Source organism: Acanthaster planci, linkage group LG12, assembly GCF_054643075.1.
Source record: "Acanthaster planci isolate LZ-2023a linkage group LG12, COTS_SCS, whole genome shotgun sequence".
NCBI classification, from domain to species: domain Eukaryota; kingdom Metazoa; phylum Echinodermata; class Asteroidea; order Valvatida; family Acanthasteridae; genus Acanthaster; species Acanthaster planci.
Window position 1 is genome coordinate 5,595,893 of NC_141788.1, and position 141,683 is coordinate 5,737,575.

Below are 141,683 nucleotides of genomic sequence, written 5' to 3' on the forward strand. Positions count from 1 at the left end.
GTTTTGCATGTTACTGTTGGCCCAATGTTAAAGGGATTTTTTCTACAATTATTTTCCTGAAAAGGTTTAATACCTTGAGAGGAATTCAGAAAAGAAAAACAAGAATAACTCTTTCTTTGAAAAAAATAGTAATTACATCACCATCAGGTACATTTTGGCACATTTGATGATTTCAAGTTTCTTTTTATTTTCCTTTTTATTCAAAATGAAGAAAACCTCGAGAAGTACCAAAAATGAAAAGGTTCTGTGTTACAAAAATATCATGTTATTTTTTTTGGTCTTCTCTCAAAAGAACTATGCTCCAAGTTCCATTCACTTGAGAATTTGTTGGCACAATCCAAACAGACATGTCCATAGGTTCCGGATTACTTTGAAACCTCTTCAAAAGTTTCCTAGTAGATTCATACTACTTTTTTTCAAAAATAGTTTTGGAAAAAAAAAAGGTAACCTAATACATTCAACGGAACGCAAACCATGCAAGGGTAATCTGTCAAAGAGATGTGGGAGTATTTTCGAATGCATTTTTTTCGACATGACTTCAATTTGTCAACAAGGTGCAAGTTTGGCTCATAGTGTAGGCCTTGCACTATGAGAGTCTGACCAACATTGGATCACTACTTCATCTTATGTCATTTTGGTTTGGATTAGGTCGTGTGATTTGTAACTGTACTAAACTCAAACTTTAGAGCATAAACTTTTACAGATCTCAAATCATATTAAACATTTTCAAGTTTCTAAGTGTCACTATGCGACGTGTTTTGCTTGATAAAGTGAGTTTTCAAGCAAGGTATGAGACAGGCCGCGCGGTTGGAGCTGATATCACAAAATTAACAACATTCAATGTTGAACATGTATCCGCAGTCGACAATTTGCGCGTATTAGAAAGAAAACCCGAATTATCTTGCTAGGAATCCGGATGCAATTTGGTTCAAAGAGTTACTGGGATTAGTTTTTGTGAGACAGTTTTTCCGGGGAGAATTACACATGTCAAGTGCCAAGTCGATGTGCGAGCGCAAGTATAGCCGAGAGAAAACCGGTCGCACCAAGGGCCCACTTTCGACGACGTGCGTTGTCTGCACGCAGAACTGTCAACTGCCGCCTGACTCACTCCGACCGGAGCTCTTATATACCCTGCTAAAAATAGCCGCGGCTCTCCTCACCAAAACAAACCGGAGCGGCTGATGTACACACAAACGGAAAATTTCACACGGGCCAAGAGCTGTGTTGGGGTCAAATGGAGCGCGACAGCGAATGGGATGACTTGGCAGATATGCGCAATCCCCTACAGGGGCTATTAGCATGTCCGGGATTCGTTGCAGTGACTTTACGTCACAGCGGGTTGCGACGTCACATCAGAGAATGAATAGCAGGCCCTTGAACCTATTGTTGAGACATGTTTTATTCATGACTACAGCGCTGTGTACAAAATGCCATAGGCACGGAGCTCCGCTCACTACGAGCGCTAGGCTGCAATGAGCCGTCTTGCCTGAGAGCGAGCCCAGCTTATATAGGGGCTAATTTTAGAAATGCAAATAGCTGGGCTTCCAGCCTTGCGATTGGCTGTTGCGGGCTGGCATGAATGAAACAGCCGGTGGATAGTATGTGATTATATTCCAAAGGCCGGCGGGAGAAACATCAGATCACACTTGAGAGCTTGTCCTAGGTAGTTCGGGCCGACTTTATCTGTTAACCTTCTTGTGAGAGAAATAAGGAACAATACCTGGATAAAAACAATGGCGCTTACGCTTGGAGACCTGTCACAACACAGCATCCACGGCATGACCAATGATGTAAGTGTTCCTCTTTTTCATTGTTTTATTTCCACCTCTCTTGTCTAATTTCATCCACAGCACGGTTTTAAAATTGTTCTCCTCATGACTCGTGGCCTCGCATGATATTATATATTCCTGTTTCTACTGATGTTTACGTTATCTTCCCCACGTGTTCTCAAGTTGCTGAATGTGAAACACGCTAAACCACCTCCATGGTGGCTAAATGTAATGTTAGACCTGCTGTGCGTCGTAGCCTAAAATAATTTACCTTCAGGTGAAATTATTAAATCTGCTTGTTTTTATTTTCTTCTTTATTAAGACTTGTTATTTGGGGGTAAACATGATGGAGGACTTCCTTTATTACTATTTAATTAACTGGGTTGCTTTTACTTAAGAAAGTCATGAAAGCGCATGGTTTGCATACAGCTTGACTGGTCAAATGTGATTGCAATGGGCGATACAAGAATAATCTCGTCTGAATCTCCATTAGTACGCCTGGGTATTTGCAGTGTGTTGTGGAGCCACAATCCACTCTAACTAAAAAGCAACGGCCTCTGTGGTTGATTATGCACTGATTGAAGGGGCATGACGTTTCTAAGACGTCAAACAAACAAATTCCTACGAACCTTCCTTCGCTTATTGCAGGCTTATGTAAATCCTTCATTCATTCCTATCCACTTGTGGAATTCCCAATCTTGTTTGCTCCAACCGGCTGACAATGCTCCATTGTACAGTGGTTGCAAAGTCCTCCATGCCAGCCCATTGTTACTGCAAGACCACAAAAGCCTTAATTAAATCACTGGTGACTTGAAGGCAGCATTTTCTTATTGTCTCTGTACCCCGTTTTCTTCTCTTTGCATTTTACAGATGCTGTGGTCCGAGATGGATGATATCCTCTTGGAGAACTTCTCTGACTACCCGGAGGGCCTAGAGCAGCCTGGTTTCCCCTTGCTGATGCCCAACGGCCCTCCTCGTCCCGAGACCAGCTCGCCGACTGGCACTGTATCCAGCCTCTGCAGCAGTGATGGCGGCAGTGCCTGCGTCTCGCCTCCTCCAGCCCTTAGCGAGGAGTATACCGACCTCTTGGACCTGGACTTCATCCTGAACAACACGGTCTACGGCCAGGACGAGGAGATGCCCATTGGCATCAAGATCAAGGAGGAGCCGATGAGCCCCGCTGGGAGCAGCTGCTGCGGCAGCATGGAGGCACCATCTCCCATAGCCCTGCCCGAGATGGACAATTTCCTGAACTTGCCCGATATCTCCTTGGAGCGCTTCGCCGGGCCAGATGTGAAGCCTTTCCTGGTGCAGATGCAGCACCATCAGCCCCAGCAGACCACATTGCACCACCTAGCAACCCCACATCCCCAGCAGCAACAGCAGCAGCTGTCTCCTCCTTGCTCTCCACAGACTGTGCCGGAGCTTCCGTCCTACGCCGCCCACCACCAGATGCAAGCCAGGCAACACATGCTGATGATGTCCTTCCAACAGCAGCAGCAACAACAGCAGCAGTCGCTGCTGACGCCCCCAAACACTCCCCCGTCCTCTCCGCTCCTGGATCTGCTCCGCAACACCCCAGCCGACACCAACATGCCTCCCCCTCCGACCCCGGGAGCTCCCCAGATCGTCCGGAAGAAGGGCCGTCGTGCCTGGGGCCGCAAGCGCACCACCACTCACACCTGCACCAACCCCGGCTGTGGCAAGACCTACACCAAGAGTTCGCACCTGAAGGCCCACATGCGCACCCACACGGGCGAGAAGCCTTACCACTGCAACTGGAAGGGTTGCGGGTGGAAGTTCGCCCGCTCCGATGAGCTGACCCGCCACTACCGCAAGCACACCGGCGATCGCCCATTTCAGTGCCACCTCTGCGATAGAGCGTTCTCACGTTCAGATCACCTGTCATTGCATATGAAGCGCCACATGTGAACTTGTACGTCACAAACTCATCATGAATACTTGACACTTTGTTTAATGTTAATGTACATGCAAATTTCAAGGGTACTTTTAAAGAAACACTACCGTATCTTCATTTATGGAAATATCTCCACATGATACTTTACTTGTTTTCTTAAAACTATTTGAGTGCCTATTTGTATTTGCTGTACACTTTCGGGTGAAGTTCTCGGACTTGGTTCAATTTGGTTTTCAAACCGAAGAAATGGCCAATACCGATGAGCTACCGACGAAGCCAAATCGTGCCTGGGCCCAGTGTTCGGCAGGTTGGCTGGAGGGCGTGAGAGAGGCAGGTCTCCGTGGCATACTGGAGAAGGAATGGATTAATTTCTCCCAATTTCGACACCGTGTCGATTTGCCCCCCCAAAAGACAAAAAGTCTATACGGAGACCTGCATGCGAAGTGTTTTATAAGTTAGGAGAATGTAAACATCTGCATGAAAAATAATTTCGATCACTGTTTTGGCAGAAGTTTGTCACTTTTTTCGCTATTTTAAAAATGTTTTTCATAACTACAAGGAAGTGGCGAAAAAGTTTGAATTGTATATAAAACTGATGTTCACGAGGTAAATCCAGTTCACAACGAAAGTCTGCAGTTTGTTTCATCGGTACATTATCGCAGTGCGCAGATCAGACAAATCACAACAGTGGACACAGTACTAGTGGGATATCTTTATTTCTGACACAAACATGCCATGTTTTTGCTTTGCAGCTATTGCATACGCACGTTACGCTGATTATATAGTGCAATTTAAATACGAGTACTACTTGTAGTTTATTTTAGAGATAACTCCAACTTGGATTCAACCGGAAATTCTGGCACAGTAAAAAAAAATGCATGCCCAATTTAGCACCTTATCTACATCGTTTCAGCTGGTCTGCTAGCATTATTATCCTGTGTAATTTGTGAGTAATTTTGTATGTTATCAACTCATAATTATTCCTGACCTTTGTACCTGAGATTTATAGTATTATATTATCGTTGAATTGGCGATGTTTATTAATTGCTACCAATTGGAGAGGAACGCATTGAATAAAAGACCACTGGCTGGTCGCCCGAGAAACTGAAGAACCTGTGTGTCGATAATCTGAAAGACTTCTGTTTTTTTATTAAAATTATTGATGGAAGTTTCAGTTTGAGGTTTTGGGTAGGAAAGGAAAAATCTCGAGATTATTATACACATTTTAACGGGGAGTAGAGAAAGATTATGTACCGTGATGAAGTGATCGTGTTCGCTATATAATTCAAATTCAAAAAAGAAAAACGTGTATATCTATTTTAGTGTGTCATTCAGTGCGCCAGGACGTCAAATTTAGTCAACTGTTGTAAGGACGAATGCTCGCTGGGGCATGGAAAAATATACATGAAGAATCATTAAAGGAGCTGAAATGCTGTCGTTCGAAGCATTTGCAGATGGGAGGGAGGGGAACAAAAGAAGCCTTGGTCTCTCCTCAAACCGGAGGCAATTATTTCTTCAATATAATTAGAGGATCTATGTGCGTGGCCATTTCATTTCCCTCCCCCCGCAAAATGAATAAAAAGCCGCCAGATTTCGACCTACTTTTACTCCCCTAAAATTTGGATTCTGGATCTACCCTCGACTCTACTTTCATCATTGATCAACCGTTACACCTCGATATTAAAAAGTTCAGCAATAATGCATTAGTCAAAATCCACCTCGGAAAATTCAGACATGGTAATTTTCCACATGAAGCTCCCACATTTTCCTCACACATCATCAATAACTTTCCCAATTCGGGCTGCAATGGGCAATGTGTGTTATTCTACCGAACGTGGGTTCCCGATCCTGTCCATAGGATGCTGTACGCCCACGACTCATGGCCTAGTTTCATCATATCTGTCTGCTCACATTGTTTATTGCAGCCGTTGCTAGGTTACGAGTAAATAACTCTTAGTTTCATCTGTACGCTACATATCGCGGGCGCTAACCGAAGATACCATCAAATCTGAGTTCTGCCAAATCCCATTGCCCGCAAAGTAGCGCCATGTTTGATAAAATAGGTTAATTATGTAAGTAGTTTTTACAAAGATGAACTAAAGCGTTTCGCAACTCAAAACTGGATCTGGTTTCATGAAAAAGAAACCAGTCAACCAGCACGCTAAAACAGTTCACAGCAATTTTACTCGTTTTTTATTGTGGCTAGTTCAAACTCATTAACGCAACACGTTCCCCACACTGGGCTACGCTTCTGTTCCCTATTTTTTCGGACACTTTTTTTTGAGGCAAACAAATTTGATTGTCTCCTAAGAATTTGTGTTTTATTCGTCAAATTCCAACACATGTAGCAGTATCCCGCGCTGTCTCTGATAGAACGATATGAACGGCAAATGCTGATTTCTATTCCCAATGCATTTATAATCATATAAGACTTAAAGGTTTTCATGGTGAAAGAAACTAGATCTATAGTAATTTTTACGTGTAGTTTGTTCCTTAATGTTGTAATCCTTACGAGGTTTGATTTGTCCTTATCCTTGTTTACTTGTGTATATTGTACTCTATGGTACTTGTAATTCTATCTCTTTTATTCATTTTAACTAATTTCACCACTGAATAATTGAGTACATTGTATCTGTGGTGTTAATAATCCTATTTTTGTTTGTTTTAACTTAATTAACTTCCCATGGCCCCATGGAAGACTACAATTATATGTGAATGGGTCTCCCTGGTATATCAAAGATAACAATAATGATAATGCTTGTGGAGCACCTTAGATCCTCTGTCACTGAAGCTGGGGACTGTTGAGGGCCTCTGTTACCAAGGATGCAACAAGAAGTAGGTGCGCCAACCCTTAATCCTCCTCAAGCCCTTCAGGGAGAAAAGTGCATGACTCGTCTTTTGTCAAGAGCTGAATAACTTTCTGATTGCCCGGCTAATCTCAGCCCTCCGCTGAGCTGCTAACAAAACACGACTTAAAACCCTTTTCGTAACTTCTCGCATTCAAAGCTCAATATCCGGAGACTTTCTGCACGTGGAAGTACATTACCAGACCGAGCTGATTTATTAAAGTATTTTATCGGGCACAGATTTCAAAGGTAATTTTTAATGAAGCTTGAGGAAAATTGTCGCCGTGCATGAGGACCATTGAGAAGTTAGAGCGGACCTTACCGCAAAGGGTCAAGATGGTCTTAACCAGTGCGTTTTATAGACACACCGACTCAGACAATCCAAACCTTAACCGAGACTGCGACATAACACTTTTAAATTTTTAATCGCAGCCACCATTTCAGAAACATCAGACCCCCCCCCCTGGACCGCATGGCCCGGACACCCCTTTGTCAGCCCAGTAAAAGGCTTGCATCATAGTAGCCTACCGAGAGTTTAATTTGAGGCTTAAATCTCCATAAAAATCAACTCTACAGAATGAAACGGTTGGATGATTTGTGTTATAACATCCACGCATCGCGTCCGTTGCGCAATTCCACGCTCTTTGACTGATCACGTTTTAGGAATTTTACAGGAAAGATGCTTCACTCAGTTCCATGTTATTGTGCAATTATCCCCTAACCGTATGTCTGCCCTGCGCATTAAACCAGGTCGCCGGGATCATCCTTCATTTGCTGATCGGGGGGGGGGGTTGAGGCCCATGTCTACCCCCCCTCCAAAAGTCTCTTTTTCAATGAAAGAAAATATTTGGAGTTCATTGTATTTCCCTTCCTAACAATAACGTGCCCAACGCTCCCAAATATAGCATCATCTCAGAAAAACAATCAAAAGGTTAAGCAGGAAAAAAAAATTCCCACTCCCGAAAAAGTTCTGGATGAAATCTTGTCTTCGTTGATTAGTACCTCTGATCAATCACAGTGACAAAATGAAACAAATGACTCGGGGTGATGGGTCCACGATAGTTTCATTGGAATGCATGCACTGAGTATGACTATGGCTCAGCAACAAAACTGTACTGTGAAGACCCTTAAGTGTACCGTGGCTATGCGGGACAGTACAAACTGATGAGCATAAACATTTTTCAATCGCCTACTACAGTCTCCGCTCACTTGACACTAAGGCTCTCTGAAAGGGCCCTTTATGGAGTTTCCCTGCATGCTGGCGATGTGTTAACCACTTGACGCCAGATGCCGTGTAAACATGCACACAGGTGGTCCTTATTTATCCCACGGAGAACGTGTACGCTCGTTTCAGAATTCTTTCAATTCCACGGTTGACGTAATAACGCGTCGTGCTTGGAGCGCAGTTGAAAGGCTGAAGAATTAATTTAATCAAAAAAGCCGTTCCCAACAGCTTTATCGGGTAAGAGAATCTGACGTTAACTGGCTATAGGGAATGTCACTGTGATTTCCCACCCTAGGATTGTACAATCAAGGTTTCCATTAATATTGGATAAATTGTGACTGCGTTTTCACAGTGGCTGCAAACTTGACACGCTAACGATTACAGCCTGTAAAGAGTGCGCCCTCATTTCATGGTATAATTAATCTGCACTTGTCAACATGGATCTGGTACCTACAGGTAAAAATAATTAACTGGATAACTAAAACTCAAGTTGTGACCACGTAAACTTTGTGACGAAATGTCCCATACAAATTCATTTTCCCGATTTAACAAAAATTGTAAATTATTAACATCTAACAAATTCAATAAATGTCAACACAAACAGTAAGAACGAGTACATAAATACGAAATCTTTGTTTTTCAATTTGTCTTACGAACAAGAAATTTGTCGCGGCGGATTCTGTATTGTTACCCACGTCTCGTTTATTTTCTTAGCAAGGTTTTAGCTTTAAAAATGTATTAATTGAGCTTATCCCAGCATACTAACAATGTACTACTAAATGTTAGTATACATACTAACATTTTTTATCGGAAGGAATATTTGGATTTTTATCGACAACAAGAGCTTTTTCGGCCGTTGCCCGAAACAACCAATCATAGGGAATCGCTTAAAGGATAAAAACCCGGAAAATAAACCGTGTATCCTGTAGTGAATTGTCGCATGATGGCGCTAAGCAGACTTTACAACCTCCACAAGTACACATTCCAGTAGAGCTTGTCCTTTTCAAGAGGGCGCACTCGATCGTGAAAGACGACAATGCGTGAAAGGATATCCACGCACTTCATGTCTGGTCGGTAAAAACGGCCTAATGATGTTCGTGCGTGTGCTTGCACTACATTAAACAATCGCAAAGACTGCGGATTGCCTTATAATTTTTTTTATTAGAGTCTACCCTAAACTACAATACTTAACTTAAAGTGCCTCCCGATAATTTTTTCTCATTAAAAAAAGTTCTAGATTCGAAACCGGATAGACCGTTCTATTAACTTTCACGATTTCTATCTGAAATGCAAACGAGTCTGAGCCCGGCTGTCCGCATGATGATGCATGGTTTCTTCAGCTTGTTTTTGCTAAGCGTCATATTTTTACGACCAGTTACATTTTTGCTGTCAAAAAACTAAGCCGTTGGTCCAGCATAAATTTAAGATGATCGGATATGCCGTAATAGCATTTGCATTGTCGTCAGTGATTTGAACGCATGTCGCAGTTTACTGGTTACAGACCTGTTCATGTTCTTATCGTCTAAGATTATTGTCATTATGGAAGAGCATACCTAATCCGGCACTATGACACATTTCCCACAAACGACAATTCCCATTGCTAGTGAAGAAATGTAGACGTACCGTGGGCTACCTTCGGTGTAGGATTTGCCTCCACTGAACAAAAGCCAATGTATCGCATGCATCTACGCGTATTGCCATTCTGAGTGCTCTCGATTTTCCAGGTGACGCTAACAAAATCTATAATAAGGTGCAAGGAGACCCGACAGTAGATTGCGAGTGATACACCCAGCAAGAAATGAGACCGAGGGGTACCCCAACATGTCCAATCCCTATACACATTCCAGACTATTGTTACTTAACACATCCCCCCCAAGATGTCTGAAAGGAATTCCCCAGATTCCTGCGAGACAATGACCAACACAAAGCAAGGGGGGTTCTCTCCGTCTCATACCTTGCTGCATGTGGCGAGTGATGAAACGACTCGTCCAGGAACTACACACCTGCAGCTCTTATAGTGTGTTAACAGAGAAGGACCGTCAACAGTACATGTGAAGCCTTCAAAATCCCTTCAGTTCACAGATGAAGGGTGACGGTGTTTGACAGGAACATTCATTCCATGTGAACCCCTTATCTTTCCAGAACCGAGCGCAGTTCTCCACCTATGACCTGAGGTAGAACGATGGTTGACCGGCGGACTAGTCCTCGAAGCCACAGCGCCGCCGTCAGTCCAGCTCGCGGCCCTGGATGCTTGCTTCATCTTCCCTTGTAGCCCATCCGCACGCCGTACGGAGCTGGTACCCCAGGGATAGGGGCGGCCCTGAGGTAGTCCACGAGTGCAGCATTTTCCCGCTCGCCGTTGACTGACACCAGGTGGCCTGGTCGGCGAGGTGTAGAGAATGCTTGACTATACCAGGCAAGACATGGGACGGAGGGGTACCCCCTCTCCTGTCCAATCCCTATACACACTCTGGACTATTGTTACCTAACACATCCCCCTTAGAAGTCTGTAAAGAATTCCTGAGATTCCGATCAAACAATGATCAACACAAAGGCGGGGGAGGGGTTCTCTCCGTCCCATATTTTGCTTCAAATGTGCTTGACAATGCGACTCGGCTTGTGCGGCGGTTTGGGGCTCGCTGAAAAGCCGGTAGCAGCTGCCGAAGCAAGATACCCACAGTGTTGGGCACTTAGGCTCGCTGCCACATGCATTCATATAATTATACCGTGTGCAGGCGTGCCATACATAGTGCGGACCTCTGCACAAAAGAAGTCCACACAATATAGGGTGCGATGGCAAAATGGAGACGAACAGTCCAGGGAATCACCATCAAAAATCCAGCTCGAAGAAGTTATCCTAGTAAGAGAAAAAGGAGCATTTTCCTCAAGTTTCCTTAACCACAGGAGAACAAAGGAAAGTCCACACTTTGTATGTAAAACAGGTATGTGTGCGTATTGGGGACAGTGCCAGCAGAAGACACAATAAAACGACAAAGGTCTCCATGGTGACATCTATTGCACTGAGCACATAACTTCCTCTAAACTGCCTCATTTTCCTCTCAAGTTAAAACAGTCTGAATTGGAAGGCACACACGTGACTCAATGTCAGAGATCTGTTCGTCATAGACCAAAGGAGTCTTCAATAATTTCATTTCATAAGCTCTCCTTTTGTGTGTGGCACTGAAACAATCTCCTTGACAACAACCAAACTCTGGGCGCTGACACAATTTTTGCCATAATCAGCGGATACCATAAGGCCTGCCCCATCGCCGCGGTGAAGATAAGTATATAGATTTCTTCCTTCATAAATGACCAAATACGGGTTCTGTGGGAGCTCCGATAATTATTCCAACCAACTCCAGATGGTATAGCCAAATGAAGCTCATTTTGCTGTGCATTTTAAGTCCTAAATTGAGAACAGGTGAGGCAACGGGACTCACTTTAATCCTTCAGCAAGAGATTTCCATCCACGAGTCGATTTTCTACGTGTACACTGCTTCAATTTATATTGTGATTGTAGATTCCTTAGTTTCCATTAAAATACATGTATATTTATTTATTACATCAAGACACTTGTGTATGTGGTTATGCATCGTGAGATATTTATCAATCTACTGTAAATGAAATTGAAAATTATCCGGTTGAATCAACTTCTTGTTTTTGACAGCAACAGCGGGGATTATAATCAACGAGTGAGTAACTGCGAAATGGTTGGCCAGGTTGATATTTTCCCTAATGTTGGTAAAAATATCAACGTAGCAAAGTTTGGGGAAATTCTTCCTAATATTTGGTCAATGTTTGGCTAACAGTGATGGATATTGACCAACAATGTGATAACTTTAACCAAGGTTTGGCAAATAACAAATGCCCAACACTATTTGGCCAATTTTTAAACAGTGCAGCAATGTCACGTGATGTGAGTTCCATCAATCAAATGACAAGGACCTGTGTGTCATTTACATAATTGCTGCTATCCAGCGGCCAGCCTCCAAGTTTGTAGAAATCACAGACAAAAACAATGGTTCTTCTTTCCACAACTCGGAGGCGAAGATGGGCGTAAATGAAAGTTTTGAAGACACAGTTTAGTCCACAACTCGTAACACGATAATTACTGATAAATGTAGCATAATACACCGACTTTATTGTGCAAACCAAATAGAAAACTTTTAACTACAGTACCGATTTTCGTCAAGGTCGAAGCTGAATTCTGACTTACAGTTTGTGGTGAAAAATGGTCGGATTTTTGTGATGTGCTTTTGAGAATGTAGTGCCGAGGAGAAAAATGTGACAAACCCAACTTGATGACTAACCCAAGATGACGCGCAATAAAATGTGATACGGCTACACAGCAGGCACCAAGACAACATGGACTTTGTGTTGATCGCTGGACGAAAACTGGGACCAGGCAACGACAGGATGTTGCAGTCGATAATTCTTAAACGTCATGCAGCCAAGTATGAGGAGCTCAATAAAATAATTATGTCCAACCGTAAAATACTCCAACGTGTCGTGCACACAGAATCTGCATTTCACTTAAACGTTCGGATTTTCTACTTCGGCCGAAAAGGGATGTCGTGAATGTATGTGACGACAGAAAACAGGGAATTCATAGCTGACTCCCGGTTTCAGAGAGCAGGCTTGCTATCAACACTGATGATGGCTTTAGGTCTGTCGAGCGAAAAAAAAAGGAAAGCACTTTCGTTGGTTGTTGAATTCACAAACGAGATCATAATTCAGTTATGAGCATTAACAAAATACATGGAATGCAAGGCATAGAAATTACACAACAAAGCTCTGCGTCACTTTGGCGTTAGTTACTGTTAAAATGGACGTGTTACGGGGCGGTGAACAGGCGGGGCCCGATGTAACACTGCCCTACTTTGGACATCAGTAAATCTATGGCTTAAAGCCTGATGATAAAGTACCAGGCAGGGAACCAGACAAAGAAGATTGTCGTTCATATGAAGTGTGTATTAAAAATGAACTGAGACTGTGTCCGAAAGCCTTGCAGGCTACGGCCAATAGCATCACAGGCTGCAAATGCATGCCGTACCGATGGTCTCCGTAGTCGCATTTGTTGTGGCCAGCCAAAGCCAAATGGAATTTATGGCTATCTTGGTAGGGTTTTGCCAGTAGCACGCTACGGCAATCATCCCTCGCCGTAGACAAGAACACACAAACAGATGCGGTCTTTACCTGTTGATCAGGGCGTGGCCATTCCTGTCGACCACTGAGATGAAGTCTGCAGTCTTGGCTGGCCGTTCTCCCAACTGAAAGTGTAGCTGAGCTTTCTTCTGTTGAACGTTTCTGTACACCGGGACACAAGATGAAACCGAACGGTTATCCTTGCCTCAACATGGCAAACGGCCACTTCAACGTGTCCACGTTTTCCTTTGTGTTCAGTGTACAAAAATCCCCGGGTTACGCAACTGTCAACAACTAATAAGCCTTTTGCGAGTTAAATTTGACTAAAATCTGGTACACTGAGTTCTTTAAATTCACGTGAACATAACAAATGAAATTCTCCATACTAAAGCCACTGTTGCTATACCTCGTGATTCGGGCAAGCTTTTCCTTAGTTACATAAGAGACGCCTTGCAACAATACACTGTTCTCAATGGATAAAAACGGCACAAGGGAACCAGTCCATTCCAGAGATGGTGATCGTTAAGCAAAAGCTTGCCCCGAATCACGAGGTTATACCCAGCAAGAAATGAGACCGAGGGGTACCCCCCCAACATGTCCAATCCCTATACACATTCCAGACTATTGTTACTTAACACATCCCCCCAAGATGTCTGAAAGGAATTCCCCAGATTCCTGCGAGACAATGACCAACACAAAGCGGGGGGGGGGGTTCTCTCCGTCTCATACCTTGCTGCATATGTACGAGGTATAGCAGCAGCGTCTTTAGTCTGGGGAATTCAAATTGTTACGTTTCTGTGCAATCAGATAACACAAGGTTCCAAATTTTATTTAATTTTAACTCGCAAGTGGCTCACTGCTTGAGGGAAAAAAGATGATGGGAGAGTCAGGCTGAGAGATCTCGCAGGCAGATGACGTGAGGTAACAGGAGTGTGGAGGAAAGCAGAGCCATACATACATTTAGTGTTGTGACGTGTTACCATTATTGGAAACAAACTGCGTTAGTACACACGGACAGTTGCTATCCGGTTCGTAAGTGACTTCGTCAGAAAGGCGGACGCGCTACCATTTGCAGGCTCTCGTTGGACAATCGCTGAAGTTGCGCGTTAACTTCCGGTTACATGGTTCCATGTAAACGGCGATCAATGCATGTAGTAACCCTATGTGCAGTACACGTTTGCAGTGGGCGTGGTTTAAACTGAAGTGATGTCACACTTACGAACCGGATACAATAGCCGCACGCTCCACTACAGATATAATGGACAGCCATTTTGTTTCCAAAATCGGAAGCTAGAACTACTCCAAGGCCGTTTTCCAATACTCAACTTCGCCTCCGTCTCAGGCTTGAAAACTGTTTTTCACTAGCTGACTTTGAAGCTGTAAGCGCAGTAATCAGTCTAATAGTGCCACACAACATCAAATAAGATGCAAGAAAGCCAAAGATTACAGTAATCCAATATAATTTAAACGCTTCAGGCCCACAATCGGGGATTGGTTTTGAGAACGAAGCCTGAGACGCAGACGAAGCTGAGTATTGGAAAACGGCCTAAATAAACAGTTCTAGAAGAAAGCATTGCAATGGTGGTATAATGCTACTTAATCCATTGAGAAAACGGGATACCGTGAGTTAGGCAGAGAATTTATTGGAAAGACACCAATGAGAACTAGAGTGGCAGCAAGGCATGTAACTAATTCCGATTCCTGGTATTTTCCTCAATCATTTTTTTCCAAAAAGCTACGTTTATAAGTAAGCAGAATAATTATGCTAAAGACATCAGACACATTTCAACAAATAGGCAAACTGAATATAATATATGTACACCTAACGCGTTTCTTTTAAATTTGATGTGAAAAGGTGGGCAATGAGAATGTGCGGAAACAGTTTAATGAACTCGGCACATGGGAAACCTTGAACAAATAAGTGAAAAAGTACAAGGATGAGATGAGATTTGCAACCACACACAGCAATTTGTACAAAAATTACACAGCAAAGCCTAATATCTTCACATCACATCAGTGGAGGGCAGGCCACTTCTCAAAACTGGACTTCGGCATGAATCCAAAATCGATTTCGGCAATACAAAAGCCTACGTCGAAGTCTGAGAAATGCCCTAAATTAAAACACTTCACACGTTCAATCGCACATTCGGTTTAATCACTCAACTCACGTGACGGCATGAGTGTTAGAGGTACTGACGTGGCTGGCGATGATTGGTTGGTGCAAGGGTTAGTTTGTTGGTGGCTATTCCCTCCAGTGTTCGAACCGGACAGCGCAGGTCTACGTGCAGGATAGAGGGAAGGGAACCGTACTAACACCGTACACTGACTGAATTAATTCAAGATTTGTGTCAAAAGAATCGACACAATAAATGTCACCACAAAGCTTGATTTCGTGATGTCTTGATATTGTGCAAATTGTCTCATGCATCTCCACTAGCAGTGTATGTAAATCTTTGTGAGACAACATCAAGATCAGTTGCGCTGTTAATTTCGACGGCATCAGGGACAACTTGGATAAGCCCTGGGCTGAACAAGTTCAGGATCGTATATCATTAGAATATGCTTGAACTTCAATATTCATTATACCGATTATATCCCGGGAAAGTGCAACCATTGTTACCAGTGATTTGTCGCAGAAAAAAACTTATTTCAAACGCACTGATCAAAAGGTAGTAAAACTCGAAATAACAGTTTCGTCATTATTTCAAGTTTCTCAAACTTTTTTTGTGCCAAATCCCATTAAATTCCGGTGCTAAATTAATCATATTATTATTTTTTCCCCTGCGTTCAGTCCATCTTACGTTGTTCTTTGTTGCTTTATCTGGCTCTCCAAATGCTCTTTCCAAACATAGGCATTGTTGATGCTGCGCTCAGATTGATTGCTTCGCCCAGAAGACGCCCTCTCTCGATGACCTGACACGGGCTGACCTGTTGATGTGTACCTTGGAAGATTCTTCAAGTCAGCTGACTGCGTGGTGCAAATTTTGAAACAATGGGATCCAAGTTACTGATGCTTCTGGTACAAACAACCCTATAACTTAGGAATAGAGTTACTATAATAACTCTCCATGACAAAATAATCTTTGCCGCACACATTCTATCCACTTGACGTTTCAGTTTTTTTTTCCAAAAGTGGACGAAAATCTGCATGATGCAGCTTGTTCTATGAAAATTAAAGAAACAATTGCTACAGGAGTATTGCATAAAATGTACTGAAAATTGCCACTTTACAAAAACGTGCATTCAATTTTACCAGTAGCCCTCCAAGAGGCTTATTGAAACAGAAATATTATTTTAATGGGCATATTAGAATGATTGAAAAGAATCCCTCACCTGCTGGGAGCTGGAAGTATGTGTAAAGAGGTAGTAGTGTTGACCATGCATCTTCTTATGGGCGCTCTCGACAGCCCGCTGCAAAGGTGTCTTGCCTGCTGGGCGGAACCCGGGAGGCCCACGGTGCTAAAAAAGCATCATTAACTCATTAAAAATCTTGATTTATCAAATATACAAGACTAATCAAGTCTTTCAGTGATTAGATTTCCACCTTATGAAAGCAATGCCGAAACAGATTATTTTATATTTGAAGTTCTGCACCATAAATATACAACACACTCAAAAATTTCAATTTTTATTTGCTCAGAAAGGATTAACATCCTAAACGATTAGTTGTGGAATTAACTTTGCTTGCATTCTCCATTGCCAACTCATAAGCCAGACGATACTCAGGGAATGTGAATCACATTAGATACAAAATGAACCAAAACATTAAATTTCGGCTAAAACAGAAAAAACAGACCAAGACATCAGCTGAGGAGTTTCAAGAAAGGAAGAGGGATATTACCGAAAACAAAAAATGAAACGCAGAAAGACATTTTTTTTGAGGTACAGAAAACCAAGGCTTAGATGGAAAACAAAGATGACCCAGAGGTGTTTTATCAAGCAAAAGTAGGCTTCCACCGCCGGTAAGACAAAAAAGGATCTACAATTCAAGACCTAAGGTTACTCCTCGGAAAAAAAACGTGCAGGGAAAAGGTGACACTTTTAGAGGATATAGGAAAACCGATGGCTCTTTTATGAAAGTAAAATCTGCTTGCTGATGGTTTGTCTGCGAGTAGCAGCGGTGACTCACCAGGGCGGGTTTGGAGTTGTCAGCAAGCTTCCTGCCTAGGACTACGGACGCGATACGCTCAATCTGCCTAGATCTCACCGACGGTGGCTTTAGACAAAGTACGTCCAAAACAGAGAGTAGTTATGAGAGAAAAATTCTTCGACGAACGGCCGTTTTGACTATTTCGGGGTCAGTAGAAAACATTAATTTTTATGGATTAGTTTTCATACGGCAGTCAATGCACGAGCTCGCCACGCAAATTGAAACATTCGGCGCATACCTATTGTGCAATGTATTAATTTCGCAGAACAATCCAGCAAAATTTAACGGTGCACTCGACAAGAGTTGGATTTTCAGGACTGAACAAGCAGAGCATTGGTGCTGTAACATGATGTTGTAGAGGTCTATCTCTTTGTACACTGTGCCTGAAGAAGTTTAGGTGTGAATTGTGAAGATAACTACATGTACACTACAAGAAAGTCCACTATACTGAATACACTGCAATTACTATTGTGTATAGCCGAGTCACTGAAACACTGGAGCAAAGCGTTTTTAGAGGAAAGGCGGTCGTGTGAAAGTAGATCTTTCTAGCATGAAACTCCTTCCGAGATCGAAAACACATAACAATAATTAAGCAAAGGTTAGGGTATGGCAACGCCACAAAGAACAACTTGGCAGGAATTCAAACAAAGCCGGGATTTAAAAAGTTTTCGGAGTTAGTTATAGCTCGTAAGTTTGATCACGCAGTTAGATTGAATTGACGCCACACCTCCATGTAATCCGTCACCTGTAATGATCCTACCTTGGTCCGTGTTAGTCGTTGCTCGCCATGGTCAGCGCGTCCTTTGGTACGCTTTTCCGTCTTGGGGTAAGCATGGGATTTATTAGTGGTAAAGTTAACAACTTTGGGTTAAAATCTGGATCTAAAGGATCTCCTTTGGCAATGATGATACAGATCGGGAAATCACAAGATGGAATGCAACATGTTCAAGCGACTGTGTATGGATTCTTCGCTGTGGTTCCGACACAGAGGGCGCTCCCTACCCCAAAGTAACCTGGCATGAATCCAGTAATGTTCACGTCCTTCAGAAGGCAGAGTATTGCCGATCAACTCGGTAAGCAAAAGGTCACTTGCATGCAAATTCTAAGATTGGTTAGTAAAAAGGTTAGTAACAGCACACCAAGGCCCAGAATGGAGATTTATACTACCTGTGGTATATTAGCCCTAGGGAGCTCGGCCACGTCGCGATCACACCTCGTTATTGCACAGCGGAGGGGTTTCTGAAATCCGGTTAGCAAGTTGGTATAAAAGAAGCTATTAGAAAGCGCACGTTTATGGGCCATGCTGGCCAAACTGTGACACATTAGTTGGAATGCACTCGCTGTTTTTCTGACGATTACACCATTTCACAAATTAAAAGAATGTGTGAAGAGCTTAGGTGCAATCGTTACCTAATTAAGAGGTTGGAAGATCAGATTTGAAGAAGTAATTTAACCAACTTTTTTGGCTGCAATAAAAGAAAATGCAAATGTTTCCCTCGGAAGTGACGGTCAAAACTCACTTTGTTCTATGGTAGCCGTAATTGATTAACACTTAATTTGTGCACAATACTGAAAAAAAATCAACGAAGAGTGGAAAGCGATTCGTGTGTCTCTTCGTCACGCATCGGGTCAGGTTCATATGGGAAACGAAGGCGCCGTGATTTTTTGGAGTGGAAAAGACAGAAGCAGTGCTTTGAAAGGTGCCAAAGTGTTCGGCGTTGCGATAGAGTGAAGCAGCCCTAGAAATCAAACAAAAAGCCCTCAAGAAGAACGTTCGAACCGCGCCACAGTGTTTTAGTATATCTTCCATCGTCTCGTCTTGGGACCAGACTGATCCGTTTAGCTTATAAAGGTCAGATCTGTATTTTCAATAAAAAAGCATCACCAAGAAATTCAGATAGAAACAGAATTGGGTGCAAGGTGAAGGGTGATTGAGTTTGCAAACGCCACCGGAACACCCTAACCTTCCATGGAATTACGCCGGCATCGTGGTCCCACAGGGTTGCGGTTCTCTTAACCAGGTCTAAAATTCGTTGCTGATGCTGATGGTCACGTTTAATGCAAAATGGAAAGTAACAACATAATGATAATCGGAGACAAACTCTTGCAAAGAAGAGATTACGCTGGTTGAACAACAAATAACGCTTAATTCCAGAAGCATTTTGGTAACGAAGTAGAGATTAACAAGGGGACTTTTTAGCTGACACGACCGTAAGTTATTCGTCGTCTGGGTGGGTTTATTGAGACAGCTAATTCAGCCCAAACTGGTCGCTATAACGTCAATTACATCTTTACGACGAAGGACCGCAATGGTAAGACTGAGTGAAATACCAACCTTCAGTAATCTTGCATCGTCTGCTGCGGCGGCGCTGACTGTACTCAGCCCATCACCACTCACTGCCGGCGACTCCTGTCTCATCATGACGCTATCTCCCGTAGATGTACTGTCTAAGGGAGGAGCTGCTGATATTACCGACGTACCTGTTGAGACAGACGGCAGAATGGACTTCGAGGCTTCTTTAGTTCTTGCTCCATTCGGGATCATCCCTGCTGGTCTATGAGGGTTTTCAGAAGATCCTATTGCACTGTCGGCCTGGGACCAAGGGGAAATGGTGTCTTTTTGGTCGGTGAGGGTGATGTCACCTGTAAGCGCTGCGTAGACGTTCGGGTCTCGCTCGTTGTCGCCCGCGGGGCCAACGCGGTGAACAATCCTCGGGCTGCTGGACAAGAGGTCTCCCACGCTCATGGACCCAGAGTTAGGTAGGTCAAAGTTGAGCCTGTTTGAGGCGTTGCTCCGTTTTAGTCTTTCCTCGAGAAGTCTGAGGACCGCGGCTTTGTCGACTTCTGACCGAGCCTGGCCGGGGTTGTTATTCGGTTCATCTCGTCGGGGAGAACTCGGGTTGGACAACCTAGCGTTGGGAGGTGAGGGCGGCATGTCCAGCGTTAGGCGCTTCATATCCAGGGACGACTTGGCGGCAGAATTCCGTATGGCCACGCGGCGCATCTGCGTGGACCGCTTGGCGGTGTCGTCGGTGGACTTAGCGGAAGCTATCTTCCTACTTTTTTGCTCACTCTTGTCTTGCACTCTTGAAACCGGTGCACTCCGCGTGACACCAACCTGGCGAGCAGAACCACCCACTGCCTCCATGTTGCCGTTGCCGTCTCCATCAATCACTGGGCCTTCGTTGCTACCGCAGACCGAGTTCTCAGAGGCTGTGTACGCTGTCGAAATTGGACGCCCGACCATTGAACTCCCGCTAGCCTCGCTTTCCGCATCGTACGTCCTACTGTCATCTCCAGAACTCTTGGGTTCAGTCGACCCTCGGGTCCCCTCTTTCCAGACCCCTTTGTTTTTCGGGGTGCTTTTAATTTTATTCGGCACCGTGGGTTTTGATTTGGACTTGGGCTGTTTGACAGCAGGGCTGAGCTCCTCAGAGGGCGCATTTTCGGCCGGTTTAAGATCAGCTGTGAGACTGGCGTTGACAAATTCCTCATAATCGGTGATTTCAGAGCAGTGATTGCTGGCCCAACAGAGGTAAACTTCCATGCCCTCTGTGGCAACTTTTGCGGCATCTGAAATACCAGAAAAACACATGGTTGCCTTTTTCAAATCGGAAAAGCATTCATTCATTTGATTTTCATTCCTTTTGCACTTCGCGCAGAATATGAACCATTTCATTGAAATGGCGTTGTGTCAAGTAATCAGGCCCCGGAAAAGAAACCACGACGGCCTAGCTCTTCAAAGTTTAAAATACTGTTCGTGGCGCCCTCTTTTGGCTATATAATAGGGCGGACTTGTGACGCCTTTGCCGCCTTTTTGATCGCCATCCAAAACCTCACACCAACGAAATCAACAAAACTACATTTGACAAAAAAATAAAAAAATCGGCAGCTCACTGATGGAACGCGACGCATGCCATTATCATTTTCATCCTAACGACAAGCAAGCGGAGGGAGCAAAGTTCGAGTCAATCGGCCGGACAATTTATCATTTTCTGCTCGGGCTTCGGTGTCTTTGTCGTGTCGACGGTTCGCATTAATTTTCTGCCCGTTGGTTTTAACCGCGTCGTGCGGTGTAAAGTGTACACTAATTACCACAGTCGAGTTGGTTCAGTAAACAATACGTGGGGGAGTTTTTCTTTTGAAGAGCCACTGCAAACATGATTGTAGACAGGACCAAGTCCTTGGATGGTGACGCGAGATTCATATTTCTTTGCACAGTTACGCTTAAATATTCAAACAATAAATGTATTAACTAAGAGTGGGCCCGCAATTAATTTTTCTTGTGGGGTACATATCGTGGGTTTTGATTGGGGGCCGATTCCTTAATCGGACACGCTGGGAGTAAAACTTTCGTGGAGAGTCTTGAGGTTTCAAATTGAAGAAAATATCGTTTCAGTTTGAATAATCAACACATACAATTTTAGTGCTCGATTTATGTTCAATCAAAAGGAAATTACATAGGCCTACATGGAAACTATTAAGAATGCGACATATCCGAATAGTCGTGCAGCTCGGGAACGGAAAGGAAGACGTCATTCGTTTTCAGAAAAACAATAGACGAAATAACTTAATAAGTAAAATGGCGCTTTTCGCAGACTATCAAGTCTGGTGAAAACATCGACGACTGCATTTATAACTAATCCGAGGGGAAAAAAAATCATGCAACATGTACCTTTCTTCCTCTTGTTTTTCTTCGACCACGAGTCAATATCTGAAAAAAAGAAGATAAATTCAATTTAAAACGTGAAAAAAATCAATGAATATTATATGATGCAGATTTATTGATTAAGCAAACCCTTTGAAAACGGTAAACAGCTGAGTGTATATAGCATGGAGTACTCCATTAATGGCAACGTATGTGCTCAAACCATGCTTGCCATAACGGCGAGGAGGCATCTTAAGGTTCAGTTGGCAGTCACACTGCGCTTTCACTGGAGAAACTGAAGCTCTAACCCGGGTTACCGTGTTTTATGGACAGATCCAGAAAGCAACCGGGGTGACTTTTCAAAGGTGTCGGCGCCAATTTCTTGGCGCTGGTCTGGTCTTTCCTAGAGCTTCGCATTTAATATTGATGTTCTGCTGTCCTGCACTACCAGCAGGTTAGAAGCTCTTCCGATGTCGAGAATTTAAAGAAAGAGATCAAAGCTTTCCAAACCAGTTGTGTGCGCTTTATGACGCACTGTGGTTTCGTCGGCCCTAAATTGTTTTCATCGGTCGTCTGAATTCTCGTGGATAATCCAGCACCACTCTTACCAATGGTTTCAATATCTTGTCCAGCATTAACGTCATCCTCCCAACCACGCAGGGGTTCCCACACCTCGACCTTTGACCTGACGAGGAAAAAGCTGGATTAAATTTCCTCATACTTCGGGATATGACAGTGGAGATGCAAGCGAACAACGTACAATGACCTTTACTGTTGTCCATTTCAGTGCTCTTTTGTGTAGTCTGGCTAAGCAAAGTATACTGAATGAGTACATGTGTTTAAACGATTGACGTCTGCGTAGACTGTAGCAAGTCCTATCCAACGACAAATGCGCCAATCAATTTAAACGGTTTTACACGAACGGTCGATCGATAGTTCTTTCAAGCTCGGCTTTTTAATCAACGGTTTTCTTGTAAACTCAACGAGAGACTATGATGGTTAGCGCGTGAAAATCCTTGAAAAGTTGTGCACGGTACTATTCAGTGTCACACAGAATTCGTCAATCAAGTTATTCCACGAATCCGTACCGTCACTTGGCAGACGCGAATCTCGAGCCATGTTTTGTGTGTGGTGGCCAGGCCGGGCCCAGACCCTTCGCACGTGACGTCACATTTTTACTTTCGCTATGGACTATTAAATGCAGAATTGCGAATCCAATATTTTTCCAGCCTTTCATGTTTGCAATTTTGCAGTTTTGTTGGGGGGGGGCTTGACAAAAGTTTGGTGGGGGGCTAAAGCCTCCCTAGCCTCCCGTAGAACCGCACCTGGAATCCGTTCTCAACCACATTTTTCAACGAGTTAGGCTGATGTTTCTGTTAGCTAATGCCGTATATGCGACTTTAATAGAGAATCGGTTTGGTACTGACAACCAAATGAATGTGACGAGACTGTGAAACCGTGTTGGCAGATGCCCCCCCCTCGCTTGTTAGTACACATATGTACTGTACATGCATCCCCCTTCATAACACTGTTACGCCCCTCCCGCCGACTCCGGCTAGCTTGACCCAAAAGAATACAACACTCTTTACAGCTCAAGAAATTCTATACGAGGCTAACAAATGCAGTTAGTTACTTGTCATGGGAACACTTTGTACGTGTTCCAACTGATACAAAAACTATCGTTGAGGTCGAATAGGTCACTTTACATCGCCACTGACACGGATATATCGTAACCAAAGTAACATAGCTTCGAGTACCCAGCACTTGACCTCTGAGAGCGCAACCAATGATTATCAAACCAGTGTTGTTGTTTTTTTCAATAACTTTTTAAAGAAAAAGATGTCTGTTTTGCTTATCTATGGTAAATACTGCCGTGATGGGTCACCTTCTGAACTCATATCACTGACACCTTAAGTTGATAGCATGTTTGATAGAGGAAACAAATGATATTAAAATCGAATCGACCGAGACCGTAATAAATATTTCATGGCCTTGACAAAGATATAATTTATAGTCAATATTGAAAAAGGTACATGTACAGTACATGTTTATGTACATTTGCGAAAATTATTACTCTAGATTTTAATGTCTAATAATTCAAATTAAAATCCATCCGGGATTTTGTTATGACATGGCTTTCACTTTATACGGTTATATCAAATTTAAGAGATTTATGCTTGTAACTTTTTAAAAATTCAAAATTTGGAATGCAAGTAGGCCCTATATGCACTGGTTCACATTGCAAAGTTGGAAAAGTATCAAATTTAGAAGTTTATTCAGAATTTCTGGTTGTCATATTTTTTTAGACCTTTGAAAGTGAATCAATGGGCAGTAATATAAAAAGGCTTTCACTTTATTATGACTATCCAATTGTAGCTAGAGATTCCTGTGTGATTTACGTCTGTGGCATAACAGTATAATCCATGTTCAAGGGTTTCATTAAACAGGGGCCAATCCAAACAAATATTATGATTCAATCGTTTTTCAGAAACGCGAACATGTTGACAGTCAAATTGTTCTCAACAGTATCCTCACTTGGTCTTTGGTATTAAAAGCATAGGCCCATGTATCCAGTTCGACCATGGGGGATATTTTTCTTCCTCCGTGGTTCGACTTACTTGGCAGTTGTCTTTCCTTTCTGCGCGGACGCACTGGTTGTGGTATGCCTGTGATCACGGGTAGACGTTGCAGACTTACTTGGGGAGTGCCACATGATTGTGGCATCAAGTATAACAGTGCCGTCAGGCTCAAGGTGTTTAGTTCTGGCTTTTGTGCTACTAAAATACTATGGCACTTCCATTCCTAGTCCATCCAACTGGTTCAATCCATGTGAACGTGGGCAAGGATCGCGTGTTGGCGATCGCGATTTCTAACGTGCACCTGCGTGCAGCGCATAGGCCAACACCGTGGGAATTCACACCAACACCATCCAGTAATCGGATTGCAATGGTTGTCAAAACTCCCTGAAATATGACGTGGTCGACTTGGTCATCACTCGCTTCAGCAATGTAGCAATCGACGAGAACCTGAAGCCCGCTGCAGATCTTTGACTTCGTGTTTCACCTCGACGGTGCAAAGCAAACGAATATCAGTCTCGACGGTGTCAACTGGCTGGGGCGACGGTTGTTATGCGTAGCTCGGCACGCTGTGGGTCCAAAAATGGAGTTCCTTTGTCGCCCAGTCCTTTGTAAACACTCGATTCTGACGACCTTTTGTACACCACAATAGCACCGATCAGACGGGGAAATGTAGCTCACACATAGGCCGATATACATTCGAGCACAGACTACTGATCAATGGTGCACTAACAACTAGATTAGCGAGCACTCACATTCGAGTGCATTTCTTACGATGAGCCCTAATTCCTGTGACCTGAGCATGTACTAGTAGGTCTCACCATGGAGAAATAAAACACTTTCTCCATGGTCTCACTTGGCAAATCAGTTGGCCTACGTCGTGGTAGAATACATACATGTACACCACCTTCAAGACCTCATCACACTAGAAGCATAACTGGGAACTCCGATATTCTTGGATTAGAGAAGTTCGTACTTCTCAGGCTGGCAAAAAGGATCGAGTTTGACTAGGCAAGAAACGCGTGGCACTCCAGCGGAACTTTCGATTTGAAACGTTCATGGAGGAAGGAACGTTTGAGTTGAAAGTGTTCAAATTTGCAAATTTTGCAGCATGAGACGCCACAAATGAATCGCAGTATGATAGGCTACACTAACTTTCATAATTTATAGAACTCTCCTGGGATCTCGGGGTTCAACTTCCTGGCACACTACATTTCCTTCCGTGCCTCCGACCCGAAAGGGGCGATCACCATTATGTAAGCCCCAAAGCCTTGGCCTCGGGCCGTTATTCAGGTATTTGGAACCCGTATGCAGATACATGTAAATCACCTGTACTTAGCCGACAGTCCCAGCGGCAGAGGTTACCCATTGGGCTATTGTTATTTTAGGATGAAAAATTAAATACTCATATAGTGATGCTGAGCGTGCGCTGATGACCCCCCCCCATCAGCACTGGGCCGGGATCTTATCAATAACAAGGATTACATAACTAGAAAAGAAAAACAGTGACTGACTGGTTAAAATTTGAAACATTTTCACAAAGTGTCATTATTTTGCATTCACGAAAGTGAACACGAAAAGTGAAGGGAAAAGGAAAAGCGACATTTTCGCCTCCTATTTCCTTAAAAAATAAACCGACTCAGAAACTGAAATATAGTAGGTTTTACTTCCTCAGCTGATTAATTTTTTATTGTAAACTAAAAAGTTACCAATTGGGGAGTTCTGCAGACAACTCGACCGTTTTCCAACTCGACTCGGGGCAACTCGACCGTCTGATGGATTGACTGGTAACCAGTCTACCATTTAATCTGCCATGCCAGCTGTACGGTGTGGAATCTCACGACGGATATCTAGATATGCAGTTCGCATGTAAGTTTCGTCAGTTCGTTGCCATTTTATTTTCCAATATTTTTCCCAAATATCTCACTCCTGACTTGCCCATATTGGTAAAAGAACATTCTAATTGATATGGTATGGTTTACATTCATTGTATGATTGTGCTGAATGTTCTTTTCAGGCTAAACGTTAAACCATGAAGGTAGGCGTAGGCTCTTTTGTGTTGAATGCGTTTCGTGAAAATAATGACATTGACAAGGCCCAACCCCCCCATAACTTTGGAGCGCAGTGGATGACGAATTCGTCAGTTCTGAGGTGTAGGCATTGACAACATTTATAAATTCTCAGAATAGGGTCTAGTTCTTGTGGAATGGGTGTTCATTAATACCATTTGCACCCTGTTCATATTAATAAAAGAAACAAAGTCTACCTTTTCGAAACAACTCACTTAAGTATTAAAATAAGTTGGTGGTGATGTTTTCTTTCATATCAGCAAGAAAAGAGGGAAAGGCTTTGGTTTTTGAGGGATATTATGGGGTAAAACAGCAGTGTAAATGATGCGACGAAGAGCTGCGAACGAAGATGAATCAGTGCATGTAGTTTGGTTCCTTTACCTGGAACCATAACAGTTTCTTTTATAAAATTCAGTAGGGGGCCTATATCCACAATGGCTGGGTCAGGTAACAAGATGTGAAACAAAATTGCGTAATGCTGTCATCTTCGCCAAACTCAGGTAAACAATTCTGGTTTTCTGTCTTAAATATTGTCAAAATTTACCTAAACGAGAGCTACTAGGATTAAGGAACAGATCCTTAAGGTGGACTTTTTTTCCCTTATAATATTAAGAACAGGGTCCTGATGGATGGTAGTGAATGCCATGGAATAAACGAATTATGTTTTGAATCATCGCAATTCTTGAGTGCCATAGATGCCAACAACCCTACTCATGCTTGTTGAACTTACTGAACCTTCTTTCGTTTCTGAATCTCCCCTGGCCCTAGAAAAAAGTAAACTCATGCCTAGCCTCTGTAGGCCGAGCCTATACAGCCCCAACACTAAACAGGCACTCCTGTTTGACAGTAACATCAATAATAATAATAATGTGCTTAGGCCTACAGTTGATTGGTAAAGGGGGCGGGCCATGAACTGATCCACAATTTCTGTTTGTTAATTTATCGGCATCTCTTTGACAGTTTGCAGTAAGCGTCTCTTTGGGACACCTGACAAATCTTTAAGTTCTGTGCTTAGGCCCATATTGTTGCAAAGTCATATTCACAAAATGGAATTCTGACCTAGTAGGGTAATTTTGGAATGCCAGGTGTGAATATCCAGGAGCAAACATTTTCTCAACTTGTTTCCAGATCTTTTCTCTTTAAGGTGAATAGTTCTGAGTCACCAGGCTGAGTGCCGGTGCAGTCACCAATGAAACGGCATGTTCACATGAACTATCCTTTTCATTGGCTGGTGTATTAAAAAACTCCGCCATTTCCCGGACAAGTACTCCTCTGTGTCTATAAGTTCGTCTGTTCCCATGAAAAAATCAAAGGCACACCGGAGGGAAGTGCATGAGTCCAACTTTAGATCCGCCAATTATTACATAATAATCATTATCCTAATCCAGCCATGCTTATATTTTACTCTAGAGGTGCTGGGAACATGACCTGATGTGAGCTCTCTGTAATATTGTTGAACAGAGGCTAAATAATGGCCTCAACCAGTGAGAAGACACCGCTGCTTAGTCACCATGGTAATCTGGAGTCAGACCTCACCAAACTCAAGCCTGCTGTCATTGGGTTCCAGTCAGAAGAAGATGACAGTTCGTCACTCGCCGATGTCGACCTCAGTGGCCCTGGGCAGTCAGGAGAAAAGGGCAACCAATTGTAATTTGAATTTATGATTGTGGCCACAATCATGACACAAACATAAATATATGATAATGAAATCATGTGATATAACTATGCATTTGGAGCAGGTGTTGTTGTCAGGGCTGTTGTTGAGTCCACCCTCAAGTCCTAAAAGCCATGCCGTCATAAAGAATCAAATAAACATGACAGAAATTCAGACAATTCAAATAATTGAATATTTAAATGTGATCAAATATTTGAATAATCGTTATTACGTAATACCTGCTCAAACCCAGAAACAAAACCTGCATGTTTATGTGGTGGTCTGCCTTGCTGACTTACAGGAAAGTTGTCTGGTCCCCAGTTAAAGGATGGAGCTTGGCGCCTCATTGGTGTTTGGTTCTAATTGTTGATTTATTCCCTTAGTCCCACTGATCACACCCCACAAGAAGTTTTAAAAAAGACAAGTTTGAAGGGAAGTAATTTTGGGCCTTATTAGGAATATTTCTGGAAACATTTTTGAAATATGCTTTTGGAATGCAGCTTTGTTACCAAACAATGAAATTTCATAACAATTTCATTTCTTTCATTTTCATGTTCGAGTAAATCGATTTTGATGTTCGGCTCAGTCCTAAAAAAAGCATTCTTTTGTTATCGTTTGGCTTGTTACTCATAACTGGACTTGTGAAAAGACTTGTTATGGATTTACCGTGATGGTTGTCACCTGAATTCATTATTTTTATGACAATCACCCACTTTTTTTGTTAGATACAGTAAGTTTAAAGGACCCAGTTCTGGACCACGCTTATCTGGTGTGTTGGGAACCAGCGGTGGAAATGCTGTTGTAGTTGAGAGCAAACGCAGGTAAGATTTCGACCACTCACAACTGAGAATAACCTTCCCTCATCTAACTATTCGAAAATTTTCTAGATTTCTTGAAGTCAAAAGTTGGGAGTTGATTTGTATTGAGTTAACACTCATATTATGCTTTTGTATACTAAGACAGACAGCTTACCTTCCTCATAACAGAACCAAGTTTCATATCGCTGCTTAACCCCTTCATGGCGGGATTATTTTGACCGCGACTGCTGGGCTGTGGTATGCCCTGAATGGAGGGCTTTGTCCAGCAGCAGGCCCCATTGAACCAGCAGCTGCATGGTGAATAGACTGTATGTGTGGTATGCACTAATGCTCACAGAACGGTGCGGTAGTAGCAGTCATCCGTAGCGAAGGGGTTAAAAGCCAGTTTTGTACTAAAAGAGCCTCCGTCCGTTTCACAGAGACCGTTAAGCAGTGAGCACAGCAAAAGCAAGGTTAACCCAAGAGGAAAAAGTTGCTGCGTGCCGATTATTTGATTCTGTTTTTCCCTGTCAGGAAACCATTCCATTATTCCTCCGTCCCCACCTACTTGTCTAATGACGGTCAGATAGAGAACGCTGTTGATGAGAAGACAGCGGCCACATTCAACCGTTACCGTTACTACAGTCGGCTGGCGGGTAACCCTGGCCAACGTAATAACACACTGGTAGGATTCAAGCAAGTACCTCTCTTGACAACATAGACGACACAAGTTTTATAGGAAATTTCTCTGGTCCTTCTGTGTTGTTGCAGCCACCAGACTGTTGCCATAACAATTCCTTAACACCTGTACTTACAGTCATATTAGCTTTGTGACATATAATTCAAACCTGAAAAATGTGGAGTAGTTTTGTGGCCTTTGTGTAAACATTAGACATGATGCCCGTGCCATACCTTTGAGAGTGGGTGTGAATGATAAATCTGATTGCTATATGGACATGCATAGATATAAGTTTATGTGTAAACATTCAATGTGAATGTTGCCGGGAACTCGCTTGAAGAAAGTCTTCGTGATTGTTGGTCAAAATTGGAACATTGCTGCAAGGGACTGGCAGTGTGTCTTTCCATGTCTTGTGTTGTTATTGCCCGCCTTGGAAGAATTATATCAGTATCCTGTGATAACAATGAGAGATTGGCACTATCGCTACAATTGGCCTGCCTTCTTATCTTGCAGGAAATCCCAGACCATGTTCTGCCACCGTTTCTTCTGTCTGTCGAGTTGCCATTCAAGGACAAGGAGGGAAAACAAGGTAGCCTCGTAACAATGTGAGTTACTGTGTCATGTAAAGCAGTGTTGTTTTGTTATCAGTGTAGTGATCTCTTCAATCAAGATGCAGAATTCAAAACTTTTCTCTGTCTGGTCCTTCAAAAATAACTTACAATCTTTTGCCATGCAAACTTAATTCAATAGATATAATCACACTGCTCCCTACAGATCCGTTGATCTATTGAATTTCATTGTACAATGCGAGTTTCATCTTTATCCATTTCAACCGCTTTATCACCTTTGATTATTTGAATCGGTGTCTCGGTTTTATTCCCTGAATGGTAGATTTTCTATCTGGAACACCATGATGGGCACGTCACTACTTAGCATGCCTTGGGCCATCCAGCAGTCTGGCTTCCTGATGGGTCTGATTCTCCTGGTGGGCATGGCAGGGCTGACCTTATACACATGCTACAGGGTGGTGAAGTCTGTGCAGAGATTGGGTAGGTCATGGCATTAGACAGTCATCTGAACTGGCCCGTCCAAATTGTTTGGCTATGGCTAATATCACATGTCTATGAAAGCTGTTAGCTAGTGGCTACATATTGCCTAGACTTATGAGATGTTGATAACCATATCTCATTGATGTGTGTGGTATGGGTAGCCATAGCCACATACTTTGCTAAATAGTAGTGGAGTCCATGCCATCTGTTTGCAGATGCTTGTTTGTATGTTAACACAGCTTTTTGTTGAGATTCCTATTTCCACCTGTACAAAAAACCTTGGATTCTTGAAAAAGTCTGTGTGGTTACCTAGGCTCAATTCCTGTTCTGTGCGTTGTGCGGCAGACACACAAGATGCATGCACTGATTCCCACACATACAGATTAGAGCATGCATGACTGATTTTCAGCTGTGTGCACAAATCTGAAGTGGCTCAGTTCTGTCATTGGGTACACAGTAGCAGCTGCATTCAAACTTCTAACATATCTCTCTGACCTTAAATGAGGCACTAGCAGCCCATTCCATATTTACATTTAGTATCATTGTTTGGCACGACAAAGAACTTGACACCAGTTTGGTTTCAGAGAGTACCTCCATCAGGAAACTAGGCCTTTACTACTGCTGCATTGGAACACAGGATATTGTCAGTTTCCTTCCTTTACGTCTAGCTTTACCGTAATCATTTCCTCTTTGTCTCATGTCAGAGAGTGGAGGCAAGCTGGTGGAGTTCTCGGACGTCTGTCGGGAGTACCTGGGCCGTCCGGGGGAGTATGCGGCTGTTTTCTTCTCCCTAGCTGCCCTGCTAGGAGCCATGATAGTCTACTGGGTCCTGATGTCCAACTTCATGTACAGCTCTGTCAGCTTCATCTATGGTAATTGGCCCTCGCATTCTCATATTGCCAGGACTCTATAAAATATGCCAGAGTATGCACAGAATGCCACTGTGGTTGCATAATGGCCGACCACAACTTGCCTGTAGAATTGTGACAAATTGTTGGAACTTACTTGAGCATTTTTGTGCTTTGTGAATACAGCTGTCGTTATCAAGTTAGTAGGTGTTACCTTGCACTCTTTTGGGCTTAGGATTTCCTCAGATCTTTACTGAGTTGTACTTTGTATTCTAACATTTAACCAGGTTTGTTTTTTAACTCCTGAGCATTTTTAGTGTTCTTGGTTATCATAGGCAGCAATGACATATATTGCCAGATGACCCACTTGTGAGAGTCTCACCATGTTATTTTTCATGGTGACCTATTGAATTTTCGCTTCATTTTAAATTGATTTCTGTTTCATTTGAAGAAAAGTGGCCAGATATAGCAGTTAATATATTTATTGGATTTTTGTACAGCAAGTTACTGGTGATGTGTGTGATACATTCTTCATGCATGCACAAAGCTGGTTCATCAAGCCCAGTTTCCAGTCCCAAATCCATCCAAACACTGTGAAACCTGGCATTTTGTTTTGGTGGATAGTAGGTGGGTTTGATGGGTTTATTACTGGTTGGTGTCTTGATGCAGGTCGTGCAGTGGGACTGAATACTACTGGCAATGCCACACTGTGTGCGCTCGGCCATCAAGACGGCGCTACCAGCCAACTCGGAGTGAACGTCAACAGTGAGTGGCCCTCGAACTGTCTCATTCATGACTGCCTTCCTCTGAATGAGACATGGCAATCTGTTGTGGACCTCTTTCAATCAAGGCAACACAATTTGACCTTGAATCCTACGTGCAAAGGCGTTTGCTGAACAACAAATCTATAATCAGATGACGTCATTTCATAATCTCAGCTTTATGTGCTATAAAAAATGCAGTTATACTTTAAGGTTTCTTACTCTTTAGCCCAGAACTTGAATTGAGGTACCCTGACCGTTTTCTCCACAGTGTCTAACATCACCGATGCCGCGGAGACGATGTTTGCAAAAGTCTGGAGCAAGACGCACACCGTGCCACTCTTCCTATGCATTCTAGTCTTCCCGCTCATGAACTTCAAATCCCCGACCTTCTTCACCAAGTTCAACGCTCTAGGTAAGTGGATGTGCCTCACCTGCAAATCAGAAACTCTGTAAAGTGAATTTGTACCACGGCTGGCTCGGAGATTTCATCACCCATTTCTGGCCTGGTTCACACGGAGGAGTTTATTTCAGTTTACCATCTTTTTCCGAGCACAGTGACTAGCGAATTGAGTGTTGTGTTGGTACCTCTTGGACAAAATTTCATTCTCACTTAAATGGAAATTTCCATATTGACCCTTACAACATATTGCAAGTTGTATAGTTGCAATAAAACAATGTTTCTTTTTGGCCAAAGGCACGGTTAATGTTAAGCAAAGCAGTAATATGTCATAGGGATCGCTGGTCTTGAAAAGCTTAAGGCTGCGAAGAAAGAAAAGTATAGGGCCTGTGTTTCAGTCAACCCTCCATAATTGTTTTGTTGGTAGCCATTTTAGTTATTAAAAGAGATAATTGTTCATACACATTGATTTCTCTACAACTTCCTTCATTACACTTAAGTGCAGAGTAGTAGACCCAAGACCTTTATCATGATGCTGCCGTAATTGTCTTGTTCCCTGCACACCCACTGACAACCTCAACACCACTTCAAGTATTGGAATAAAGGAACAGATGATTCAGCCTCAGTTTGGTTACGTTGCTTCAAATGGTAGAAAAGCAATGCCCCATGGTAGAGGTCTATTGAATACCAAAGGTTGACTACTTCCACACAAGCGTAGGACTAGAACAGACTATGAAGTATCTGTGATGTGCGGTATTGCATTTACCCTGACCAAAGCTTAGACTAACACCTAGGTGGCAGAGTTTCAGGAAGCTATGACCTTGATTCGTCCTATCATTTTCCCTCACCCCCAGGGACCCTGTCGGTGCTGTTCCTCATCGTGTTTGTCACTGTCCAAGCCGTCCGGTTTGGCGGCTTCCACATGGACTTTGCAGACCCTGGCTCCAAGTATTACTCAGCACGTGAGTAGGATCGTCAAGCGTTTAGCAGACTTTTCAGTCCTGAAAAAATAGTGTGTTTGCTGTAGATGAAATTTTCCTGATATCGTGTGTAAACAAAACAAGACAGTTGAAACAAAGTTTGGTTGACGTGCAGCTCATGTGCTCTCAATATGTAAGGGACCATTTCAAAACTCGTCCGAGACAAGTTGCGGGTGGCAACATTAACTTCACCCACAAGAAGCCCTGAATTTGTCCCGGATGAGTGAATGGCTGGTTTATATTTGGCCTCAGGGCTCACAACAGGTGGCTCCATATAAGTCGTGCTATTACAAGGTTTGCTGGTGCAGTAGACACACAGTGTGTCCTTGATGAGTGCCCAGCTTTGCTCAAAACCCCAGCAGGGGGACTTTATGTAAACAAACTAATTGCATCATTGCGGGAAGATCACAGAAGTTCACATCTACTTTGACTTTGACTTCATCAGCCACTGAAACCATTTTGTTTGGTTGGCCATTTGGAACATCTACTATTTTCACATTTCCATGTAAATAAAGTAGGTAACAAGCTCCAATGTATTTGAGATAAGAATTACTTGCTATTGGAACACTTGAACCTGTGCAGTGTTTCCCCCCTCAGCAGAGAAACCAAATATCTGAATGGAGTCCATCGAGATCCATTTCGTCAGCTTTATTCACATAAAGTCTTATCCCCCAACTCCCAGATATGGACAGGAAACACTGCGATATTTTCCTCAGGTTTTACCCTGAGATCATTTGATTGTAATTCATTTTGAAAGTTATTTGCAATCAAAGCTAAAAAGCCTTTTTAACCCTCTGCAAAATGCTTGCTTCTTTACAATCTTGCATTTGTTTTTGCTCAGTGTTGTTTGCTTAAAAATCTGATTTGCCCCATGCTAAGCGGGGAATGAAGAATCATTAATATGAAAGTTTTCATCTTGGTGTTGATCTCACTTCACAGTGTTTCCATTTGGCATTAGAGCATACATACCGAGAAAGTGTACAGAAGGCTGGTTCAAAGTCCCCCCATTTTTCCAGCAAGGGAGCACTTGTGCAGTCAGTGGACTTTGACGGCATTGGTGACATTTGATCAGTAACTGTTATTGTACAACTGGTCAGTTTCACCTGGAACCCAGTACATTGTATAGGTAACTAGGGAAAATTGAACCAATGGCTGGCAAATGGTCTTTGATCAAGCAATGCCAAGTTTTCCTTTTTTTTTAACCGCTGAGAAGGCATTTGTGTTTAAAATCTAAGATTTTTTAATTATGTTATAGTTACCAAACATAAGACAGTGGATGCAATACATATGCAACAGACTAAAGCACAAACTCGTGAGCAGTCACCTTTATATGCACGTCGTTGGGGATGCACTATATGCTTACTAATTGTTTTCTGGGGTTTTTTTTGCCTTTTTAAAACAATTTCTTTTTTTACTTTTGTCCATTCTCTTTTTGTGCTTCCGAAATCATGGCATTTATTTTGGCACTGTAACACGCAACCCACAATGCACTGAACATGCTGCTGCCATGGCAACCAGTGCTCAGTGCCCATTTCCCAGCATGCAGCGGGCTGTTGTCGCTAGGCTTCTTCATCCATAACGCCATCTCCTCCATCCTGCGGGCCCAGCGCCAGTCGGAAAATGATGTAAGATGCGGGATCTGCTGTGAGCGTGCTGTGAAGCTCCGGGATGTGATTTTCTTCACAGATTGAAGAGCGGGATAGGGCAGATTTGAATTTTAACAATGGGTGTCCCAAATTGATATTCATCCAAGCTCAAAGTTACATCTCAAGATGGCCGTTCTGTTAACACACCTTAAACGTTTAGCTGTTGAACCTGTGCCTTTCTAGGTAAACAGTTCTGCAGGCCAGTGCTGATCCCAGGCTGGATTATTTTCATACACTTGTGGTTAACATGACACCTGTCTTAATTTCTTGCCATCTTCAAAACAGGAAAATCACATCTGAGAGTTACAGAGTGCCAACTGTAGATTTGGGGGTTTATTTGGAGGGCGGCTGCTTCACAAAACGATAGATCCACACTCTTTGTGCTTCCTTTTCACTTCGCTATCAACAAAGCATGCTGCATGAACGGCAAAGCCCCACCCCATTCCACATCTCATGCCGCTTCACGTCACACATTTTGGTGTTGTCGTGTGTAAGTCAGTAAACTGTAAAGACAAAAACAGTCATCGAATATTGTTTGTTTGCTTCAATCTTTGTGTTTCGATATACCGGTCTGCCGGCTGAACAGTCTTCAGCCCCGAGTTCCCAATTTTCAGCGGCATCTTGGCGCTTGGCTATTTCATTCACATGTGCATCTCCTCCATACTGAGGACCCAGAAAAACCCCAAGAATAATGTGAGTCGCTTGAGGTTTCCACTTTTCACTCAGGAAGAAGGGGGGGAGACATTCTAGTTGGAATCTGGTAGAAAGCCTTATGGATTAGAATGCAGTGTAGGAGACTTTGATATGATACTGAAATAAGTGACTGCTTATATAAATGTGCAGTTGAACTAGACAAGCAATGGCGAAGTGCTTATGGTAACCATGGCACCCAACAAGAATGAATAACAAAAGACTGCTTTAACTGTTTATTGGATTTGTAGATTAGAAACAAGTGATGAAACCCGTAGAAATCATAACTCACATGTATTCCACTCATAGACTATTCCAGCAAGGTACCAAAACTGTGGTGGCATCACATTCAGGCACACGTTCTTACACTTTTAGGCACGTGTACATTTGGCAAATTACAGTGCCCTATTGGCCAAAGAGGAACATAACAGCCATGTACCACCTGCATGTGAGTACGGTGTCGCAGAAGTAATGGTTCCTGTTAAATACTGGTCGCTGAATTAGTTTATATTTTGTTATAACTTTATCAAGGCAGTTTGGGATTGCTAGATGCTGATATCATTTGGTCATATATGACAGGGCCGAGACATGACCATTGCCTATATTCTGGTGGCGGCGACATACACATTTGTTGGTGCGATGTTCTACTCCACCTTCCCACTCAAGAAAGCTTGCCTGGCTGATGTGAGTAGTCTGTACATCATAGTTACTGTGGACTCACTGAGGGCTCACAGTTTACTTGCAGTGAGTTCCAGTGGGGCTGACACACTGCATGTGTGTACATGTTTTATATAGAGCCTTGCCTCATGGTATTCTGTCCAATCACAGTCCTGGTTGATGGCTGACAAGTGTACACCAATGTCTTGCATTGCTGTACGCACCTAATGATGTGCTAATTAGCCATGTGTGCAGTGGGCGGGGCTTACCAGGTTTACTCTGCTGTTGAGTATCTCAGCTTTCTCCCCCCCTTCCAACGTGGACTAGTATTTCCCAAGTAGAAACTTAAGCACCGTGTTGGATTGTCAGCTTGGCCCTGCTCAACATGTTGACCATTGACCAGTTTCTGTCGTTTCTTATGCCACTAGAATCTGCTGGACAACTTCAGCCACGGAGATGTGTTCGCGTTCACGGCCAGGCTGTTCTTGCTGTTCCAAATGGTGACACTCTTCCCTCTGCTGGTCTTCATCTTTAGGATCCAGTGTCTGGACCCACTCTTTAAGAGCGCTTATCCCAGGTTGGCCCTTTCCCACTTTTTCCCCACCAATTTTTTATTTATTTGTTTGATTGTTCGCTTTCAATAAAAGCCAAGTAAAGAAGTAGAAATTTATTATATGTTTTGTGAGACTTCTTCGCAGAGACAAAAGTCAAATTGCTCCTGAAAATAACAGCAATATGCAGTGGCAAATCCCTTTGGGGGAATTTGGGTCATGCTACCCCTGTTTGCTGGTGCATTCTGCTGATTATAAAGATGAAAAAGAAATCTTTGAAAAATGAGAAAAAATAAGTTTGGAGGGCTTTTCCACTTCCCCTCCTTCCAAAACATTGTACAATGCCCCAGAATTTGGTCCCATCTGCTAAGAAAGGCCATAAAAGTTGACAAAAAGAAATTTAGGAATTGTTTATGTCCCGAAACAAGTTTGCCCCCCCCCCATGAAAAATGGTTCTGAATACTGGGAACCAGTCACAAGTGATGTGTATCACAGTACTGTTTTGGTCAGTGAATCAGTTGTGATTCTTGGCAAAACCACTTGTCTCTGCTAAGCCGTTTTTGTGCACATTGCGTTTTTTTGACATGAGCTCAAAGTGCTTTTTTTCCCAGTTTGTGATAGTTTGCTTGAAAAACATGAGCTTGTGACCAAAAATCTGGTGTTGTATCAATATGGAGTAACTTATTTGTCCGCAATTTTAGCTGGAAGCACGTCCTAGTGCTCAACCTCATACTGATCACCGTAGCAGTACTGTTTGCTGTCTTCCTACCTCAGATTGGCACCATCATCAGGTATGTTCATGTTAAAATCAGTACTCTGCACTCGAGAGGAATCCCATTTTTTCTCAGGTCACGTTTTGTGCACAATCCTACTTTAAACTTTGTAATTTACTGACCCCGCTGCAATTTCTGGCGGCTGGGTCGCGAAATGTTGAGGCTTGGTTACACACATGAAATAGGTGTAGTTTATTACATGAAAATCATGAAATCAGTAGATGTGCAATGATTCCACATTTTTTGCCGTTTTGGGGGAAGGTTTGGGACAAATCTTCATGTCTTTGTTTGTTGATTTTCAGTGGGTGAAATTACATATAGACACGAGAAGTGGTTAGACATCATCAGCTTTTGGTCTATTGTTAAACTCCAGATGAGCTGTCATGGCAGAGTGTCAGCCATTGTTGTTTGGACAGATAAAATAGTCAGAATATGCGTGATATGCAGCATTGTAGTGGAGGCCACCACATCCGAGTCCAGCTCCCAGACTGATCAGTTCGAGTCCAAGTTCAATTTTGCAAAACCAGAGTCTGAGAAATCTATCAAGTCCAAGAAATTAGGGTCTGGGTCCAGACTTAAATCGGGCAACACTGCTGATGTCCAACTGGACCTTACTTGATGCTTTTTGCCTGTTCAGGTTCTCCGGAGCCTTCTGCGGCCTAGCGTACATCTTTACCCTGCCTTGCGTGGTTTACTTGCTGGAGCTGAAGCAGCAGGGACGGCTGACCTGGCCCGTGGTGGTGGCACATGCCTCCATTATAGCCATAGGGGCGGCCAACTTCGTTGCCCAGTTTGTCTTCCTTTGATTGATAAAAATGTGGGTTATGGGTTGGTTAGGGTTGAAACTGAAGACCTTTTATGGTAGGGCTTGGGTGAGGGGTTGGGTGGGCAGGGTAGGGTAGGAAGGGTTGAAGGGCAGTGGGAAATGACCATAAGATCCGTTGCTTGGTGATTGAGGTGGGGGATGGATAAGGGGATAGTTGAGTGAGGTGGGAGGAACTGTAGTGGTATGGGGCAGGGGTGAGCTTGCCACGTCCTGCTCAGAGCAGACCAATCCCACAAACCCACCACTAGCCCCTCCAGCATTGCTCCACCTAGCAACACACTCGAGTCCATCATGCTGGATGATTGCTGGGCATTTGGTTGTGCAGATGCCGCTGTGATTGGTCCGGAACAGGTCAGGCTTTAATGGATCAATTTTCCAGCTATAAATGATAAGGCATACATTCCTGGCATTATGTGTCATCTAATGCTAAAATAATGACTAGTTAGAAACTGAATAGCCTTGTTTCTAAGTGACTTTTCTTAAGCCCCCGTAAATGTCTGGTAAAAAGGTTGTGAGACCGTCACTGGCCATTTCTGTAGCAAGCAATAGTTGAAAAAAATGTAGTTTCTATATTGTCTCTAATTATTTGTCTCCTAGAGACTTGGCAATCAAATAGTTTTGTTGCATTTTTATTTATTGTTTTTTAAGGTTTCAATAATTGTATCAGGGTCCTTGCCTGAATTCTAAAAATACCCCGAAAATTCTCTGTCTGGTCTAGAAAGGAACATATTTCCTTTTATTTCCAGTTCTTAATATCAAGTAATGCAAGATGTTTCTGCTGCCTACTTTGGATCAGTTTTAACTATGCAGGGGGGAAATAAATCCAAACTGAGTTCATGGTCACTGTCAGCCCTCATGTGCATGAGAGCTGATCATTGTGTCTGCTAAAGCCCAGGGTACATTTGGACAGGCATGTTATCAACTAATTGCATTATATGTGTGACTAGCGCAGTTTTGATTTTTCTGTGCAATCTTAGCAAAGCATTATCAATTATGTTAATATGCTAGTGTTTACACAATGCATGTACTAATTTACCGTCTAAGTACCTACTCGCATTATTTTTGTGGTAGAAATTTTTTTTTGAATTTTTTCGTTCAGGGTAAAACGCTGGTTTTATTCAGTATGGTATCTGAACTGTAACAGGGGTCATAAAGATTTTTTTCAGTTTCAAATTCTTTTTCGGTGTATTTTAGGTTACTAGTATAGTGTTATTCAGTGTCAGCTTTCTGCTTAAGAATAGGTAAAATATGTAGTTACCATTTGCTCTTCTGCAATTTCCAAATCACCTCGTTATCAGGGTGGCTCGTATGGCTTGTGCATGAAGGACTTGCCTCTCAGTACTGTGACTCGGGTTCGATTCCCAGCCTGGGCCACACGTGAGTAGAACTGTTCCTTGATTCTCCCGTATGCCACAGAGGGCTTTACTCTGGGGTCTCCTCTCTCCACAGAGGGCTTTACTCTGGGGTCTCCTCTCTGCACAGAGGGCTTTACTCTGGGGTCTCCTCTCTGCACAGAGGGCTTTACTCTGGGGTCTCCTCTCTCCACAGAGGGCTTTACTCTGGGGTCTCCTCTCTCCACAGAGGGCTTTACTCTGGGGTCTCCTCTCTCCACAGAGGGCTTTACTCTGGGGTCTCCTCTCTCCACAGAGGGCTTTACTCTGGGGTCTCCTCTGTCCACAGAGGGCTTTACTCTGGGGTCTCCTCTCTCCACAGAGGGCTTTACTCTGGGGTCTCCTCTCTCCACAGAGGGCTTTACTCTGGGGTCTCCTCTCTCCACAGAGGGCTTTACTCTGGGGTCTCCTCTCTCCACAGAGGGCTTTACTCTGGGGTCTCCTCTCTGCACAGAGGGCTTTACTCTGGGGTCTCCTCTCTCCACAGAGGGCTTTACTCTGGGGTCTCCTCTCTGCACAGAGGGCTTTACTCTGGGGTCTCCTCTCTGCACAGAGGGCTTTACTCTGGGGTCTCCTCTGTGCACAGAGGGCTTTACTCTGGGGTCTCCTCTCTGCACAGAGGGCTTTACTCTGGGGTCTCCTCTCTCCACAGAGGGCTTTACTCTGGGGTCTCCTCTCTCCACAGAGGGCTTTACTCTGGGGTCTCCTCTCTCCATTTCTGGTTGTCCTCTGTGGTCAGATATGGGCCATCCAGCAGCTGCCTGAGGCATCGTTACACGCCTTTGGCTCGACCACATTGTAGTTGCATCCTTTGTGAAGTCAGCCTTGTAGCTGTTAGGAAGATTACCCTCCCGTAAAATAAATACGTAAAAAAAGGTATTCACCTGATGAAAAGGCGCCATGCTTTGGGTGCATAAATATTGTGTACATCTTTGTGCATCCACACGCTTCAAGGAATGCTTATCCTTAGATATGCGGATGCGGTACCCTCCAACTTTGGAGTTTATTCACTGCCGTTTGGAGTCCCGGTGACGTATTACATCTTCCAGTGCAAAGTATGGAGGATATTGGATTTTAATAATCGAGCTGAGCAGACTGGCCAAAAAAAAAAAAATGCATGCGAAGAGCAAGGGGTTTTTATAGCCATTTTTCAGGGTTTCTGGTAAAACTGTTCTGTTTTTGGTGTGTCTAAGCCATTCTTAGTTTCTTTTCTGTTTTATTATTTTTCCAGGGATGCTAACTTCACTTTTTGGCGCCATTTTCTGTTCAACCTCCCTTGCATAGAATGAGCACTGTAAAATTGTGTTCTTGTCATCTGATTGCAGTGAGTCAGATTTTGGTCGAGCCTCGTCTCTGATTTTCACATTTCAGTTGTGTGTCTTGATGTGTAGAACAGTTACTATAACCTCGCAGATACTGCCTGTTACTCGCAGTGTGTAATTCAGGTGGTAATTTTAGTCTTTCTGGAGACGTTTATGTATCGTTTGCGATGTTTGTCTATTCCTTGATCAACAAACAAGTGGGTTTTGCCCTTACCCAACGTATATTAATAAGCTGGCCGGTCCGAGTCAAGTGAAGCAGCGGGTACCGCGAACTATTTTCCAAATGTATTTTTGCGTTGGGAAAAATTCTCAGGTTTTTTCGCAAGCTCTCGGACAAGTACTGAGCATACAGTGCTTATTAATATACGTTGGGTAAGGGCAAAATCTGTTATATAAATTAACATCTCCCCAACGCAAAAATACATCTGGAAAACAATAAGTGATCAAGTAATTTCCAGCTGACACTCCAAGCCAAGTTCCCAAGTGTGAGAAAATTATTAACCTCTGCTTACATGGGCTTGAAAACCATTTCCCTGTGAAAACAGTACTTGGATTTTGCCAGTTTCTTTGCAAACAATTTCTGTGAATGACTTTCTAGAACTGAGTCAACAATGTATAACTCTGGGTAGAGAATGCTTTGAACTCTTACACATTTTAGGTATCTATTTATTTGGGTTCTTTTACATGTTTACCTTCTTCTCAGATGAAGTTTTTCGATCACGTGGTGCGATTTTGGTTTGTTTTTACAAGATGACCCAATTTTACAATTTGTTTAAATATGCCGTTTATACAAATTTCAGCAACAGTAAATGCATCGTACTGACTTCAGGTAAGATATGTAGCTCACCAACAGGGTGTATCTTAATTAAGGGTAACCACCATTTTGAGCAAATGTTACAAAAGATTCCCCCCAAAATAAATTGAACAGAATAACCCTAATTTTGGAACACAGTAATTTCTCAGGCTTAATTCCTAGATGACTAGACTGCAAAACACAGAACATTAGTTCGTAACTGTGCCCGATTGTGTGTCCAAATTCTGAGAAATATTGTAAAAATCCAATTGTATATAATCAATAAATCAAATTGTTTATTTTCATGACTTTCAATGAAACTGGGAAATTTTTTTTAAATTTTAGTGACCTCATCGTGCCTGTAGATGAGATTGCAATATAACGCAATCCCTGGGACAACGTATATCAATCACATCATTTTACTGATGATCTTGGAACCATGGTAATTCTGCAAAATGAAATGTACTGTAACAATGCATTTTTCAGCATCTTTAAAGGTTTCTGACATTCTACAGAGAAGCACAATTTATTTACATTTCTATTTACGCTCAAGGTGACAAAACAAAAAAAAAACACATCTAAAAAATTTTAATATAAAATATGTTTTAATAGTCTGCAGCCATTGTAAGGTACATCTCTCTTTTTTTTTTTAACTTTGTACAGGAAATACAGGGGTTAGGAGCAGAATAGTAATGGCTGAATGCCAAAAGAGTTTAAAGGAAACATTCAATTTTTGCAAATTTAGAAAAGTAACAAAATGCCGTCAGGACCATAAAGGCACTGATCTGTAATCATTTTTCCATCAAATTGAAAAAAAAAAAGCTTTCTTAGAATCGAAAAAAAATTCACATGGCCACTGCAGTGATACAGTACACCAAACTGCAGGTACATGTACTTCACAGTAACATTAAGCAATAAAAAGGTGACATATACTGTTGATTTCAAACAGAAAAACACTTGCATAAACACCAAACCAATTAGCAGAGGATAAATAAAGGTACAACAGTGACATCCAACAGAAAGTTAATACATTCACCTGTATTATGGACACAACTGATACCATTTACAGCATGAATATACATTATAACTGAAGCCGTTTCCAATTTTTTCTAGACACGTTTGCCAATTGACACAAAACAACCTGGCTTGACCAACTGTCATGCATCTGTTGATAAGGACCATCACTGGCTTGCTTAAAGTTTTAAAAAATGGTTTTAAATTTGAAGTGGAGGAGTACAAGGACTTGCAGATCTTTTACCGAAACATCAGGCAAATAAGTCTGTGTTGGGACCACATGGATTTGCATAGGGTCTTAACCCTAACAGTCCTCGGTCCTCCAACAGGTGAAGGATTGAGGAGTGTTAGGGTTAACATCTCAACGGTCAAGCCTCTGGAGACCGGGACCAACGACGGTGGCCATCAGAAATTCCACTCAGATTCTTGTCCAGAGTCGGAGAACGACGGCCCAGGGAAGCCTAAAATATGAATTGTTAAGGCCTGAAATTGGCTACGTTTTACATGCAGAAGCTGGAAATCAGGTTTCTGCCAGGAAACTGTCATTCCAGGAGGCCGTGGTCTACAACGAAAACATGTGAACCGATTGCCGACATGCGTGTGAGATGACGTCAAGACTCATAGGCTGATCTAAAACTAAAGTTCTTTTCTTCAGGGGGAGGGGCAAAAATATTGTCACCTTTTAAGGCCTTTCTGAGTGATACAGCTAAAATTTAGAGCTTTTTTGCAAGTTGTACAGCGAATGAAACAGTATAAAAAAAAACCAACTGCCCGTCTGTCATTAAAAAAAGTTGTTTTTGGGGGGGAGGACCATGACACCCGGTTGTCTCCTTCCTAAATCTGCCGATGGATGGTCCTGTGGCTGCAACCTTCACACCATAAAAAGAAGTTTGATCAAACACTGTAAGTATATTCACTCGACAAGTGTGTCCCAAGATTCTTGGCATTAAGCTGTACATTTCAAAGAGAAAACGCAAGAAAGATTTGCTGGTGCTTCATCTGCTGACAACGCGTAGATTGACTTTTCCTGACATTAGCTTTGTAATGTCATTAATCTCCCAACAACGGCGTTTAATCCGTCACTATTTTAGCAAGTCACTTTTTAAAAGTATGGTTCTTACATTACTAATATCACATAAAAGAGGACCCCAAATTACTGCATTCTTGACACTGGTGCAAATACATACATGTGTGCGAACAAGAGCATACCGGCAAATGAACATGAAATTTCAAGGACAGATATTGGGAAGTAGGTCCAATTTGCACTGAAGTGGATTATTTGGTTTACTTAAAATTACGGTGCACTGCCACCTTTGATTTTCCTTTGTACAGTAAAATGATTTGAAATAGATTAAGAATGAACTTGATTTTATCACAAAAGCTTTTCAGAAGCTGTATTTACAAAATGAGGGAAGATCACGATTTGATTTGGTTACTGCTTAAAGGAAGTTCTTATATCAAAAAAAAAATCTGCCAAAGGTTTGGCCTGATGACTTTTTAAAAAATGATTACTTTAATTTATTTAACTTCTCTTCTTCTCTTCTACAATGGACGTGGTATTTTTGCGATTCATTTTATGAGGTTTAGCTTAATGTGCACACACATCAAATCTTTCAGATTAAATGTTTATTATACAAATCAATTCCCTTCCACAGGAGTGCCACTTCAACAAAAACCACCTCTAAAATTTCACCAATAACACTTCCCTGAAAAATGGCCTTGTCCAACTTATCTGGCTTAGGCTATCAGTTACACAATAATCGGTGTAAAATCTGTGTCTTGTGCATTCCAAACGAGAAAATGCACCATGAACACTGGCATCGTTTTGGTCGTGCACCCCGCTTGGGTGTGTTAATCTCATGTGAGGACATTAATCTCATGTAAGGATATTCATCTTATGTGAGGACACTAGTCTCAGCTGAGGACATTCATCCCATGTGAGGACATCACACATTTTGTACACATTCAGTTGAAAATGGGTTGCCCACACTCCTAGTACCAGTGCAGGCATGCCACTTCCATAAATGAGCCATTTAGTGCCAACCGTACCTCTTACAGATAGCCGCCTTCAAGAAAGGTTTCCAAAGTTGAAGCAAACTGTGACAAATTCACACATTTATAAAACTATCATACACAACCCACAGAGCCCAAGTCAAATTCACTTTGCAAAAGAGCAGTCTTTGGTTAATACTATGGAAGCCAGTAAGATAACACAAAATACCGTGCCAGTACAACTTTAGGAAATAAAAGTGGTTCTTGGAGTCTTCTACCACACTGAATTAAAGCTAAGCTCTTAAACCTGTACAGTAATATTGCAAATAGAGAATTCAATTAGCGAAAGTCTCCCAAGAGTCCAAGGATGCAGAATTGAGTGCGGGCTACTTTCTTCCTAGGTTATTTGGAAAAAGAGTGAGAAGTAACACGCGTCCAGTTACAGTCATGATGCACGAGTGGCACTTCTTATTTTCAACGCTATTTAAAGTGACAACTACCGTACTCTAGCACTGAGGGTATGAGCTCCATTGAAGATATGACCAGTTGTTTTGTTATGTAGTTCACCTGCACTGCAAGGCAATCTCTCATGGTGCAGTACATTTTGTGTAGTCATCTGAAGACATGGTTGTCAAAAGCACCGACTTCTTTGAAAGTACGAAGTGCTCTCAGTAGCGCCCTCCATCACTCATGCACGGACGGACTGGCAGCCCCGCAATAAAAAGAAGTTGTGTTGCGACATGCCAAGGTCCTGGCAACATTCACACCAGTAATACAAAATTACATACACCCTCTACGCCGTACACGGACGTGGAAATGTAATATCTACTTTTTCATTTTCAACCACGTAAAAAGAAACAGTAAGAGACTGCCGCACGGAAGCACAGGCATTCCTGTACAATCTCCGCACGGTCCAAAATGCAAAATACAGCGACAGCCTTCGATCGACGGACTGGTAAGCCAGTCCTTGAAGGAGTTAAGCCATAATGCACGTTCACTGTCCGGTGATAAAAAAAAAACCTAGAGCAGGTTTCTTCCAGTCCTTGGAGCACAATCAGCGAATTCTAAGCGTGCCCGCTCGCAGCCGTCTGATGATGCTTGTCATGGTGTCCACAATCTCTCCAAAGCTGGGTCTGTCTCTGGCCCTGCAGAGGGAAAAGACAGCGGAATATGTCAGCCTCTGTACAGAGTGCCGGGTATTGGCAAGCTGCTGTAATTCCTGTTTTTTTTTTCTGGTTCTCGAATACTCTTTCAAGGGGCACCGCTTATGCAGTGACCGGCACTATGTGCAAATCAAATCACTGTTTCACGCATATTACAGACCATGGAAATTGGAAAGCGCTGTGCTTCTTCTTAAGTCGTCAGGTACGGTATAAAGTTGCCGTGTTAAAATATAGTTGTTCTGGCTCACGAGGCTTTTCCCATCATATGAAAAAGCCGGAATTCCGGCCATCGCCAGACATCTGCTCTCCCCGGGGTGCGGGGTGGAGGAGACAAGGAAAGAGTTAGCTTACTCATCCTCCCAGCACTGCCTCATCAGCGTGTAGACCTCAGGGGGACATCTCTCTGGTTGGGCTAGTCTGGATCCGCTCTCAATGAACGCCATCAGCTCTTGTCCTTTCATGTTCTGTGGGGATGTCCAAGTTGAGAGCAAAAGTTACCTTGATCGGTAGTCACTTAAAAATCTTTACCAAAATAAATAGTTTTCAATAATCTTTTCCGCAAGTTGGCAGAAACCCAAAAGCTTATTAAAATTTATTGGTACATTCAAAGCAACTCTCAATACAAGTTATCTGAATTAACTGCCAAATCACTGAAGATGAGATGTCCAGGCAACATCGCAACAGATATCCTACAAAGTAATCTTCTATCCCTAAACAAAAGTATTTCGGGCCTGCTCAAATCAGCCAACTTACCGCATATGGTTTCTTGCCGTACGACAGTGCCTCCCACAGAGTGACCCCGTAACTCCACACGTCACTCTTACTGCTGAACTTGAATCTGTAGATGCACTCTGGGGCATACCACTTCAGGGGCCACCTGCCAGCAGTCTCCGCCTACAAGAGAGAAACACTGAGTATTCATGACATTCAAATTCACTGCTGCAATATAAACTTTTTAATACTGACCTTGGTGTAATTTGCCAGTAGACTCCACCTACACAAGTAACTTTATTATTCATTACATTTAAATAAACTGACCACCACACAGATGCACTCTGGGGCATACTGCTTAGAGCCGCATACCAGTAATCTCTGCCAACAAGAAACATGATCATTCATATTTTAACAACATATTGCATATGGATTTGGGGGCTGCCTGATGGTAGTCTCATCCTACAAAACAAAACATTACAAGGCATCCACCAAGAGCACTCGCCAACAGGGTCAGCAAAGATGGGGGGCCATGCAATGAATATTCAAAAAAACTGGAAAGTTAAAAAAAAATTTGCAGGACGATATAAATCACAAAGGGCAAATAATTACATTTGTTATATTAGTTGAAGGTGCTAACCTGTAGTGTGTTTTCTGTAATGAGTTTCTTACATGAAAAGATACAGTTTGCAGTCACTGAAGTGCTTCATCACCTTGAATACCGAGCATTTTATCGCACGTCTTAGAAATGCACATTCTATTTCTCCATACGTTTGCGACAGCATGTGCAAAGTCATAGCATGAAATAATTTACGCTGATGTCATGGTTACACGATCTGACTGAAGCTACCGTATCAGCACCAACACACTGATGTTCACGTCATCGCTTCAAAATTGCATTAACTCCCCAAAAATCCTCGGGAGGAAACTGGCCGGCGTGGTCTCCACCAGATATTGTCATCCTGAGGAAAATTGCACCGGAGTGAAATTGGGCTTGGCCCAATCACAGCGTACGCCAAAATGGCTCCCAAAGTTCTTGTTGAAAAGGGGTTAAGGTTGCAGCCCCTATCGCGGAGCAGATGCTGTGAACAACCTCGGCTACAAGCAGAGTGGAAACGATTACCTGAGCGTGAGGGAAAGGCCGTGGGGAGGGGAGGGGAAGGGGACGGGGTACGACTCACCGAGGAGAGAAATGGGGTGCAGTTGTGAAAGGGGGAAAAAACACAGAGCAGGAAAGCCAATTACTCTGCAGGTGCAAAGGGGGAAATGAATTAAATTGTTGGGGGGGGAGAGGGAGGAGGGAAGTACTGGCAAATCCTGCCAAATGTTCACTTACTCCTACTAATCCTCAACACGCGATAGCGATTAATTCTGGGAACAAATCTGCCCCAAATTGATGAATGGTCTTTTTCAATTTCTATCCTGGCTAGTGTATAACCTAACCTTGACAGATTTTCTGGGAAAACTGGGTGTATTTTTCTTCTTTAAATTTGTTTTTACATGATGGCCTTGTTTTCCTTTTAAAAAGAAGCAGTAATGTTTTTTGAAGTAAGAGGGAAATAATGAGAAAAATAATAACAATTCTGTGCCAGGCTGTTTTGATATTAAGAATATATAAAATACAGAAATTTATATATTCTTAATATTTTTTTTTCCTTTAAGCTGCTCTCTTTGCTCAATCTCTGTAAGTCTGGGACAAGATCTTGAGTATAACTCACAAGAGAACGCGGTGAATTGTCCACAAATCCATCGTTTATCCCTTCCTCTCTCAGTGAAAAAATAAAGAGACATTCCACCAATCCAAATCCAACAAATGTCTTCATTGGTCGGTTAGGAATTTTGCATTCTACACAGGCTTGACTGCTCGCTGAGACTATTCACTTGAATTGAAAGAGCCTCGCATTCACAATGTAAAAGATAAGCCACTTCTCAAGGCCAGTCAGTCAACCTGTTGACTGAATTTGACCAGTCACGGTACTCACTGGATATGCAATCCAACCCTTGGCGACTAGCCCGCATGTAGGGCATGGACGGGAGAAGTGAAGTGAACTTTTGACTCTTGGTGAAAGTTCAAATGGCAGGTGAGCTGAAGTCTGCCGGCGTGCGTATCAGGGTAATCCACACTTACCACATAGTACTGGCTGTCGAGGCCCAGGGCCTTGGACATCCCAAAGTCGCTTATCTTGGCAAAGGTCTCGTCCACGAGGAGCACGTTTCTGGCGGCCAGGTCTCGGTGGACAAACTTCTGAGATTCCAGGTACCGCATGCCCTTGGCGACCTGCAGCATCAGTTCCAGGACATTGCGGATGCTCATGTTACTGTATGGAGAAGGACGACATTGAGAATAAAGGGATCAGCATCCATTCTCCTGAGCAGGTTTCATACATTTAAGACATCCCAAGCAACACTCATTGATAAATTCCTTCTGTTACACAATTTTACGTCTTTATTTTTTCAACCGCCCCCTCACCATACAATTGATTGTGCCTCTTGCCAGTAGTCATAAACAATATCATTGGGGCCACAGAATGTGATGAGAACCATGTGTAGTGTGCATTTGGGACTCTCAAAATGTGGTTTTATGGGGAGTACTGCACAAAGACTGCAAACAGTACAAGGGAAAAGGGACCAGATTTCATGGGACTCTGCGTGTTAAGTTTATGTGGCTCTGAAAAGAGTTTAAGATCACCCAGCTGGTGTTTAATCAACCATTAAAGACCATCCACAAGACAGCTCTTGACCAATAGGAATAGCTATTTAGGTATTTATGAATAGGTGGTGAAAAATGGAGGGAGGGGTGCTATCTTTTTCAAGATGTAACAACTCGGTGACTGTTTTTTTGACAGGAATCACTCAGTTTCTCTGAAACCCTCACTGCACTGTGCGGGAGAACCTGCCCAAATAATAATAATAATAAAGCATTTATAAGGCGCACTATATCTGCAAAGCATTCAGAGGCGCCGGTCTAGGTGGAAAAATGAAAAACTCAATTGTGCATTCATAGTGAAAAAGCTTGTGAGAAGAAGAATGTTTTGAGATGATGCTGAAATTGCTTGATGTCATGTTCTTGTCTTAGATGATCCAGGAGTGAGTTCCATAAGCGTGGTGCAATTGTAGAAAAAGCCCTGTCTCCGGCACTGGCCAGCCGAGTCCGGGGAACAACTAGGGTATTACTTGTTGACCTCAGACCCGGCCTGACAGAGCGGAGTTGCAGCATGTTTGCAAGATAAAGGGGACTAGAGCCGTGGAGTGTCTTGAATGTGAGAAGGAGGATCTTGAACTGAATTCTGTATTTGATGGGTAACCAATGTAGTTTGTTGAGAATGGGAGTTATGTGAGCTGTTCTTTTGGTGCTCGTTAGAAGACATGCGGCAGCGTTCTGTACAAGTTGCAAACGATGAATTGTACCGTGCGGAAGACCGGTGAGCAGGCTATTGCAAAAATCAAGTTTAGCAGTGATAAAGGCATGAATGAGTTGCTCTGCTGCGATCTGAGACTGTATTCCAATTTTTAAAAAAATCCTATGGACTGTACCGGAAAGATCAACCGCCTAAAAGACATTTTGAGCACAGTTTTCAGCTGCCTACTTTCCATTCCTTATGATTACAGCTCGTGTGTGTGATGGGAGTTTTTGTAGAAGATGGGGATGGTTGGCTTACGTGTGCCTCTTGAGGTACTTGTGAAGTGGGCCTAACTCGGCAAGTTCAAGAACCAGCATCATCTCAAAGCCCTCACAGATACCTGCATGATAGGGAACGGTAGAAACGAACAAGGCTGAATCTCTGATAAACCACTCTGCTGTAGGTAGTAGATAAGCTGTCTTCCACATGAAGGATGACAATTCTTTGTGAGTCAACTCCAAGTCACATCTGGTACACTGCCCTCGCTGTGTTCCAGGCATCTTACCTCATTGTTGCTTTGTCACATGACAGTCTGCGGGCAAGCTCTCACAAAGATACATGAATGATGCCCGGCCATAACACACTCTTCACAATGACTGGCACTGGCACACGGTCATCAGACGGCTTCAGGACTTGGGAGGTTGTTCACCTTCAAAGTGCTTAGTTTCTCAGTTGTTTCACAGTGCTCAGTGCTTCAGTGTTTAAATCAGCAAAGCTGCCAACTTACCGATCATTCTGACAATGTGCTGGTGATCCAAATCTGCCATGATTTCGGCCTCCTTGACAATTTCAGGCTGAAAACATGATGACAGTTCAAAATAGTGATGACAATTTGGATTTGGCTTCAAAAATACATGCACATGTAACAAAAATAATCCACTTCCGAAGAGAAGTGTTACTTTATTAGAAAATCAAGAGTTAACATGATGCTAGAATGAAGAATTTGATTTGAATCTTGGCTCTGGAAGATTCAACAAACTTTTGTATAACATCAACCCACATCTCTTGGCAGACTGCCAAATGAAAAAATACAATTAAAGGCATGCAACCTGTTAAATTAAAAAAAGATTACAAACGACTGGGGGAAAAGGTTCCTTTCCTCAGTTATCATCAAATCAACAAAGACCAAAAGAAAATAACCACTGTTGGAATACTGTTGCATTTAGCATCATTACGGTTAAGTACAGGATTGTCAAACACATGGCAGAACAACAAGTCACAGTTAGCATACAATGACTTGTACCAAACTCCACAGCCTTCCATTCATGACCTGTGCTGGTGAACCCCAGCATCCCTTTTTATCATCATCTGGCCTGAGGCCAAAAACTAAGGTCGAAATAACCCAGGTCATGGATCCATTCCAGCTTTTGTACCAATCAAATGTGGGCCGCGTTCCAGATTACTTAGGGAACAACTTTTGCTTAAAAACAATCCAATAACATATTGTGCAATCTTTCAGTTTCAGTTTCGCTTCAGTTGAATCGTGGTAAATCTAATCCACGTCTCCTCAAATGCAGCATGACATGAACATGAAAAATGGAAAATTTAACACCATGACAGCCCAGATCCTGTCAGATTTCATCTGGGATCCTCACAGCCGACGTGTGGTTCCTGACAAATGCTCCCCCCCACTGGACTGCCGGGTCAAAAATAATCTCTTACTTCAGACTTAAGTGGGCATTGATGCATACCTTGGAGTTAGGAATTCCATTTTCCGTTTTTAACGTCTTGATCGCCACGGGGATGTGTGTTCCGTGCATGTTGTACGTGCCCTTCAAGACTGAGCCAAAATTGCCTTTGCCTAGAGAAAATTTAACCATGGCTGAAAATCACCGATGTGATGCAAACAAAGTCGAATTCTAAGAAGTCAACAATCATGACAACAAGGTTGTTGGGACTACCGGTAGCAACATTAGCTTATCATGATCAGGGGCCAATTTCATAGAGCTGCTTAAGCACAAAATTTGCTCAAGCATAAAAAACCTTGCTTAAAAAAACAAAGGTTACCAGATCAAACTCCAGCTGATTGTCATGCTAACCAAAAGACAGTTAAATACAATCCAACAAACAATATACATCACACCGAGTTTTGGCTGGTTACCTGGTTTATCGAGCGAGGGTTTCTTGCCTTAACCAAATTTTGTGCTTAAGCAGCTCTATGAAATTTGGCCCAGAGCTTTGTGGAAACCAACGAATAAGAAAAGATTTCAGAAGGCTAATAGTACTTCATAACTTGCCTTCCATAGTAGTATTCTGTTACAAGAATGCTCCTTACATTGTTGGGTGAACTGTAAGCTTCTTGAAATGACAAATTATGTACATTCATGCTACCTACGTAACTCCATCCAACCTACTTCAACTGCCTCTGAAATGTCACATAAAAAAACTAAACCTAGTTCTTCAATATTCTGGTGAAATCAGGACTACTGTATAAAAACACCTGCCATTTAAAAATGCTGGGACTAGGACTAGACAGAGCTTCCTCAGTTGAAACCCTAGAGACCCCCGAGTTCTTACATTTTCAGCTGTCAACAATGAGTCAGTTACATGCAAACATGTACATTATTTCATGTACGTTGACATGAAAAGGAAAAAAATCAACTTGAAGGGATGAACTTCCACGGGCATGTACATGTATTACAATTCCAACCAACTGCACTGCAGGGGACAAATGTTTTTTCATTAAGTACCTTGAATTTACCAACTGAATCTTTGTTCATATCGGTAAGTTTTAACTATGAACAGCCGTAACTTCTCACATTTTCGATAGAATTTTTCACAACTCCTCAGGGAGAAGGGGGTATTTGGGTTAAAGACTGACCAATTGGTTCTCCGCGGTACAGATGTTTGACGTCCAGCAACTTGGTGTTTCTCATCTTTGCAACTTGACCGTAGATCATTTCTCGGTCGTTGGGAACACCGTACGTCTTGTCGTCCACCACGGGTGGTTCTTGACTGGACAACCTCTGGGGGGACGGCTCATCTGGTAAGATGGAAAAAGAAGAAACATTAAATATTAAGCGGTCACAAATCAACCAAATGTGGAATGGGAATCGATCCATGGCTGTGCCTTATTGAATTGTCTGCGGAGTAAGTCGCAACCTTCAGACGGAACCTTTCAGTGCAAGAACTGTAAGTCAGAGGCCATTGGCTAGCAGTTGCAGCTACTTCCAACAGATGTGTGCCATTACTCATAGCCATAACCAGTTGATTCAGACACACCCAAGGAGAGTTAGATGTTTAGCATGCAATTCTAAGTGAATGCCGAGGAAGCTAGACCAAGGAGGTGTCTTTAGTAACTTAGCTGTGGCTTGGAATTTCACGAGTCCATGATTAAGGCTGCAACCGCTTCCAATGGAGTCGTGCGTGATTTAAAGCCACAGTCAAGTAATTTGGAGGCGGCTCAATTTTTAACTGAATGTGCACAAACCGCACCATCGTTTTGTGAGGGATGAATGGTCAAGACTCCCACATTCTTTATAAATGGAGTGCTTGCAAACAGCATTTCATGCTCCATCAACATGTTAAAGAAAAATTGTTGATCAAAATAACTGACAGAAGTAAACTCACAGTATTCGATGTGTGACATGGGCAATAGTCATGAAGCCATCAATTTAGAATAACAGAATGGGAAAAACTATTGAGGTTAAATCAAATGTGAATTAAAAAAAATGAAACTATGTTGCTACCATGGTGATCTGGTTCCTCCCACTTCCCATTGACTATCTGTTCTATCATGGGTCTCTGGCGTGGCATGTGGGGTGGATGCACAGGATGGGAGGGGTGGTATGGGACGTGTGGCTTCAGTGGGGGCGGCATAAATGACGCCAGGGTGGTCTCCTCAGCTGACTGGGTGTTGCCCTGGGGGGAAAACCAAAACGCACCAATTAACAGCCAATTAATGCCATATATCGTTGACCACCTTGCTGATACTATGGCTGGAAACAAAGTTGATGGGGAGTGTAACCACTTCATGCCTGAGGCAGGTGGATTGAAACTTGGATTGATTGATTGATTGAGTGAGTGAGAGCACCTTGAACTTAAATCTTGGCCACTGTGCACAATCTGTTGTGATAACAAATATCATTCTGTGGGCACACCCCAGAGTGTGGAAAGAATAGAGGTACAAAAGCACAAGTACAAACAGGTACCAATAATGTTGACATGACTCTTGCGAAGCCGTATTTTAGGCATTTGGCTATGCATCAAAAGTTTCATTTTCCAAAAGTAGAATTTTTCTCCCCCACCCCCAATACCATCTGCAAGTGGTGAAATAATCAGATTCCGAGGGCCCTTGGCGAGGCCTGGGTCTGTCTTACCCGTCTAGGCTGGGGTGGGGCTGGCGGAGACCGGGCCGGCATTGACTCCTCATCATTCGACTGCACTCGCCTGTAGTTTTGAGATGCGGAGGCTGCAGGACCAGCTAAGAGAGACAAACAAAAGAACATGTATTCCACTTCTGGGTGTCCAGTTTCTCATCTCCTCTAGTAAGCTCTATGCTCAGCTCACAACACCAAATGTTGACAGGCTTGGGAGAAATGGACCAAGCAGCGTAGTTTATGACGTCATGTAACTAACCACACAAGATGATTTAACTCTATGCGATAAACCACATCCTACAGACAATATATTGGGTAGTGGCGTCGAACGAGGTGACAGCAACATGTAACAGCAGAAAGTTCAGGGTACAACATCGTATGACTCACCGGAATGCCTTCTCTTCTGTGGGTCAATGCAGGGTACCATCAGGCAACACAACAAACCGTCTTTCTTCAGTGTGTAGTGGTCGACCATCTACGACAAAAACCAACCCGGAAAACCACATCATTAAACAACTGTTTTTTAAATTTTTTTCCCAATGCCGATGGAACATACCACGGGCTTACTGAAAAAGCACACATCAGATATAGAACAGACTGAATATGGTTACACTGAAAACCCGCGGCCACTAAGCCTGTGACCACACATATAATTCGGGTGTCCCCCGGGTGAACAGGGGACCGGCGTGCACAGATTTTTAGGTGCCCTCCTGAGCTACAAAATTACTTTGGTTGGTCTGCGTGACTTGTGAAAAACAAGTTTATAATTTGCTTAGGATGATCCAATTATGCCCTGAAAGATTCTGAAGACACTTCAAAGTTGAGTCAGAAATATTTTCAAGATATGCTTCTGGTGACAACTGTGTCTTACAGTGTGCGTCTTCAAAAAAGAAAAATTCACTACTCCGATTAAAATTTTATGCCTGAGAAAATTTTACCACTAAGGAATCTGTCACAGCTTAATCAAAAGCAAATTACGCAAAAAATGAACTGGTAAAATTACCAAACCATCTCAAAATAAACCAAAATCTCAAAAATGCAACCCCAAAAAGGACAACTGAAGAATGGAAACAACCAAACCTACCAGTACCAATGTGACCCAGTTTCTGCCTGAATTTTTACCTGTAAAAGGCTGTCAAATTTTGGCCCATCTTTGATGGAGAGCTGGCCCGTGCAATCCTTGTCGATTTTGTAGTGGTAGACCGAGTTGTTGTAGCACAGCGTTAGGGCAAAGCTGCCCGGCTCATTTCTCTCTCTGGCCCTATGAGGAAAAGGGAAAAAAAATCAGACAGGAAATAAAGGACTCCGCCTCTAGTTGTATGAGTATGCTCAATGCACAATACCATTCACTTTAAACATTTGGCCGAGACCGGGTTACACTGACAAAAAATGGCATGCAGTGATCACACCATTTCGTTGGTACTTAAGGAATCAAACACCTTCTCAATAACCGTTTCTGTGGCTTTTCTGCTTGTTGGTTGGTTTCCTCGCTTGTTTCTTTCAATTTTGTACCAAAAAACTGCACTGTGGTCAACATAACTGCAACAACGTATTGCTACGTGGAAGGGAAAAAAGGGTTTGTCATTCGTCCGAGCCAATAAGCCACTTGCGAGTTGAATTTGAATAAAATCTGGTACACCGTGTTATCCGATTGCACAGAAACGTAACAATTTGAATTCCCCAGACTAAAGACACTGTTGCTATACCTTGTGATTCGGGGCAAGCTTTTGCATAGCGACCACAATCTCTGGAATGGACTGGTTCCTTTGCACCGTTCTTATCCGTTGAGAAAAGCGTATTGTTGCAAGGTGTCTCTTATGTAACTAAGCAACCTGTCTAAAGGATGCTTATATTGCACCAACTTTACAAATCTTCCTTTATCACATGAATCTTCAACACTGGTGGATGAATCTTTTAAATTCCGCACAAAGCACTGCATTAATGCACATACATGTACATGTACAGGCTCAGGTAGCACAATGGGCTATAAACAGTTCCACCAATTTTGCTGGAAATGGACCCCCAGTTTTTAACATTGTCTGGGAAAGGACAGGTGAATATCTTCACCCTAGATGAAACCTTGCTACGTAATAACAGGTAAAAGGCCCCATGAATGTTTGAATTTAGATAGCAGATGGCTGTGAGCGCATACACCTAAACACGTGAGAGCAAGCCACTTTTTTGGAGCCAACCAGACGGAGAAAATAAAATAAACAGAAACCTGCAGGTATAGGATGATACATACAAGAATACTGCACTGCGATTGGCACTACATTTTTAGGTTTTTCATTAATTTTTTTGAATAAAACATACAGGTTTTGTGTGATTTTCCAGGTTGGGTTGGGTACTCAGAAACACAAGTATATTTTTGTCTAGCCTTGTCAATAAGGAGTATGTGAAGAAGTCATTTTTATGCAGACCAGCATATACATACAGGAAGAGACTTCCAGCAAGGGAACGTGGGTAAACTGATGTAATGTAGGGAGTGCGTGACCCTTCAAGCTCTCTTGCGGTCAACACTCGGAATAAACAGGGAAATGGTTATTTCCTGGAAACAAGCCACAGTGAGCAGTCCAGTTTAGGAAGCATTACCCCATCGCATACTCCAAGGATCTTATCAATTACACCGATCTCATGCACGTATACTAATGTACATGTACATACATGTACATGTATTAATCATGCATTCTAATTTTTTGTATATTTCGCAACATTCCACAAAGCTGACATGCTTTTCTTAATGCTTCATCGGCATTATGAGCTGAAGTAATTAAAACAATGTGATTATGGCATAATGATCAATAACTATTCACACACATGTACATGTAAACACCTCAGACAGTTTCCCTATTCAACAATGCACAACACAACCCTCTATTAATTAACATTTAATAATGCTGGCTGCACTTTGATAATGAACGCTGTGCAAAAATGTGCTGGCACCTGGATACGAGACTCCTATTGGTCAAGAGTCTGTGTGCACCGTGGTATGCAGAACTCCTCACGCGCATGTCAAGTCCACATTTGGAGATCTTTCTGGACAACTTGCACAAGGAATATATCATAAAATGGACAGGGGAGTTCAGGAAAATGAAAGTAAAATTCTTGAACAAAACTCTTGAACTCTTGGAATGTTGACTTCTTTTGACTCTGACTTAAACGGTATTTATGAACGGGAATAAATATGCGCTTGGCCAGTCTTAACGCCTGCAGCTCGGGCACTGAGGTCATGTCCATTCTCCTGAGCCAGTCTAAAATACACTTTTAAGACTGGCCAAGCACATATTTATCCTCCTAGTCATTCTTGTGATATTTAGTATCATTTGACCACTAACCATATGCTCCTATCGCAAGCTAGCTTTGACTTCTGTATCAGTGTTGTAGTCGAGACCATCACAAGACCAGACACAAGACCAGTCACAAGGCCAGTCACAAGACCAGACACAAGACCAGTCACAGGTAACAATGTGAAAAAGGACAAAGGAATGCTTTCATTGCAGTTCAGTTGATAGCTTGTGACTTGAATTCATACTGGGTCTTGTGATGGTCTTGTAAAGGTCTTCAGTGGTCTTGTTAAGGTCTTAAGTGGTCTTGTAAAGGTCTTAAGTGGTCTCAACTACAACACTGTTCTGTGTACATGTACATGTCGTTATTTCATATTGATAAATATATCAAAAATGTAAAAAAAATACAATTTAGGTCAAGTTCACCTGACACAAGACTCAGATGACGCAGTCAGGACCAGGATCTACATAAGTGGATGAGGTCTTCACATACGTAAACCTGTGCTGTGATTATAGGTTTCCTGAACAGATCAGATTACAGGAGTGTTCCTACCGAGCACAGATACCGTCGACCCTGCATACAAGGTCACTAGGCCTTGCTGTTCTCCGGCTGTTGAGGCGTATCAGAACTGATTGGCTACAGCCGCTAGTTATCACACTTGACTATGGGAAATGCCTGTAGGCTGCTAGGCGGTGGTTTCCACGAGAGCGTGGCTGTGATATTCGACCACAGCCAAGTAAGCCTATGTCCATGTTACTTGACCACAGCTGGAACAGGACAGATGTCTGGGGGAAATTCATGAAGCCACTGGTTGGTGACTTCAACGGACCTTTATCATGATGCCGCCATGTTTGTCTTGTTCCTGTAGACCCACTGGCAATAATACATGTACAACCTCACATACTGATGAAAGGGAACAGACTACTTTTCCTTCCAGCCTCAGTTTTACACTGCTTTGAATGGCAAAAAAAAGCAAGAAGGCTGCATAATGATAGAGGTCTATAGGCACGCATGCTATGGCATTTCTGGGCCTACAGTGTAGCTGCATTATTTAGACAGGCCTACTCCAGATGCTGTTCTGTATCAGAGATGACTGGGGCAGTAGCTAAAACATTTACTCACAGGAATTTGCCTTCTTGGAGGCCTGATGTGATGATCCGCTGCTCGGCCTCAGCACGGGTCAGCTGACCATGAAACCATGGCCGTTCCTGGTGGAGAATGCTCTTGACTAGTCTGTCAAACTGAGATCTGTTGGAGGCTATGGCTTTCTGGATGGTATCTTTCTATAATGCAGAAAAAAAATCCATGGTCATTCTGTGGGGCTGGGGCTGATATACATAGATGTACAGGTATATTCCCCGAGGTTTCTGCATAATATTAGTGTTGACCAGTCCCTGGTAAAGCCCAGCAGACTACATGTATTTGCACAAGCGTCCACCTCAATGGTGGCAAACAGATCTGGTACATGAACTTTGTTTGGGCTTGCTCCTGGCACCCACACGTGGATTACGACTGTGCACATTCAGGTGAAAATGTACACAAATCTTACAAGCTCTACCCAATGTGGAATTCATGTGAACAGAATATCAAGCTACCGGTATACCCGTTACCACTGTTTTTATGACTTCATGCACGAGAGCTACATGTATGTGTGCACATTTCTTGAGTACAAAGAATTCTTTCAGTTTTCACAATCTGACACACATGTATTTGTACCGGTGCATGTACATAAGGCAAAAGCACAGTATGGAGAAACCCTTTAGTCTAGAAGGTACACGTATGACGTGAATGCATGATGTGGGCTTGTAGATATGCAAAACCAGTTGACTGGTACATTAAGCCTTTGGTGAGGTAAATTTGAATTCATGTGAACATGTTCAATTTGAATTCTCCATACTGTTGCTATACCTCGTGATTCGGGGCAGGCTTTGGCTTAGTTACTTAAGAGATGCCTTACACCTAGACACTGTTTTCAGTGGATAGGACAGGCACAAAGGACCAGTCCATTCCAGAGATGGTGGTCCAAATGCAAAAGCTTGCCCCAAATTACAAAGTGCACGTGTATGTTTGTAGCAACAGTGTCTTGAGTCTAGGGCATTCAATTTGTAGATGTTTATATGCAATCAGATATAACTCAGCGTACCAGATTCAACTCAAATCTAACTTGCAAAAGGCTTATTCATTTAGAACAGATTTCACTTCATGTAGCATAACGGTACATGTGTACAGCGCCTACATGAGTTTGTATGTACATGAGTTTGTGGAAATCAAAAGAATATCATATTGTACGGTACATGTACGTATTGTCAGTGATGGCACGTTAAACACCATTCTGATCTGATCTTAATTTCTGTTCCAGTGAACAGATGTTACAAGCTGCTGCAAGGTACATGTACATGTGCATTGTACATGTTTAAACGATGTGTAAACATTTCCAGCTTTGATAAACCAATAACTACTGGCTGGCTGTTATGTGTTCCACCTTTGGACAGCCTGGTTTGGTTGGCTCAGATCAGGGTAAACTGTACTGTGTACAGTAAACTCATATGCACAGTGTGATTGCAATGCATGTGTATACGCGTATATGTACCACAATCTGGCAAGTCCAAGCAAAAGTTGAAAATGTGCCATTCTGTAACCGAGTTTACAATTACATGTACATGTACTTTGTTAGCGAGAAAATGTCTTTTCCAGACTTGTGGTGAAGTTAATAGGTAGTGGCAGTTCCTTTGATTTCCACTTTCACTTTCTGAAGCACTTCATAGTGAATTATGATTAATAATACTGAAGTCAATAACAGAATCATTTCTGTATTTCCATTTTGGAGTAAAAGTGTCCACTTGTCAAAACAAATGTAATAACAAGCAGAGTTCTGTACTTGTTCCCTGACATGTAAAATATCCCATCTGCCAGAGGGAAACAGTGAACCCTTTGTATCGTCGTGTTTTTCATACACATAACAAGCACACTTGTACATGCACACCACATCTGAAACAGAATCTTCTGGTCATGGCGCTTTCCCAAAGAATCACATGTTAAGTTACACTTTTAGTTTCAATCGGGAGAATATCATCTTTTTTCAGTCATCAAAATGCACCGCCAGAATAAATATTGTTCACATGCGTTGGGTTCCAAGTCAACTGGTTATTGACCCTGTTTTCTTGAGACTTGATGCACAGTGCTCCAGCGATGAAGTTTTATCAGATTTGAGAATGTGCGAACTACATGTACTGAGAGGATACACATGCATTTACGATCATCAAATATATCCTGCAAAGTAACAGTACATGTAGATGTCTCCCTGCTACTTAAAAGCAAACATGAATAATTGCATCAGTCATTGAACTTTGGACTTTAGAATTAAAAAGCCTACAGATGCACAGGTACAGACACAGATGCACAGGTACAATGCAAAAAATTAATGGACCTATTCCAAAAATCCTTCCCTAAATTATAACTGTCACTCAAGTGTGACTTACTGACTCAATTATTTTCAAAACAGCATCTTGGAATAAGAGAACACTAGTTCCCCTACAGGTATCCTTACTCGCGCAAGCGCAAACTGTATTCAAGTTGACACTCATGTGACGGTTCTCACTTACTCGGGCCTGGACCAATTGAGTAACCGACCCACTGAGTCAGTTACTTGGGGAAGTGCCGTACGTGTATCCCATGGTGCAATGCAAAAACATGGTAGCGTAGTCAAATAATGCCATGGAAAGTGGTTAACCCTTGTACATGCAGAGGAAAACTGGCCCAAGTCAACTACATGTACATGTAAGTTTCGTGGGATACAGGCCACTGTAGGCCTACTATATGTGAATGTGGATGTCCTTTGTACTGAACAGTCCAAATTTGTGTTGCAAACTTAATCTCTGCATGGCGTCTTGACCCAGCCGGGGCACCTAGAATAACCTGAGATAATTTGTTTATTGCCTAGAACTGTGCATGCCAGTCTACACCTGAGACAAAACCACTGGCAAGCGCGATGAGAGGGAAGTACATGTACACATAAATCAAACGCGATGTGTTTGCCTTGGGTTTTCAACTTAATGATCCACATCATACTGTACATTTTCCTGTAACGGTACATCAAATCTTCTTCACCACTTATACATGTACATGTCAGATTACACCAAAAATGTACATGTATTTGGAGCCTTAATAGTTCACGGTCCCTGGGTAAATTTGCATCTCAGGCAAATTTTTTGTCCTAATTTATGAACTACGGTACACATACATGTACATGTATGTAAGTGTACATGTACATGTAGTTCATGTGTGTCTATAAGTTTCTGTTGAACACAGATTCCTGCAATGTACCAGTACAGAGTATAAAGTTGACAGCTGCTTTCGTAACGTGAAAGTATACAGTCAAGTGCATGTATTTCACCATTTTCCCTTGACTTGTTGTGAAATTCAAGTACATGTACCAATACTTGAAGGCAAAATTATAACCCTCAGTTTTTCTTGTTGCATGATGTGCACCAGAGTGAACCAGATGATGATCTAATGTATACATGTATAAAAAACAGTGTGAAAACTGCAGGTAATGTACAAACTGTACATGTAACAAAAGTGTACAGCAGAATATGGGTAATTCCAGAAATTAGGGGTCCATTTTTTGTGTGCGTCCCTGTCACATCTGACATTATGATTTTGTAATTTCACAACCCAGTTTCTAAATTCCAAGAGTCATGAATTAATGCACATTACCATACTTGGTACCTGCCAAACAAATAGTTAGTTTGAAATCAATTCCGGTGATATTTCCATGTCAAATAACAACGGTCAGTTGTAACAGGCACACAAAAATGTTACACTTTTGGACCCCGATTTCTGGAATATGTCTCGAGTATTACCACTTGGCCATTGTGACCTACATGTACATGTAGAAGTATCCCTCCTGCTACAGCAATTTTTGTCCAACTTCAACTTTAAATACATGTACCTCAATTTGGCAATGCCAAATATTAAATCCCATTGGTACTATCGTTATTATTATTATATTGGTTTATTTCCATCCATTTTCGCAGTTAAAACTGAATTGCAATGGATTGAACAAATGTATTTTAGAACTTCTACGTGCAGTTTATTTCTGTAGTCAGGTGTTTTTTGCACAGCCAATCAAATTTTGAAATTTGAAATTTGTTGTTAGTGTTTTGCTCCATATGCTGCAACGTTTAAGAAAAGCACGGGTCCCCTAACATGGAAACACCCATACAAGCCGTTGCAGGCTGCTAGAACAAGCCTTGTGATTGGCCAGATTGTGTGAGATTTGCGACAAACATGTAACAGGTCAATCAAATATGGTAATATCAAAGATTTGATATACCGCTGCAGATTTGGTAAGGGTTTAAGAGACAAAACGTACGAATAAAAGGGTAAGCTTTATCTGTGCATTAGTCGTGTTTCCGATTAAAAATGAACAAGGCACACTGAAAGTGAAACTAGTTAGACTAGGTCAAACAAAAAATTATTTTCCAGCCACATGCCACATGAATGGCACCAGGTGCATGTATGTACATGTACTGACACTTGTACCCATCGTTGGAGAGTTCATCAACTCAGTATCATCCAGCCAGACAGTCATCGAGCTTGGTTTGAGTCATGTCTTCAAACATGACTCACAGCGGTTCCCTCGGCAAGGAACTGTCAAGTTGTCAACATGTCGTGTGAAAAAAAAGCAAAACAACCTAACTGGTCCGAGAGGACTTCATAATGCACCAGTCTGCAGGCCAAAGGGATGGCCCTGCAGTATGGCTTCTAATTCTTATTGCTGGACCACTTACCAGCACAATGCAGCGGTCAATGGTATAGTGTACACTAAGATCATGCAGTGACTAGTGACAACATTCGGACCTGGTTGGATCACTCTATGTCACAACGTAGCAGTCAATCATTGCACAATCATACCAAGCACACAGAGGATGCAGTGCCATGTGACAACATTTGGACCTGGTGTTTTGTTTAAGCTAACACCCATAATTTTGCATGTGTACATGTATGTGTGATCAAATACCATTTTACTGCTCAAAACCGTCAGGCATGTTCACTCCTAGGAATAAAGAGTTCTTCCCTCAATATTTTGGCAACAGTTGCGTGACAAAGGCCCGCAGGGCATCACGACTAGAGTTGTTTTGGTTGCAACTCATCTATTATATGCATACTACAGATTCAACTTCTGCAAGACACCTACCATACCTGTACATGTAAGCCCTTTGATGAAGGCTCTCTACACAAAACTGTTATAATACAGCACCCAATCAGTAACATTGTCAGTGCAAGTGAGGTCATGTATTGTTTTCAGAATTCAGAGTGAAAGCCCTGAATTTTAGAGGATTCAGGAAAGAACTGTTGAAGGAACTAAGGTGCAAGACAACTTACAGATAGGCCCTGGTTCTGGGCCACCAGGGCAATCTCGTTCTCCATTTCTTCGTGGGAGAGGTCCCCATAGGCCCGGGGTTTCTGACCCTCAGGAAGGCAGCAGGGCCGCTGCAGCAGGCACAGCAGGCCGTCCAGCTTCCTCTCGTGGTGCTGCACCAGCTCCACGGGGCCCGGGAAGCGGTTGCCGTCCTTGATGGCCACCCCACCGTCGTGCTGGCGCTCGATGGCGTAGTGGTAGATATTGCCGTCGAAGCAGAGTGAGATGGCATAGTGGCCCTCCTTGCCCAGGCTGTCCCGCAGCAGGAAGTCACCCTGCACCCCACCCTGGCAGCGCAGCCGTGCCTCCGCCTCCTCCCGCGTGATCCGGCCGTGGTAGTAGCGCACCGTGATGGGGTCCTGGGGAGGGGTGTTCTCCGCATACCGCTTGCTCATTCCATTCATCATGGCAGAAAAAAAAAAGTCTCAGGAGTCCTGAAGTCGACAGAAAACCTCAGCAACAGCCCAATACAGAAGACTTCAGTTGATGCCTATCGCAGCAAAATCTCTGCTGACACACAGCAGTCCCAAAAAATCACATCATAAAGAGGCGTTTCCCCCCTTGATTTTTCTTCTTCAATTATAATGTCAAACGTTCAACTAGCGTGCCACCGGCCATACCAGCACGGACTACATCCCCATTGCAAATGAAGCACGCTCTCAAACTGTTTTTGACAGTAATAATTCTGCCCCTTTTCTTGATCCTGTTTACAAGGGTCCTCGGCCTAAATGGGCATTAATTCTGAACGTCGGGCAGACCAGAAAATCTTCCAGGAGACAGTAATCTTTGCGACCAGTCGTACGCATGGCCTTCTTCCATCCTATCTCGGCTGGGGGAAGGAGGGGAGGTTCTCTCATGGGGCTGCTCCTACTGCAATCCTGTCATACAAGCCTGACAACCGGAGGCTCTGATGCTGCTAACGAGTAGCATCCCATGTCAAGAGTTCAGGCTCAAAATACAGAAATCGTAGGCTAACACAGTTAGCACCGATACCAGCTTATAACTTTTTTCTTCTCCTTCCAGAAAACTGATGAGAGAAACTTGAACGGTTGCCTTATTTTGTTCAGCAGGTTTTAATTTCATCCAAGCTTCGTGAGTTCTCTCTCCCTAATCCATTTTGAAAACCCTTCATTAGGCTGATGATCATCAACACCGACTGCTCTGTGGCTGTTTAAGAAACAGGAAACAAAAACAATTAATTACATCCCGGTAAATCTACAGGTTTCGGCAATAACACCACATTAATTTGGAATTCGTAAAAATTAGACCTGCAACAATATTAGTAGGCACCAGTGGACTCAAGTTTATCAATCAACAAGCTTTCTATGCCGTGCAGTTCCAGTTTCCATGACTAAACACCTAAAGATGTCCGTCAAGTTCTTAAAAAGCATGCGCCACTGTAAAGTTGGCAGGAGGTAAGAAAAAACAACAACACAGGCGTCATGGATACAGTATTTTTAAAAAAGCAACACACACTACATACCAGACCCCTGACCATGTGACAACCAGATTGATCAAGCTCCCTGTGGTTCTAACATTCCCCCCCCCTCTGAAAATAACCTGCCTTGACCTCTGCCCTAGACAGTCTCCACATGCACTGGGAGATCACAGCCCCCATGCAGTAAGCCTTGGAAGGGACCAAATAATGCCCTCTTGCAATCACCCTTGGATCCCATGGGAATCAAGCCACAGCCCTGCAGTTTACTCTTGATCAATTTAGATACAATGATCCTAGGTTAGGTTTTGTCTCTTGAAGAGGGAAACAGTCCAGAAACCCGAGCACTCATATTGGACATTTCTATTTCAAGTTTATGACTTATTTGTTGATTTTTTGGCACTGTTTATTTCCTGCAGTGACAGAATAGTTATCTTGCCTGCAAAACTGGATTTAGGGCTGTTTTGCTGACACTGATATTGAAAAAGATACTTGATCCAAAGTGATTTCTGGCAGAATTTATGGGCTAAATTTATCTTCGTGAGAACCATTCTGGGTAGAGTTGCATTCATCCAATTTGCCATCGTCCCAACTCCCCTGATAATTTGACAGCAATCTTCCTTATCATCTTCAAAATCCTGGCTGCTGTGTCGTAACCCACAGGCATGCTCTGTGTACTCCAATATCAGAGGAGTATCCAGACTAAAGTACAGTGATCAGGGGTAGAATTACATGAAAAAAACACCCAAAACCAAAAAAAAACACAACTGGACTGGGGGCCAGTACTTCCTAAATTTGACTGGAAAGGAGCACATTTGGTGCATCAATGGAACCATGTCACTTGTCAGAGTCTCAGACCATCAACTTGTGGAGTTCCCGGAAGGGTCCATACTCGCCCCTCTTATTTGTTATCTATGTCAATGATCTGCCTCAGGTTGTACAACCTTGTAATATATGCCAAGGATACTGCCTTATTTTTTGGCCTCAAATAGCTCTACTGGCATTGGAAAGGCCCTCCATGATGACATGTCTATAATGTCACTCAATGGGTGAAAGAGAACAAATTGACTCTGAACCTAAGCAAGACTAGCTCAATGTTCATGGGAACAAGACAGAAACTGAGTAACTTTGAAGTACCCAGAATAATTGTAGACAGTGAAGAACTTGAGACTGTTTCTATGGAATGCTTTAAATATTGGACGTTTGGCTTGATTCTAGTCTAGACTGGACAGTCCATGTGGGTAAACTGACCAGCAAAGTTTCAGGTTAAGTATCTCTCCTATGCAGAGTGTGTTACTATATAAATGATCAGAGTCTTCAGTCATTATATAACGCTCTTATTCAGCCGCACTTTGATTATTGAGATACCCCGTATGGTCTTGGGTAGCCCCGTTTGTGGTCTGGAAAATCAACTTCAGAAACTGCAAAACAGAGCTGTCAGAGCAGTACTTTTTGCTCCTGACGGAACCCATATTGATACCATGTTGGACAGCTTGTGATGGATCACACAGGAGAAAAATAGAGAGTGCCGCTTAGCCATTTTGGTTTATGAATGTACATGTATCAACACCTTACCCCTTCTCAGTACATAACACTCTCTCATAACGCAAGAGCCAAGTCTCATGGGAATGTCCAATTGATGAACATTAATCTCAACAAATGTCAAAACATGTTTTGCTATAGAGGTGCTCTGCTTTGGAACAGCCTGCCAACATCTCTCAGAAACTGACATAATATAAAATCTTTTTGGGGGGGAATATCAGATTTACAAATTTTAATTCCAATCATTCATGCCTCCTCATATCAGGACATGGGCAAGATTATACTGTATGATATAATGAGGCAGCTCTTTTTATTCGTAGATATATTTTTTCTCAGAACATTTTATAATGAGTTCTTGGCTTGTTTTATCAGTGCGTACAGACATGGGTGTTTGTCTATACATGTAAATGTTATTCTGTAGGTGTAACTTTGTACATTTGATGTATACTTTTTGTTGAGTGTTTCATCCCTGTTTTTTGATGTGTTTTCATACCCACTCTGTAATTTTAACTGTTCTAATTCTGTTTTTTATAAATGACACTGTTTACCGTTTACTTTTTTACTCTGTATCAGTGGAAAGCAGCAAATGCTGAACCGATTTAACCCAGGGTAATCAAGAAGAAATAAATAGTGAATGTAAATAAACTACATGAAACTGCTTTGTTGAATATGTACATGTACGTACATGTACATGTACAATATAAATGTACGTACATGTATGTACATGTACATGTACGTACATGTACATGTACGTACATGTACATGTACGTACATGTACATGTACGTACTGTCTTGAAAATTATGTACACTGTACAAGTAACTGAGAAAATTAAGCAAGATGGGTGCAGGAATAAATGAAAAGATGGAGTATACCTGTGTCAACTTACTAAAGTTTCAGCAGAAATCCAGGATAACTACATATACTGTATACATACAAAGCACCAGACTGTTGGGCTTGTTAAATTAGCGGTCTCAGTCCACTCCACTGGTTCATTGGATATTTCCAACACTGAGCAACGGTGGCTGGGCCCGACTTTCCTACATACAGCATAAGCATGTATGTTACTTGTACATGTATGTATGCGAATTCTACAAAATTCTACTGATTTTCTTTTGAGAGGTCCTGGAAGACTAAGGATTATTAAACGAATTGCAAAATTCTGTACTCATTATTTACTTGATAAAACAATATTTTCTAAAATTCATGCTCCTGAAATGCTTTTATGCTGAGATGGAAGGTGAGCTACTCATAAAACTGAAAGACAATGAAGGGAAAGCAGTGTAACTTAGTTTTGCCACTACATGTATGCACGTATGCCGAGAGGCTTGTTATCACTGTGTAACTACCAGGAAGTCCATGCCATCACACATCAATTGTGAACATTTCCTATTACGCAGGCAGCTCAGGGTTTGTTTTCAATGGAGTTCGTGCCGCATGCCCCAAGTCAATACAATGGACCTGAGGGATTTGGAGAAAATTACAAAGTGATTCTTCACCGAGGTATTTTGTCTGATTGTTGTGGTCTGGCAATAGTACTGGTAGCTTCCTTGACTTGGGTCCTGTGATCCTGTCCTGGGCCTGGTGAAATCAAGGCTTGGTTTCTTGTGGGAGGAGGGCACACAAAAAGAAGGGCCAGTCCTGAGATACATGTACAAATGTACGGCTGTGGTAGGCCATCATGATGCAACAAAAGCATATACAATGTACATGTATTCTGATGGATGGCGATTTCTGTTTGGGTGGGCTGGTTTGGAAGAAACCAAAAGCCTTAATCTTCTAGCTGCTGGTTCTGGCAAGATGTAAACTTGGCGGCAGTTCTTGCGAGCAAGGTGCAGAGGAAGAACCCAACTTACAGCATGGGGAAGGGGTATAGATTGCATAGCAGGGTCTGCAAGTACCGCTAGGGTTTTCACAAAGTATAAGGGTGCACAACAGCACAAATCTTTTGCACTGATAGCATTTTGAATATCTGTTCACTTTTAGTTACCGATTGAAAAGCTGGGTGGCATTTGATTTTAAGCCAAAATGGTTATATAGCACAAAGTCATTGTTTGCTGCAGGGTAACACTGCAATGGCTTATCTGAAGTTTCCCTTATTGGATAAGGATCAAGCTGTATTTGGATTTACAAACACAAGCCAAGATTTTCAGTTTGCACACGATCTGTCCAAAAACGATGCATGTTACACAGGACTCAAATTAATTAAACCTGAAAAAATTTGCTGTGAACTTCTTCATGACTAGAATAACCTGACATTATATGTTAAGCTTTACAGTCAAGATTTCAATCCCAGAAACCACACCTCGTTACATTACATGTAGCACAAATACAATGTTTTCATAATCAAGGACCTACTGCCTGGTATGCATACGTACATGTTTCTGCATTTCACAAATGCAATATGTAAAGTGCTATTATGATCCACTATACATTGTTAGCCTTGTAATCTTCCAAGCACACTTACTGAGCCTTTTGTTCATTTATAAATACAACCAACTTCCTTGTCCACATAAATGTAGTGTACAGTGTACCAGTACATAAAGCTACATGTTGATGTAGGGTACACTATAGGCCTACATGTAAATGTAATGAGCCTACCATGTATATTTACAAAGGGCTGTATATTCTATGGAAGGTTACTTCAGAATTTCAAAGGAAGTTCAAATGGCCTACAAAGGCATGTCTTCAATCCTCACAATTTCACTGTTACAATTTTATGCGCACATCCATGTGTGTTCGAGATAAGGAAATATTCAACACTTCGTTAAACATTTGAAATGAAGGCATCAGACAATGCCAGGTCTGACGAAAGCCTTTCCTCCAATTTAAAACTAATCTATCAGCAACTAATTCAATGATGATAAAGTACCACCTATACAAAATCAACCAAGCAATTTAAATGTCTGAGAAGCAATTCAGGGTTGAAAATTTTCATCTTTCAAGTACCATAGTATTAGTAAGCTGTCTGACAAAGGGAAGACAGGGGTCAACACGCAACATGCCACAAAAACACAATAGATGCAAACTTATTAAGTTTGAATCGACACACTTCAGGGCATTAATCTATAACAAATACTTTAAAAAGTTTCAAGACAACTTGTATACAGTGCACAGCAGTAGAACATTATGTTTTAATTTCAGACTTTCTGGGGGAAAAAAAATCCAACAGTGATAAAGAGCGGAACCTCACAAGAAAACACATGTACGTAAAAAGAGGTTATACCCAGAAATGCCACTCCCTGGATGGCAACCAAAGAATAAGGTGCCGCGCCTCTGACATTTGAAGTATTAAGTAACGAGCCTTTACACTGAGCATTAGCATATTCTTTGCTGGGGGGAGGGGAAGGTTCACCCTGCTTTGATCAATGCTAGGTCCATGAACACTACCGGGTTAAAAAAAGAGAGGGAAAAAAATTTATGAACAGGATAAAGGAATTACCAGGGATCCTGAGGTGTTCCTTTAAACAAGAACCGGCTTCCTTCCTTTTTTTTTTGGTTGTAGAGACAGTTGGGTGACAGGTTGGTGTGCTAGAACCTGGACGGTTCACTTCTGGCAAAGAAGCTAAACCAAGCACTGGATATTGACAGATGGCTTTGTGCATTAGTTTACATGATGTCTACCGCTGGATAACAAATATGGTACTGTACACATGAACATGCCTCTTCTAAGGGGAACTGACTTAATGATTTTACTTGTGCATTTTTGGATTTTTTTCCCTTTTAATCTTGTAAGAACAGATTTTGAGGGAATCTGTTGTTATGAAGGGCAGGCACCTTAAAAAAGGAAGTCAGTGAAAAATGCTTTTTCTTGACCTAGGGCCATTTCCTTAGAAGGAAAAGGGCACGGGATGGAAATTAATTTTCACAGACTAATTTTCGGAAACTTTTCAACCTGTGAATTCAAATAGAATCTGTTAAGCATGGCTGTTGAACTAATACAATTTCAACGAGTTGCAGTTTGGGACTTTTGGAACTTGGCCAAGCTGATGTAATGATTGGACTGGCATTGGAAGTGATAAGGATTTGGAATCGTTCAACAGAAGTCCAGTAGTCCATGATGGCTAAGAAATAAGCGTACAAGGAAGTACAGATTCACACCTTGCCGTTTCAAGCTTTTATTCCATCATTACAATGCTGTTACAGTGAACGCCCAACATCCCTCCTTGTGTTTGACCCAGCAGACGAAAGTTTAGCTGGTCACCTCATTAGATGGTCACTTTGGATTTAACCTTTCAACCAAATATTAATGTGATGCGTAAGGGTCCTTTTACTGATGGAACCGTAACACAGCCTTGACAGATCAGATAAAATGGCTAACACTACTTATCAATAACAAGCACGGTTACAAGGAAATTTCTAAACTTGTTAAAGTGATGCTGATGGTTGCAGTACAAAGTAGACAATTAAACATGCTTTCAAATGACGTCAGCAATGTTCAAGTCGAAATGAGTTCCATACATGGACATCGCCTGACACCCTATGAGACTGGCCTGGAAATAAAAAGAAGTTTTCTGAGTAAACCCTTGAACACTTTCCCTGCTAAACTTGACATATTAGGATACGCTTTTACTTTCTTGTGGCTTACTGGTGATGTCCAATGTAGGGAAGGTTTGCCTCTGACCGGGATGAGAAAGGAAATGGTGACTTGCGTAACCAGGAGAATCGATTTAGGCAATAAATAGTCATAAAAGCCTAAGACAGGTCAGCCATTCCTTCTACAGTACAATATTAGTCAAAGTTCATCATGTGGCTGGCTGAGCACCACATCGCTCAGCATATTTTCACGCCAAGATCCATATAAGGAGATTGATTATGATTGCCTTGCAAGGGGAATATAGCATAACATGGCTAGAGGGATATTTTAGAACTATGAAGCAAAACTGTCCAACAAAAAAATAAAAAAAATTTGTGTGGACTTTCTGATTCAAACGGTACTTAATTTGTGCTTGGCCGGTATTTGGTCTTAATAACCCTAATCCCCCTCAATCCTCCAAAATCCTTAGAGCAGTTTTGGAGGATTGACGGTGAATGGCAAAAGTGCATGGCTGATTATGAAGGATGCCATGAGTGAAGGTCATGGGTTAGACCTTGTGTTGGTTTTGCTCAGTCACGCATAAATTCAGCCCGATATTTCTTTTGAATCAACCGTACTGATCAGGAATGCCATTCACACTACCTAAACATAATGACAGGAATTGCCGGAGGATTTTGAAGGATTGAGGCAGTAGGCACACCTCCAAGTAAGATTTTCAAGAAATTTTGGAGGATTTCGGTGGATTGAGGGAGAATCCAATTTTTTTCACCCCACCCCAAAATTGGAGGATTCTGGAGGACCGAGGAGGGTCCCTAGCAAAAAGGGCCTAGGGGGTTAGGGTTAAGCAAATGTTTAAGACAGGCCGAGAATTCCCTTGATTAGTGATTCACAACCAATGGAAAGAACCATTCTATACAGTGACAGATTGAAAGTTCTATTCCACTCAGACTCACCTCATAGAATCAGACATTAAGAACAATACATTCCACCTGTCACCTCATGAATTATCCTCAAGCAGTGGATAGTGCACAGTTGGAGAAAAGTGCATTTGGGACTGAGTGGCTTTGTACAAAACAACCACTATCTTATGATAAGGGGAACACTGAGAAATATGTACAATACAGTTGTAAAACTAAACGATTTCAAAATAGCGCAGTACCTTCTATGATAAAAATTTTAAATACCACTTAATTTTTCTTAATATCAGTATTTGTGTTTTACGATTTAAGGTTTAATTTTTTGTTATTATTTTGTAATAATTTAATGGTTTTTAAATTGTAAAAACATGTTCAATTCAGCCTGATGGCTGCCATTCATGTTTTAATAAACCATAATGAATGAATGAATGACCGGCCCTAATAGGCTGCTGTTCCAGCATGGCAAATACATGTATGCATAGTGTGTTTGGAAGACTTAGAAATTTTGCAGGGCACAACAAATCCCTGACCACAAATTGTCCAGATGTCTCTATACATAATCTTAACAAGAGTAGCCGGAATTATTGGGTCTGATATCCAAAGCAACATAAACGTTCATTACACGAATAGGCTGCGTCTGTTTTTGCCACGTGACATAGGCCTATGGCCACAAGAGAATGCAGACATGTGTGTAAATCGTCGAGGGATGAGAGGTGAGGATGGTAGGAAAAAACCCTATTTTTGCCGATGATATAGATTAAACGCTACAAAATACACTTGAGAACGGCAGTTCCATATAGGGTCTTTAGGGGAAGATTTGCTTAAGCAAGCGCAAACAGATGTTTTACCTAGCACGATTACTGGGCAGCTTTCAAAATGCCATACGGAACCATAAAAAAGATGGCCCCAGTAAGGCCTAATCCAAGGAGTAGCATTACTGCCTTACTGTTCAGAGAGTACAAAGGGGTGATATTTGATAGGCCTACACATGCAACGGTACATGTAATTCACGAGTATACATCATGGATGAGGCATGACCATTACTTCATTATAACCCCAGCACTAGTGATTATAGGTCCTACATGGCTGTACTTAAACGCATTCTTGCCTACACCAATATAAACCACTACATCATGTACCTGGCTTCGCGTATGCGCCTACACAATAGATGCGCCTGTTTGTCTCCGTAGTCTCTCCAACTTAGTCCGCACATTACTCGAGACTAGCCCTACTCAAAATCTACAGCCCGTTTTATTTGAAACTGGAAGGACAATATACATTCGAACAGTACTTACACAGTGACCTCTCTGATTACGCCAAATCCGGTTTATCACGTAGGCCTGTGTTGAATTTGTACTTTAAATTGCAGACATGTTCGTTTTTCGTCACTCAACGTTGCAATAGAAACACACGATCTCTGATGATGAATAAAAGCGGAAGTACAAAGTAACTTTCTCCTCGATATCGTCTGGCAATATCACTGGCTCCCGTACAGCTTGATTACTTAAGATTGAATGACAGCAGTGGCTGGTGACCAAGGTTTTTTTGGCTGTGTATTTTCTATCAAAATGGAACAAGCGCACAAGCGCAAGCACATCAGTGGAGTCAGGGGGGACGGGAGCCGTGCTTTATTTAATGTCAGCATTATTGAGGGCGGTATAACAAATTCACATGCTCAGTCTGTGGTCTATCAACATTTGTTGTAGGTTCGAGTGCCGCGAAAATGTCGAGATCAAGCTCAACGACGGGCCATCAGCTTTCAGAATATGAGAATCAGATGTTTCTTGAGATCTTTGGTGAAGACGGTTTGCTGTTAATGGCCAGGTGATGCTTTCGTTTCAGTTTTCTGAATCGCACGACGTACATGATTAAGTTTTTGCCACCTGTCCGAGTTAGTGCATCTGATCTGATCCACCTTTTTGCCAAATTGTCGGATCAGATCCTCCAATTGGTGGATCAGATCCGGCAACTGTGTGTAGTGGGAACGCTAACCGTTATAAGGTGGATCAATTTTCATTGCGCATTCGACCGTTTCTTAACCTTTTTCATTTGTGTAATTTCACTTGCTCTCCATCAAAAACTCATTCCGTGTTAGCGTATACTCGGTATAGCCCACAGTGTGTAACAGAGTATCGAAAACGGAAGCAAAGTTTGAAGAGACAACCTATTAGGCTGATCATTCGGTCTGATTCCAGGTTGTCACATCAGTAGAACTCCAAACCCAAAACACCACAAGGGTCACACGTATGCAATGTGACTCGTCCCAGCATGCAACACTGCCACAGAGTGCGCGCTCAGCAAGCTAGCGCAAGCACAATACTGAACTCAGTGGCCTTTCGGACTCGACATATCCGTGCAAAAAGGTGGATCAAGTGTAAGTGGGAACGCAACCTGCTCCACTCAGTAGAACTAGGGCTGTATCATATACTACTCAGTGATCGCAACATGCTAATGTGTGTCAGGAATTGCAGCTGTGCATTAATTTTTGTAGACCTACCAATTTTAAATTAATTTTAAACTAAGGGCGTAAGGTAATCCATAAATGGAAAGAGTGCCATATACGGACTCCAGCCATTATTCCCTACATACAGTGACTTAATAATAATACTAGCCGTCAGGAACAAAAACATGTTCAGAAAAGGTCCATTTAGGAGGACAAATACAGAGTTGTTGACTTACAAAGTACTTTGCTCAAATTTTCAGACCAGTCTCAGGGTTCATGCACGGGGTTTCAAGTGGCGTCTGCATATGGAAGTCTTTCCCCATAAATATCATTAAGTCTTTGCAAAATGTGGCTGACCTACAGCTAGCCAGAAATAACCAGCGTTTGTATCTCCCCTTGTTATGAGCCCAGCACTGGATATTTCTACAGTCAAGGTTGAAGGTCAAGGAGTCAGATTGGCATAGCCTCCCTTAGTCAGTCTAGTGTCAGTGGTTTTGTTGGAAAGAATTCTGTGGACACTACTAACTTTTCCCTGCAGTGATCTGCTACCCATCTGAAAGCAGTAAAATGTCCTGGAAAGTCAAACCTAGCAGTAAAACAATTGTAGCATTCACTTCAGAGAACACTTGGAATTTTGTTGACAAGTCTCAGGTGCACAGAGTGTCAGACGGTGTCCGTACATGTATGGAATGCTTTCCATTCTTTCTTTGCCTTCCACCTCTGTAACCTGAGGGTCAATTGAATGCAGTCAGTGTGTGGATTTGGTTTTCTGCCCTGATCTGATTCCTCGGGTTCCTCCTGCATATTTGTCCAGAGTTCCCCTTTCACCCTCATTAAAATGGAATATTTCTCCATTGTTTTTATTTAATAACATATCGTTTATTTAACTGCAGGGGTCTGGGCATTGATCGCATTGCATTACACATACTGAATCTGTACAGCGATCCAGGCAACCTTGTTCTCGTTGTGAACACGAGTTCTTCCGAAGAGGTAAGCCGCAGGAATCATGACTCTATAAATCCAAGTTACTGTGGTGATCATCACAGATACCTTTTTGAATTGAGGTGTGAAACAGGTTTATGTACAGATGATATGACACTTTTATTTACAGGTAGGCTTTCCTGGGGTGCATTGAATCCACTGTCCCCTCCTGGCGCCCACAGGAAAGTACACATTTGAATGAAGTGTGACATCATCATTACAAAATGTAGGCCTATTATTCAGGCACTGTTTCGCTGAGACTGCCTCTAGCTATGTTGTGAACAAATCTTGAACAGGAGTTGACAAAACCTGACCATTCTGGGCACCGATTTTCAACCAGCATGCACCTCCGGTTCAGTCCACTGCCAGTTTTCCAGTCACCATGTTACTCATCACTGGTCCTGTGAAAGGATGGACTGGTGGAAAAAGGACTTTTGATGGACTAAACTAGAACACTGCCTTGGATTGCATGTTCTGATAGGACTCATCAGTTGTTTTTTTAATTAACATGACCAATTTTAAGAGTCGTGTCTGTTTGGAGATTAAACATCAGGAGTAGTTTGTAGTAACGTGAGCTGTAGGGGGTATTTTAGAATCGCCTTTACCTTTGACCTCTCCAGGGATACTACATTGAAGAGCTGGAGAAAAGGGGCGTGTCTACACTACCCAAGGTCATCAATAATGAATACGGCACAAATGAGAGGTACATGGTCAGCATTTTTTTCCAACATTGAAATCCATTATTTTCCATTGTTTTACAGTATAGTGATGTCAGCTATTGATGGGTAGTTTGTGGAAAATTTCCTGTTTGTTGGAGTGTTGCATGTCCATCAGTAAAATTTCTTTTGGTTTTAACCTTTTTTCAGTTTTTGTCTTGGTCTTTTTTTTACAGGAGAGACATTTATCTTCAAGGTGGGGTTCTCTTTGTCACCTCCAGAATTCTTGTTGTGGATATGTTAACTGATCGACTTCCCATTGACTTAGTGACTGGAGTGCTTGTTTTCAAGGCACACAAGTAAGGGGGTACAGAAATGCCATTATTTTTTGAATTGCCAAAATTTTACTAGGCCTCAGGCCTGATAGGTAGACATTACAATCAGGTTTGAGATGTATTTCAAAATTCTTTTAAAAAATTCCTTTCTTGGGGGGAATGTTGTATATTTTTCTTTATTTCATCTCAGTATAGATTGTGTTGTAAAAAATAATACAGAGATCTTACTGTTCTTTCAAAAACCAAGAATTACTCCAAAGCAATCTGAAAATTTCCAAAACAGAAAAATAGAATGTTTCTTAAAATCCCTTGAGGCCCCAAGAAGTTGCAGAAATTTTACCTTTATGTACAGTAGTTCCTGTCACTTGTTCTTCTGCCTGTATTTGGCAGTTGGCCACAAATGATTACATAATGTATGTTCCACCAATTATACACAGTTCCACAAATTACCGTAAATTGTCATTTCACAACATTCTTTTCACTCCTTCTTGCATCTGTTTTCTCCCAATTTTAGGATCATCGAATCTTGCCAGGAGGCATTCATCCTACGTCTTTACCGTCAGAAGAACAAGACAGGCTTCATCAAGGCCCTTTCGGACCAGCCCCAGTCCTTTGCCGCGGGCCTCTGCCAGCTGGAGAGGGTGATGCGTAACCTGTTTGTCCGCAAGCTCTTCCTGTGGCCGAGGTAGATCGGTGGGATGCTTTTCAACATCAAACAGACCTACAGAGTACCCAAAGGAAAAGTCGGTCTTCAGAGGGAGCCCCAACAATTTGAAAAGGGAATTCAAAGTTATTGTTAGCTATGAAAAAGAAAGATTTGAGAATGAGTATATGCTGCTAGGCATAATTTTAATTTACCCTCATAGTTTCCCATTTTGCTCTTCCAAAAAGGAGTAAAATATTTCCCATGAATTAAACCATGTCATTTATAGTATCAGTCTAATTAAATCATGGTTCCCTTTACAACTGAGGACACTTGGTAGCAAACAACCATGCCAAATAGTTGTTGATACCACAAAAACTTCTTGTGATTGGTACCTCTACATTTGTTATAAATTTTCTTCTTAAATTTTTGGTGACAGGTTCCATGCATCTGTGACTGATTATATGGATGCACATAAGGTAAAATACACTGTAGCAAAATGTAATGTGTCACCCATGAGGGTCCTACAGTCCTGTTTGGAACTGGCTGAAACAGCTTTTGTTTTCGTTTAGATTTTTTTCTCTCTCTTTCTTCTTCTTTTTCAAATTTTTGCTACTGACATAACACGAGGCCGTTCTACACACCACTTTCGGTCCTTACTTCGGACCGATTTACTTCAAACCCGGCACATTGTTAGACTACCACCCGAGGATATATGCCGAATCATGACGGCATCATGACATCATCACCTGATTTATTATAAAATTTTTAATATTTACTTTTTCCCCATATGTTTTGTACACATTTTCAAAGCAACATTTTGGTTGTTCAGCAATCTTCAAATGTCATCAAAGTTACACTAAGCAAAGACCTCGAAGCAAAGATAATGCTATAATAATTACGTCATGATGACGTCACCTAATGATTTATTATTAAATTTTGATTATTCAAATATTACGTTAAGGTTAAAATCCATATAAAATCAACCGTGGCCTCCCGCAACATTCTGTTTGCGGCAAGTGCCAGGGTAAAATTGGGTCTTCAATTCCTCTCGTGGGGGTCAATTCACGCGACCCATCCTTCTGGTTGAAACCGGAAGTGGGCTTATTATTTAGAAGTGTTAATCAGTATCAAGTTGTTTTCGACGGTGTTAGTCAGTGGGGGTATAGTACTCTTGAAATCATCTACTGATGACATTACGTAATTGTCAAGTGCCCTCTAGCGACAGGTTGAAAATTTTGAAAAATGAATTTTGAATAGATGTCTGTGGCGAAGCTTGTCGGAATCACCTGAAAATTGATGTGGATGATAATCTTCACCCAGTTAACACGTGTGTGAAAGTTGGGGCCAATGACGTCATCATACGGGAAGTTATGATAAACAGTCCCTTTATTCTTCAAAATTTGGTAAAAAATCTACCGTATAAGATTGAATAGTGAAATGTCCATTAGATAATAGCTGAAACATTGAAGTCAATTGCATGAAGTGCATAATTGGTGTACGTCTTCACACAGATGGAGCACTGATGACAAAATCCCACCTTGCAATATTTACGAACTCGAAAATCCCATTCACATAGATTGCATTGGCTATTGTGTGCATGGACGCATATCTGCCTGTACCATAAGCAGTGCACAGTGCACTGAGCTGGCAAAAGGCCAAACACATGGCGGGGAAAGCATATGACGATGTATTGTCACGCTCTTCTGTAGCAAAGAGGGTAGTGGTCCCATAGAAATTTTGAACGACAGCTGTTCGATTCCCACCTGTTCCAACTTCCTTTTTCATCAGACCAAAAGAGTTTCCCGAAATAGCAGTAGTGTTTGTCTACTGACAAACAAAATGGTCATCTCGTTTCAAATTCTGGTTTTTATTTGTGATTTTTTTTCCCTGTCAGCCTGATGTAGTCGAGATTCAGCTCAAACTTAGCCCGTCCATGCTGGCTATACAGACGGCCATCCTCGACATCATAGCCGCCTGCATTAAGGAAGTCCAACGATGTAACCCGTCGGTGAGAGATGCATTAAAGAAAGATTAATTCTCACTGTAAAAAGCCCATCCCCTTCATGCCTATATCAAGGATAGAAAAGCAAGCAAACACTGTATTTTAGTGTCATATTTGATGAAAAAGTGAAATCTATATATTCGTATGAGAATTTTGTGACTCCAGTGAGCTCACTGATCTAGTGTAATGTTCTGAATTCTTGACATAAAACTCAAGTTATTCCAAACAAACTTCACCATGGCCTTTTGTAACCCAAGTTTTGGATTCTTGCAGCATTTTTGCCCACAATTAATCTGTCAGGTGATTGCAAATCATTCCTTTTCCCTGTATAATAATGTCTGTGAATGCCCAAAGATCAATATGGTCATTGATATCATTGCATTCTTTCTGCTACATTGTACCACTCTGCTTCTCAGCTGGATAGTTCGGAAATCACAGTGGAAGCAGCCATTGGACGGAAGTCGCTGGAGCAAGCTATCCGGAGACAGCTACAGCCTCTTTGGCATCAACTGGTAAGAGAACATGGTCCCCTCCCCCTGATTGCACATGTCCCACTATCACGTCCATGCTCCAACAACCCTGACCAAAGACCAAGAAAAGCATAACTTTTGCGAAACAGGAATCAGATTCACATACCACTGGCAATTTTGTGAATGTTTTTCACTGCATATCGTGATTGTTTTTATAACAAAGGCAGGTGTGTCTAGGTGGAATTGGAAAGTAATCATATTTTGTAGGTAACCTTAATTTTGTGTTTGCTTACTAATTTTCAGTACCTTGTTTTCCCTCCGTTCAGACTTCCACCACAAAACAACTTGTGGCCGATTTGAAGCTTCTGCAGATGCTATTGTAGTGAGTACACCAAACCTTTGCTTTAACGTGATCTTCTTGTCAGCTTGTAGGCAAAGAATTTCAAGTGATTTCGAGTGGTTGATGTATTTAACATATGCTGCATGTAAAACACGCATTAAATGTGCATCCTCATGTCAAAATGAACTGATTTTTTGGGTAAAGCTTACACTGTCACTGGTTAAGAATAATCTATTATTGCTCGTTCGTGTACATCAATATATTTTCATGTGTATGCATTTTTTGTTTTTCAGCTACTTGACACAGTACGACTGTGTTACATTCTACAATTTTCTCAAATCCCTGAGGTAATTGAAATGAATTTGATTTTAAAATCATTAATTTGAAAGTGTTACCTCCTAACAATTGATGTTTGACAAATTGCCAATATCGGGGAAAAATATCAGAAAAGAAAATTCTTAAGCTAAAAATATCCATCTGAATAATAATGATGATTTTTTTACTTGTCCTCACGTTACACTGCGCGTCTCGCCTTGGCGAGCGCTGTGGTATGTGGGACATGTACATGTCAGTCCATAAAATGAACACAAATGTTATCTTTGTGGGCATGCTCTCTACTGACAAGGTGTCCGTAAAAAGTCACATTGGCGAATCTTCCCTTTCTGAAGGATATTAAGAAACCCATGATGCAAGCCATGTGGAAGAGTATGCAGTGGTATGGTTTTTCCCTCTCTGTAGGCCTCACTGGACTGAATGGCTCACCCTCTCTTTTCCCCCTCAAATCTCTCCCCGCAGATCCAGTGAGAAAACCGTTACAAATAACTCGGGTTGGTTGTTTATGGAAGCAGCTGAATCCATGTTTGCGGTAAGACTATCAGCTTTCTTCACCCGCAAACAAAGAGATTTAAGTTAAACCAGTGGGCATTGCCAGTGATTTTGTCTCTGATGATGATTTTTTTCTTGTTTGTTTGACAAATTCATGTCTATTTTAATCATACAGCACGCCAAAGGACGAGTGTATAAATCATCCAAGACAGCGAAGGGGAAGATTGCTCAGGATGGTGAGGGTACCAGTGACAGGGCACCAGCCACTCGAGGTAAATATAACCAAAACCTTGCTCTTGTGCAATTGATCATGGTATCTCATCTTAATAGAAAATCAACATCGGAATTCCTACCTTCCAACCGAAACTTGTGTTAGACTGTTTTTCCGAGCAGTCAACTTTTATTTAAACTAGTTGCAGACTCGTGCATTGTGGTCGTGCACAGCTGTTAGATAATGCGCTAGTGTTTGTATTTGAATGATTGCGTGATTGCCTATTTCTTGCAACACCGGTTATTCATTCCTCCTCCCTCAGAACTGAACCTGGAAGAGAACCCAAAGTGGAAGGTACTATCCGAAATCATGGAGGAAATTAAGCAAGAAAGCACCGCAATGAGTGAGTCTGTGCCCCATTCCAAAATTTGATTCTGCAGAAACAGACACCATGTAGCTGCTAGTTCCCAATGCACACTCCAGATGGCATGGTCAAATAATCGCCATGCCTTCAATGGTTACTGAACAGTTTTCTACTCGTGAGCGTGGGCTTAGTCTCTGGATAAAGGGGTAAGATTTCGGCATGTGCCTCCTAGCCAATTTACACGGCCAGTACTGTAGGCTGTAACAGTAAGTACTAGGACTGCTTTATTCGAGCACTTGTTTGTTCCAAAGCTCTAAAGAAGGAAGAAACATGTTGCGCAGAGAAAACAAGAAGGGAAAACTTGTCCTAAGTCAGCTGACAGAATGTAATATCGCTTTCCTCCATGTAGAATCGGAATTCAACAGCAGTCGCATCTTGATATGCGCCAGCGATGACAGAACCTGCGCTCAGCTGAAAGAGTACCTCCAAGATGGTGGCCAGGAGCTGCTGCAGAGACTATATGCAAAGACTCTCGCGGACCAGTCAAGCAAGGATACGGATGGTACAGCAGCAGCAAGACAGATGGTAATGGGCCTTGTGTGGGATAAAATGCAAAATAAATTTTGGCCCATTCAGCTGAGACATAGAATGGAACCTTTTTAGTTGAAATTGTTTGCAAGCTTTAAACCTTTTCTCTTCCAGACTTTGAAAGAAAAACAGTCGACTGATTGTGCTTGCTTAGTGACATGATCTATAGTGGGTATCAAACATCAACAAACATGGTGTCCTCTCACAGCAAAGTGTGTTGGAAGTGCTGTTTACCACACCTAAAGCCGATTTTCAGTGTAGCACTCCGCACATCGGTAGTCTGAGTACTGAACGGACTGTTGGCTCTGTTTTTAGGAAATGACACTTATGACACACTTTACTGTGGAGGACGCCATGTTTGTTGATGTTTGATACCCACTATAGGTCATGTGACTTAATCGTCGCAATCGTTCTATTCTATTCTATTAGAAACAACCCGTGGTTGCAAAATAGACAGAGAAATAGACAAATGGAAATTTAAATTGATTCCATGAAGTTTTTACTGATTCAGCCCAACCAGACTGCCAAGAACCGACCCAGCAGGGGAAGAAGGAAAGCCAGAGGTCAAAAGTCGGTAACTGGAAAGGATGCCAGTGATGCCAAGGATAAACCTCTCACTCTGACGCAGATGGTTCGAGGCAAAGGTGGACCCCAGCAGGTGAGACCTACTGCAGATTTTCCCCAATCAGGTTTTCGGTAGAAATGAACAATGTGGGAGTATACGTCAGCAGAGCTCTCATCTCGGCCGGGGCAGATGATGACAGTAAACAGTGCAAATGAAGACTCGTTATTCTTCATTGATGCCTTGGAAGGCTTGGAGTTGGCACATGCAGAGGGGATGTGATTGGATTGCATTCATTGTTAGATGTGTTTGACTTCTACAGTGAAATAAATGTTACAGAATGGAAATTGCCGTAAAAGTAACAGGCAAATGCAGACAGATTGCAAGGAAAAGGGAAGCCTAACATCCTGTGAAAATTTAGGATTTCATCATTTTGCGTCGTTTTCAGCAGGAGTCGGAGAGCGACAATGAAGATGCAGAGATGGAGGTTGCCAGTGACGAGGAGGATAAACCCGATGAGGAAGCGTTGTTGGTGTCGTCTCCCGAGGCCTACTACGGCATCACTACATCCCCCCTCACCGTCATACACCCACTGCACGGATGCAAGTAAGCACTACACAGCTGCAAGGTTTTTGTTGTACTGCATGTTGATTTCTCAAGATTTTCTCAGATTTCAGGATCTCCCCAATCCCCCAAATACTGAATACTTAATACAAAACATTTATTTCTTAAAGGTTTAATCAGTTGGGTTTTGCTGTTGTTTTTTGCACTCCTTTTCAAAATCCTACCCAAAAAAGGAGGGAGAGTCACGCAAGCCATAGCCACTTGTGAGAAAACTCATGGCTTCTGAGCTATTAAAAGCCTTGGAAGGTCACAGTATTTCGTTTCACAGTCTCATAGACGCTGCATGGATTTCTCTCACTATCTGATTGCACCCCTGGTTGCGGAGATGTTACATTCTAAATAGTTGCAGTGGTCTCTTTTTTGATAGCTGACATGGAAGCCTTTCCCAGAATGTTGACTCAAATATCAGCCGGGGCATAGAGTCCACGAAACCTTATATCCACAAAACCTTATATCCACAAAACCTTATATCCACAAAACCTTATATCCACAAAACCTTATATCCACAAAACCTTATATCCACAAAACCTTATATCCACAAAACCTCATGTTTTGGGTTGTTCATTTTTTGGCAGGGATCCATACAGTCTCAGCAAAACTCTGCAGGAAGTACAGCCCATGTTTGTCATCCTGTATGACGCTGAAATACAGTTTGTCAGGCAGCTAGAGGTGAGACAACTACACAGTGGTTTTACCCAAGCAGCAGGCCAGTGTGCTGTGACCCCCCTCAACTGGGACTAGAGCCTAACTCCTCTTGTACCCATGTCCACATGTATAAATTGTATAAATAATGACGACAGTGATGTATTTATTTGTAGAGTGGATCTCAGTGCCTTGTGCCCTTTATACTGTATACCATACCTAAAAACAAATCCTTTGAACCATTTCAACTCTCTGGGGAGTATACTGGATGTACCAGATTAGTCAACCACAACAATCCTCTCTTCCCTCACAGGTACCCATTTCTACTCCAGGGTGGAGAGAGTCACTTTAGGGTACAGTGACTTGCCCCAAGTCACAGCGTATGCCCCATCACGGTTTTCGGACCCCAACCCTGTAGGCGGGAATTTCCAATCCTGACCGCAAGGCCACGTGGCCCCATGTGCTCTGTGTATTCTTCTGCAGGTTTTCAAAGCCAGCAGGCCGGGACATCCACTCAGGGTCTATTTCCTCATCTACTGTGGCTCCACCGAAGAGCAGCGCTACCTGACCAGCCTGCGACAGGAGAAGCAAGCCTTTGAGCACTTGATCAAAGAGAAGGCGGTAAGTGTGAGGGTCTCAATGTCCTGGTTGAACACAGTTCCCACAAGTAAACAATTATTATGTCTGAGCAGCTGACCATCAGGTATTTTCAACAGTTGGGTTACTTTAAGTTCTTATCCCTAACTCTCCACTGGGACCTTCTCCAAAATCCTCCATTGTGTGGAAACCTAATGGCACATTCTTTGTACTCAATCTTTAAAGGAATATCTAGTCTTATGTAACGTAATAGTTGCAGTACTGTGCCTTTTTTCAATCTAGGAAATTCTCTGAGACTTTTTGATTGGTTTTGAAGGATCATGTGTCAAAAGTGCCTAAAGATACTATTATTGCATACCTCTTGATGCCAGCGTGCCAGACAAGCAACATGAAGGGGTGTTTTGGACCACTTCGGTCTTCAGTCCAGTGGAAGTATTTCTCAGTATTTTGCTCAGTACCTTTTCAGGTGAAAATGGCTAACAATTCTGTGGAGTTGTAAGCTTTCCAAATCTAAAGTAAATAAATCAGAGTTTACCAACTAGTCTGTCTGTGATGATTGATCAAAGAGGAACATTATTCTAACAGACCATGGCATTACCCGAAGAGGTGGAGGGCCACGGGGACACAGCACCGCAGCTGAATAGGGACCAGCAGTCGGCAACTGGTTCCCTGCAAGGCAGCAGCAGCAGAGCTGGTGGTCGCCAGTCACAGGGACAGGTGCAGCAGAAGGTCAGGTTCCACGAGAGCAGAAATAGACCCGGAACATAATAACTTCAGGCTTTGTTTACATGTGCGCTTTCCTATGGCAGTGAGGTGGGATGGGATTTATTGAGTCCCCACTGGAAAGCACACGTGTAAACAAATTGGAAGTCATTATTTTTCGGTCTGTGATTTGGACAATAAAATCCCTTCACAATGTGTGTTCTTGAGAGGAAAGGTTAATGCACTGTCTGACTCTGTCAGATTCCCGGTTGATTCTCAGGTTATTGTTGACATGCGTGAATTCCGGAGCGAGCTTCCTTCCCTAATTCACAAGAGAGGAATTGACATAGAGCCAGTTACAATCGAGGTACGTCATTCCAGTCTTTTTCACTGAAACAAGAACTGTTACGAGGATCTAGATCTGAGATGTTAACTAGCACATAGCTAATTTTCTATCTTGGCGAGGTCCATTCAGGATCTCTGTCACGAGAAACGAATCCAGCCAGTACCTTGGCACGAGAGAGTGCTTTTTAACCAGGATTGCTGTTGGACACTCCTCATGTAGCTTTTGCATTTAACTTTCAACAGATACCAGTTCAATGAGGGAGCATAAACTTCCAGATCTCTGGTTTGGCATTTTGAAGGCTTTTCCCTGAGGTCACCTCATCAATTCATTTCAATCAACCAATGATCAATCAGCGCCCAACAGTAGGAAAGCCCTTTACCTGCAGTCCATCCGCAACTTGTAATGATCTCATTGTTCAGAGTTGCCATCTGAAATCCATAAGTACGCTGACCAACAAAACGTCTTACCACCAGTCGGACTTCTTTACAGGAACGCTCTGCAGTCATACCCACGGTATAAAAACCTTGGGGGGTAACCTCATTATCCAACAGGTCGGTGACTATATTCTGACCCCGGACATCTGTGTGGAGAGGAAGAGCGTCAGTGATCTGATTGGCTCCTTAGCATCCGGGAGGCTCTTCAACCAGTGCACTGCCATGACACGTTACTACAAACACCCTATGCTGCTCATTGAGTTTGACCCCAAGAAGTCGTTTTCGCTACAAGTAAGCTCCACGTCCCGACCCTCTTTGCTGTTTCTTTACAGGTGTGGACTCCATAAGACCATCACAAGACCTCCAGTCTGAATTCAAGTCACAGGATTGAGTAGCAAAAAAAGCTTCCTTTATCATTGCTCACTCTGTTATTTGTGACTGGTCTTGTGTCGTTCTCAACTACAAATCTCTTTGAAGATAGTGAATATTATTCAGCACCATGCTGTTTTATTCTCAGCTTTCCTTCGTTTGGTTGGTTGTTTTGGGTTTTTTTGTTTTTTATGGGTTGTTTGCTCTGATAAATGACTTTTAGTTTTTTATCCCGATCCAAAGTAAAGTTTTAAGCACCCAACGTTTGGGTGTCTGTGGGTATCAGTGTGTAACCTATGCCGCTTGTGTACTACAAAGCTAGGTCTGAATATTATGGCTGTGGCTGGCAAAAACATGGGCACTTATGGAGGCCAGTGGCTGTCAGCTGCAACCTCTTCCAATAGACGTGTGTCACTCTCAGCCACAGCCAGTCCATCCAGACAAAGCCTCTATTTTCTTGGTGATTGCTTAGATGTCAGAAGTCACTCTAGTTACTTCAGCCTTTTTGGGACTGCCGGGCACAGTTGTTAGTTCTTTGCCTCTGTTCATATTGTCTTCCTAGTCTAAAAGCACTGCCTCTAAGGAGATCAGCTACCAGGACCTGTCCTCCAAGATTGCCCTTCTCACCATGCATTTCCCGAAGCTCCGCATCCTCTGGTGCCCCAGCCCTCATGCCACTGCACAGCTGTTTGAAGAACTCAAGGTATTGGTCCTAAGCCTTGCAACAGTGATCTCTCTTCCGACCAGTGTCCAAATCAGTTCATTCATCGCCCATTATTAAGCAAGACATTGCAAGTTGGAACCTGCAATTATTGGAGTGGAATTTTATAATGTAACCAATCAACAGGCAGAATCATAATTTGCATCACCAAGAATATCTCACCTTCTTTTCTAGTTTGCAAAAATATACATCTCTGAATTTCATGTGTTCCATTTTAAACGAATCAAAGTTTACCTGTCACAACTGTTTATGCTTTCAATGGACTGGAGAGAGACCAGTCCTGGCACTTGTTCAGGTTCCAAACCTAGAAAAAGTACAGTTACTCAGGAGTGTGCAAGGCATTACAAGCCTACAGGCCTGCTATCCCCCACATGGGTACTATCCCCCACATGGGTACTATCCCCCACATGGGTACTATCCCCCACATGGGTACTATCCCCCACATGGATACTATCCCCCACATGGGTACTATCCCCCACATGGGTACTATCCCCCACATGGATACTATCCCCCACATGGGTTGCCCTCAAGATTATGCTATGGACAGAAACGCTGACGTCCTCAACCCTTTGTTTCGGCATTCATGCTAGGCTGGGCGGGAGCAGCCTGATGCATCTGCTGCTGCCACGGTGACAGCGAGCGAGGAAGCGCAGCAAGCCAGGTACAACCACGGTCCCTACGACATGCTGCTGAAGATGCCTGGCATTAACATCAACAACTGCAGGTCGGTGTCAGCTCGAGCTTAATGCGCATCTGTTTGTTTTTCAGGAATTCCTTGTTTTGTTTTTCTCCCTCCCCCAACGATGTTGCAGTGTCGTCTGACGGGAATTTATTTCTGATTTTACGAAAAGTACCCCACTGGATATCAGTTTTTGGCGCAAGGGTTAGAAACAAAGGACTTCAAAACTTCAGCAGGGGAGTCAAAGAGTTCTTTTTAGTTTTTGTGGTCGAGTCCATCACAAGTCCCTGAAAGTCCATCATGAAATCATCTACTCATAAGGCAAGTCAAGAGCAATTCAAAAGAAAAGTACTCTTTTGTCAGTATTCGCCATGACTTGTGAGCAACCCGATGGAGGGAACTCTCACTGGACTTACAAAAGGGCTTGGTATGGACTTGATTCCAATGTCAAGTAATTGTACACTTTGGCAAGTCAACTTGCCTCAGAATTGGTATTTTGAGGTTGCATGTGCGGAAACATTTGACCAATTCAGCGGGATTTTGTTCAGATCTAGTACTCCGGGATAAAGTATCCAGTCCAGTCATCTGTTTGCTTGCAGGCGGCTTCTCAAGTGCGTCAGCAATTTCACGGAGCTGAGCGCACTGAGCCAGGAGCAGTTGGCCCAGGCGTTAGAGCACAGCGGTAATGCGGCACTACTGTGGTCCTTCCTTCACTCTAAGGGATCACTGGGCAAAGACACCGCCAAGACTGCCAACCCAGCAGGGAAATTCCAGCGGGGAAGCAAGAGGCCGTTTTACGGGAGGAAGAAAGGGGCCACCAAGAGGTGATTGAGGTGGAACCGGCACAGGGACCAGTTACTTTAAGGGTGCATGGCGGGGTCTAGATATTCGGAGGAAAAGGGGTTTCTTTGAGGGAAGTAAATTTGATACATTCCCCGCTTGGTAAGTCCGTGAGCTTGGTTCTGTGTTGAGCTTACTAGGCCTATTCAACTTAACACAGAACCCAACCTCACGGTGCTGCCAAGTGGGGAATGTTGGCTTTAACACATACGCGGTACGCGGTAAAACCAGTCACGATACAAACCAAATGCCTTCATGGCTAGCAACCTGATCTGGCTCGGCAAGCATTTCCTTTGTTTGGCAAATTCCTGTACCCTATATTTCCATGAAAGATAGGCTGCATCCAAATGTGTTGTCCAGAGCTAGGTCTAGGTCTCCGTTCCAACTGAAATATCCAGAGATGCATTGATAATACACAGCTGTAGCCCTGGAAGCCCGTTTAAGACACGACTGTATCTTATTAACTTGGCTGGGCCTATAAAAAGTGGGTTGAAAATTATTTTTAATTAAAATGAGTATACCAAATGTGACAACACTACAATAGGCAGATAAAGGGCTCAATCGGTAGCTCGTTTACACCTCAAAGATGTTTGCCGAACTGCTTCTGTTTTATGCAGTGTTCTCTTACAGAACAGAGTGCTTGCACACGACGCCTTAATGGAGTGCAGTTTTTGTCAGTTAGATTCAGTGACGGTGGAAGTACAAAGCATTTGGTTAGGTAGATCATAATCCATACGGGAAGAACAACCTTCCCTCTATGGTGGTTCACCGGCCGTGCCAGCACTGTGCAATGGAGGCAACAGTACATTGAATATGAGGAATCCTATGTGTGTGGTAAATATTGCACCCAAGACACCTGTGGGACCAATGACTAAAAGATCAGAATTGTAAGCTGCGCTGTATCCAAACTCCAGGTTCACATCAGCCGGTGCAAACTTCACTTTGTAAAAGACGACTAGTACAATGTATGAATAGTGTACATTTTTAAAGTGCATCAGAATGCTGTGTCTTATGCCCTTACTGTGCATCTCAGGGTTGTTGAGAATGAAATAAAGAGATGAAATCATTGATCCGTTTCCTAATCTCTTTCATGAGTATGTCCGCTAGAGAGATTGCACTTGTGAGGTCAAACAGTCAAAGGGCACGGCCACAGGTTGCGCAACTGGACTTCATTGAGGGCGCCGTCATGGATCTGATAACACTGCGGTTAAACGTTTGATGCATCTGACATGTATGAAGCCTTTCAAGCACTCAAATTCTTGGATAGCCGTGGGTGCGGTGAGAGGGCTGTTTTCCCTAAATAAATAAAAAGGGGAAAAAAGCAAAATTCAAAGTGATGAAATTCACCAGTCTGCTTAATAATTCCTCAGAATCGAACCCCTTCCATCCTTGATGGCATGTCATTTTGCCGCTTCTGGGTACCTTGCTCTGCCCCCTTGAAAAGTCTTAGCCACACCCATGTGCTCAACTGGTACCCCTGAGTCCCATGGCATCATAATTGAACACACCGGCATCGAAACATCATTTAATCTTTTCATATGCCCGCAGGATTAAAGGTTAAATGAAAGCCAAAAGCTAGAAATGAATAACCCGAGGAATCCTTGGGTGTGCTCTCCAAATCGCGACCTGAATGCGCCCTTGGAAACCGCCACTCGCATGTGAACAGCGGCCTCTGTTGTCGACTTTCTAATCCAGTGACGTGGAAGATTAATATCGATCTGAGCAACAACATGGCTTCATTCACGATCGAAACGGCTAGCGACCACCATGGCCGACACTGATACCGGTCCGTCCGAACGGGAGAAAACAAGCAACATGGCAGCCGCACAGAGTATTTACCAGTTCGGCCTGCAGATCTTCCTGTTATGTGTGATGTGGTACACCAGCAGCTTGATGCAGAATGTCATCAACAAACACTTGTTCGGCCAGTTCCCCTACCCGACTACCGTGTCGATGTGCCACATGTCCGCCGTCGCGGTGCTGCTGCCGCCCGTGCTCAGACTCTGGCAAGTGCCGCTTCCGGACATCGTGTACGACCGGGGTTTCTACCAACTCGTCATCCCACTCGCCTTCGGCAAATTCTTCTCTTCCGTCTCGGCTGAAATAAGTATTTTGAAAGTGTCAGTCTCTTTTGCTCACACAGGTAAAAATATCGTCTTACTCTTGTGTTTGTCCCATAGGTCTATGATCTCCGTATACTAGAGGCCTACGCTTTCTACATGATGTACATGTAGGTTAGGCTATGAATTATGATGTCCTAGTCATGCTAGTCCCAGAACTGTGGTGTGGCTCACAGTCATGACACTTCTAGGAGTAAGGGTATCCTATCGTTACATGTCGTAATTACTCGGACATGTCGGACTACCATTGAAGATATTCAACATGGCTAAGCCTACAAGTACATGTCATACATGTAGGCCTACATGACAAATGATCAAAAATGGAGTCAGTTACCAGGATCCCTCCCCAAATTTTGGTTTTTATTTTATGCATGTGTGGGCCTACATGTACATGAATGCAGCCCAAAATTACCTTCCCGGCTAGTCTGAGAAACTAGGACTCTGTCCATGTCTGTGAATCAGCTCTTTTAACATTTGGACATGTCGGCGATCTACTGATCCTAGCCATGTTCAAATGTTAAAATAGGTGATCTGTAGAGTCCTAGTTACTCACACCTCTTTCCGGCATCGAGAAGTTGATGTTTTGTAATCATAACAGTGAATATTAATGGAGTAATCTGAAGGAGAATGTAGCAAGAAAATGTGAAATTCTCACCAATTTGGAAAGAGTTCCATAGCCAGACATCACTTGACACCTTTTGCACAAACCCTATGAGACTAGTCCGAAAAATTCTAAGTGTTTTCCAAGTAAATATTTTAATATTTTCACTGTGAAATTTGACTTTTAGTGCTAATAATAAACCACTGCAAGGGAAAATGAGTAATGTCCGTGTATGGAACTCTGAGCCCAACTTTTTATCGGTAGTAGCCGGGTCCTGAATTAAAATAAGGTCTGCCGCTTCCTGACGTGGTTTGCTTTTGGTACTGTATGCACGAGTACATTAAGTGTTTTAAAGGACTTGGAACATTTTACCTCAGTAATCTTCATCTGGTTCCACTCTTACATGTACTTTGTCATTTGGAATTAGAATTCATGCGATGAAATTCAGACCCTATTCAAACTTGGGCCATATCAGAATCACTTGGCTATAAGCTAAAATCATGCACGAGTCTATATTAGTGGCTATGACCAATTCCCGTAGAGTCATGTGTGATTTCAAGCCAAGTGATCATTACGTGATTCAGATGTAGCTTTGGAGTATTTTAAAAAGGGGCGTAAATTTTGAGATTTCATCCAGGATTGACTGACAGTGCAGTGCAATAGAGAGATCTTATCGACCCAGGAAAATAAAAAGTTGAACATTAAAAAACTTGTACATCTTTAAGTACCAGATGTGTTATATAAAGTGGGGGTTTTTGAGGAACAAAACTATTTGAAGTACAGTGTACTTGTGTATGTTTTTCCAATAACGTTGCCTTATGTTACGTTTGTTTGTTTGTTTGTTTTTTTGGTCCAGTGAAAGCCACCATGCCCATCTTCACAGTATTTCTATCAAGACTTATATTAAAAGAAAAGCAGACAGCTATGGTAAGTCATCACCTAAACCCCCTGCACTATGCTATAAAAAAATAAGTAACTGCAGTGAACGATAAGGCTTCCTGTAATGTATGTCCTAACTTCGTCTAGTGCCTTTTTTGGGGGCAAGCTCAACTTTGGTTTATCCAGCCGAACTGAATAGTTGAATGAAAAATGTGTAATTTAAAAAATATGTGAGAACTGGGCTAATGCTTTTCTGTTATTTTAGTTTCAGTAGAATTTCCCGATACTTGTTGCTTGTTCATGTTCTCTTTGGGCATGCCCGACTTTGTCCCAAAAGTTGAGCCTGCCGCAGGTTGGCAGTGGACAAAGTTTAGGCACTAGACCGCTAAAAGTTTGGACGCAGCATGTAAAGACTGTGGCTTTTTGAACCCCGGAGGGACAAACAATATAGAGACAAAAATACCAAGTTGTGTTGTTCTCCATGGTGTATAAAGGTCCATGGAACACATCAACATAGACAACTCTTGTTCTGTTATACCATACTGTTGCTTTACAATTTTCAGAGATACATGTACGTTGGTATAGGTACTATACTGGTTACTCATTCACAGGATATCGTACTGGAAGCTTCTTGTTCAGGTGAACCTGAATATGGGCGATTCACATTAGTGCACCTCCAAGAGTTGGCAACGCACTGGCCAATCACAATGCATGAAATCTGACGACTCAATACATGTCCATTTTTTAAAAGGGTTGACAGATTCCGCACATTGTGATTGATCAACGCATTGCAAACTCTTGGAGGCGTGCTATTGTAAAATGCCCATATTGACTCTATACACAAGTCGACCATATGGAATTGAAAGCGAGGTTAACCTCTTGCTTCCAGGGAACCCCGTTTCGAGCACCATGTGTTTATACGCAAAGCGGGGGTGCCCTAAATGGGACATAAGAGCTGGTCTGTGTAACAAAAGACCCTACTCGGAACAAAAAACCTGCTGCTGGGAATTGCCATCATTTTTCGGCTTGCATTTTTCAAAGATAATCCGTCACTGTTTTTAAACAGTATACCACTGTTTTGGGCATAGCATGCCCGCGGATTAGCAAAGAATTTTGAAAACTGAAAATCTTGAAAATCGCCGTATGTGTGCACTGCATTTTTAAAAGCACCTGGCAGCATGTGGTAAACTTTCTTTGGGGAAAAGTTTATTACAGATTAATTTCATCTACTATAATGAATAATTTAAAATTTGTGATTTTATTATATCTAAATATTTAAGCAACCTTTAAAAAAAATGAAAGGGAGGCATGGAACCCAAAATACCGGTAGTCTGGTATCACCTCATTTTAGAATAATTCAAGTAAAATAATAAAATGGCTTCCTTGTTAATGAGTTCTATTAAGACAAACTACAAGAAGACCTACACTGCCACCTCTTCTCAAAACTCCCCTCCTTCTTGCTGCCCAAGACAATCTAAAAGTTTTTTTTTTGGCCAGATATACTTATCTCTCATCCCAATCATATTTGGAGTGATGGTCGCGACGTTAACGGAAGCTTCGTTTGATATGCTAGGACTCATCATGGCCGTTGTCGCAACTGTCACATTTGCCCTTCAGAATGTTTATTCTAAAAAGGTGAGTAAGGGTGTGATTCTTTGTCCTTGCTGGTCCAAACACAACCATCCCCCCAGTTTTCCACGGCGTTCTTGCGAATTATGAGAAATGTGTGGAAATTCAGACTAAATGAGAAAGAAAAAAAAGATGTAATTTTTTGCACCAAGTATATGGTGTTTATTGTGTATCGGTGAAGGGCATAAAATTTGCACATGTATATATAGGATGATTAAGCCGAACGCTTTTCCTATATGAAGACATTTAGCCATTCATAACAAGAATACTCCAATCCATTGTTTTGCGTCTTACAGGCAGGGCATTCATATTCCAAATTGAGAGTCTTTGACAAAAGACAGACTTGATGTTACACACTTAATGTTACCAGCTGTTTGTACAGAGCATGTTATCATTCACTCAGCACATCATTCCCAAAATGCTTAATAGTTTTGAACATACATGTAGTTCACCAGTGCTTGGCTTCTATGTGCTGCCCTCGCAGCAAGTAGTGCGCTGCACCAGATCCGTACCAGTGTTGTCGTGTGCATGGGTTGAGTTGACTAGCCATCTGTCCCCAACTTGTTTTGTCTGTTCTTCACAATTTAGAAGCCAACATGCAGTAACTGACTGTTTTCAGGTTGACTTCCCCTCCTTGGCCCCCCCTCCCACTCACTTGCAGTGAGTGCACCCGCTGTGCATCAAGCAGAATGTTCAACTTTCAATGAACTAGACATCCACCTTTCATTCATCCACATGAGTGGGAATTTGTTTTAAAACTGTTTGTACTGTGTGATTCTTTATAGCCATCGGAAAGTACCGTTGTGGAAGTGTCTGTATCGAGTCTGCTTTTTCTTTTTGTTCAACTGTTATTAAGTCGCCAGCCTTGGCTTTGCTGCCCATACCTTTTGCTTCGTCCAGAGCGAATGAAATTGCTACATAGGGATGTCAAGGGTAATAGAAAAGCTCTCTGTGTTCCTTTTTCTGCTAGTACATTTTTGTACTCTAGAGGCTGTGTAAAAGTGCAAAAAAAAGGGAAAAAATCAAGAATCATGTAAGGAAAAGGTTATCTTTTCTTTCCTTCCTTAAGGGCGTTTTAGGTCCAGTTTCATCATGTTCATCCTAAATGTGGCTGGAAATGATGCAACAACTCACACAATTGGACTGCTGGATCTTTGCAGTACCTGATCCTCCTTTGTAACAAACAAATAACTTTATCAGTTACAAATGAATTGAGGGCCTTGTCACATGTGATTCCGTGTTCGTCGGGAGAGCCAGAGATGTTCCGTGATAACTGGCGCCCAACCTTTGGCTGTTCCCCTTCTGATAATTCCATGATATAACTGCGGATCAATAGCTTGTCTTCAGCATATAATCCTTTTGGTGGCATTCGTTGGAGGCCTTTTTTGTAGTCTACCTTCAAATCCCCAACTCCCCAGGCAATGTTGCTAGGAACCCAACCAAGCGCAGGACTCTGCATCTCTTTCTCTGTACTGGAACAGTTGAAAGGTTTCAAAGCCTGTGTAATGTAGTACTGTTCTAAATGTCTAGTTCCCTCGTTAATCCTTTAACTCTCCCCCTCGCGGTCTTGGATTGGGGGGGCTATGTTCTCCATGATGATACATACGTGTACACTCCTCGTGCAACACAACCGAAAAAAACACACCTCCTTGATATGGAATGGCCACAGGTTTGGACTTTGTATTTGGGTCAGACGTTTGGTTGAAATTTCTCTGCCGAATTGGGAGCTGGTGGGGGCATATATCCCAGATGTATTGGAGGTTTACAGTGTGTGTGCTGAAATCTCAAACCATGTTCTGCATGTCACACAGTAGACCAGGGATAGTCACACTGTGGCCTTTACTTTGTGGCAGGAAAGCTGGCCTCCAGTAAACCTACAGCTGTGGGGAAATTAACACAGATACTTAGGAAATGGCTGACACTGAAAGCGATCCACACGAATTCCCTTGTTCAGAAAAGAAACACTTTGTCTTCAACATTCTTTAACATGCCTGTGCAGATGGAAAGTCCTTCCCCTTACTACATCTACATGTACATTCCAATTCTTACGAAATAATCAGTTACCTCTTATTCCTTTTGACCAGTGTTGTATTCGAGCCCATCACAAGTCCCTGCAAGTCGGTGTAAGTCCATTGCAAGTCCATCACAAGTCATTCAATCCTTCACCTGTTGGAGGACTGAGGACTGTTAGGGTTAAGCCAACTCACAAGCTGTTCAAATGAACTGTGACAAAAGCATTCTTTCGTCATTTTTCACCCTGTTACTTCAGACTGGCCATTAGAAGGGACTTGTGAAAGGACTTGTGAAGGATTTGAATACAACACTGCTTTTGACAATGAATTTGTATGATTTGTGTGAAATTGACAAAGTATTTTGGCCTTGCCACTGGGCTAAGCAAGTTGATTAACCCTAACCCTCCTCAATCCTTCACCTGTTGGAGGACTGAGGAGGGTTAGGGTTAATAAACATTATCGGTATTTACAGTACTAGGTTGGGAATAGTCACACTGATGAGCAAATGAGAAAAATGGGCACGGAGTGATTTTATACAAGGGGATATTTAACAAGTCTGCTTCACATCAAAGCCCTTAAAAAGTTTGCCCAAACACTTCTACCCACAGAGTCAGCAACTGTGTTCAGTTCTCAATCCATCGGAGTGATGGAAGTGATCCCATATTCATGTCCAGGCAGAGTACATAATGGTTGCCAGGACAAAGCTCTTCACCGGTTCTTTTGTGTAAACAAACAAGGGCCAAACAATGTGGCTCCGTCACGCTTGACTGCATTCTGCATGCACTGTCCCTTCCGCAGGCACAGGTGGTTCTGGACAACATAGTGTGAACCATCCCTCCATGGGTGAACCCCTTGCACGTGGAAAAAAAGGGAGGGATTCCTGGGGTTTTACATACTGTTGTATATTTTGAGCTGAAAGTTAGAAGAAGGGGAATTACAAGGTCCGTGGGTAGATCCAGAACCCTTTTTGTGGTAGGTTGGAGATTTTTTCAGAGGGATGATCTTTATGTTCAACTTCTCATGGTCTTTCTGAAGGGATGAGACTTTTTACATGCTTTAGAATTTGGAAGGAAAGGGAGATGACAAAGTCCACCCATTCTCTTATTTCAAAAAACAAAATTTGTTTACCCTTTTTGGAGAGGGGGAATGGCCCCGTCCCCCCAACTCCTGATCAGCCAATACATGTGCATGTCGTTAGCTCTGCTAGAAGGATGTTCATGTACACGTAGGCATTGGCTTCACCGCGGACATTGGGCAATGTTGGATTTAAACGTGACCTTCGAAAGTCTTTCTCATCTCACTGCAGCAACAGTTATATGTCTCTTTTACTTGAGACACTGGTCCTGTTAATATCTCATTTGGCTAGAAATCAGTCGTGCTACTTCTTGTTTGTTAAAAAAAAGGAATTTGTCAGTGATGATTTGTGATGGAAGTCATGTCATGTCTGACTTTGGTTCGCATTTTGTGTATGGGTGTGAACCCTGGCCACTTGGGAACTAGTCGTATAACTATGGGAGAGGGGGACTTCCCTCCCCCCCGGAAGTCCATCTCCCCCTCCACCCACGAGCCTCCTTTCCCGTTTAAAATCTTGAATAGTACACGACCTGTGTACAGTCTACCAACAACACAGCTCCATTTACTTTCAGTGTCTCCAAGAAACAACGGGTGCATCCCCAGGTGCCCTCTCAGGCATGGCACCCAAGTTTTACTAATTTTTGCAACTGTTACCCCTTGAGCAAAGATACTGGCAAAATGAGAGACCACCGACATGGGGCCAGATAGTTCATTTTGTAGAGTTTTGGTACGGAAGTACATAGGTCACGGGGTTCTAATCCATCTCCGGTCACCATCTGTGTCAAACGCATGTTTAGACATTCAATCTCAAAACAAAAATGTAGTGATCTGTTAACTTCTGACTTTGCCACCTGACTTTTCTCCACGTCTAAAAAATCTTGTGGCGGTTATCCGCCATTTCTGATCGTCAGTACAAGGCTTCATTTTAGCCAGGCGAGTCAGGTTTTATTTGCACTATTATTACACATAATCCCAATCATAATGACCACTCCAATTACCATGCCAATTTCCTGTCAGGACAAGACTCGTGTAATCATTCCCCTTCCACAGGATTAAAGTGAAGATTATTTTAAACTTAATTTTGAATTTCTGATTTTTCTTTGTAATCAGGTTATAAAATTAATCAAAATACAGTTCATGTTTTCCTTTACTGTAGTTCCTTTCTTGTGTTGTGTTGTTCTGAAAATGTTATTGTTTCAGTGGCTAAATGAAAAGCAAGTTCGGGCAAATAGTGTTAAGCACATTGGAGAACATACGTAACTGTCGGCATAAAATGAGCTGAAAGTCTGTATTTTCGAAAATTGAGATATTGTTGTTGTTCTTTTATTCAGCAGAAAAAAGCTTTCCATTGGTTTATATCTTGGTGTAAAAAGCACATGTTGGTTCTAATGTGACATTATTCCGTCACCTTTGCATCTCTGTTTCTGACATTGTTTCAACACTTCTGACCAGGCATAAATAATGCTATTATCAAAATTGCTAAGAAAATGTTTTTAAATCTCTGATCCTGCTAAAAATTTAGAATTAAATAGACGGTTACTCTTTCCAAATGTCACAAGACCCAGAAAATAACCTCCCTTTCAATCTCTAACTTGGAACCATCGTAAGAGTGGAGTGTGACTTTAAGTTCATTTTTTCATAACAGGTCACATACGTTAGTTTTAGTGTTCCAGTAAAGCTTACAAGTCCTCAGTAACACACATATGGCAGCTAAGAGTGTGCTTGCTTGGCATCTTGCCATTACTCTTTAACAAGGTCTCAGGTTACAGCTCCCTTTGACCTCTCATTGGTAGACATATAGCTAACAAATGGTATAAATAAGTATTTTTCACTGCCATTGCAAGCTACCCACAGGGCTTTGCATTTCCTGTCATATTGTTTGCAGGCCCAGAGGACCTACAGATGAAACTCTAAGGGTTACACTCGTTTATCCAAAGCTGTCGTTACTTTTGGTTGTTTGATTTTCTCTCCCCATCTCAGGCGCTCAGGGACATTGGAATTCACCATCTTCGCCTGCTGCTCATCATCAGCCAGCTTGCTACTGTCATGCTGCTTCCCATATGGACAGTGGTTGATCTCAGGAGAATACTTGGCGACAGGAGCTTGGTAACAAGTTATCCCTCATAACTCCCTTTTCTTTTCTTCCATCCAATCCAATCCCATCTAATCCGGTTCAACCCAGTGTTGTCCAAATCCAGTCCAATCTACTCTCATCCAGCCCAATTCAATCCAATCTATTTCAATCCAGTCAGTCTGATCCAATCCAGTCAGTCTGATCCAATCTAGTCCAGTCAAGTCCAGTCCTATCACATCACATCGAATCCAGTCACAATCCAATTGCAGTCCATCACAGTCCAATCAAAATCCAGTCACAGTCCAATCACAGTCTGATTGCAATCCAATCCAATTTAATCCAAACAAATTCAGTCACAATCCAATCACTATCTGGCTTGTCTTACATCTCCCCAATCCAATCACAATCCAAGCCAATCCATTCCAACCCAACCCAACCCAACCTAACCTAACCCAACCTAACACCACCCCCACCCTTCCCAGCCCAACCCTACCCAACCCTACGCAGTCCAACCCTACCCAACCCAGCACAGCCCAACCCTACCCTATCCAACCCAGCCCAACCCTACCGAACCCTGCTCAGTCCAACCCAGCCCAACCCTACCTTATCCAACCCTACTCAACCCAGCCAACCCTACCCTTCCTTACCCAACCCAACAAAACCTAGCCCAACCCTACCCTACCCATTCCAACCCAACACAGCCCTCCCCAGCCCAAAATCGAAATCCTGAGGGTATAATATTTCAGACCATTGAATAATTAAAAACACAAAGAAGGATGCCCTTTAAAAAAAAGAATGATTTTCAGGTGTTACACACTCCTTAATGTATTTGCTTGGGAACCATAGAACAAACATGGCAAAATACAGACCAAAGACATACGGTATGTGTAACCCCATTCAACAGCCTGCTTTTCCAGTCCCAATTAACTGTTCTCATGATATACACCACAGATAGCTGAAGGAAAATTTTTATAAAGAACGAAAATAAAAACGTCTGTCTTAAAGATGGATTTACTCTGCAATGCGCTGATAGGTTAGTGTCAAGATGAATGGCTAGTGTGTAACGCCTTAACTCTTCACCCGCCTCTGATTCGTTTCCCTTCTTGACAGCTTCAAAACATCAACTGGGCCTGGACACTATCCCTCCTCCTCGCTAGCGGCCTGTTCAACTTTCTGCAGAACATCTTCGCCTTCAGCGTCCTGCACCTCATCACCCCCCTCAGCTACTCCATCGCTAACGCCTCCAAGCGAATCTTCGTCATCATGTTGTCACTGCTCATGCTCCGCAACCCGGTGACCCTCGTCAACATCATGGGCATGATGACGGCCATCTTTGGCGTGCTGTGCTACAACCTGGTGAGTTGTGCCAGAATCAAAGTGGTGATGTTTTGGGGCTTGAACGAAAAAAATCAAATGAGGGTACAGCCCCACCCTATCCCGTACCACTTATTCCATTTATTTTTTTTTACTTTGTATTTGTCTGTCTGCGATTGCAGACTGACTACTTTTTCTTTTCATTAGAAGGAAGATTATTAGCATGAGTGTAATGACTAATTCCATGGTTTTTTGGTTGGTTCCTTTTCAGGCGAAGTACCGTGCCAACTTGGCCAAACACCGGCCGTTCCTGCCCATGGTCCAGTCGGACTTGCTGGACGGCCGAATCATCGGCAGGTCGGACGTGCCCAACGGCCGGCCGCACTTCAACGTATGACTCTGACCGGAAGGACCCTGGGTGCAATGCAAGTGACAGACTTGCGTAAGCTCCTGCATGTACAGGCACAACAGAGAAAAGTAATATATTTATATGAAAAGCGTACTCTATTTCCGTGGAGGGGATCCCCGTAATCACAATGATGTTGTCCATGTTGAGTAATTAACTTCACGCCCCACAAAATTTTAAGAATGTTCTTAATTAAAAATTCGAAACCAAACTGACAATGGTTTTGGATGTCATCTGGATATCTTCCACTCCATAAACAACCCATTGAACTCTCAAAATTCAATGAATTCCCAAGCAGCTTTTGACTTGTTTTCACACCACACGTGATCCTTAATCATTTGTTTGTTTCATTCCTACTAAGTGTGGCAATAAGTGATGCAAATTAGCTTGCTGATGACAGATTAAAGGCTACTCCTTTTTTGTTTTGTTGTGCTTTCGCTTTGACCTTGTTTATGCCCCAACCGACTAATTTTCCTGCTTGTCTGTGTCTGTGAGTTTGTTGCTGCATTCAATTGGGGACCTTGAACAATAGAGGACAATGAGGTCCCCGATTGACAGAGGGTCCCCGATTGACAACTGTGTACAAAACATATGGGTGGTCTTCTAAAAAAGTTAGAGTACAAACAAAAGAGGAACAATAGGGGGTCCCCAGTTGCAGGCAAATACACACTTGTGGGGGTGTGTGTGTGTGTCCCAAACCTTCTTGTCAGCGCTGTAAATTAAGAATTACTGTGCATACAAACTGCAAATCTGGTTTAATGGGTTACTCGTGGTGATCCGAAAAGCCTATTGCATTTGGGGACAAAGGTCATGGTGACAAAGGTTTAAAAAAAGACATCATGTCAGCATGATAACTTAAGAAATACTTTGCATGTGAACTTCAGACTTGGTTTCGGATTGGTCTTACTAATCCTAGCAAGACTATTGCATTTAGGTCAGAAAGGTCAAAGGTTAAATTCACAGTTACAAAAGCAACCGAAATCTTGTCAGTGCAATAACTGGAGAAATACTTGGCTTTTGCACTGTTTTTGGTAATCCCACTAGCCTATTGCATTTAGACCCGAAAGGTCAGCATTAAAGGTCACAGTAGCCAAAAGAATCGAGATAAATCTTATTTTTGAACCAAAAGTTAAAGGTCGTCGGGCTTCGGCATGGGCTCGGCGGGGTGCTTGTGTTTGTTATCACGTTGTTCTTGTTCAAATCATCCCTTCCGGTGTTGATAGTATGCCGTATAACTGGCATGCACCAGATGGCCAGGTGTGAATAATTGGGTGCTTTGTTTCATATCACAGGATGTAGAGTCTCTGAATCCATGATGTCACCTTTATATTTACTGTGTGCTACATGTACATGTACATTCCCATGCCTTTGTGCACCACGTAGTTGAGAGCGCATGCGCACTTGATCACTGTGCTGTGGATGTCGAGGCAGGTGACGTGGGACACTGTTCTGACACTTCTTTCTGTGGATGGAGACCATAATTTATATCTAACAAAATACAAACAAATAAAGTTGGCGGAGATAACCTGATAACCAAAAATTGATTAGACAACATTAAACCACCGTATTATATGAACCCAGTTGCACAAAATGTGAAACATTCGGAAAAAGTGATTTAAAAATATATAAACACGACCAGATTTGAAAGAAAATACGTCCACGATCTTTCCCATTTTAAAGCCACTTCTCCAGTTTATCCACACAAACAAAATAAAGTGTGGTGTGTATGCAAGACCCGATAAAAACATCTGTCATATTTTCAAGTTATTGCAAATTTAATAGTTTGCATGAGAATCATTTGTCCGTAGTGCTGCATGTGTGTGTTTGTTGATGGAGTACGTGTTCAAGACATGTACTTGAACATAGCTCATGGCCGACCATCAATTAACAGAGAGCCAAAATTGAAACTGATCAAACTAACAAAGGACAATTGGCAATAGCTTAAACATAACATGGTAATCTCTTCAAACACTCTTTCAATTATCGGGATATGCAGCATGTGTGGAGAAACTGGAGATACATTCTAATTTTCAAATTTTAAAATACCCCTTTTTTATGTTCGGAAATGTAGCATACACAGTCATCTTTCACCCCATTTCCTTCCAAAGTCACTTATGATTAACAAGAAACACATCACAAAATGAAATCTGAATCTTGATTACACTTCTCTGGTATGACTTCAGCAATGTTACGCAATGCAGAAGAAGATCTTCGCAGATGGATTTTGGTATAGTCATTTGCTGTCTGGCATCGCCATTTTAACAAGCAACAGAAAGTGACCATGACTTTACTGAATTTTAGAGCATGTACATGAACTATGTGGGAGGGGTGAACATACGTGATAGTTGTACAAATCCACGACAGAATTATGTTGTTTTAGTCTATTTTTATATACAGTTTAAAAGATAGTGAACTTTACTAATGCTTCAAAAATGAAGTGGTCTTTGCTGTATTTTTTTAAATTTTGTTTTTAAGTTCACAATTTTCAAACTAAGTGATTCCGTTTTTAAATCTTCAGTAGATTTTAATAACTTTTCAGGAGTCCACATGTAAGCAGAATTAGCCCGCTACATGTATAATTTCTGTCTTTTATTTTTACTTAATTAGGTTCTTAAATTGAAAGGGAGGTTTTCAAAGTGATCTGAGTAGGGTCCTTTAATTATAATTTTTTCTTTCACTTTCCAAGCCTTATTTTTGGTTTCCCTGCTCTTCTGCTTAGAGACCTAAGGCAAAATTTTGGCTAGAACTCAGACACCCTTTAAAATTTAAAATAACATACAGTGAATACATTAAAAGGAGCTCACGATGAGTAAGCTTTTATTTCTGCAAACTATTTCTGCAGTTTCCTTTTTTTTTTCTTTTTTTTGGATTAGACTATTGGAGTGTGACGGCATTTTGAACCAGGAAGTGTAGTGCAAACGAATGGACTAGGTGTGCGTGTTGGTCCACACACTGGTTCTCATATTCACTTCAGTACACTATACATACTCAGCATTGCCAATTAAGCAGCTGGTATGGCATCAAAAACATGTGCATTGAAGCTACAGAGACAGCTGCGCAATTAATAATGTCTCTGTTAGGCTGCAGCAACAGGTGATGCTGAAAAGAACTCCTATGTATGCTTTTGCTGGCAGCTTTGAATGGTTTAATTGAACATTTCATTGTCTGGCAGGCTAGAGGCATCGCACAGATAGCTGACTTATTCACTTAGGGTTTAATTACATGTACATCAGTGTTCATCGAAATTGCTGGATTACGGGTATGATTATGCTGGTATAGGGGCGTTGGGGATATGACCATCATATGCTTTTTGCCTATGTGTTTCCTTAGCCTTGACACCGGTAGTGTGCTCAGCAACCAATCGGTGGCGTTTCTGAGGACTAGGCAGGTGGTGTGTCATGACATGGCCCATTGAGCATTCATTTAAGCCATGGCTCAAGGTTATTATGGACTAGGGAGCATAATTCATGCAACAAAAAGTGTTCATGCTGGTTATTTGCACATCTATATGTACGTAGGTGCACTATATTAAAACATTTGTCTGGGGTGTTCAGCACAGCTCAACATTAGATGAGTATAGGCAGATCAGAAACAATCAGACTTGAATTAAGTCTAGTTGTGCACACCTTGCCAAAATGCCTCTTGCTAGCAAACAACAGTCCTTCACATGTAGTCGTCTCAGATCCTTCAAAACCTGTGAAGGGGTCATCATGATGGATTTTTTTGGATTTAGGAAGGTAGAACTTGATCAGTTTCTTTACGTGGTTATGGTTAAGGTCCAGCACAAATACTTGATGTTTTTTCGCTCCAGGGGGATTCCTACAAGTAGCCCTATAAAGCTATAAAGGCCTGAGTTTTGATTCATTTGATGGTCGAGTCCTTGTCAGGTGATGGTTTTAACCTAGAAGTTTCAGTTTTTCCCCTGCTTTTTCATTGGATTTAGCAGGTTTTTTGATTGCGCAGTTTTTCCTTGCTTTTAATTTTAAGAAATTTACTGCTCTGACTTGGCTGTATTTTCATTTTGTGTTTTCATTATTTCAGGAAGTGTGGACAAAAATGTGGTTTGAGCAGAAAATTTACCCGTTTATCAAACCCGCAAATAGTCAAAATATGCCTTATATAGGGCAAATGTTACACTGCTTGTGGTTGGAATGAAGGCCTCTTAAAGTATTAATTATAGTGTTATTGTAATGTGGTTTTATTTCAGTATTGTTTGTTTCAGGGAACTCTTGTCAAGTGTTGACTTCTTACAATGGGGGAGAGACTTTAATGTAATCACGAATTATAATGATAAAATTACAAATAATGAATCTTTAAATTACAAAACAGTTACAAAACAATAAACTTGAATGAAAGTTGAATGTTTTGACTTGTCCGCTATTTCATTTTGAAAATGTTTAGCTAGAAAAAGTGGTATAGGTACTCCGGAATTTCGATAAATTTAAGGCAGTCTTCTTTTTATGCCACTGCGGACATCTCATGTTCCCAATAGTTGTTTTATCTTAGACAAAGTACATGTATTCATTGATGTGTCCAAGATGGTCCATTCACGAATGTGTTCTGAGGACACGGTCGCAGGTTCTCGGACAGTTTGGTGTGAGAGTCCTCGTTACTTGCGAACCACCCGTACACGTGTACGCATTTAACTGAACTGTAGGCGTATGGCTGCACTGTCCCAATTCAAGGAAAATAAAATTCTCCGCCAGGCCGAAGCGCATGAAAAGTACAGATTCTTTCTAAAAGAGGGGTCTGTGTGGGCCAAGAAATTGTGGGATTGTGTAAGTATGGCCCAGGATCATCTTTGAAGATTCAGGGGCACCCATCTGGGGGTAAAGCAGACAAAAATGTGATTGAAAATTTGTCAGAAGAGCCTGTGAAAGGTGGGGGTGTCATTTGAAAAATAGCTGCAGAGAAAACTGGAACGCTAACTATTTGGGGTGAGTTTGCTTTTGAGGATAATTATAAAATTCATAGGTTAAACTACTAAACTTTGAAAATCAAATGAAATCTGAAGGACCAAACAACACATTGTTTTTGTTTGAGAGGCATCAGGGAGTTCACTTGCCTGCCATGGGGCTCCAAACTTTGTTGCATTTACACTGTTTTCAATGGAGCTTGAGGTCGGTGCACCCCCAAGGACGAGCAAATTTTCTCAGAGCGAACCGCCGTGAGGGCGCGCCATCTGATTGTGACGGGTGAAGACCAGTAAATAAACTGCCTTAGCCACCAGTACGGAAGCCCAATCGTGCCAATGAAGTATAAATTTCAGCCTAACACTAATTCGCTTTAACGAATTACTAATTCGTAATAACGAATTGCTAGTTCGTAATTACGAATTACTAATTCGTAATTATGAATTGCTAACTTGAAATAACGAATTGCTAATTCAAAATAACTAATTAATACACCAATCTTCCAAGCCCTTAGATGGCGCTCTTTATTTCTCCTCATCAAACAGAGACATGTCAGGTGCAAGGCGCCCATGGCCGTGGGAATCACAGAGAGATGTGTCCGATCAGGGGTGCTTCCAAATAGGCCAGAAATCTGTCCACCGAGTTCATGAATAAAAGTTGTGACCTCAAAATATTCTATTTGAGTGAGTCCTGAGAGCCACGGATGTGGGTAATTGAGGAAATGTGGCACTAAACCTCGAGCCCGGACTCGGGGCTTCCAGTTACGAGCAATTTGGATGCAATCGGGTCTGAAAGTGACACTATTTAGTCGTTTGGCAGAGGGATGCCATTTTTCCGGGAAGGGAAATTTCCTTCATTTTAGGGGTGGTCTTACGGTGAGAATTTCTCAAAAATTCATCTGTTAACCCACTAAAAAAATGAAAGAGGACATGTCAAACTTCATTTTTCTGTCCAGCTTGGACACCTGCGAGACTTAAATAAAAGGATTTATTATTGGTGTCTGGGAATTCATTTTTAGGGGTGCACCCTTAGACGTATGAAGCGTGCATGCCTCGAATCACATGGGAATAAAAGCAAAACAGCGCCATCTGGAGGCTCAAGTATTTCGTTATTTCAAATTAGTAATTCGTTATTTCGGATTAGTCATTCATTAAAACGAATAAATGTCAGGCTGAAAATTTATACTTCATAGGCGACGACTAGGCTTTTGTGGAAACGTATAATTTCTGCCATACACATAAAAGATATTTTCCCCCTGCAGTTTCACGCACGTGCTCAACAGTTTTGACATTCGTACCAGTGCGTGAAAAATATTTAGTGTGTGGTGGCTTTAGTAGTTTCCGTGTGTACCCTATTCTGTACATTGTGTTGCCGCACCGGGGAATATGGGCGTTTCAGTGTAGTGTGCCCCCAAGAGTTTGCAACGCGTTGGCCAATCACAATGCCCGGAATCTGTCGACTCAATGTGTTTAGAAAGTGTCGACAGATTTCGCGCCTTGTGATTCGCCAACACATTGCAAACTCTGGGAGGCGCACGACTGTGAAGCGCCCGTGTTGAATTATGCCATAATCATAAATTTTCTCAGGTAAACAGAACCTGAACTTCTATGCTTTTAAAAGAAAGGTGTTGGAGTTGTACGATTGTTAAATGCATGTCTTGTTTACTTCGTCCTTTTCTTTTCATCACTTGTCGCTTTGGCAATGACTTACTTTTGTACCCCTTCTCAGAATTTCCTAAGGTGTTTGAAGGATGGATGTTCTCCCCTCGGCAAAAGAGGGTGGTGGGAGGAAAGGGGGAATTGCAAAACGGAGAACGTACAGGTCATTGCATCCCATTTTCCTAGCGGCTCGGGAGGGGGAGGGGGGGCTTGCCCCTTCCCAGGGAAAAATTTGGGCGACGCCTACATAATAACCGCTAATTTATTTTGACAATTCTGTCAACGACAGAAGTGCGTGTGATGTGATTGCAGTCGGTATCGATTTAATCTGTGGGTTGTTTGACTTGTTTCGTCAGAGTGTTGACTTTGGACGCAGCTCTCGTGGCCGGATTGTTGATAAAGATGACAGTGGGTGCTGTGCTCCCTGAGCCTGGAGACCAATGAATGACAAACAGGAGGAAGGGTAAAATACGGGGGTACCACGCCTCAACTCACATCAGAATTAATCCATCATCAAAGTCTGGGATATAAACACAAATTTTGGACCTTCGATAAATCACCACATGTTATAAGCAACACACTGACTTTTTGGAGACATTCTCAGATAACAAGCGACTCGGATAAGCATCGACCTCGCGATATCCCCGACAATCAACGACGTCGATCCACGAAAAAATGTTTACACTTTCCAACATCTTACCACTATCAAGTGCGACTCTGAAGTTCGGGCCTTTTCCAGTCAAAAACGGGAACTTGTAGCTCCCATCATGTTTTCGTCTAAACCCAGACAAGTGTGAACGAAATGTTACACAACCGTCCCCTGCAACCAGTCGTCACGGGTTTTCGGTTTTGGTAACATGCAAGTGCCCTCAAACGCCAGTTTCCATCAATAGCTTGGAAAGGTACTGAATAAAAAGTCATTACGATTCCAAACTTACTTGGAACTCATCAGTGGTCATGTGGGATCTCTTAAATGACAATGTGACAACATGCCGGAAGAGGGAATTGCCCCTCCCCTGCTGACAGTGACGTAGCAAAGGCATTTTCTTAGGGGACGTGCCAGAGTCATTTGCCGATTTGTAACTTGTTTTTCAACCTCGTGTCGTGTAAAATTCACTAAGTGATCCGTGGTACGCTCTATTTGCTTACTGGAATGAAGTATTGCGGGGGTGCTGCACCCCACGTCCCCCCCTCCCCAGTCGCTACGCCCCTGCCCACTGAATTCATGCAAGTGGCTACTTGAGAGCGTATGTACTTTCTGGAACTACGATCCGAAACACAAATCCGTGCAGCGTGCTCAATCTCTGTCCCATGTTACTTGACGTAGCGTCGTTGGGAATTCACTGTGTGTAACTCATACCGTCACCTTTTGCCTGAGCCCACAACAATTCGAAAGATTACCGTCCCGGACTCGGCAAACACTTTAATAACGTCAACCGACTCTTCTTTTCATTTTCTTTTTTTTAATGAATGGGTTTTGAAAAGAGAGGTTTTTCGTTACAGTGTTGTGTTCGCCAGGCGGTTGCCTTTTGTTGCCCGCGTGGAAGGTATATCGGGTCAACTGATACACACTGTAGAGTAGTTATTTAAACCAGTTTAACTTGTGCGGAGCGCCCCTGTAATGGTCTGCCGTCGACAATGTTTGTACATCGGGGTAGTCATGGTTCTGTGCTTTGCTTGATGTTTAGTTTTCTATCCCCCAGCTAGAACCAACAGGCTGAGCACAGTTGTTGTTTTGTGTTTTTCTGAAGAGCGGTGATGTGGTGTTGAAAGTGACCAGAAAAAGCCGGAGACATTTCGTTGGTCAGGGTTTGTTCAAGTTTAGCACATCAGACATGGTTGATTGTTGATGAAGTTAAGATGCCGAAATTGCATCAAACAATGATAGATATTGTTAATATTCTCCCACCGCGTGTGACAACACCGTCGCTGGGATTACAAAGCAGCCACTGTTGAGACGAGGAACGCGGAGTGGTACGGAGGTGTGATAACCGCCTTGGGGGATGGCGGCAATGTGGAGAGGTGTCCCCGAGTTACACGTGGCGATCCACCGCGGACAGTTCCACGATGCCCGCCAACTGGTATCGGCGGGAGATGACGTGAACTGCCGGGATGCGAACCACCGCACGCCCTTGATCCTGTGCGCGTTGGTGGAACAGGAGCAGTGGGGTGTGGGCATCGCTCGCATGCTCCTGGAGATGGGGGCCTTAGCGGGCCTGGTTGACAAGCAGGGCCGTAATGCGCTTATCTACGCCTGCATCTACCGGCGCTTGGAGCTGGTAGAGGTCCTTTTGAGTGCTGTGGACTTTGACTTGAACCACCGAGACCGGTTTGGCAACACCGCTCTCTTCTACGCCGCCTCGGGGGGCAACGCCGACGTCGTGGCCACTGTGGTCAAGAAATTCAAACACTTTGGGGAGACGTTGGACAAGCCCAACAAATTTGGCATGACGCCCCTGCTTGAGGCGTGTCGCCTGGGACATGAAAGGGTGGCGAGGACTCTTGTCAAAAACGGCGCAAAAGTAGAACGCAGGGACGGCGTACGGCACTGGAATGCCGTCGATTGGCAGCAGGAACACGACAGGCATGTGGAAGCCACCAACAGGGCCAGAAACCGCTCTTACAACAAACCCTGGTTGAGCACGAAGAACACCAGCGTTGGCAAGTCTGAGCCGGGTCAGCTACGTCGAGCAATCAGCCTGCCAGGCATCAGTGGGTCCGACAGCCACGGTCTCAGCGACGGAAGATCGTCCTCGGAAAGCATGGACCCCATCGTCCCTGAGCGGGCTCAGAGCGTGCCGAGACGCACTCTCAGCCGGGCCAAGACCATGTCGGTCCTGCCGACTTTGAACTCGGCCAAGCTTGTCGGGGTGACCAGGAATTGGATCAGCGATACAGGAGGGAAGGAGCTGATCCGGGCCAAGTTTTACCCCTCTCCGGCACCTTTTGCTAACCCGCAGCTCACCACAGACGCAGAAAGGACGCACAACGCCTACGGTCAGTGGAGAATGACCCAGAACCTGCATCCGGTTAATTCGCTGAGCTCAAGGCAACACAACCAAACTGACAGTGCCATCTGGCAAAAGGAATTTCGACAGATTTTCAAGCGGTATGAAAACCAAGTTAGCAAATCCTTCCGGAGGAAGGCCCGTGTTCCTCCGCCCGGTTACCGTTTTCGAAGCCATTCCCCACCACAAATTACTCAACCCTCTATCACTGTGGACGGCGACCGCAAAGCCCCGTCGGGCAGGCTCAGCCGTCGGCAGTCCAACCTGGATTTCGGACCGCCGCTGAAACGATTGCCGAGCGTCAACAGCATCGATACCTCTTCCGTTTCGTCGCGAAAAGCGACCGCGCCAAGCAGCGCTGTCAAGGGAGGCAGGCGAGACCCAGATTCGAGTTCTTCGTCGGTCGACTCCGCCGGAGCCGCCAAGATGGTCATGAACGCGTTTCGCAGGAGGAAATCGACCGTGTTCAGCTCGTCCTCCTCGATTGTGAAAACTTCTGAAGACGAGACGGAGTCTAAAGTGGGTAATTCGGGCAGTGACAGGTCAGCCGCGACTGGTCGGGTGAGAAAAACGTCGATCACCGGTACTCGTGGGGGCGGTGCAATTGCAGTGGAAAATGGTGACAAAAATATTACCACCTAGCTTATGACTGAAAGCTATAGAATATCACCAATGTAATCTGGAAATAAATCTCATTTCAAAGGGGCTTCGTCATCCTGAAGGCCTGCTCAAGCTGCAGAAGAATGCAATTACGACGCCAATTTGACGTCACGAAAGGTTTACAGCGAAAATCGCTCGTTGAAATGTGTTCCACTTTTGCGAATTAGCAGCCCAGCGCGAATAAAATATTTGATCTGATGTCCGAAGTTTTGTTTGCTGTTGCGCCAATTAAGAACTAGCCTTTAATTGTAAATTGTAGTTATCTTTGAAACTTTAATAAACAGCCAATGTTGCCGTGTTCTATTTCTATAAAAGGTCTTTTGATATTAATTTTAATGTGTGCCAAAAGCTCCATTTTTATAAATGGTAGAGCAAAGTACTTTCACAGTTGCTGAATATTTCTGAGCATTTCATTTCACACGTTCTCTCACCAAGCACTGACTGTTTTAATATCAAAATTAAACTAACAGTTATATCACTCTGGCAAACCAGTGAATATCACAAGCGTCTCGATAAAAGAAAATGTTAATAGTGTCGGCCGGACTATAAGTCGTGTAGTTAAGCGCCAGAGACAAACTTTATTGGGCTATTACCTGTTCCGAGCGGAACAAATGGGGCGTGTTTTTTTGGTACTCACGTCATAGGCACGCCAGTATAGGACTATGCGCGTTTGACGCGGAGCCCGCTGAGTACGCGTAACTCATTTATTCCGGCATGTATGGTCTTTGCGTACACACAGAACGCGTGCAAGAACCGTACCCGCTTGTAACCACATGTCTTTCTTTTCGCCGATTGGGGGTGCACTTCAGCTCGTGTGCCAACCAGTAGTCATGATTCATTATAACATAGTACAGCAAAATCATGAGCTGAGATATCACGGCGCAACTGCTCAAATGATATTATTGCACACGTAACAATTTCTGTAAATACCCTTGTTTCCTTGGATGTGCTCATCAAATAGACACTCTTATTTAAAACTGATATTCACCTGTCAGTTCTGTTATTTGTTACTGCAGACGCAGCTGATAATTACTGGCGCTTCTATTTTCGTCTAATCCTACTGACAGAGATATTTCATCCTACGATAGCATATCATGCAAGGCTATCATAATCGGGGCTTTCCCAAACATTGTACAGAGGGGTGTCACACACCACTTGTCTGCATGACTTTCGCGATGGACTCTGGGATATCAGTCGTCTTCTTCTTTCTTGTAACCATCATCTCGGTCACTGAATACATATGGAGACGATAGATCGGATGAGCAGTGCGTTTGTCCCTCTTGCCGGTTGTAGACGGAGGAAGATTGCGTAAAATCTCGGCACATCCTTGAAAGCCGTACGTGGGCATTTATGTCAATATAAAGTGTGTTTGACTAAAGTCTTTAACTCTTGTTTAGTTTGCTTGAATTGTACAGAAGTGCTGTAAAATCGCTGGAAGTGGAACTTTGGGTGTGGTAATAGAGGGATTTCACATTAGCGCCGTCTGCGCATATCCGCACCAAAACCGAGGTTCTCTGTGTTGAACTTCATCGCGCGCCCACGGAGTCGACACAGTACATGCAGTATCCGGTTCGTAAGTGTGATACCACTTCAGTTTAAACCACGCCCACTGCACAAGATACACGACCATCGGTGGTACGTTAGTTCGCGGTCAATTGTCGTTATTTTTTTCTTTTGATTTTACGTGTCGAGTCATCCTGAAAGACTCTTCCACAAAAATTTGCAGTCTGAAAAGGCTGAATTTAACATACTTTTATGTATTTGTGTCTTGACTCCTTACTTTCAATCGTCTGATCGTATTAAGAATTGAAACCGACACATACAGCCTCGTTTTCAAACGCGGAAGTGCGCAGATCGACGCTAAAAAGCGTCGTATTGGGATCCCTCTATTGTGTGGTTGAAATAAACTATGTAACGGTAGCCGACGAGTGAGACTGTTTTGCCACCTTCAATTTGTGTTTATAGTTTTCTTCGCGGGTTCGCAGATACTGTATGCTCAATATTCATTTAGACTTCCTTGGTCCCCGGCAGCAGATGGAGGCCATGAAAGGAATCTCCTCGCCATTATCTTAACGAACTTCTGAAACCCTGCCAACATGAAATATTTAAAACAAACTTTCAGTCCATATGTGACAAAACCATGCATGGAACCGTTAGTATCACAAAGTGTGCACTCTTGTCATGCCAGAGACGATTTTGGGCGGCAGTATAGTATACAATGGTTTGACACAAAAATATTAAGAAATGGAATAATTTGGGGGAGGACTCCAAACGAAATTCCTGTCCTTTATTGTTTGCTCTTTGAAATCAAACAAGAATGATGGGATCTCTCAAAGCCCAAAACTCAACACAGGAAGAACACCAATTGTTATACAAACCAGGTGCGTTTGCAACTGCGCAAGAAGGCACTTCAGTTCAGGGGTACGGTACTCCTGTGCCCTTTACTGCTAATTGAACAAGGAGATTTTCTCGGCGAAACCAAACAATCCAGCGGCATTGGCAGCTTGAGTTCACAAGAGGGCTTGTGCAGCCTTGGAATTCATTCTAAGCAATTATGCAGAGGCTCGTGAGACACTGTCGAGAGGGTTTGTTCAGTGTCTAGATCCAGTTTTCCTGAGCTAAAGTGGGTGAAGCTGTCACAAGGTCGAAACCAGAGATAGAAGATTAATGATCATTGATGAAGACACATGTCGTGTCTAATATTCCCGCTTGAATATATTTTTCCTAGGCTTGGAAGACACCGGTGTTTCATAGTTATCCCCAGATTTCCATATAACGGAACTGTTGCATCTGTCTTTATGTTCCAAGGACCGGTTTGTGTTTACACTCAAATGTGAGTAAAAAGCGAGAGCTGTATCCCTTTTGTGTTCAGTTCTCTTCCGGGCCAAGCAAACAAACCCCGCCGCATCATCCTGACGCCCGCGGCCCGGTGTTGTTAGCCGTGTTTGCAGAGCGCTGGGCGGGATGACGCAGGCAAGGGACGGCATCTTGAAACGATGTACATGTGTTTGCTCAGAGCTACAATCCTAGCCTCACCCTTCCCGGGTCGCACAGACCGTGAGACACAACATTGACAGGATATGGGGATGGAGGTCGGTTCAATGTTTTGAGATTTAGCTGGGATGATTACTACCACGCGCCACTATTCCGACTGTGGTACATCCCTCAACCACACCGAAGGCCACCTTATCGTCTTCTCAGAAAAATCTTTCCTTCAAGGGCACCTTGTATCTGCGGTATTATCATTTTTTGGCATTTCTTTCAAGACAAAAAGCAGCGCATTTAAACCACGTTTAATTTGAACTATGTAAAAAGCTACATTTCGAACATACAGATACAGTTTAATCCATGGCTTTGAATGGATAACTGTCAATTCTTGGGCTTTCATTCATGATGGTGCATAACCAACCCCCTATTTACTGGTTACGACGGTGTCGAAATCCGAATTACTAAAGTTGGGTTTGTTAAGTGAAATGACTTTTGGCTTTGTTTTATGAAGTTTTACGGCCACTCCAACGATGGTGTCCATCACGCCGTTTTCATGCCCAGCAACTAGGGAAATATGGAATGGTCAGTAATTTTTTTAATTTTTAGAAACTTTTGCGAAAACGACAGGTAGGCCTACATTTTGGCAATATTCTATTTGAGTTCGAAAAGGGACAAACTTGACAAAGTAAAGGTGAATTTTTGCCGTGCCACTTTTGTAATTCAAATTCCGATATTAAACTTATGGCCAATGAGGCATAGATTAACTAAACTGACGACATTAAGTTTCAGTCAGATCAACAATAGGGTTGGGGTTAGGAATAGGGTTAGGGTTACAGATAGGGTTACAGATAGGGGTAGGGTTAGGGTCAGGATTTGGGTCGTGGTTAGGGTTAGATTTAGTGATATATAGGTTTGTGGTTAGGGTTAGAGGTAGGGGTAGGGTGTGGGTTAGGATCAGGGGTGTGGTTAGGATTAAGTTTAGCGATATATAGGTTTGGGGTTAGGGTTAGGGCTGGGGTTAGGATAATAGGGTTGGGGTTAGGAATAGGGTTAGGGTTACAGATAGGGTTAGGGGTAGGGGTAGGGGTAGGGTGATTTTTAGGGTTGGGGTTGTGGTTAGGGTTAGTGATATATAGGTATTCGGTAAGGGCTAGGGTTAGGGGTAGGGTGAGGGTTAGGATTGGGTCGTGGTTAGGGTTAGATTTAGTGATATATAGGTTTGTGGTTAGGGTTAGGGGTAGGGTTAGGGTGTGATTAGGGTTAAGTTCAGTGCTATATAGGTTTGTGATTAGGGTAAGGGCTAGGGTTAGGAAAACAGGGTTTGGATCAGGGATATTGTTAGGGTTACAGATAGGGTAAGGGTTAGGATTGGGGTTGTGGTTAGTGATATATAGGTTTGTGGTTAGGGTTAGGGACAGTGGGGTGAGGGATATTCTTGGCGTTAGGGTTAGGATAGTGTGAGTGTTGGTGATTGGGTTAGAGAAAGGGACAGTTTTCGCTATATATTCACATCAACACTTGACACACCTGAAAATACGACAACTCAAGTCAACATATTAAAACTATGTTATAAAAATGACAGGAACAGTGCTCACTTTTCAAGTAAAGAGGCTTGCTTCACAGGGCAAAGTATCGGAATAACTAAACCATGTATCAGATCCACCACACGACTGAACATTTTAGTCCTATCTGTCAGAACTGTTGGTGTTCCCGATTCACTCAAAACCCCTGGAAATATTGCCTACACCATACCATTAAGGTTGCATTCCGCGAAATGACTGTATTTCTGCTTGCGAACTCATTGATGTTTTGTGATTTTTTAAAATAAAACATACCATAATCAGGAGGATCACAGAAACATTTTTATTAATCCCGAATTTTGGATTTCTAGTTTCCAGTTCGGGTTATTTTTTTTCACAAAAACCCCGAAATTGCGGGCCTATTTGGAAAAACAATGGGAGCTGGGCGAACAGTTTGACTATTTTTGATATATCATCGGAAAAAGGCAAATAAAAACAAATCGTGGGTAAAACCCATAAAATTGAAGCGAAAAGTGATCTACTAGCCATAATCTTGAATTTCCAGCGACAAAACCGGAGAAAAACCTCCCACGAGACTCAACAGGCGGCGCTATTTCGCTCTGATTTTTCACTACTTTCTATGCGTGCACTGAACTAAAGGAAGCCCATTCGAAGACAAGGTAAAATCGACCACGTTTGCAGCCCCGGTGCAGGCAACCAAAGTCCTTCGGGCCTCTTAACCCTCCCCCCCCCGCGGCAACTTGAAAAAAAACAACAAAAACAAAAAGAGCAGAGTGTTCTTGGGTCATTCAGCTTTCTACTGATTTTTCAATTTTAAGTAGGTTACTTAACCAATGTAATTTCTAAATATCCACCAAAAACAAACTCAACCCCCCCCCAAATGAAAACTCCCAAGTCTGTTATCAGCGGCCATTTTTCAAATGACATCTCTCCAGATTTTCAGTCTCTTGGAACAATTTGTCAGTAGCATTTTGCTGTGCTTGGTCCTGGAATGGGAGCCCTTGAATGTGGAGAGTTCATTCTGGGCCATTCTTCGACAATCGCACAATTTTTTGGGCCACACAATCTCCTCTTTTTACTCTAGGGGTACTTTTCAGCGCCTCGGTTTGGCGAAGAATTCTCCTTGAATTGGGCAGAGCACCCCTATGGGCCCGTATTTTGGTGTAGTGCAACCTTTAAGAGTTGAGACGTCTTCGGACGGACGTGCAGTCCGGGCACTTTATTGATGCGCGCGCATTAATTTAGATTTATCAAGGAAGAGCTGCCAGTGAGAGTTGTGTGTAGGCCAATTGTGCATTTTTGCTACATGATGCACGATTGTAGCGTTTTAATCGCTCAGTCTTTGCAGAGGGAAAATCTGTGCGGTACAACTTGGTTATTAATGGTTATGTTATCTACGTAAATATGAACGACCCGAAGCAATTCTCTAAAATTGCCAAATGGTTAAGCTCGTGGCTATCAGACCGTCAGACGGTGGGTTCGAATCCCACCGGTGACTTTTATTTTCCCAAAGCTTGCTGTCAGTCGGTAGCTATAAGAGTCTCGAATTCACCCCCGCCAAATACCAACAGTACCTTAGCCCACGGGATAAGCTCTTCTGCTGGGACTGTTCGCGAAGTCCAGGTGAGCGCCTTAGTACAGGTTCGAGACGTATGGCCGACTCGGCGGCCAGGGCTTAGGGGCTTGTCTCGTTTCCTCCCTTGCACGGTCGCTCAAACTCTTTTTAGAGTTAAATGGATGGGCAGGGAGGAAGTGTGGTGGGCCGGGAACCCCGAGATCCCAGAAGAGTCCTATATGGAAGCCGGTAACTGCGATTCCTTGCGAATTTCAGGAGTCCGTGCGCCTGAATGCTTGGTCAACACCACATAACTTTTACATTTTTCCCTCACCTATTTATTTTTTTATTTTATTTTTTATTTCGTGAGCGCAAAACTCTCAAGGCATTTTTCTGGGTTGAATACACGGATCACTTTTTTATTCATAATCTTAATTTCTTAAATGTTCGACAATAAAACCGATTTCAAGCGTGTTTGGGTCCATTTCTGCCTAGTGATCTCAATCGAAAAAACAGCAACGTATCTGTATAGTGAATTTTTATTATTGACGGTGCAAGAGAAACATATCAAGGGGCGGCACAGTCTAGCAACACTCGTCTCCTTATTTCATTGATGGAAAAACATTCAGTACAATTTGGCTTGCTTTCAACTGCAGAATCACTTGATATTTTCAAACAAATATCCTCACAAAAGACATGCATGTCCCGCTTGTATTGGATTAATATTCTTGCGTCACACCAACAGATCTGCTCCCCCACATACAAGCACAAAACTGGTCAAACAAAAGCAAAACAAACAAACAATCCCTATAGTTGTTTGAAGTTTTTAACAACAGAAAATGACAAAGAATCCACTGGATGTCAAAAGATTTTGGTTTTACCCTAATCACGTCCCAAACGCTGTATACAGCCTCTGTATCACGGCGCACTCCATTCAGTTTTGTTTTTATCTCCACGTAACCCACGTTACATTTAATTTTGGCAAGACCGAAACTTCATGTTGTCATTTATATCTAGAGCCTCACTGGCCTTCAATTTTATATCAGCATTCGAGTTACAAAAAGGGACAAGGGAAAAAAGTCACCCAAGTTACTCGGTCAAGAATATGTCTCTTTTCGAACTCAAATAGAACACCACCAAAATTTACCTGCCATTTCTCAAAACTTAAGAAAATATCAAATGCAAGTATGGACCATTCCGTATTGCGCTGGGTGCTGTGCATGAAAACGGCGTGATGAAACACCGTCTTTGGAGTTACGATGAACTCCTGCAAAAACAGTTGTGATTGTACACACACAACACAAAGTTGGCGTATATCTTCTTTTTTTTTCTTTAACTCGTGTTAAATTTGTCTAAAATGTACCTTTTTATTCAACCGCCGGCCTTGAGAATCAAAACCTTGACATAACACTGGCTTGTACACAGACTGACGTATGTGAAATGGCATAAATGATGACGTGATCTTGTGATTTATAAATAAAATGTAACTTGGATAAAGATGCAAGATGACTTGTCAAAGAAGATATTAGATTTGGACCATCTGAATTTCCAATTTTTTATTTCAATGACAGCTACAATTCAATTGTTTTCACGTAAACCCTCAAAATGCACCTTTCTGTCTCAGTTAAACTTGTTTTCAACTTTTGTTTCACTGTTTTCAATGGGTGCTCTAATTGATGCCAGTTTTGTTTTCACGGTAACGAAGATTCCCATATTCAAGCGCAACAGCCATGCTTTCCCAGTTAGGGTTGGGGCTAGGGTTAGGATAACAGGGTAAAGGATAGGGTAGGGGTTACAGATAGGGATAGGGCAAGGGTTAGGGTTGGGATTGTGGTTAGGGTAAGGTTTAGTGATATATAGGTTTGTGGTTAGGGTTGGGGTAGGGTTATGATAATAGGGTTGGGGCTAGGGAAAGGGTTACAGATAGGGTTAGGGGTGGGGTTAGGGATAGGGTGTGGGTTAGGATTGGGGTTGTGGTTAGGGTTAGTGATATTTAGGTTTGTGGTTGGGGTAGGGTAGTGTTAGAGTAAGGGTTAGGGTAAGGATTAGGATTGGGGTTGTGGTTAGGGTTAGGTTTAGTGATATATAAGTTTGTGGTTAGGGCTAGGGTTAGGGATAGGATAATAGGGTTGGGGTTAGGAATAGGGTTAGGGTTACAGATAGGGTTAGGGGTATGGGTATGGGTAGGGGTAGGGTGAGGGTTAGGATTGGGGTCGTCGTTAGGGTTAGATTTAGTGATATACAGGTTTGTGGTTAGGGTTAGGGGTAGTGGTAGGGTGCACTTGTATTGGATTAATATTCTTGCGTCACGCCAACAGATCTGCTCCCCCAAATACAAGCACAAAACTGGTCAAACAAAAGCAAAACAAACAAACATTCCCTATAGTTGTTTGAAGTTTTTAACAACAGAAAATGACAAAGAATCCACTGGATGTCGAATAAGTAAAGATTTTGGTTTTACCCTAATCACGTCCCAAACGCTGGGTTGGGGTTAGGAATAGGGTTTGGGTTACAGATAGGGTTAGGGGTAGGGTGAGGGTTAGGATTGGGGTCGTGGTTAGAGTTAGATTTTGTGATATATATAGGTTTGTGGTTAGGGGTAGGGGTAGGGTGTGGGTTAGGATCAGGGGTGTGGTTAGGGTTAGGTTTAGGGATATATAGGTTTGTGATTAGGGTTACGGTTAGGATAATAGGGTTGGGGTTAGGAATAGGATTAGGGTTACAGATCGGGTGAGGGGTATGGTTAGGGATAGGGTAAGGGTTAGGATTGGGGTTGTGGTTAGGGTTAGGTTTAGTGATATATAGGTTTGTGGTTAGGGTTAGGGATAGGGGTAGGGGTAGGATAAGGGTTAAGACGGGGGTTGTGGTTAGGGTTAGGTTTAGCGATATATAGGTTTGTGGTTAGGGTTAGGATAATAGGGTTGGGGTTAGGAATAGGGTTAGGATTACAGATAGGGTTAGGGGTAGAAGAGAGGGTGAGGTTTAGGATTGGGTTCGTTGTTAAGGTTAGATTTAGTGATATATAGGTTTGTGGTTAGGGTTAAGGGTAGGGTGAGGGTTAGCATGAGGGGTGTGGTTAGGGTTAGGTTTAGCGATATATAGGTTTCTGGTTAGGGTGAGGGCTAGGGTTAGGATAATAGGGTTGGGGTTAGGAATAGGGTTAGGGTTACAGATAGGGTTAGGGTGAGGGGTAGGGGTAAGGTTAGGTTTAGGAGTGGGGTCGTGGTTAGAGTTAGATTTTGTGATATATAGGTTTGTGGTTAGGGTAGGGGTAGGGTGTGGGTTAGGATTGGGGTAGTGATTAGGGTTAGATTTTGTGATATATATAGGTTTGTGGTTAGGGCTAGGGGTAGGGGTAGGGTGTGGGTTATTATCAGGGGTGTGGTTAGGGTTAGGTTTAGCGATATATATGTTTGTGGTTAGGGTTAAGGTTAGGATAATAGGGTTGGGGTTAGGAATAGGATTAGGTTTACAGATCGGGTGAGGGGTATGGTTAGGGATAGGGTAAGGGTTAGGATTGGGGGTGTGGTCAGGGTTAGGTTTAGTGATATATAGGTTTGTGGTTAGGGTTAAGGATAGGGGTAGGGGTAAGATAAGGGTTAGGACGGGGGTTGTGGTTAGGGTTAGGTTTAGCGATATATAGGTTTGTGGTTAGGGTAGGGGTAGGGTAGGGTGTGGGTTAGGATCAGGGGTGTGGTTAGGGTAAGGTTTAGCGATATATAGGTTTGTGGTTAAGGTTAGCGCTAGGGTTAGGGTAATAGGGTTCGGGTTAAGAATAGGGTTGGGGTTAGAAATAGCGTAAGTGCTACAGTTAGGGTTAGGGGTAGGGTGAGGGTTAGGATCACGGGTGTGGTTAGGGTTAGGTTTAGCGATATATAGGTTTGTGGTTAGGTTTAGGATAATAGGGTTGGGGTTAGGAATAACGTTAGGGTTACAGATAGGGTTAGGGGTAGGGGTAGAAGTGAGCGTGAGGTTTAGGATTGGGGTCATGGTTAGGGTTAGATTTTGTGATATATAGGTTTGTGGTTAGGGTTAGGGGTAGGGGTAGGGTGTGGGTTAGGATCAGGCGTGTGGTTAGTGTTAGGTTTAGCGATCTATACGTTTCTGGTTAGGGTTAGGGTTAGGATAATAGGGTTGGGGTGAGGAATAGGGTTAGGGTTACAGATAGGGTTGGGGGTAGAGTTAGGGATAGGATAAGGGTTAGGATTGGGGTTGAAGTTAGAGTTAGGTTTAGTGATATATAGGTTTGTGGTTAGGGTTACAGTTAGGGAGTGGGGTAGGGGTAGGATAAGGGTTAGGACGGAGGTTGTGGTTAGGGTTAGGTTTAGCGATATATAGGTTTATGGTTAGGGTTAGGGCTAGGGTTAGGGTAATAGGGTTGGGGTTAGGAATAGGGTTAGGGTTACAGATAGGGTTAGGGGTAGGGGTAGGATAAGGGTTAGGATCATGGGTGTGGTTAGTTTTAGGTTTACCGGTATATAGGTTTTCGGTTAAGGGTAGGGTTAGGATAATAGGGTTGGGGTTAGGAATAGGGTTAGGGTTACAGATAGGGTTAGGGGTAGGGGTAGGGTTATGAAAATAGGGTTGGGGTTAGGAATAGGGTTAGGGGTAGGGGTTGGGGTAGGGTGAGGGTGAGGATTGGGGTAGTGGTTAGGGTTAAGTTTAGCGATATATAGGTTTGTGGTTAGGGTTAGGGTTATGATAATAGGGTTGGGGTTAGGAATAGGGTTAGGGTTACGGATAGGGTTAGGGGTAGGGTTGGGGTAGGGTGAGGGTTAGGATTGGGGTAGTGGTTAGGGTTAAGTTTAGCGATATATAGGTGTGTGGTTAGGGTTAGGGTTATGATAATAGGGTTGGGGTGAGGAATAGGGTTAGGGTTACAGATATGGTTAGGGGTAGGGTTAGGGATAGGATAAGTGTTAGGATTGGGGTTGTGGTTAGAGTAGGTTTAGCGATATATAGGTTTGTTGTTAGGGTTACGGTTAGGGATAGGGGTAGGGGTAGGATAAGGGTTAGGACGGAGGTTGCGGTTAAGATTAGGTTTAGCGATATATAGGTTTGTGGTTAGGGTTAGAATAATAGGGTTGGGGTTAGGAATAGGGTTAAAATTACAGATAGGGTTAGGGGTAGGGGTAGGGGTACGATAAGGGTTAGGATTGGGGTAGTGGTTAGGGTTAAGTTTAGCGATGTATAGGTTTCTGGTTAGGGTTAGGGTTATGATAATATGGTTGGGGTTAGGAATAGGGTGAGGGTTACAGATAGGGGTAGGGGTTGGGGTAGGGTGAGGGTGAGGATTAGGGTAGTGGTTAGGGTTAAGTTTAGCGATATATAGGTTTGTGGTTAGGGTTAGGATAATAGGGTTGGGGTTAGGAATAGGATTAGGGTTACAGATCGGGTGAGGGGTAGGGTTAGGGATAGGGTAAGGGTTAGGATTGGGGGTGTGGTTGGGGTTAGGTTTAGTGATATATAGGTTTGTGGTTAGGGTTAAGGGTAGGGTGAGGGTTAGCATCAGGGGTGTGGTTAGGGTTAGGTTTAGCGATATATAGGTTTCTGGTTAGGGTTAGGGCTAGGGTTAGGATTATAGGGTTGGGGTTAGGAATAGGGTTAGGGTTACAGATAGGGTTAGGGGTAGGGGTAAGGTGAGGGTTAAGATTGGGGTTCATTGTTAGGGTTAGATTTTGTGATATATAGGTTTGTAGTTAGGGTAGGGGGAGGGTGTGGGTTAGGATCAGGGTTGTAGTTAGGGTTAGGTTTAGCGATATATAGGTTTGTGGTTAGAGTAAGGATAATAGGGTTGGGGTTAGGAATAGGGTTAGGGTTACAGATAGGGTTAGGGGTAAGGTTAGGGATAGGGTAAGGGTTAGGATTGGGGTTGTGGTTAGGGTTTAGGTTTAGTGATATATAGGTTTGTGGTTAGGGTTAGGGGTAGGGTGTGGGTTGACATCAGGGGTGTGGTTAGGGTTAGGTTGAGAGATGTATATTTTTCTGGTTAGGGTTAGGCTAGGGTTAGGATAATAGGGTTGGGGTTAGGAATAGGGTTAAGGTTACAGATAGGGTTAGGGGTAAGGTAAGGGTTAGGATTGGTGTCATGGTTAGGGTGAGATTTTGTGATATATAGGTTTGTGGTTAGGGTAGGGGTAGGGTGTGGGTTAGGATCAGGGTTGGGGTTAGGGTTAGGTTTAGCGATATATAGGTTTGTGGTTAGGGTTACGATAATAGGGTTGGGGCTAGGAATAGGGTTAGGGTTACAGATAGGGTTAAAGATAGGGTAAGGGTTAGGATTGGGGTTGTGGTTAGGGTTACGTTTAGTGATATATAGGTTTGTGGTTAGGGTTAGGGGTAGGGTGTGGGTTAGCATCAGGGGTGTGGTTAGGGTTAGGTATAGCGATATATAGGTTTCTGGTTAGGGTTAGGGCTAGGGTTAGGATAATAGGGTTGGGTTAGGAATAGGGTTAGGGTTACAGATAGGGTTAGGGGTAGGGGTAGGGGTAAGGTGAGGGTTAGGATTGGGGTCATGGTTAGGGTTAGATTTTGTGATATATAGGTTTGTGGTTAGGGTAGGGGTAGGGTGTGGGTTACGATGAGGGGTGTGATTAGGGTTAGGTTTAGCGATATATAGGTTTCTGGTTAGGGTTAGGGCTATGGTTAAGATAATAGGGTTGGGGTTAGGGATAGGGTTGATGATAGGGTTAGGGGTGGGGTTGGGTATAGGGTAAGGGTTAGGATTGGGGTTGTGGTTAGGGTTAGGTTTAGTGATATATAGGTTTGTGGTTAGGGTTAGGATAATAAGGTTGGGGTTAGGAATAGGTTTAGGAGTACAGATAGGGTTAGGGGTAGGGGGTAGGATAAGGGTTAGGAAGGGGGTTGTGGTTAGGGTTAGGTTTAGCGATATATAGGTTTGTGGTTAGGGTTAGGGCTAGGGTTAGGATAATAGGGTTGGGTTAGGAAAAGGGTTAGGATTACAGATAGGGTTAGGGGTAGGTGTGAGAGTTAGGTTTAGGATTGGGGTCGTGGTATATATAGGTTTGTGGTTAGGGTTAGGGGTAGGGTGTGGGTTAGGATGAGGGGTGTGGTTCGGGTCAGGTTTAGCGATATATAGGTTTATGGTTAGGGTTAGGGCTAGGGTTAGGATAATAGGGTTGGGGTTAGGAATAGGGTTAAGGTTACAGATAGGGTTAGGGGTAGGGGTAAGGTAAGGGTTAGGATTGGTGTCATGGTTAGGGTGAGATTTTGTGATATATAGGTTTGTGGTTAGGGTAGGGGTAGGGTGTGGGTTAGGATCAGGGTTGTGGTTAGGGTTAGGTTTAGCGATATATAGGTTTGTGGTTAGGGTTACGATAATAGGGTTGGGGCTAGGAATAGGGTTAGGGTTACAGATAGGGTTAAAGATAGGGTAAGGGTTAGGATTGGGGTTGTGGTTAGGGTTACGTTTAGTGATATATAGGTTTGTGGTTAGGGGTAGGGTGTGGGTTAGCATCAGGGGTGTGGTTAGGGTTAGGTATAGCGATATATAGGTTTCTGGTTAGGGTTAGGGCTATGGTTAAGATAATAGGGTTGGGGTTAGGGATAGGGTTGATGATAGGGTTAGGGGTGGGGTTGGGTATAGGGTAAGGGTTAGGATTGGGGTTGTGGTTAGGGTTAGGTTTAGCGATATATAGGTTTCTGGTTAGGGTTAGGGCTATGGTTAAGATAATAGGGTTGGGGTTAGGGATAGGGTTGATGATAGGGTTAGGGGTGGGGTTGGGTATAGGGTAAGGGTTAGGATTGGGGTTGTGGTTAGGGTTAGGTTTAGCGATATATAGGTTTGTGGTTAGGGTTAGGATAATAAGGTTGGGGTTAGGAATAGGGTTAGGAGTACAGATAGGGTTAGGGGTAGGATAAGGGTTAGGAAGGGGGTTGTGGTTAGGGTTAGGTTTAGCGATATATAGGTTTGTGGTTAGGGTTAGGATAATAAGGATGGGGTTAGGAATAGGGGTTAGGAGTACAGATAGGGTTAGGGGTAGGGGTAGGATAAGGGTTAGGAAGGGGGTTGTGGTTAGGGTTAGGTTTAGCGATATATAGGTTTGTGGTTAGGGGTTAGGGCTAGGGTTAGGATAATAGGGTTGGGGTTAGGAAAAGGGTTAGGATTACAGATAGGGTTAGGGGTAGGTGTGAGAGTTAGATTTAGGATTGGGGTCGTGGTATATATAGGTTTGTGGTTAGGGTTAGGGGTAGGGTGTGGGTTAGGATGAGGGGTGTGGTTCGGGTCAGGTTTAGCGATATATAGGTTTATGGTTAAGGTTAGGGCTAGGGTTAGGATTATAGGGTTAGGGTTACAGATAGGGTTAGGGGTAGGGGTAGAGTGAGGGTTAGGATCAGGGGTGTCGTTAGGGTTAGGTTGAGCGGTATATAGGTTTGTGGCTAGGGATAGAGTTAGGATAATAGGGTTGGGGTTAGGAATAGGGTTAGGATTGCAGATAGGGTTAGGGGTAGGGTAAGGGTTAGGATTGGGGTAGTGGTTAGGGATAAGTTTAGTGATATATAGGTTTGTGGTTAGGGTTACGATAATAAGGTTGGGGTTAGGAATAGGGTTAGGAGTACAGATAGGGTTAGGGGTAGGGGTAGGATAAGGGTTAGGAAGGGGGTTGTGGTTAGGGTTAGGTTTAGCGATATATAGGTTTCTGGTTAGGGTTAGGGCTATGGTTAAGATAATAGGGTTGGGGGTTAGGGATAGGGTTGATGATAGGGTTAGGGGTGGGGGTTGGGTATAGGGGTAAGGGTTAGGATTGGGGTTGTGGGTTAGGGTTAGGTTTAGCGATATATAGGTTTGTGGTTAGGGTTAGGATAATAAGGTTGGGGTTAGGAATAGGGTTAGGAGTACAGATAGGGTTAGGGGTAGGGGTAGGATAAGGGTTAGGAAGGGGGTTGTGGTTAGGGTTAGGTTTAGCGATATATAGGTTTGTGGTTAGGGTTAGGATAATAAGGTTGGGGTTAGGAATAGGGTTAGGAGTACAGATAGGGTTAGGGGTAGGGGTAGGATAAGGGTTAGGAAGGGGGTTGTGGTTAGGGTTAGGTTTAGCGATATATAGGTTGTGGTTAGGGTTAGGATAATAAGGTTGGGGTTAGGAATAGGGTTAGGAGTACAGATAGGGTTAGGGGTAGGGGTAGGATAAGGGTTAGGAAGGGGGTTGTGGTTAGGGTTAGGTTTAGCGATATATAGGTTTGTGGTTAGGGTTAGGGCTAGGGTTAGGATAATAGGGTTGGGGTTAGGAAAAGGGTTAGGATTACAGATAGGGTTAGGGGTAGGTGTGAGAGTTAGATTTAGGATTGGGGTCGTGGTATATATAGGTTTGTGGTTAGGTTTAGGGGTAGGGTGTGGGTTAGGATGAGGGGTGTGGTTCGGGTCAGGTTTAGCGATATATAGGTTTATGGTTAAGGTTAGGGCTAGGGTTAGGATTATAGGGTTGGGGTTAGGAATAGGGTTAGGGTTACAGATAGGGTTAGGTGTAGGGGTAGAGTGAGGGTTAGGATCAGGGGTGTCGTTAGGGTTAGGTTGAGCGGTATATAGGTTTGTGGCTAGGGATAGAGTTAGGATAATAGGGTTGGGGTTAGGAATAGGGTTAGGATTGCAGATAGGGTTAGGGGTAGGGTAAGGGTTAGAATTGGGGTAGTGGTTAGGGTTAAGTTTAGCGATGTATAGGTTTCTGGTTAGGGTTAGGGTTATGATAATATGATTGGGGTTAGGAATAGGGTGAGGGTTACAGATAGGGTTAGGGGTAGGGGTTGGGGTAGGGTGAGGGTTAGGATTGGGGTCGTGGTTAGAGTTAGATTTTTTGATATATAGGTTTGTGGTTAGTGTTAGGGGTAGGGGTAGGGTGTGGGTTAGGATCAGGGGTGTGGTTAGGGTTAGGTTTAGCGAGATATAGGTTTGTGGTTAGGGTTAGGGTTAGGATAATAGGGCTGGGGTTAGGAATAGGATTAGGGTTACAGATCGGGTGAGGGGTAGAGTTAGGGATAGGGTAAGGGTTAGGATTGGGGTTGTGGTTAGGGTTAGGTTTAGTGATATATAGGTTTGTGGTTAGGGTTAGGATAATAGGGTTGGGGTTAGGAATAGGGTTAGGATTACAGATAGGGTTAGGGGTAGGGGTAGAAGAGAGGGTGAGGTTTAGGATTGGGGTCGTGGTTAGGGTTAGATTTAGTGATATATAGGTTTGTGGTTAGGGTTAAGGGTAGGGTGTGGGTTAGCATCAGGGTTGTGGTTAGGGTTAAGTTTTAGCGATATATAGGTTTGTGGTTAGGGTTAGCGCTAGGGTTAGGGTAATAGGGTTGGGGTTAGGAATAGGGTTGGGGTTAGGAATAGGGTTAGTGTTACAGATAGGGTTAGGGGTAGGGGTAGGGTGAGGCTTAGGATCAGGGGTGTGGTTAGGGTTAGGTTTAGCGATATATAGGTTTGTGGTTAGGGTCAGGGTCAGGGTTAGGATAATAGAGTTGGGGTTAGGAATAGCGTTGGGGTTACAGATAGGGATAGGGGTAGGGTGAGGGTTAGGATTGGGGTCGTGGTTAGGGTTAGATTTTGTGATATATAGGTTTCTGGTTAGGGTTAAGGGTAGGGGTAGGGTGTGGGTTAGGATCAGGCGTGTGGTTAGGGTTAGGTTTAGCGATCTATTGGTTTGTGGTTATGGTTAGGGTTAGGATAATAGGGTTGGGGTTAGGAATAGGGTTAGGGTTACAGATAGGGTTAGGGGTAGGGTTAGGGATAGGATAAGGGTTAGGATTGGGGTTGTGGTTAGGGTTAGGTTTAGTGATATATAGGTTTGTGGTTAGGGTTACGGTTAGGGATAGGGGTAGGATAAGGGTTAGGACGGGGGTTGTGGTTAGGGTTAGGTTTAGCGATATATAGGTTTGTGGTTAGGGTTAGGATAACAGGGTTGGGGTTAGGAATAGGGTTAGGATTACAGATAGGGTTATGGGTAGGGGTAGGGGTAAGGTGAGGGTTAGGATTGGGGTCATGGTTAGGGTTAGATTTTGTGATATACAGGTTTGTGGTTAGGGTTAGGGGTAAGGTGTGGGTTAGGATCAGGGGTGTGGTTAGGGTTAGGTTTAGCGATATATAGGATTGTGGTCAGAGTTAGGATAGTAGGGTTGGGGTTAGTAATAGGATTAGGGTTACAGCTAGGGTTAGGGGTAGGGTTAAGGTTAGGTTTAGCGATATATAGGATTGTGTTTAGGGTTAGGATAATAGGGTTGGAGTTAGGAATAGGATTAGGGTTACAGCTAGGGTTAGGGGTAGGGGTAGGGATAGGGTAAGGGTTAGGATTGCGGTTGTGGTTAGGGTTACGTTTAGTGATATATAGGTTAGTGGTTAGGGTTAGGGATAGGGGTAGGATAAGGGTTAGGACGGGGGTTGTGGTTAGGGTTAGGTTTAGCGATATATAGGTTTGTGGTTAGGGTTAGGATAATAGGGTTGGGGTTACGAATAGGGTTAGGATTACAGATAGGGTTAGGGGGTAGGGGTAGAAGTGAGGGTGAGGTTGAGGATTGGGGTCGTGGTTAGGGTTAGATTTAGTAATATATAGGTTTGTGGTTAGGGTTAGGGGTAGGGTGTGGGTTAGCATCAGGGGTGTGGTTAGGGTTAGGTTTAGCGATATATAGGTTTGTGGTTAGGGTTAGGGGTAGGGATAGGGGTATTGTAAGGGTTAGGACGGGGGTTGGGGTTAGGGTTAGGTGTAGCGATATATAGGTTTGTGGTTAGGGTTAGGACTAGGGCTAGGATATTGGGGTTGGGGTTAGGAATGGGTTAGGATTACAGATAGGGTGAGGGGTAGAGGTAGGGGTAGGGTGAGGTTTAGGATTGGGGTCGTTGTTAGGGCTAAATTTAGTGATATATAGGTTTGTGGTTAGGGTAGGGGTATGGGTAGGGTGTGGGTTAGGATCAGGGGTGTGGTTAGGGTTAGGTTTAGCGATATATAGGTTTCTGGTTAGGGTTAGCGCTAGGGTTAGGGTAATAGAGTTGGGGTTAGGAATAGGGTTGGGGTTAGGAATAGGGTTAGTGTTACAGATAGGGTTAGGGGTAGGGTGAGGGTTAGGATCAGGGGTGTGGGTTATGGGTTGGTTTAGCGATATATAGGTTTGTGGTTAGGGTCAGGGTTAGGGTTAGGATAATAGGGTTGGGGTTAGGAATAGCGTTAGGGTTACAGATAGGGTTAGGGGTAGGGTGAGGGTTAGGATTGGGGTCGTGGTTAGGGATAGATTTTGTGATATATAGGTTTGTGGTTAGGGTTACGGGTAGGGTGTGGGTTAGGATAAGGCGTGTGGCTAGGGTTAGGTTTAGCGATCTACAGGTTTGTGGTTAGGGTTAGGGTTAGGATAATAGGGCTGGGGTTAGGAATAGGGTTAGGGTTACAGATAGGGTTAGGGGTAGGGTTAGGGATAGGGTAAGGGTTAGGATGGGGGTTGTGGTAAGGGTTAGGTTTAGTGATATATAGGTTTGTGGTTAGGGTTAGGGTGAGGGATAGGGGTAGGGGTAGGATAAGGGTCAGGATGGGGGTTGTGGTTAGGGTTAGGTTTAGCGCTATATATAGGTTTCTGGTTAGGGATAGGATAATAGGGTTGGGGTTACGAATAGGGTTAGGATTACAGATAGGGTTAGGGGAAGGGGTAGGGGTAAGGTGAGGGTTAGGATTGGGGTCATGGTTAGGGTTAGATTTTGTGATATACAGGTTTGTGGTTAGGGTAGGGGTAGGGTGTGGGTTAGGATCAGGGGTGTGGTTAGGGTTAGGTTTAGCAATATATAGGTTTGTGGATAGGGTTAGGGTTAGGATAAAAGGGTTGGGGGTTAGGAATAGGGTTAGGGTTACAGATAGGGGTAGGGTTAGGGATAGGGTAAGGGTTAGGATTGGGGTTGTGGTTAGGGTTAGTGATATATAGGTTTGTGGTCAGGGTTAGGGACAGTGGGGTGAGGGATATTCTTGGCGTTAGGGTTAGAGTTGGGTCGTGGTTAGGGTTAGATTTAGTGATATATAGGTTTGTGGTTAGGGTTAGGGGTAGGGTTAGGGTGTGATTAGGGTTAAGTTCAGTGATATATAGGTTTGTGATTAGGGTAAGGGCTAGGGTTAGAAAAACAGGGTTTGGGTCAGGGATATTGTTAGGGTTACAGATAGGGTAAGGGTTAGGATTGGGGTTGTGGTTAGTGATATATAGGTTTGTGGTTAGGGTTAGGGACAGTGGGGTGAGGGATATTCTTGGCGTTAGGGTTAGGATAGTGTGAGTGTTGGTGATTGGGTTAGAGAAAGGGACAGTTTTCGCTGTATATTCACATCAACACTTGACACAACTGAAAATACGACAACTCAAGTCAACATATTAAAACTATGTTATAAAAATGACAGGAACAGTGCTCACTTTTCAAGTAAAGAGGCTTGCTTCACAGGGCAAAGTATCGGAATAACTAAACCATGTATCAGATCCACCACACGACTGAACATTTTAGTCCTATCTGTCAGAACTGTTGGTGTTCCCGATTCACTCAAAACCCCTGGAAATATTGCCTACACCATACCATTAAGGTTGCATTCCGCGAAATGACTGTATTTCTGCTTGCGAACTCATTGATGTTTTGTGATTTTTACAATAAAACATACCATAATCAGGAGGATCACAGAAACATTTTTATAAATCCCGAATTTTGGATTTCTAGTTTCCAGTTCGGGTTATTTTTTTTCACAAAAACCCCGAAATTGCGGGCCTATTTGGAAAAACAATGGGAGCTGGGCGAACAGTTTGACTATTTTTGATATATCATCGGAAAAAGGCAAATAAAAACAAATCGTGGGTAAAACCCATAAAATTGAAGCGAAAAGTGATCTACTAGCCATAATCTTGAATTTCCAGCGACAAAACCGGAGAAAAACCTCCCCCGAGACTCAACAGGCGGCGCTATTTCGCTCTGATTTTTCACTACTTTCTATGCGTGCACTGAACTAAAGGAAGCCCATTCGAAGACAAGGAAAAATCGACCACGTTTGCAGCCCCGGTGCAGGCAACCAAAGTCCTTCGGGCCTCTTAACCCTCCCCCCCCGCGGCAGATTTTCAGTCTCTTGGAACAATTTTTCAATTGCGTTTTGCCGTGCTTGGCCCTGGAATGGGAGTCCTTGAATGTGGAGAGTGCATTCTTGGCCATTCTTCCACAATCACACAATTTCTTGGGCCACACAATCTCTTCTTTTTCAAATAAACACTAGGGGTACTTTTTCAGCGCCTCGGTTTGGCGAAGAATTCTCCTTGAATTGGGCAAAGCACCCCTGTGGGCCCGTATTTTGGTGTAGTGCAACATTTAAGAGTTGAGACGTCTTCGGACGGACGTGCAGTCCGGGGACTTTACCATATTGATGCGCGCGCATTAATTTAAATTTATCAAGGAAGAGCTGCCAGTGAGATTTGTGTGTAGGCCAATTGTGCATTTTTGCTACATGATGCACGATTGTAGCGTTTTAATCGCTCAGTCTTTGCGGAGCGAAAATCTGTGCGGTACAACTTGGTTATTAATAGTTTTGTTATCTACGTAAATATGAACGACCCGAAGCAATTCTCTGAAATTGCCAAATGGTTAAGCTCGTGGCTCTCAGATCGCCAGACGGTTGGATCAATTCCCACCGGTGACTTTTATTTTCCCAAAGTTGCTGTCAGTCGGTAGCTATAAGAGACTCCACTTCACCCCTGCCAAATACCAACAGTACCTTAGCCCACGGGATAAGCTCTTCTGCTGGGACTGTCCGCGAAGTCCAGGTGAGCGCCTTAGAACAGGTTCGAGACGTATGGCCGACTCGGCGGCCAGGGCTTAGGGGCTTGTCTCGTTTCCTCCCTTGCATGGTTGCTCAAACTCTTTTTAGAGTTAAATGGATGGGCAGGGAGGAAGTGTGGTGGGCCGGGAACCCCGAGATCCCAGAAGAGTCCTATATGGAAGCCGGTAACTGCGATTCCTTGCGAATTTCAGGAGTCCGTGCGCCTGAATGCTTGGTCAACACCACATAACTTTTACATTTTTCCCCCTCACCTATTTTTTATTTATTTATTTTTTGGTGAGCGCAAAACTCTCAAGGCATTTTTCTGGGTTGAATACACGGATCACTTTTTTATTCATAATCTTAATGTCTAAATGTTCGACAATAAAACCGATTTCAACCGTGTTTGGGTCCATTTCTGCCTAGTGATCTCAATCGAAAAAACAGCAACGTATCTGTATAGTGAATTTTTATTATTGACGGTGCAAGAGAAAAATATCAAGGGGCGGCACAGTCTAGCAACACTCGTCTCCTTATTTCATTGATGGAAAAACATTCAGTACAATTTGGCTTGCTTTCAACTGCAGAATCACTTGATATTTTCAAACAAATATCCTCACAAAAGACATGCATGTCCCGCTTGTATTGGATTAATATTCTTGCGTCACGCCAACAGATCTGCTCCCCCACATACAAGCACAAAACTGGTCAAACAAAAGCAAAACAAACAATCCCTATAGTTGTTTGAAGTTTTTAACAACAGAAAATGACAAAGAATCCACTGGATGTCGAATAAGTAAAGATTTTGGTTTTACCCTAATCACGTCCCAAACGCTGTATACAGCCTCTGTATCACGGCGCACTCCATTCAGTTTTGTTTTTATCTCCACGTAACCCACGTTACATTTAATTTTGGCAAGACCGAAACTTCATGTTGTCATTTATATCTAGAGCCTCACTGGCCTTCAATTTTATATCAGCATTCGAGTTACAAAAAGGGACAAGGGAAAAAGTCACCCAAGTTACTTGGTCAAGAATATGTCTCTTTTCGAACTCAAATAGAACACCACCAAAATTTACCTGCCATTTCTCAAAACTTAAGAAAATATCAAATGCAAGTATTGACCATTCCTTATTTCCCTAGGTGCTGTGCATGAAAACGGCATGATGAAACACCGTCTTTGGAGTTGTGATGAACTCCTGCAAAAACAGTTGTGATTGTACACACACAACACAAAGTTGGCGTATATCTTCTTTCTTTTTCTTTAACTCGTGTACAATTTGTCTAAAATGTGCCTTTTTATTCAACCGGCGGCCTTGAGAATCAAAACCTTGACTTAACACTGGCTTGTACACAGACTGACGTATGTGAAATGGCATAAATGATGACGTGATCTTGTGATTTATAAATAAAATGTAACTTGGGTAAAGATGCAAGATGACTTATCAAAGAAGATATTAGATTTGGACCATCTGAATTTCCAACTTTTTATTTCAGTGACAGCTACAATTCAATTGTTTTCACGTAAACCCTCAAAATGCACCTTTCTGTCTCAGTTAAACTTGCTTTCAACTTTTGTTTCACTGTTTTCAATGGGTGCTCTAATTGATGCCAGTTTTGTTTTCACGGTAACGAAGATTCCCATATTCAAGCGCAACAGCCATGCTTTCCCAGTTAGGGTTGGGGCTAGGGTTAGGATAACAGGGTTAAGGATGGGCAGGGGTTACAGATAGGGATAGGGCAAGGGTTAGGGTTGGGATTGTGGTTAGGGTAAGGTTTAGTGATATATAGGTTTGTGGTTAGGGTTGGGGTAGGGTTATGATAATAGGGTTGGGGCTAGGGATAGGGTTACAGATAGGGTTAGGGGTGGGGTTAGGGATAGGGTGTGGGTTAGGATTGGGGTTGTGGTTAGGGTTAGTGATATTTAGGTTTGTGGTTGGGGTAGGGTAGTGTTAGAGGAAGGGTAAGGATTAGGATTGGGGTTGGGGTTAGGGTTAGGTTTAGCGATATATAAGGTTGTGGTTAGGGCTAGGGTTAGGGATAGGATAATAGGGTTGGGGTTAGGAATAGGGTTAGGGTTACAGATAGGGTTTGGGGTATGGGTAGGGGTAGGGTGAGGGTTAGGATTGGGGTCGTCGTTAGGGTTAGATTTAGTGATATACAGGTTTGTGGTTAGGGTTAGGGGTAGTGGTAGGGTGCACTTGTATTGGATTAATATTCTTGCGTCACGCCAACAGATCTGCTCCCCCAAATACAAGCACAAAACTGGTCAAACAAAAGCAAAACAAACAAACAATCCCTATAGTTGTTTGAAGTTTTTAACAACAGAAAATGACAAAGAATCCACTGGATGTCGAATAAGTAAAGATTTTGGTTTTACCCTAATCACGTCCCAAACGCTGTATACAGCCTCTGTATCACGGCGCACTCCATTCAGTTTTGTTTTTATCTCCACGTAACCCACGTTACATTTAATTTTGGCAAGACCGAAACTTCATGTTGTCATTTATATCTAGAGCCTCACTGGCCTTCAATTTTATATCAGCATTCGAGTTACACAAAGGGACAAGGGAAAAAAGTCACCCAAGTTACTCGGTCAAGAATATGTCTCTTTTCGAACTCAAATAGAACACCACCAAAATTTACCTGCCATTTCTCAAAACTTAAGAAAATATCAAATGCAAGTATGGACCATTCCGTATTTCCCTAGGTGCTGTGCATGAAAACGGCTGCCGGGCCGCGAGGCCGAGGTGGCCTGCCGCCAAGAACTGACTTGAAATCCCGGGTTGGCGGTGTACCCCGCAGGATGGCTCTGGCGGAGCGGCGCCAGGGTGGCGAGTTGCCAAGTCGGTCCCAATGCCCCGGTACGACGGGCCGCCTGGCGGGGAGGGACCGGTCCCGCCGCGGGTGCCGGACAGGCGGCGTTGCGGGGGCGCCCGCTGAAGATTTTTTCGCCGGACTTGGTGGTCCGCGAAAGGTCGGATCTCCGGTTTCGACCCGACTCGGGCGCAAAAACCGACTCGGCCCCACCGGCGAGCGCCGGGACGGGCTGCCGGGCCGCCAGGCCGAGAGGCCCGCCCCCGACCTGACTTGAAATCCCGGGTTGGCGGTGTACGCCGCAGGAGGGCTCTGGGGGGAGTGGCGCCACCTGCCGCGGGGTGGGGAGCGATCGGGGCTTCCGGCCCGAGGCCGGAGTCTCGCAGTGGGCGGCGCCGGTCCCGCCGTGGGTGCCGGACGGGCGGTGTTGCGCGCGCGCCCGCTGAAGGTTTCTTCCTCGGACTTGGTGGTCCGCGAAAGGTCGGATCTCCGGGTTCGACCCGACTCGGGCGCAAAAACTGACTCGTCCCCACCCGCGAACGCGTCGGTGAGACACCCCGGCTCTCGAGAGCGTCTCTTGTTGGGGTCTGTTGGGCCCGAAACGTGCGTATTTCAATGAGAGCGTTTTGGACCTCAACCCCCACTCCCTGGTTTGCCTATTTATAGGGGGGAGGGTGTCTCCGTCAGCAGGGCCCAAATTTGACCGGCCCCAATCCGATTTCCTGGCGGGTCCCCAGCCCGCCGCCGGCGGCGTGCGGCACGCCCCCTGGCCCGGCGGCCCCGGCCCGGCCTGGGAAATCCTCCCGACGGTGCGGCGAGGGGGACACTGGCCGGGCGGGTGGGGGGGCCGTTGGCCCGCTGGACCCGCGGTGCGTCGCGGTGAATTCCCATCCGCGGAAAATCACACGCGGCCCCCCTAAAGCCATGCCTTTCCGACACGATTCCCCCGGCGATCCCGGCGGGGCGGGTGGTGCGGCGCGGTGAATCGCCTTCTTCGGAAAACCTGGTCCGAGAGGTTCGGATGTCCGGGGTTACCTGCGGCCGAGCGGCCGGACGCCTCCGGCCTGCCGTCCGTCGGCTTGCCGGCCCAACCCAGGACTCTGAGAGGGCTTTGCCCTGGGACCGGTTGGGCCCGAAACGTGCGTATTTCAATGAGAGCTTTTGGACCTTAACCCCCACTCCCTGGTTTGCCTATTTATAGGGGGAGGGTGTTCCCGAGCTCAGCTCCAGCCCGCCAGCAAGCGGGGCAGCCACGCGTCGTCCATATCAAGCCGTGCATTTCCGACACAACCGAGCCCAAACTCGGGAGCAGCTCCTCGGGGGAGCCCGGCTCCCGAGCGGCGGTACGGTCGGTCCGGCGCGGTGAATTGCCGTCCTGGGAAAACCGCCGCAGCCGCGCGTCGCCCGCCCAAAGCCGTGCGTTTCCGACACGACCGAGGCCCCTAGCTCCGGAGTGGTCCCCCGGGCGGACCCGTTAGGATTGGGGTTGTGGTTAGGGTTAGTGATATATAGGTTTGTGGTTGGGGCTAGGGTAGTGTCAGAGTAAGGGTTAGGGGTAGGGTAAGGGTTAGGATTGGGGTTGTGGTTAGGGTTAGGTTTAGTGATATATAGGTTTGTGGTTAGGGTTAGGGATAGGGGTAGAGGTAGGATGAGGTTTAGGATTGGGGTCGTGGTTAGGGTTAGATTAAGTGATATATAGGTTTGTGGTTAGGGTTAGGGGTAACTGTTGGGTGTGGGTTAGGATCAGGGGTGTGGTTAGGGTTAGGTTTAGCGATATATAGGTTTGTGGTTAGGGTTAGGGCTAGGGTTAGGATAATAGGGTTAGGGGTAGGGATAAGATGATGGTTAGGATTGGGGGTTGTGGTTAGGGTTAGTGATATATAGGTTTGTAAGGCAAGGGTTAGGGGTAGGGGTGGGGGTTAGGGTTAGGATTGGGTCGTGGTTAGGGTTAGATTTAGTGATATATAGGTTTGTGGTTAGGGTAAGGGCTAGGGTTAGGAAAATAGGGTTAGGGTAAGGGATATTGTTAGGGTTAGGGTTAGGGGTAGGGGTAGGATAAGGGTTAGGAAGGGGGTTGTGGTTAGGGTTAGGTTTAGCGATATATAGGTCTGTGGTTAGGGTTAGGGCTAGGGTTTGGATAATAGGGTTAGGTTTAGCGATATATAGGTTTGTGGTTAGGGTTAGGGTTAGGGTTAGGATAATAGGGTTGGGGTTAGGAATAGGGTTAGGGTTACAGATAGGGTTAGGGGTAGGGGTAAGATGATGGTTAGGATTGGGGTTGTGGTAAGGGTTAGTGATATATAGGTTTGTAGTTAGGGCTAGGGTTATGGTTAGGGGTAGGGGTGTCGTGAGGGTTAGGATTGGGTCGTGGTTAGGGTTAGATTTAGTGATATATAGGTTTGTGGTTAGGGTAAGGGCTAGGATTAGGAAAATAGGGTTGGGGGTTCGGGATATTGTTACAGTTACAGATAGGGTTAGGGGTAGGGTTAGTGATAGGGTTAGAATTGGGGTTGTGGTTAGGGTTAGTGATATATATGTTTGTGGTTAGGGACAGTAAGGTATTTTGGTGTAGTGCAACATTTAAGAGTTGAGACGTCTTCGGACGGACGTGCAGTCCGGGGACTTTACCATATTGATGCGCGCGCATTAATTTAAATTTATCAAGGAAGAGCTGCCAGTGAGATTTGTGTGTAGGCCAATTGTGCATTTTTACTACATGATGCACGATTGTAGCGTTTTAATCGCTCAGTCTTTGCGGAGCGAAAATCTGTGCGGTACAACTTGGTTATTAATAGTTTTGTTATCTACGTAAATATGAACGACCCGAAGCAATTCTCTGAAATTGCCAAATGGTTAAGCTCGTGGCTATCAGACCGTCAGACGGTGGGTTCGAATCCCACCGGTGACTTTTATTTTCCCAAAGCTTGCTGTCAGTCGGCAGCTATAAGAGACTGGAATTCACCCCCGCCAAATACCAACAGTACCTTAGCCCACGGGATAAGCTCTTCTGCTGGGACTGTCCGCGAAGTCCAGGTGAGCGCCTTAGTACAAGGTTCGAGACGTATGTCCGTCTCGGCGGCCAGGGCTTCGGGGCTTGTCTCGTTTCCTCCCTTGCATGGTCGCTCAAACTCTTTTTAGAGTTAAATGGATGGGCAGGGAGGAAGTGTGGTGGGCCGGGAACCCCGAGATCCCAGAAGAGTCCTATATGGAAGCCGGTAACTGCGATTCCTTGCGAATTTCAGGAGTCCGTGCGCCTGAATGCTTGGGTCAACACCACATAACTTTTACATTTTTCCCTCACCTATTAAGTTTTTTATTTTATTTTTTATTTCGTGAGCGCAAAACTCTCAAGGCATTTTTCTGGGTTGAATACACGGATCACTTTTTTATTCATAATCTTAATTTCTTAAATGTTCGACAATAAAACCGATTTCAAGCGTGTTTGGGTCCATTTCTGCCTAGTGATCTCAATCGAAAAAACAGCAACGCGTCTGTATAGTGAATTTTTATTATTGACGGTGCAAGAGAAACATATCAAGGGGCGGCACAGTCTAGCAACACTCGTCTCCTTATTTCATTGATGGAGCTTAATTCAGTACAATTTGGCTTGCTTTCAACTGCAGAATCACTTGATATTTTCAAACAAAAATCCTCACAAAAGACATGCATGTCCCACTTGTATTGGATTAATATTCTTGCGTCACGCCAACAGATCTGCTCCCCCAAATACAAGCACAAAACTGGTCAAACAAAAGCAAAACAAACAAACAAACAATCCCTATAGTTGTTTGAAGTTTTTAACAACAGAAAATGACAAAGAATCCACTGGATGTCGAATAAGTAAAGATTTTGGTTTACCCTAATCACGTCCCAAACGCTGTATACAGCCTTTGTATCACGGCGCACTCCATTCAGTTTTGTTTTTATCTCCACGTAATCCACGTTACATTTAATTTTGGCAAGACCGAAACTTCATGTTGTCATTTATATCTAAAGCCTCACTGGCCTTCAATTTTATATCAGCATTCGAGTTACAAAAAGGGACAAGGGAAAAAGTCACCCAAGTTACTTGGTCAAGAATATGTCTCTTTTAGAACCCAAATGGAACACCACCAAAATTTACCTGCCATTTCTCAAAACTTAAGAAAATTTCAAATGCAAGCATTGATCATTCCGTATTTCCCAAGGTGCTGTGCATGAAAACGGCATGATGAAACACCGTCTTTGGAGTTACGATGAACTCCTGCAGAAACAGTTGTGATTGTACACACACAACACAAAGTTGGCGTATATCTTCTTTTTTTTCTTTAACTGGTGTACAATTTGTCTAAAATGTGCCTTTTTATTCAACCGCCGGCCTTGAGAATCAAGAATCAGACTGACGTATGTGAAATGGCATAAATGATGACGTGATCTTGTGATTTATAAATAAAATGTAACTTGGATAAAGATGCAAGATGACTTGTTAAAGAAGATATTAGATTTGGACCATCTGAATTTCCAACGTTTTATTTCAATGACAGCTACAATTCAATTGTTTTCACGTAAACCCTCAAAATGCACCTTTCTGTCTCAGTTAACCTTGCTTTCAACTTTTGTTTCACTGTTTTCAATGGGTGCTCTAATTTATGCCAGTTTTGTTTTCACGGTAACGAAGATTCCCATATTCAAGCGCAACAGCCATGCTTTCCCAGTTAGGGTTGGGGCTAGAGTTAGGATAATAGGGTTCACGATAGGGTTGGGGTTACAGATAGGGATAGGGCAAGGGTTAGGGTTGGGATTGTGGTTAGGGTTACGGTTGGGGATAGGGGTAGGGGTAGGATAAGGGTTAGGACGGGGGTTGTGGTTAGGGTTAAGTTTAGCGATATATAGGCTTATGGTTAGGGTTAGGGCTAGGGTTAGGGTAATAGGGTTGGGGTTAGGAATAGGGTTAGGGTTACAGATAGGGTTAAGGGTAGGGGTAGAGTGAGGGTTAGGATCAGGGGTGTGGTTAGGGTTAAGTTTAGCGATATATAGGTTTGTGGTTAGGGTTAGGGTTATGATAATAGGGTTGGGGTTAGGAATAGGGTTAGGGTTACAGATAGGGTTAAGGGTAGGTGGTATAGTGAGGGTTAGGATCAGGGGTGTGGTTAGGGTTAAGTTTAGCGATATATAGGTTTGTGGTTAGGGTTAGGGTTATGATAATAGGGTTGGGGTTAGGAATAGGGTTAGGGTTACAGATAGGGTTAGGGGTAGGGGTTGGGGGTAGGGTGAGGGTTAGGATTGGGGGTCGTGGTTAGAGTTAGATTTTGTGATATATATAGGTTTGTGGTTAGGGTTATGGGGTAGGGGTAGGGGTAGGATAAGGGTTAGGAGGGGGGTTGTGGTTAGGGTTAGGTTTAGCGATATATAGGTTGGTGGTTAGGGTTAGGATAATAGGGTTGGGGTTAGGAATAGGGTTAGGATTACAGATAGGGTTAGGGGTAGGGGTAGAAGAGAGGGTGAGGTTAGGATTGGGTTCGTGGTGAGGGTTAGATTTAGTGATCTTATAGGTTTGTGGTTAGGGTTAAGGATAGGGTGAGGGTTAGCATCAGGGGTGTGGTTAGGGCTAGGTTTAGTGATATATAGGTTTCTGGTTAGGGTTAGGGCTAGGGTTAGGATAATAGGGGTTGGGTTAGGAATAGGGTTAGGGTTACAGATAGGGTTAGGGGGTAGGGGTAGGGGTAAGGTTAGGGTTAGGATTGGGGGTGTGGTTAGGGTTAGGTTTAGCGATATATAGGTTTGTGGTTAGGGTCAGGATAATAGGGTTGGGGTTAGGAATAGGGTTAGGATTACAAATAGGGTTAGGGGTAGGGGTAGAAGAGAGGGTGAGGTTTAGGATCGGGGTCGTGGTTAGGGTTAGATTTAGTGATATATAGGTTTGTGGTTAGGGTTAAGGGTAGGGTGAGGGTTAGCATCAGGGGTGTGGTTAGGGTTAGGATTGGGGGTGTGGTTAGGGTTAGGTTTAGCGATATATAGGTTTGTGGTTAGGGTCAGGATAATAGGGTTGGGGTTAGGAATAGGGTTAGGATTACAAATAGGGGTTAGGGGTAGGGGTAGAAGAGAGGGTGAGGTTTAGGATCGGGGTCGTGGTTAGGGTTAGATTTAGTGATATATAGGTTTGTGGTTAGGGTTAGGGGTAGGGGTAGGGGTAAGGTTAGGGTTAGGATTGGGGGTGTGGTTAGGGTTAGGTTTAGCGATATATAGGTTTGTGGTTAGGGTCAGGATAATAGGGTTAGAGTTAGAGATAGGGTTAGGGTTAGAGATAGGGTTAGGGTTAGGGGTAGGGTTAGGGTTAGAGATAGGGTTAGGGTAGGGTTAGGGTTGGAGATAGGGTTAGGGTTAGGGTTAGGGTTACGAATAGGGTTAGGGGTAGGG

General features: G+C 43.2%; 7 protein-coding genes across 25 annotated transcripts; 5 read left to right on the forward strand and 2 right to left on the reverse strand.

Annotated features, from left to right (window-relative positions):
• Positions 1 to 1,608: 1,608 nt before the first annotated feature.
• On the forward strand, positions 1,609 to 4,799 carry LOC110984388 (uncharacterized). Its single transcript, XM_022244551.2, has 2 exons — positions 1,609 to 1,790; positions 2,640 to 4,799. Exons 1-2 carry the CDS (start codon positions 1,734 to 1,736, stop codon positions 3,699 to 3,701), a joined length of 1,119 nt encoding a protein of 372 aa, XP_022100243.1. The 5' UTR covers positions 1,609 to 1,733; the 3' UTR covers positions 3,702 to 4,799.
• Positions 4,800 to 11,866: 7,067 nt separating this feature from the next.
• LOC110984380 (uncharacterized) lies at positions 11,867 to 25,051 on the reverse strand. 13 transcript variants are annotated; one of them, XM_022244524.2, is made up of 13 exons: positions 24,320 to 24,909; positions 22,310 to 22,386; positions 21,729 to 21,767; positions 19,389 to 20,626; positions 19,018 to 19,095; positions 18,221 to 18,292; positions 17,814 to 17,873; positions 17,033 to 17,119; positions 16,237 to 16,362; positions 15,705 to 15,871; positions 15,072 to 15,181; positions 12,955 to 13,065; positions 11,867 to 12,426 (listed from the first exon to the last, which is right to left on the reverse strand). In XM_022244524.2, the coding sequence occupies exons 1-12, from the start codon at positions 24,412 to 24,414 to the stop codon at positions 12,962 to 12,964; spliced, it is 2,253 nt and encodes a 750-aa protein (XP_022100216.1). In that variant the 5' UTR covers positions 24,415 to 24,909; the 3' UTR covers positions 11,867 to 12,426; positions 12,955 to 12,961. The 13 variants fall into 13 exon arrangements, with proteins under 13 accessions (XP_022100216.1, XP_022100219.1, XP_022100218.1 ...); XM_022244527.2 differs by lacking the exon at positions 15,072 to 15,181 and having other exon boundaries at positions 24,320 to 25,051; XM_022244526.2 differs by lacking the exon at positions 17,814 to 17,873 and having other exon boundaries at positions 24,320 to 24,904.
• A 195-nt stretch (positions 25,052 to 25,246) lies between these two features.
• slc38a9 (solute carrier family 38 member 9) lies at positions 25,247 to 42,471 on the forward strand. Of its 5 annotated transcripts, none has more exons than XM_087144447.1 (16): positions 25,247 to 25,570; positions 25,983 to 26,146; positions 27,757 to 27,993; positions 28,726 to 28,821; positions 29,332 to 29,482; positions 29,990 to 30,081; positions 30,368 to 30,525; positions 31,230 to 31,397; positions 32,043 to 32,138; positions 32,406 to 32,549; positions 33,389 to 33,496; positions 35,747 to 35,853; positions 36,430 to 36,534; positions 36,936 to 37,084; positions 37,760 to 37,849; positions 38,469 to 42,471. In XM_087144447.1, exons 3-16 carry the CDS (start codon positions 27,818 to 27,820, stop codon positions 38,635 to 38,637), a joined length of 1,809 nt encoding a protein of 602 aa, XP_087000573.1. In that variant the 5' UTR covers positions 25,247 to 25,570; positions 25,983 to 26,146; positions 27,757 to 27,817; the 3' UTR covers positions 38,638 to 42,471. The 5 variants fall into 5 exon arrangements, 4 of the variants coding, with proteins under 4 accessions (XP_087000573.1, XP_022100230.1, XP_022100227.1 ...); XR_015427401.1 differs by lacking the exon at positions 25,247 to 25,570 and having other exon boundaries at positions 25,921 to 26,146; positions 38,469 to 40,034; positions 41,280 to 42,471; XM_022244538.2 differs by lacking the exons at positions 25,247 to 25,570; positions 35,747 to 35,853 and adding an exon at positions 35,033 to 35,139 and having other exon boundaries at positions 25,902 to 26,146.
• A 278-nt stretch (positions 42,472 to 42,749) lies between these two features.
• On the reverse strand, positions 42,750 to 74,473 carry LOC110984393 (tyrosine-protein kinase SYK-like). Of its 2 annotated transcripts, none has more exons than XM_022244570.2 (15): positions 74,197 to 74,473; positions 64,436 to 65,639; positions 59,171 to 59,331; positions 55,886 to 56,024; positions 55,151 to 55,238; positions 54,764 to 54,867; positions 54,134 to 54,305; positions 53,266 to 53,427; positions 52,136 to 52,245; positions 51,172 to 51,238; positions 50,703 to 50,784; positions 49,172 to 49,361; positions 47,086 to 47,226; positions 46,684 to 46,796; positions 42,750 to 46,314 (listed from the first exon to the last, which is right to left on the reverse strand). In XM_022244570.2, exons 2-15 carry the CDS (start codon positions 64,877 to 64,879, stop codon positions 46,224 to 46,226), a joined length of 2,064 nt encoding a protein of 687 aa, XP_022100262.1. In that variant the 5' UTR covers positions 64,880 to 65,639; positions 74,197 to 74,473; the 3' UTR covers positions 42,750 to 46,223. The 2 variants fall into 2 exon arrangements, with proteins under 2 accessions (XP_022100262.1, XP_022100263.1); XM_022244571.2 differs by lacking the exon at positions 74,197 to 74,473 and adding an exon at positions 74,041 to 74,161.
• A 78-nt stretch (positions 74,474 to 74,551) lies between these two features.
• On the forward strand, positions 74,552 to 90,346 carry ercc4 (ERCC excision repair 4, endonuclease catalytic subunit). Of its 2 annotated transcripts, none has more exons than XM_087144441.1 (24): positions 74,552 to 74,725; positions 76,238 to 76,334; positions 76,946 to 77,028; positions 77,218 to 77,340; positions 77,831 to 78,001; positions 78,399 to 78,438; positions 79,857 to 79,970; positions 80,381 to 80,476; positions 80,761 to 80,816; positions 81,068 to 81,121; positions 81,570 to 81,639; positions 81,775 to 81,871; positions 82,133 to 82,213; positions 82,584 to 82,759; positions 83,274 to 83,420; positions 83,773 to 83,930; positions 84,524 to 84,617; positions 85,074 to 85,211; positions 85,773 to 85,916; positions 86,170 to 86,256; positions 86,787 to 86,960; positions 87,601 to 87,741; positions 88,350 to 88,483; positions 89,038 to 90,346. In XM_087144441.1, the coding sequence occupies exons 1-24, from the start codon at positions 74,625 to 74,627 to the stop codon at positions 89,264 to 89,266; spliced, it is 2,805 nt and encodes a 934-aa protein (XP_087000567.1). In that variant the 5' UTR covers positions 74,552 to 74,624; the 3' UTR covers positions 89,267 to 90,346. The 2 variants fall into 2 exon arrangements, with proteins under 2 accessions (XP_087000567.1, XP_087000568.1); XM_087144442.1 differs by having other exon boundaries at positions 74,553 to 74,725; positions 83,776 to 83,930.
• A 620-nt stretch (positions 90,347 to 90,966) lies between these two features.
• LOC110984394 (solute carrier family 35 member E1-like) lies at positions 90,967 to 105,748 on the forward strand. The gene is made up of 6 exons (XM_022244572.2): positions 90,967 to 91,421; positions 92,856 to 92,926; positions 94,376 to 94,513; positions 99,574 to 99,699; positions 100,778 to 101,023; positions 101,253 to 105,748. The coding sequence occupies exons 1-6, from the start codon at positions 91,046 to 91,048 to the stop codon at positions 101,376 to 101,378; spliced, it is 1,083 nt and encodes a 360-aa protein (XP_022100264.1). The 5' UTR covers positions 90,967 to 91,045; the 3' UTR covers positions 101,379 to 105,748.
• Positions 105,749 to 109,642: 3,894 nt separating this feature from the next.
• LOC110984377 (uncharacterized) lies at positions 109,643 to 113,537 on the forward strand. The gene has a single exon (XM_022244521.2). The coding sequence runs from the start codon at positions 109,962 to 109,964 to the stop codon at positions 111,606 to 111,608; it is 1,647 nt and encodes a 548-aa protein (XP_022100213.2). The 5' UTR covers positions 109,643 to 109,961; the 3' UTR covers positions 111,609 to 113,537.
• Positions 113,538 to 141,683: the final 28,146 nt, after the last annotated feature.

What these genes read in the sequence shown, in the direction of transcription:
- LOC110984388 (XM_022244551.2), top strand. Translation starts at nt 1,734, where the DNA reads ATGGCGCTTACGCTTGGAGACCTGTCACAACACAGCATCCACGGCATG. An exon ending in TCCACGGCATGACCAATGAT is followed by an intron (nt 1,791 to 2,639) that starts GTAAGTGTTCCT and finishes TGCATTTTACAG; the next exon opens with ATGCTGTGGTCCGAGATGGA.
- LOC110984380 (XM_022244524.2), bottom strand. Translation starts at nt 24,414, where the DNA reads ATGTGGCACTCCCCAAGTAAGTCTGCAACGTCTACCCGTGATCACAGG. An exon ending in AAAGGAAAGACAACTGCCAA is followed by an intron (nt 22,387 to 24,319) that starts GTAAGTCGAACC and finishes TTTCCTCGTCAG; the next exon opens with GTCAAAGGTCGAGGTGTGGG. An exon ending in ATAAAGCAACAAAGAACAAC is followed by an intron (nt 15,182 to 15,704) that starts GTAAGATGGACT and finishes TCCTGCACGTAG; the next exon opens with ACCTGCGCTGTCCGGTTCGA.
- slc38a9 (XM_087144447.1), top strand. Translation starts at nt 27,818, where the DNA reads ATGGCCTCAACCAGTGAGAAGACACCGCTGCTTAGTCACCATGGTAAT. An exon ending in GAAGTCTGTGCAGAGATTGG is followed by an intron (nt 30,526 to 31,229) that starts GTAGGTCATGGC and finishes GTCTCATGTCAG; the next exon opens with AGAGTGGAGGCAAGCTGGTG. An exon ending in TTTAAGAGCGCTTATCCCAG is followed by an intron (nt 37,085 to 37,759) that starts GTTGGCCCTTTC and finishes CCGCAATTTTAG; the next exon opens with CTGGAAGCACGTCCTAGTGC.
- LOC110984393 (XM_022244570.2), bottom strand. Translation starts at nt 64,879, where the DNA reads ATGATGAATGGAATGAGCAAGCGGTATGCGGAGAACACCCCTCCCCAG. An exon ending in AAGTACCTCAAGAGGCACAC is followed by an intron (nt 49,362 to 50,702) that starts GTAAGCCAACCA and finishes TTCTCCATACAG; the next exon opens with TAACATGAGCATCCGCAATG. An exon ending in AGGCAGTGCTGGGAGGATGA is followed by an intron (nt 46,315 to 46,683) that starts GTAAGCTAACTC and finishes TTCCCTCTGCAG; the next exon opens with GGCCAGAGACAGACCCAGCT.
- ercc4 (XM_087144441.1), top strand. Translation starts at nt 74,625, where the DNA reads ATGTCGAGATCAAGCTCAACGACGGGCCATCAGCTTTCAGAATATGAG. An exon ending in CAGGGCACCAGCCACTCGAG is followed by an intron (nt 81,872 to 82,132) that starts GTAAATATAACC and finishes CTCCTCCCTCAG; the next exon opens with AACTGAACCTGGAAGAGAAC. An exon ending in CACCCACTGCACGGATGCAA is followed by an intron (nt 83,931 to 84,523) that starts GTAAGCACTACA and finishes ATTTTTTGGCAG; the next exon opens with GGATCCATACAGTCTCAGCA.
- LOC110984394 (XM_022244572.2), top strand. Translation starts at nt 91,046, where the DNA reads ATGGCCGACACTGATACCGGTCCGTCCGAACGGGAGAAAACAAGCAAC. An exon ending in AGTCTCTTTTGCTCACACAG is followed by an intron (nt 91,422 to 92,855) that starts GTAAAAATATCG and finishes TTTTTGGTCCAG; the next exon opens with TGAAAGCCACCATGCCCATC. An exon ending in GCGTGCTGTGCTACAACCTG is followed by an intron (nt 101,024 to 101,252) that starts GTGAGTTGTGCC and finishes GTTCCTTTTCAG; the next exon opens with GCGAAGTACCGTGCCAACTT.
- LOC110984377 (XM_022244521.2), top strand. Translation starts at nt 109,962, where the DNA reads ATGGCGGCAATGTGGAGAGGTGTCCCCGAGTTACACGTGGCGATCCAC.